This window comes from Pongo abelii, chromosome 2, assembly GCF_028885655.2.
Source record: "Pongo abelii isolate AG06213 chromosome 2, NHGRI_mPonAbe1-v2.0_pri, whole genome shotgun sequence".
NCBI lineage: Eukaryota > Metazoa > Chordata > Mammalia > Primates > Hominidae > Pongo > Pongo abelii.
Window position 1 is genome coordinate 73613117 of NC_085928.1, and position 144179 is coordinate 73757295.

A 144179-nucleotide genomic window follows, 5' to 3' on the forward strand; every position below is an offset into this window, starting at 1 on the left:
GAAAGGAGGCTGATGCAGAGGGGAAGGTCAGGGCTGGGACAAAAGTCATGAAAAGCAGTTCTGACCCACATGTGAGGGGCATTTAATGGAAGAGTGTGACATACAAAAATGTAGTGGAATTCCATGGGGGAGGTATTACTTAGGGCTTAGCTATAAAAAGCAAGGTTTTATTCATCCAGATGGGCATTTCCTTTAGAGATTTTTCTCCCGTTTGTCTTGCATGTAGTGTGTCTACATGAGAATGTAAAAGAGAAACAAGATGACAGCTCAAAAAAAGAAATCTTTTAATAAAAATTACTCATAAAAATCCTAATAAATTTTAAAGAGCAAGATATTCCTTATTACATTTATAAAAGAACATTTGGTCCTTTTACAAAAAGATCCCTTTTAATTTAAATACATTTCTTATTTACAGATTAAACATAAAATATCATCTACAGTTGCAAAGCATATTGCACATTACAGAGAGAGAAGCATTTGTGTATTTCCGTAAGTTTTCCCAGAGTTTCCAACTCTATACTTTTTTTGTAAAAAGATTTACCTTTCTTACGCAAAATAAATAAAAATGCAGCTTGTGTTTTGCTATTTAAAACTAAAACAAAATAATCTTTAAAAATACTATTACTATTCCTCTGCCTTGCAGAAAGAAGGAAGAGGGTATAGAATCAGGGAGTTCCACAGGTACCTGACATTTTTACCAGATTCACGTCCAGATTCAAGCGGGAGCATAACCCTGAGCCCTGTGAAACCTGGGACACAGGGCCCAGCCCGTCCCACCTCCTCGCTTTCCCAAGGGGTCCCTGCCCTGCAGGGAAGAGGCACTAGAATAGGAGCTGGATGCTGGGAATGGACAGGAAAGCTCAGGATTTTCTTCTAAAGTTCCTGCTCAGCCACCCTGTGGCTACGGTAATCACTCAGCCCTACCTTTTCACCAGCACTAAATTTGAAAAAAGATTTTTATGTCAACAGACAAAAAAAATTTAAAAAAGAGAAAGGCCTCTGGTGCCCTCCAGAAAGCAGAAACGAATGTCTCATGTTGAGTCTACACAACCTAAAGAGGAATTACAGGTGGTAATCATTCAGTAAACTGAACTAAGAAATCATTAAGAGGGATATTTTCCTTTGGTGGGGAGAAGGGGGAAGCGGAGGAGGAAACAAGGCCCTCAGATTGCACAACTGCACTGACCAAACCAGGTACTTCCTACAGATGCTCCTCTAATAGTCATGTGCACAGACACCATCCTGGTGCATTTTTCTTTAAATACACAGAAAATTATTTAAGTGTCACGTGCACAGTCCATGATCTAAAACAAGAAAAGCCCTGAGGATTCAGTTACAATGAGTAAGTTCTGGCACAAGGGCTGCAAAAAAAAATTTTTTTTAATGAAGGGAAGATTTGAATACAGAAGCTGGTTTTTCACAATGGCCAGTGCAAATGGAGAGCTAGCAAACCCTTCCTTGCCACCTATTCTTCTAGAAGGGATTCCTCGGTCACATCAACTGAAGTAGCTAAGCCTCCCCTGTAATGATCTGAAAGTTTGTTATAAGAGAATTACGCTTCGTCAAGCCAACTATAAGGCAGCTTTCTACAACAGTTCTGCAAAATGTTTCCACCACATTGAGCAAAGCTGACACTAGACACTAGCTACACGTGGGAATAGGAAGATGGGACAGGCTCAGAGCTGCCGCAAAGGATGAAGTCCACTCAGATTTGAGGCAATCCTGGGGCAAAGCACCGAGCAAAGCAACTTCTCTGGTAATCTCCTCCTCAGCCATTCTCTACCCAGTATTTCAGAACACAGAACAGAAGAAACTGCAAAAGCCCTGCAGGATATATCACAGTTGTTAACATTCTGACTTTCAAAAAAAAAAAAAAACAAGTAACCTTTGAAGCTGGCTCAAAGAACCTTCTGGCATCCTGCCCCACAAACCACTGACTACATAGCATCAAACTTTGGACTGGGTAGTCTGGAAGCTCAACAACCAGGAATAATATGTACTAACTCACTCACCCTCAGTCTCACCCACTGGTATTAATTCCAGTACCCAGAAGTCACGTGGGTTTGTGACTTAACATAAAACACATTTCCTGACAGCCTGTGGCCCCTGGGAAGCATCTGCAGCATTCTGTAGTCTGCAAGCATGAGATCCCTATTCCCTATTCCAGGAGCATGAGGAGGAAGGAACACCCAGGCTTGCTCGAGTGACAGGCAAAGCGCCTCATTAAGAGAACACTGGAGTGCTTACCCACCACTGCCGCCACAAAAGCCAGAGCGGGAGAGGAGGCGAGCGCCAAGAGAAATCACAGGCACGAAGAACTCACCTCCTTCTCTGAGATGCTCTATTTTCCCAAATGGGTCACTAACAGTCCCACCTGTTTGCCCAGAGACAAAGGTACAAGTATGCTCGTGTGTGTGCATGCATGCGTGTGTGTGTATTTAACATTTTTAATGAGTCAGTGAAAACATTTAAAATATACATATATTATTCTCAAAGTTTTCTATTCAGTAGATGGGACACTGCTAATAAACAGAATAATGCTTCTGAAATGAAAAAAGGTAAAACAGAAGCATTTTATTTTTTCTATTTTAAAACAATTGGTGTAATAAATGTTTAAGAGAGAGAGATGGCACGTTTATTACTGAAAATACTCTTCAAAAATCTCAAAGAACGGAACTATATAAAACCATAACACTTAAAATTTTCAAGAAGGAATAAGATTTCTCCCTTTTGACTAAAAATGCAACACAAACTTAGACAGTGTTTATTTCTAGCTTTGAAAAGATGTACATGAAATCCTTAGAGGTGGGAAAACAGTGACAGGTGAGAACTGTGGGATGTGAGGCTGGAAGTTTTAGGGATTTCCTACCCTTTTTACTAGAATGCGTTTCCACCCATGACGCTTCATGGAAGCCAGACTAAGAGTCAACCCTGCTGCACTGTGTAAGAGTAGCAGGTGTGTATCAGTGTGAGTTCAAAGAGAGATGTTCTGGCTAAGAAAATAATAACAAAAAAAGAAAGAAGGCATTTTAGCACAACTTCCTCCTTCTACATGCTTACTTTTACAGGTTGAAAGGCAAAGACTGGCCAAGCAATTTCCATCCCCCTTTCACCATGGTCTCACCATGTGGCTAAACAGGCCTCCTGAAACCATAGCAGTAGCTGCGACATCCAGTGCCCCAAACCAAAACCAATATAAGGCACTAATCTAAAGCCTATATTACACAGAGAAATGGCTCAAGGATGCTAAAAGTCATGTGATCATTTCTTTCTTCCTGATTTAGCTAATTGGCACTAGACACAGGAAACAAAAACAAAACAGAACTCTAACCCAAATATGGTCAGAACTGAGAATCCTTGCTTAGGAAATATGAGAAAGATGGAAGCTCAGACAATCTTAGGTATTGTTCTCTCCCTGAAAGGCACCTGATTCTGGAACTATGGGAGTTCCTCAGGTAAGTTCATATTCAAAATGCAAAATACCATCCAAAAGATCTGTCAGTTAACCTCTTAGACCATAACATAATAACTTAAGAGACTGTCTGTTAAGAATTCTGGTTAAGACCATTATTCTTAAGCAAATAATTTGTAACACTGTAAAGATTACTTGAGGCAAACATGAAAAACTGGATGATTTTTTCTCCCATGTGATCCAAAATCATGGTTGGTATCAGGGGAAGAGCCCAATTATCTAACAACAGGAAGGATGACATTTTCAATGCAATTAAGTAAGGATACCAAATAAACCACGGGCCCTTTTGCAGAAATTTCATTCTCAATCCTCTAACAAAGAAGTAGCTAGCCAGGTACAGTGGTGCTCACCTGTAATCCCAGCTACTCAGGAGGCTGAGGCAGAAGGATCACTTGAGCCCAGGTAACCCTGTCTCAAAAAAATATCAAGACCCTGTCTCGAAAAAATAAAATACAATAAAAAAATTTTTTTAAAGACATAGCAATACTCCAGTATAGCAGGTGCCAGCAAAGTGAAGAGACTTAGGTTCTAAAGTATAAAGCTGTGAACATCAATCCAAAGATGCCCCGTCTATTGTGCTTATAACATCAACATGTCATAAGAGGGCAATTTCCATGTATCTTCTCACTTCAAATTATATCCTTAACAGGGCATTTTATTGAACAGGAGAGAAACACTGAAGTGTGCAAGGATTAACCAGATGTGGTGAGGTGCTGCACAGAAATTCCTACACCATCATGGACGTCAAGACTTCTGTCCCCTTCCATTTCAGACTGGACTTTGGCATGGTCTGGGTTTGGTTGTTAAGGTCTGGTTCAAGACGAGGCCTCACAGCAGATCAAATCAAACCAACCATCTGGTCAATCTGTCGCATGTAGATGCTCTTCAAGGGCAGGGAGTACCTCCTCTCATCAGGTACACGATTGCACTAGAAAGACAAAAACGAGGGAAAATTAAAAACTCATATGTTGCTCTCTCAGGAAATGTGACTGGATGACTTAATCCAGGGTTTCTCAGCCTGTGAACTACTGACGTTTGGAAGTAAGTAACTGTTGTGGAAGCTGCCTGTACACTGTAGGACGGTCAGCAGCACCCCTTGCCTCTCCCACTAGGTGCCAGTGGCAACTCCTATGCCTCAGTTGTGAAAATCAAAACATCTCCAGACGCTGTTCCAGTATTCCCTGAGGAGCAAAATCACCCTCAGGTGAAGACCACTGACATAATTGAATATCCTCACTCACTTTATAAAGAAATGGCAGATCCAAGGAGGCTAAAAGGCATCACAGCAACTGCTTAGTGGCCAGGACTGAAAGCCACATCCCTGGGGTCCTTAGTCCACCCAGAATTTCAGAAAACATTCCTGCTATTTGAAAATACTGTGTTTTTCTGAGCTATGTTTTTCTCATTCACAACTAAACTCTAAATGCTCAAGACTACTATTTCTTTTTTAATTAAAACCCCCCCACCCCCACCACTTTTCTTCCTCAAAGGAGATACACATCTTGAGAACTAACCCACTGTGACATCCCTGGAAGCAGTTGTCTAAATACATTCATTATCTGCTTCATCTCCAAAGAAACATTTTCCCCATGCCCTATAGTTGAACTTACTACACTCTGCTCCTCATCCCCGGCAAGATCAAGACTGGCAGGTCCTTCCATTTGTCCCGACTGCCCCCACCAGCCCACATCTCTGTGCTTTTGCAGGTGCTACTGCTTCTGCCTGAACATCCTTTCTGGGATACCCCTTTTCATCCTTCAAGGATCTCCAGCAAGTGACCTCCTCAGGGAATCCTGCCTTGATTTTCTTTGGAGATTACTCCCTACCCTCTGTGTTTCAACAGCACTACAGACAAACGCCTAGGATGGAAGTGGATTCCCTACTAGGCCATGCCCCTATCCAGAACTGGGAGCCCTTCTGAGGGCCTGAATCCCTGGTGCCTGGAATCATGTGATCAGATCTATTAGTGAGTGTGGCAGGTCAGAGATGTCTCCTTCCTAAAAGAGAAGACACTGCCTGGGTCCAAATCCTGGCTCCACCGTGGGACCTGAACCTCTCTGTGCCTCCCTTTCTTCATCTGTAAAATGGAGATGTTAAAAGTACCCACCCCTCACAGGGCTGTTGTTAGAAGTAAACGGATTAACGTACGTAAGCGTTTAGAATGGTGCAAAGGTTAACCCTGGTATGTGTTTGCAAGTGCTGGCTGTTATTAACTCTTCCCCCTCTCACTCTCCTTCCCCTTCCTCCCGATTATGCTTTGTCCACTCAATCAGCGTTCCATGACTGATGGAAATGGGGGCGGGGGTGGTTATCTACACTCTGGCCTATTGATTTATTTCATAGACTGATGGTGAAGACCTTCACTGGGGCATTAATGGAAAAGCACTGAAGCACAGTCTGCAATGAGAGGGCGCCCCTAATGCCAAGGCAACCCATCTGTGGGGAGGCTGACGAACTCCTGACCACCAAGGCCCTGGGGGATAACAAGATTTGAAATTTTGACTGATCTACATTTCCCTATCCTCACTTCCAAATCATCCTATTTGATTCAAATGAACACAACTACCTGACACTTTCACTAGGGATGCAAGGACTTCCATTTCCAAATTTTTCCTGCTGCTTCTCAGGACAATCTAGGCATGTGGAGTAAAGCCCTACTTTAAATGAATGTGGGTGTTTGCTGCACTTCAAAAAGCATCTTCATTGGGACCACTGTGACTATCACTGCTTTTTTTTCCCTTCTGCTGCTGGTAAATGATTTTGCTGAAGGTCTTCCATTTGTCCCTCCAGGTCCACTGATGGATCATATCAACAGGCTCGCTCGGCCTCCAGCTTCTGCCCCAGGCAGCCAAGATGCTCCAGCAGGCAATTGGGGGAGCGGGAAGGGGTCACATGTTGACTCTGCCGGCTCCCTCCAGGCAAGGCCTCAAAAGTCAGATCTGCGTCGTGGCTCCTGCTGAGTGGTCGCTCCTCCCACAAGACTCCCCGTTTCCAGGATCCTGTAGCCACTCTCCCCACCGGCACCTGCAGCCAGCAGTGATGATGCCACCGCTGCTCTTGTGGTTTCCCTACACCCTGACAACATCTATGTAAATGGTGTCTTTAGGAGGTGTTTTCAAATCTCCCAATCTGCGTACACCATCAATTTTCTGTCCGGAAGTCTGAACAACTAAGCAATTCATGGTCTTTTCTCTTCCTCTATATGCAAATCACCCCTGGAAAAAACAACTCACGTTGGAGCTGGAGTTGATGACTTTTAACTCGTGAGGTTTCGGCCTGTGCACAGACTTTCCCCCTTGGTCCTGCCCTCCCTCTTCAGAGAAGAATTCCTTCCATGGCAATTCCCGAAGATGCTCATCCACAGATACAATGTGTCCCTCTGTTGTGAACATGTATCTGGTTCCAGACTTGTGTACTGGATTGTCTTCATCAAACAGCTAGAGGGAACGGAGAAAAAGATACAACCAATAATTGTAGCACACTTGGAACTGAATCATGGGGGCATGTCCCAGCTACCCAGGGAGTAGAATTTGCTTGGGCCTCATGCTTCTCAGTGACAACTGGGTGAAAACGAATTGACTGACAACTGTGGTGCCCAACCCAGGCTGCAAGGCAGAATCATCTGCTTCATCTAAACTCAGATACCTAGACCTGCCTCTCCCCTACACATATCCTGCCCAGATGCAGAGACTCGGAAATTCCAAGGCTAAGGCCCAAGCACAGGTAGTCTATAAAAGTTTGCTGGATGATTTCCATGTGCTACCTAAGAGTTCTCCTGCTGGAATTCTAGAACTACACCCAACCTCACACACACCTAGACCCTGAACTGTAAACGCTGACAGGGAGGGACTAAGTTTTATCCACCACCATATCCCCAGGGCCTAGCACAGAGCCCAACACATCTGCCAACATTCACTTCACTTCTTGCACAACAAGGGTTGGGCTCTGAAGACGCAATGGCCACAAGGCACAGTCCTTTCCCTCAATGGTGCATGTGACACGGAATGAAAGAGCATCTAGAAAGAACATCTAACCCAATATGGGATGCAACAGTGCAGGAGAAGGTGAGCGTTCTGTGAATGTTGAATGAATGAATACCTAGAAACTCTCTGAAACTTTATTGGTCACCTAAACTACTTCAAGATGAGGAAAAATGAGATTCAGTGCAGCTTGTCAATGTTTACACAGTAACAAGAGAAGAACAGGGCAGACCACAGGTTTTCCTCTCCCCAGACTCTAGGTTCTTTCAGCTAGCACACCCTACAGGGTCACCTTCCTTTTACTCTAAAACTCGCCCTGTTAACGTCCTTCTGACACCATTGGCTGCTGGATGGAAACATGCAGCTAGGCTGCTCTGAGCAGCCTGATTTAGCAGAACGGAGCCACCTGCACGGAGAGCAAGAACCACTGCACACACAGGAATCGACAGCAGGACAGCTGTCTTCCCACTGGACAGACCACATGGGCTGCTGGCAGACATACCTCTGCAGTCATCTGTGAAAAGACACCAGACACAGAAGAGTATCGTCTTAATGGATTAGACCAGCAGCTCCAAAACCTGGCTCATGTGAAACCACTGGAGGCACTTGTCAAAATGACAGATTTCTGAGCCCGCTTATTCTGAAGATTCTGACTTAACATGGCTGTCATCTTAGCAAGGGCCCCAGGGTGATTTGGACCCAGCTAGCCCCAGGCCTAGGAACCACGGAATTAGATAAACACAATTTATCACAGCTGCTTCTATCTCTGACCCTCTGCCCAAGTTCTCAGTTGCCATGCTACCTTCTAACCTGGAAATCCTGCCCTCTGTTTCTATGTGGCCATACTGAGGAAAGTGGCAGGGGGCACAAGAGTGGCTGTATGCACGAGGCAGAGCAGTGAGGTGGAAACAGCACCAGACAGGGAGTCAGGACCACAGTTCACACTTCAGCTCTGCCACAGCCACCGCCATACTTCAAGCAAGTCGCCTGACCTCTGTGTAGGCTGTAGTTCTTGTGAGGGAAATAATGAACATATGAACATTAGGTAATACCAAAGGTTTCATCCAGGTCCAGAAATTCTCTCTCTCTATATATACACACACACACACACACACACACACACACACACACACAGTCATGTGCCTGAGGATGTGTGTATGGACAGAGACAAGGCTGAGCTGCAGGTCTTGGCCAAGATCACATACATCAAGAGAAGTGAGAAGCCATTATGAACACAGCTCTCTTCCTCAGAGGCGTCTTCCCCGACCACCGCAACTAACGCTGGTTCTGTATCAATCGTTACCAGCATTTCCCACAGTTTGTAATCATAAGTTCAGTTCTTGGTTTACTTGACAAATGACTTTTCAACAAGGTTGGAAACCATGAAAGAAGATAGTAATATCCTTTGGTTCTGACAGCGTTTGTATCCTGGGAATGCACAATGTCCAGCATGTAGCTGTGCCCAGTAAGTATCTGTCAGATGGAAGACTATGCGAATGCTTGCTCTAAACAATACTAAATATTCCTGGGTTCATCTTGCAACACACATACCAGATACAAGTATTTACAGGTCTCACTGAGAAAGAAGCTCTCCATCCGGTCTTCTGTGGACTTGTCAATGACGTGATGCAGCGTGGCGTACCCACACCTACAAAACAATCATCCGGTCAGTCCTGCCTCTCTTCATTCCCATCTGCTGATTCACTTAAGAAGCAGAAACATTCTCTTATCAGAATAATCAACCAGTCATCCAGCACCATATGAAACTGTGCTTACATTGAAGGGCTCTCCTTTTTTATAGCCTGGGTTGTTTGCAAATTTACTTAGCAAGTGCTTTTGGCTGCTAAATTATCAGGTGAGTTACAGGGTGTGGGCGTGGTGGCGGGGTGCTGGCCGGAAGCATAACACGGCACCAAGAAAATGACTGGCAACAAATTTAAAAGGACTAATTTAAATTTCTAGTCCTAATCCTTGTAGAATTGACTTATTATTTGAGTATTGACTTATTATTTAAGATAGTACTTTAAAAAAAAAACTTATGATATAGCAGGTAAAAAAAAAAGCATGTCACAAAATTGAAATATAGAGTATGTTTCTTACATATACATATATACACACATCATATATAAGATATATTTAAAAGATTATAAGTACATACATTTCAATACTGACTACAGTTTTCTCTGTATGTGGAGATTACAGTGATAATATTCTACTGCTTTATATTTTCTGTACTCCCTAAACATTTTAGCATATCTGTTATTATATAACTAGGGGAAAGAAGTTAGAATGAACACCCATAATCTGCTAGAACCTCATGGAAAAAAAAGGACAGTTCTCACTACAATGGAAAGGTTCTACTACACCAAAAGGTAAGCAATTTCCCTGTAAATGTAACATTAATGACCTGGTTCTATAAATTAAAATGCAAACTAGGATATTTCCCCAAAACAATTTGAAATAAATTAAAAGTGGCTGACAGAAAAAGGTAGGAACTTAGAAAACTGACTTGACTTTTGTGTACTTTTCCAGACTCTGCAGAATATCCATTCCTACATGGAGGTAGAAGGGATTCTTGGTTGCCTAGAGAGAACACGAGAGAATGTGATCCAGCATGGGCTTGGAAGACATGCCATCGACAAACATCATGGTGACTGCAGGGCTTCCCCGTGGAGACGAGTCGCCAGCCAAAGGAAGAAACAGGGCCCAGGTCATTTATCTTGCAGGGTCACAACGGTTAGAGGACTAAGGTATTCCGTCAGTTCACATCAAAGCGTACCTGTGACTTGTTTAACTTTAGCCAGGGGTAAGACCATCTGTTCCAGGGTAGAACAATAATCTACTTTGGTTGCCATCATGATTAGAAACAAAACAATGCCCACCCTGACAGCACCATATCTGAGAACAAATCCAATTTCTATCTTGCCTCAGAACTCTCCAGAAACTTAAGACACAGGCACAGGAAAGAGAACCTTGCCACCATTCCACTTATGGCACCATGAGGAAAGGCTGATGGGAACAAGACTTTCCAAAGTGTAAAAGGAGGCCGCCACCCTTTCCTCTCTAATCACCCTGAGAAATCAGTCCTCAGTTGCCTACTCTTCTCACACATACTCTTAGATGGTTTTACTAGAGAAAAAAACTTCTCTGGGAAGATAAGCCTTTATCCAACAAACAGTTTAAAAGTTGGGGATCTTTAATTCATGCCTAGTGCCAGATTGCAGCAACAAACAACAAGGTTAGCAGTCTCCGGATTAAAAGTGCACAGGGTGTGGCTTCGGAGGGTAAAGCTGTAGAGTGCAAGACATCTCTGTCAACGTGAAGGAGAAGCGGAAAACATGAAAGAAGCAGTGACAGAAACAAAGAGGAGTAAGCTCACAGGCCACAGGACTAAGCTTAAGAGGAGAAATCAGCCAGTAACTGGCACGCCATCCTCCGTGTACAGCCTTTCTACTGGGCTCAGAAAGGCCAAACAGGTGGCTATTATCTTTTCCCTTTTTTGAGAGGTTACCTAAAACTCATGAGGTCCCTTTTTAGGCATGAGGACTACTACCAGTTTCACAGGATTTCTTTCCCCTTTTTTCATCTGAAGCAAATGGCAAGGATTTGGTATAAAAAAATTGTTGAATAAATAAATTCAAATCTTAGTGTTCGCTCCACTACCAGAGTTTCTAAAAATCCCCACTACCAGAGTTTCTAAAACTCAGGCTCTGCTGCTAGGGCTGGCCCACAGTGGGCATCTGTTACAGGCCTACTGAATTTCACCAAGGCCAGTTTCTTGGTGAGTTAACCACTCGTGCTGCTGTGCATGTGAATGGAGGAGGACTCTCAGTGTGTATATATGTATGGCATGAACAGAAGTATAAATATCTGGCTTCAACTGTCAGGAAGAAGACATTTCACAGTTAAAGTCACATTCCCTCTGCCACTGAAGTAATTTCACAAAGGATGAACACTATTTTTTATATATATATATACACACACACACACACACACAAACAGTAAACAAAAACAGGCATCCAGATGAATCCCAGATGATTTCCTTTACAACCAAGAAAATCAATTTTCTTTTTGTCTGAATAGTTGTTACACAGACCGGGGCTCCACAGTACACTGATGCAGAATTGCATCCTAAAAACGGGTCTTCTGATCAAATACATTTGGAAAACACCTTAGTACAAAATCTTCCTCATGAATACTTAAAGATGTGAGACATAAGTCCTACGGTAAAAACATGATTCAGCTTTGTAGAATATGAGGTTAAAAACATATTTGACTGCAGATGCCTTCTCTGTCCTGTGAAGTTACGAATGACACTGAACACTAACAAGACTACGGATAGGGGGTAACTCAATCAGAGTCACTATGAAACAACATAACCATAAATCACTCAGCAAATGTTCATTAAGAACGAACTGCTGGGGTCAGGGGAGGCAGTGAAAGGAAAAAAAAAAACAACACACAACTCTAGTACCTGGTAGAGGAGATACGTGGATTCCACTAACTCTGGTCTCAGTGGGTAGAAGAGAACGTCAGGGGCCTGCAGCTGCCAGTTATATCTCTCAGGGAGGGCACCATATCGTTTCCATATAGCATAGTAGAAGGCATGAAGGCAGATGGCATCTTCCACATCTCCTATCAGCACCTAAGGAGAGGACACAGGTCATCAGGCTGAGATACCATTCCTAGAGTGACAAGACATGGCACAAAGGGCCTGCCTGGGCTCTCCTCTGCCCCTGAGTTCTTACTTGACCTACACATAGGGTTAAAGACAAAACCAACCCAAAAGTGACAACCCAGACAAATAAATGCCCTCCCTATCTGGCCACTAATGCCAAATTGATGTGAACTGCACACAGAAAAAGAGATTACGTGTACTAATGAACAAGGAATAAACAACTGAGCGATGGATTATCCAAAAATCACACACAGCCCAGCACAATGCCTCATGCCAGTAATCCCAGCACTTTGGGAGGCTGAGGTGGGCAGATCACCTAAGGCCTGGAGTTCGAGACCAGCCTGGACAACATAGTGAAAACCCGTCTCTACTAAAAGTACAAAAAATTAGCCGGGTGTGGTGGCAGGCGCCTGTAATCCCAGCTACCCTGGAGGCTGAGGCAGGAGAATCTCTTGAACCCAGGAGGCGGAGGTTGCAGTGAGCCAAGATTGCGCCACTGCACTCCAGCCTGGGCAACAGAGCAAGACTTCATCTCAAAACAAAAACAAACAAAAATAAAAATCACACACAGTCACTTCTCAAACATGGTTTCGCACTTGTGTGGAATGGCTCTGTTCAATATTCTGGAGACTAATTTCACAGAGAGATGAAGACATATAGTTTTACTGACCTCCCAAATCCAAAGGAGACAGAGAATGCTTAGGTTATTAAAAAAGAAAGAAAAGGAGGGAGAAGCCCTTTCTGGTGATTGGTTATTCTTAGGAAATCTGATGGCAAAATACCTGCAGTCCAGGGAAAAAGGCCTGCAGAGAGTCAATCCAGGTGTTCATCAGCTGCCCACTGAACATGTTCACGTTGACATAGAGTGGAGGGTCTCCTTCTCCTTCATTGCAGGCTTCCCGCCTGCAAACCCAAGCAGCACATTCAATGGTGAAAAGAAAGCTCACTGACAGATCTCTACCTCTCCAGCAGCCACTGGTGGTTTCATTTAAATGGAATTAACATTAATTTTTTCTCCTAACTCATTCCTTAAACCTTTGGAGACAGACTGCCTTTAATTATCTACATTAGACTCTAGCAGAAGATAATATTTACCACAGGATCAAAGTTCCTAATGCAGCCATTATAGTATGTCAGGATTTCACAGTATTCTGCAGAAAGCACTTTGAGCTTTGGGTTTAAGAGCCCTGCCACATAAGAGAATTCAGTATATAGTATGGGCCTATGCTGGATTTCACCTGAGCAGAAAAGCTTGGTTCTTTTGGTACAAAGAGTCTCTTCTCTAGTAATGTCCTACAGCTTGGGCCTGGAGAAATGCATCAGAGCAAGACCCTTGGGGATTACTGCTCAATTTAGTTTGCAGCTTTGAAAAGCAAAAATAAATAAATTCCACCCAAAACGCCCCTTACTGAAACATAGCACATACAAATGGTTCCTACAACAGCAATGTAGAAATGGACCCAAGAAAATCCAAGCAGGAAGCTCAGTAGCTATAACTCGCACTGAAACTGGACACTTAACATAGAAATACATACAAAGAAAGATCTGGGGCCCACGTGTGGTGGCTCACGCCTGTAATTCCAGCACTTTGGGAGGCTGAGGCGGGCAGATCACGAGGTCAGGAGTTTGAGACCAGCCTGACCAACATGGTGAAACCCCATCTCTACTAAAAATACAAAAATCAGCCAGGCAAGGTGGCACACGGCTGTAATCCCAGCTACTCAGGAGGCTGAGGCAGGAGAATCGCTTGAACCCAGGAGGCAGAGGTTGCTGTGAGCCAACATCGTACCACTGTACTCCAGCCTGGGTGACAGAGCAAGACTCTGACTCAAAAAAAAAAAAGAAAGAAAGAAAGATCTGGGAAAGAGAGTGACACTACGTAGAAGCCACTGTAGCTTCAAATGGCTCTCTCTCTCTCCTGTCATCCTGGAGACACACAACAGAAAATGGTGAATAATGTTTTAAACAAACTCGGAGAGAAAAAAAAATGTGGTAGCTGTCCTTTCTATCACCAAGTATAAAGACTAATCCTAACAATTCTTTGGAAAGTATTAGAAACAAAACATTGTCCTGCATTGCAGACCTATCTGCAATTAAAGCCACAGTTAAACACTGGGATGTGTCAGCCCCTGTAGTAGCAGCAAGTCTCTAAGACGGCCCCCAAGAACCTCTATTCCTGTGAGTCACACCCTTGCATAGCCCCCTCCCACACTGAATGTATCATTTTGATCTGGGTGACTAATGGTCTGGCAAAAGTATTGGTATATCATTCCCAGATTAGTCATGAAAGCACTGTGGCTGCCATTTTGGCCTCTTTCTTTTTCTCTCAGATCACTCACTCTGGGGGAAGCCAGTGGCCATGAGCTACCTACAAAGAAGCCCCTTGGCAAAGAACTGAGCCCTCCAGCCAACAGCCAAAGAGGAACTGAAGACTGCCAGCAACCAAAGTGAGCCTGAAAGGGGATCTCCCAGCACCATCGGGCCTTGGCATGGCTGTGGCCCTGGCCACTAGCTTGACAACAACCTCAGGAGAGATCCTGGGCCAGAATGACTGGCTCAGCTGCTCCCGGATTACTGTCGCTAAGAAACTTCATGAGATAATGCTTGTTGTTTTAAGCCACTAGGTTCTGGGGTACTATGCTATGCAGCGACAGAAAGCTAACACAGCTCTTTGCCCCCAGATGACTGACAAACTAGGAGAGGTGGTAAGGTGAGGGCAGAGATAAACAGACCCTGTGATTGTATGTTAAAAAAATACAAACGCTTCATAATGCTTTCTATTTGCTTTACAAGGCAACAGAAGAGATGTTAGGGAGACATACCCTCTTCTTAAGTAGTTCTGAATACTCTGATATGCAGCATTAAACATTTCTAGGTCTTCTTTTTCTCCAAAGAGAATGTAAGATTTCAAGAGGTATTCATAGAAGGAGTCCAGCCCGGCACCCAGGCCACTCTGCTTTCCAACCCAATGGCCCGTCTGAATGTTCACAACATTGCCTACAAAAATAAACAAGGCACTTGAGGTCCCAGCTGTCTCATCAGGGAGGACATAGATGGAGACAGGCCTCCTACTCCAACCACACTGCTCCTCAGCACCTTTATCCTTGGCATACAGGAGAAGGAGTGGTTGCTTGGACCTAACATTTTTATCAGTCTTATCACTAACTTAGCCTAGACATCTTTCTAAATATATAGCGTTTACTGACACAAACATGGGGATAAACATTTAATGCAAAATAAAAATAGGTTTCTCATTTTGCTTTTCCAGATTGACAATGCATTTCAAAACCCAAGAGTTTTTCACAGACTTTAACCCAGTACTGCCATTCCTGGGAATTTATCCAAAAAAAAGATGATTTTAAAAAGAAAAAGTAGCCAGGCATGATGGCTCACACTTACAATCCCAGCACTTTGGGAAGCCGAGGCAGGCGGATCGCTTGAGCTCAGGAGCTCGAGACCAGCCTGGGCAACATGGTGAAACTCTGTCTCTACCAAAAACACAAAAAATTTGCTGGGTGCGATGGCAGGTGCCTGTAGTGCCAGCTACTCACGAGGCTGAGATGGGGGGTTCACTTGATCCCAGGGATCACTTGAGCCTGGGAGGCAGAGGTTGCAGTGAGCAGAGATTGTGCCACTGCCGTCCAGCCTGGGTGACAGAGGGAGACCCTGTCTCAAAAGAGAAAAAAAAAAAAAGAAAAGGGAAAAGATAATTTTTTCTTTTTTTTTTTTTTTTTTTTTTTTTTTTTTTTTTTTCTTTTATTGTAATTATTATTATTATTATTATTATACTTTAGGTTTTATGGTACATGTGCCCAATGTGCAGTTAGTTACATATGTATACATGTGCCATGCTGGTGCACTGCACCCACCAACTCGTCATCTAGCATTAGGTATATCTCCCAATGTTATCCCTCCCCCCTCCCCCCAACCCACAACAGTCCCTGAAGTGTGATGTTCCCCTTCCTGTGTCCATGTGTTCTCATTGTTCAATTCCCACCTATGAGTGAGAATATGCGGTGTTTGGTTTTTTGTTCTTGCGATAGTTTACTGAGAATGATGATTTCCAATTTCATCCATGTCCCTACAAAGGACATGAACTCATCATTTCTTATGGCTGCATAGTATTCCATGGTGTAGATGTGCCACATTTTCTTAATCCAGTCTATCATTGTTGGACATTTGGGTTGGTTCCAAGTCTTTGCTATTGTGAATTTTTTCTTAATAATAAAAACAACAACAAAAGTGGTCATCATGAATGCAAGGCAATAACTTGGAAACAAACGATCTGCCAAATGTCAGGCAGAATCAAAATATTTGTTTATATTATAATGAAAAATATATAAAAGTTACACAGGCCAGGCTGAAAGGGTCTATAGAAACCTAAAAAGTTGACAATCGGGAGTGACACTGGTCAACTATTTGGTGATAGGCTGACAATTTGAGTGACTTCTTTATTTCTATTGCTGTTGTTAAATACAACAAATGTATACATAAATTTCACAACTTAAGACAGTGACATGAGTTAAAATAACACCTAGGCTGGGCACAGTGGCTTACACCTGTAATTCCAGTACTTTGTGAGGCCAAGGTGGGAGAATTGCTTGCGCTCAGGAGTTTGAGACTAGTCAGGCAACATAATGAGACCCTGTCTCTACATAAAATAAACAAAATTAGCTGGACATGGTGGCACACGCCGGTCGTCTCAGCTACTTGGGAGGCTGAGGCGGGAGGATCACTGAACCCGGCAGGTGGAGGCCGCAGTGAGCCAAGATCGCACCACTGAACTCCAGCCTGGGTGACACAGTGAGACCCTATCTCAAAATAAATAAATAAATAAAATAACACCTTCAGTTACCAAAATACTGATAATTAGTGAAGATAAATGATGAGTACATAGGGGTCATTATTCATCATACTTTCTCTCTACTATATTCTGAAATTTTCCATAATAATTTTTAAGTAACATCTTGACCAAACATTCTCAAGGGAAAAAACCCCACTTCATACAGGTTTAATCTGGACTTTCCATCTACTACCACAGGCCCAGATTTTTTAAAAGGAAAAAGCTGCTCCATCAGTAACTCTAAATTCTTATATTTAGAACCTTATATTGAAGCAATAAAATCTGCCTCAGAGGCAGTTCTTTTTACGGCATTTCCATTAACAATAATTTTCAAGTGGAATATGCCAGGGGATCCGAATCAGAAGGGAGCCCTCAAACACAAAAGCTTAATGCTTTTCCATCAGACCATGCAGCCTCTCTGCAAAGGGTCACATAAAGAAATTAGATACAGCTGACACAATTCTTGCTGAGTTGTCAATTGAGTTGAAGAGTAAAAAGGGGGCAGAGCCCAGAGAAGATGAAAGGAAAAGGGGACCAAGCAGTGTGCAGTCCCAATGGCAAGTAAAGGTGCCACACCTAGTAATCCTGTATCATTGCTCCGGAGGTTCCAAAGGGCTTTCACTGCTCGTCTGGCCACCCACTCAAATGTGGAGTCCCCCAGGAGCCGACTCAGAATCCCGAATTCCACCAGGAGGGAACCGGCTCCCGCTGTGCATGTCTCATTATTGGTGTCAGGAGGAACTCCTGTCTTTAGATTCACCTGGGGATGGGAACAGACAAAGACTGTGACAAAACTCAAGGAATCCACAGGGCTGAAAAGCCGGGTCTCAGAGACTACACTCAGCTAATAAACCAAGCTTACCACAGTGAGAGTCAGCCCTCTGCCTTCCAAGATACATCTGAGGTGAATACGGGAATTAAATTTAAAAGACACAAACAAGACAATAACAACAGCAGAGCCTTGCTTTATTAATATGAGCAAGTCTTCAGGGAATGGCTATAACACTTCACTAAACCTTCTCTTTCCAGCAGGTTTTCTTCATGGTAACATAGGCACCAGGCTTTAGGGTTAGAGACAAAAACAAACTATAGAATTTCTTCTGAATTTTAAATGAATCACTATGAACTCACTCCTGCTCAGCACCTAAACAAACCTCAAACTGGGAGAGAAAGGAGGCACTACCAGAATATGACAGCCAGTTTCATCATGAAGGCTCTGTGCTCTGGCAGTTCTCAGTCAGTTACCTAAAAGGCTGACTCCATTCCCAGAGGAGTTCTGGGCTTGGCAAATCAGATGTCACAAATATATAATCTAATTCCAGATCCTGGCATTTAAATCAGCAGCTAACTTGCTGGTCTGTGCAGCCTTTATTTGAAAGATCCACGTGAAGCATTGAAAAGAACACTCACTGAGCTCCCGCAATACCCATGTGAGGATCTCTGGGAAAATAGACCCAAGTCAGAGATGAAGACAAACTCCCCACACTGCTTTGTAGCAGAGAATATAAATCACACATGTAAATGGACTTAAGAATACTGAACTTCACAGAACATCAACTCTTTAAGGGGAAGGAATAAGTCATATATATCATTGTTTGCCTTTCATACAGTGGATGCTCAGTAAATGCTGAATGAATTTTAAAATATTTACATCATATTTAAGGCCAAATTCTTCTAAGGACACTGCTTTTCTTGTCTACCTCCATTCCATTCCTTCTCCCAAATAAATTAATAAGCAAAGAATTTTAATTCAGGAAGATAATGAATTGTCAAACACAAAGGGTCGAACCAGTCTACCCACCCGAGGATATGGAATCCCTGTCTTGGTGTTTTCAAAAGCAGGGAGGAGCCGCACCGCCAGGTCATGGGCCATGTATAACAACTCATTATCATAGTCCTTAATTGTCATGTCACCAAAGGGCTGCTTGGAGTCAGTTATTATTCTGTGAGCAGAAAGGAGGCTTCCCAGGACCCTAATGACAGGAAGAACAAAAAGATAATACAATCATGTTGCTTGTAAATGCACATAATCCAATTCAGAAAGATAGAAGTATGTTCATATCCACATAGACTCAGAACTGCCTGACGTCAGAGAGACCTGACTTAATGGCCTCTTGAATTCCTTTCTAGCTCTAATAATACACGATTGATTTTTGTTAACCATATTACTAAAAGAGAGAAAGGGAATCATTTATCCAAGACTACCAAAAACAATGCTATTTAAAATATTAACAATTTTGGTAATCTAAATCTTAGGGCATTAAGAAAAGGGAGTTGGCTGGGTGCGGTGGCTCATGCCTGTAGTCCCAGCACTTTGCCAAGGGAGATGCATCTCTTGAGGCCAGGAGTTCAAGACTAGCCTGGGCAACAAAGCAAGACCCTGTCTCTATTAAAAATAAAAAAAAATTAGCCAGATGTAGTGGCACACACCAGTAGTCCCAGCTACTTGGGAGGCTGAGGCAGGACGATCTCTTGAACCTAGAAATTGAAGGCTGCTACGATCATGCCACTACACTTTAGCCTGGGTAACAGAGCAGGACCCTGTCTCTTAAAAAAAAAAAAAGAGTGTACTAATTGTTCTCAGAATAAATATTACCTATTAGTATTATTGAATTACTCTTGATTTATTTCATTTGGAGAAAACACTCATAAAAAAACAGAAGCTGGGCATGGTGACATTTGCCTGTAGTCCCAGCTATTTGAGAGGCTGAGGTGGGAGGATCGCTTGAGCCCAGGAGTTCAAGGCTGCAGTGAGCCGTGATAGCACCACTGCACTTCAGCCTGGGCAACAGAACAAGACCCTGCTCTAAAATGAAGAAAAAAATCTAATTTAATTCAAATTAAAAAAAAAAACAAAAACAGAGAAAGGTAAGACAACAAATACTAAGTAATTTTTGTTGTTTTGGCTATCAAGAAACTTCCCTAACACCATAATATCTGGTAAAGAGGCAAGGTGAAAAGGAGGAGGAAAAAATGACCTACTAAGAGGCAACAGGCTACCAGCTTACACCTAAGTCCTTGTAGACCCATAAAGTCCCATTCCAAAGATCTGAAGTAGACTGTGACATATGTTAGAACAAAGGTTTTCACCAATTTAATTTTAAATAAGAATTACATATGTGAACTGGAAATGTTATGCAGTTAACACAATTTTCAAAAGATGTAAACAGGAAAATAACCACAATGTATCAAAGAAAGCAATATACAATACACTAGGTATACAGCATGATCCCAATCCACTAAACAGAGAGAGAGAGAAAAAGAGAGAGAGAGAGAGAGAAATAGAAGTGAGAGATATACCTAACAAAGAAATATACTAAAATGGTAAGCAGTGATTTTCTGTGGGTGGTAAGATGGGAAACTCTCATTTCCTTCAGAAATATGTAGGGGTTGTCCTAGGACACGGTGAAAGAAGGAAATGAAATCAGACTATAAAGGGAAACCATGAAATTCTGTACTAGACAGACACCTATTTTACACCCCCATTAAAACATAAATGTGCCCAGGCATGGTGGCTCATGCCTATTATCCCAGCACTTTGGGAGGCCAAGGCAGGCGGATCACTTGAGGTCAGGAGTTCCGAGACCAGCCTGGCCAACATGGTGAAATCTCATCTCTACTAAAAACACAAAACTTAGGTGTGGTGGTGAGTGCCTGTAATCCCAGCTACTCAGGAGGCTGAGACATAAGAATGCCTTGAACCTGGGAGGTGGAGATTGCAGTGAGCCAAGATTGCACCACTGCCCTCCAGCCTAGGTGGCAGAGACTCCATTTCAAAAAAAAAAAAAAAAGACTTTAATCTATAAAAACAAAACAAAATACAAATGAATCTTTCCCTTCAGTCCAGAATGTGATTACTTTGAAATAATTGTTCCAGTTTTGATAGATATGAACATGAAAAATGCACACTGCACCCATAAAGCCCATATGGACTCCCTGCCTGGATCTTGCGGTGAAAAGACCCTCACAGGTATTTTTTTCTTTAAACACATAAAAAGAAGTCTCCAATTCATTTTATGAATATTCATTATTTTACCTTATCGTGGCCTCAAAGACTTGGACGGTGGAATCTTTGTCAAATGAAACTGTGTTGATCACTAACTTGACTGCTTTCTGGAACTCGGATGAATTTCCCATTATCTTTAAAAAGAGGAACACAGGTCATTACAGCAACTTGAAATGAAACTGAGGCTATATCATCACAGCAGCCCAGTCACGTCACCTAAATGTCTGTATGTGGTTTTGCTACCATAGAAGTAGAAACACAGGAGATAGAAAAGCAGCTATTTCTTAGAATATATTCCCAGCACATGGCAGGCCCATTTCCTCCAACTCAAGAATCCTGTCTCCAAGGGACAAAACTGTGAAAATAATTCCTTGTAAAATCATTGGCACTCCTCATCTTCCCAACTCCACTCTCCAGCAAACTTCACTATGATCTTATTTAACATGCCAGGCATTGTGGTTTCTAAAACTTCTGGCAGGTATACAAATAAATCAGAAAACTGAAGAAACAAAAATATGTCTTTCTCTCTGCTCCTCAAATAAATCAGCAGCTTGGGTGCTTGGCTCCCAGGAGACCAAAACATGTGGAAAATTGAATGAACTTGTTGCTTGTTATCCAGATGCCTAAACACTTTGAGAAATAGTGGTAGTATCTTTTGGAGCACAGGATAAAACCAGTGACTGATTTAAAGGCAACAAAACATATGAATAATCAGCTTTATGTCCTTTTTAAAAAGTGATCTAGAATTATGATTCCTATTTTGGGTATGTAGATACGATGTCACACTAAGCTACTCTCTCCTATGTGAAGCACAGTTGGGCATCAAACTTTATAGATTAACCTGAATCAAAATTATTTCATTCCACTCAAAATTTTATGACAACCCTGAGACTATAATGACATCATAAGGACATACTGTGAAAGAAAAATAAATTTCTGGGACCCCAAAATCACTATGCCAAAGGGAAAAGTCAAGCTGGGAACTGCATCAGGCAAACCTGCTTCCCATTTTATTCCTAAATAAGATAGCTACAAAGATTTAAAAAAAAAAAAAAAAAAAAGCTATATATGTCCCTTACAATTTACCTACAAGGAAATTCCTTGTGGGCCTCAAGATCTTCCCCACAAAACAATTCTGCTGAATTTCACCCAGGCAATGTAAATTGACAGTTTATCTTCACAGGTACAAACAAAGGACAGAACTCAGTAATCCCTCTGCTCACCTAAGAAAAATGCATATCTGATTGCTTCCTCTGCCCTACTGTTTATGTAAAACTGCAGATTCACTAAGCCAGACAAAGGCATAACTGACTATTCCTCTACCTTTGTCACAGGTAAACTGTATATTCAGTGAAAGGCTAATCAGAGAGTCAACCAGCTGGACACGGTGGCTCAGGTCTGTAAGCCCATATTTAGGGAGGCCAAGGCGAGCAGATCACTTGAGGCCAAGAGTTCAAAACCAGCCTGGCCAACATGGCAAAACCTCGTCTCTACTAAAAATACAAAAAATTAGCCAGGCGTGGTGGCACATGCTTGTAATCCCAGCTACTTGGGAGGCTGAGGCACAAGAATTGCTTGAACCCCTGGGAAGGTGGAGGGTGCAGTGAGCTGAGATCTCACCACTGCACTCCAGCCTGGGCAACAGAGCAAGATTCTGTCTCAAAAAAAAAAAGAAAAAAGAAATGTAACCATTTGTCTTTTATCTGCCTATGACTTGGAAGTGCCCCCTCACCCTACTCCCAGCACATCAAGTTGTCCCACTTTTCTGGACTGAACCAATGTACATCTTACACATACTGATTGATGTCTCATGTCTCCCTAAAATGTATACAACCAAGCTGTGCCTAACTACATTTTTTCCACCTCATCGTTATTTTGCTGTAACCTACAGAGTAAGTACAGACATTTCTAGCTTTCAGTTCTTTCTTTTTAGAAGATGATGCAATAATGCTCCAAGTTGCATCCAATGGTCAGGGGACTGCTATCTTCACAATGTTTCCCTAGCACATCTGTTAAAACCTGCTTAAATGTTAGCAAAAGAAAAAGAAAACTTCAACAGAAGTAACACCTGAAAAATAAGCCTGAAGGACTAAAGGCCGGATATTCTACAATGAAAACCACAGCGATGGGTCTGTTTCCTTACAGATGTTTACCAGCAACACTATCTGGTGAAGCTGCAGGTGCTGACAGGAGCTCAAATCAAGTGAGGATGGTGAAGGAAGTCAACGACTCTTACTTATTGTAGTTTATTATTATGGTCAGATAGCTACAGAACCCTGAGTAACTATGTTCTGAAATCACACACTCATGTTTGAAAATGGCTGAATGGGACAGAGGAGCTAAATGGGTTTGTTTGTTTGACTGTAGGACTTCTCAGAGTCTTTAAAATGCTGATGGGCACTGTGGCTCTCTAACAGTGGAACCGGACATACAGAATTTCTCAAGTTCATTTAGAAACAGAACTCTTCTTTCAGGGAGTAAGTATCTTTGGAATCTGTGTTGGGAAATGCTTCATTAGTCAGAATTCATTTTTTGAACAAACATTTGCACTGCTACTATGCACCCAACACCATTAAGTGTGGGGGACAGTATGGTGAACAACAGAATAGCAGGCAAGGTAGAGGGATAAAAAAACAAAATGGGGCAAAAAAAAAAAAGCCAGCTACTCGGGAGGCTGAGGCAAGCGAATCACTTGAACCCAGGAGTTGAAGGTTGAAGTGAGCCAAGATCACGCCACTGCGCTCCAGCCTGGCGACAGAGTGAGACTCTCTCAAAAAAAAAAAGAAGAAGAAAAAGAAGAAGAAGAAGACAAAGCTCTCAGGGAGAAGGAGTAAGCTTTCATGAGCTATACATGAGTCTTAGGATGTTTCCTTTAAGCAACCCTTGTAGGCTGAGTCAGCCTCTGGTATCATCAACAAATTAGCTCTAAGGTCGAATATACTTGTCTGGGCACATTTTGATCAGTGATGGTAAATGACTGAAACAGAACAGCAATAACTTCAGAAGGAGATATTGGGAAACTAAGTTGCTTTGTAATTTAAATTATACTAAATCAGTACCCCAGATTTCCTATTAGACCAAGGGCCTAGTCCTATTTCTACTACTTATTTATAAAATGAGGATGTAGAATGATCTCTCAAGCTCTTTCCAAGTTCTGGTTAATTCTACTACTAGCAAGATACTAGACAATCATAATGCAAACGTGGCTAGCACATTACCGAATTCTTTTGTGTGTGTGTGTGTCTCCAGAGATGGAGTCTCACTCTGTTGCCCAAGCTGGAGTGCAGTGGCACAATCTCAGCTCACTGCAACCTCTGCCTCCTGGGTTCAAGCATTTCTCCTGCCTCAGCCTCTTGAATAGCTGGGACTACAGGCGCCCGCCACCATGCCCAGCTAATTTTTGTACTTTTAGTAGAGAAGGGGTTTCACCATGTTGGTCAGGCTGGTCTCAAACTCCTGACCTCAGGTGATCCTCCCACCTCAACCGCTCTAAGTGCTGGGATTACAGGCGTGAGCCACCGCGCCCGGCCCCAATTCTAACTCCTAACAGATGGCTTTAAACTCTTCTATGGCATGTTAAAAGAAACAAGAATAAATAGAAGTACAACATTTGGGCTAGATTGCAATAAGATATTTCTCATGGTAAAGACTTGCTGGACAATGAAGGAAAGCAAAGAGGCTGTAAAATCACCTTTACTAAGAAGATTTTAAAACAACACTATGCTGGAATACAGTCCCCTGGAAACTGTTTTAATGGCAAAAGGTGAGGCAGATGAAGCACACAGACATGGCACCATGTACTGAGTGCCACACTGCCTTCAAGGTGCTTCTGCGTATCTGCTCAAAGGTCTCTAGTTCTCCAGAGTCAATGAGCAAAACCACAGGATGAGGCGGTAATATTAGCCAGCACCCACATTGGCAGCTCAGGCATGGAGTGTCCACAAAACAGGAAGTAGCAAATAAAAGAGAAGGGTTTCTAGGGAGCCCCACATAAGGACTGGCGCTAGGGCTCCAACTTGCTCTTGGGGGAGCCAGTGGCTAGATGATATTTCAGGGTACCTGCCAACCCTTAGATCTTCTCTCTTTTACTCCTGGAATAGCAACGACTGTAATTATCAATATGGGTTCTTTTAGGGAATAATATAGAAACTGGTTAAAAAAAAATAGCTTCCCTAAAATCAATCATACATTTCTTCTCCTTTTTTTAATGGAATCACATTTCCCCTCATTTAACTTTCAACACTTTTCTTGTTCTCCCCATAAAGGTCATTAAAATAAATAACAGTTATCAAAGCTAATGATACATTTTGACTTATCAGGCTCCCCGGAATTCCCACTGCTGGAGGGAACTAGGGATAATCAACTCCAAAACATCTTAATTCTTTTTTTTAAAAAAAGGTGAACACTTACTGCAAGTGTATCCAATGCATCAACAAGAGTCAATGAGTAGTTCCCCAGTACATCATTGATGTTCAGATTTGAACTGAAAAAGAAAATTAAAATTAAACAAAAAGACTTTATTTCAAAAGAGAAGACAATAAAACTAAACACCCATCAGAAACTATAATTGCCAGCAACTCTTATTTATTCAGGAACTAATTATGGGTGAATTAATACGGCAAAGGTCTTTCTACCCTCAAAGTTACACTTTCTATGGTGTCCATAAGTAGAACAGAGTCACAGAACTGTGGAGGCACACTTGTACCAGAGTGGAAAGAATGCTCATAGGAAGTCAGGAGGCAGTAAGTCATCTCCTCTCTGAGATTCAGGTTTATCACCATAGACAATCTCCTTGGTCCTGTCCAACTTTAAAAAGCTCTGATTTAACAATCATTAGGAACTAAAGGAGAGCCCCTGTCATACGACCCACCTGTAATACTTTAATACAGAAATTAGACACCACAGCCTATATTACACACAAAAAGAAGTAAATACATTAATTGACAGTGTCAATATTACTCATCTGTCCTATGGTTGGGGGTATAAATTAACTTCTTTACACCATTTCTTCATTAATAACTCATCCAAAGGGCCTCCATTATTTCCATTAATTCTGAGATATCATTTAACATGAACCAAGGCAGAATTGAGGCCTTTCTCCCTTCTTAACTGGAGCTACATAAACGTTTCTGCCACACACCTCTCACCCCATAATCTACACCAATTTTCCATTCTGAAACAACCTTAAGAAACCAACTTCAGGATGATGAGGGTGAAGCTCCTCAGGCACTGTGGTATGTCTTTGTAACACTTAAAAAAAAAGTCAACACCAAAAAAACTAATACATCTGGGAGAATAGGGATGAAGAACTAGTAAAATAAAGGACAGTTTGAGAAATTCTGGGGACTTCGTTTATTTATTTGTCCCATTCCCAAAAATCCAGAAAATAAGTGCAGAAGCTTGGAAAAAATGATAGTAAGAGAAGACATAAGACAACCGTTTAAAGATTTTATTAGCAACCAAAGCAAAAAACTCCAGTTTTATTTCCAGCAAGATTCATTGATATCTGCAGTCTTCCATCATATCCCAAAGCACTTTATCTGCTCCTTGGATCACCCTAATGGGTCCTTATCTCACTTTCCAGTGAGAGAAGCTTCCGGTGTACAGCACCTCTCGTGTTGTGATGGCTTGCTGTGCTCTCTGAAAGGCCTGTGCCTCAAGCTGGGGGAAATGGGGCTTATGTGAAAGAGGCATAACAGCTCCAATGTCTGATTTTATTTGAACCCTCCAGTTGCCTTGTTTTACGCTGTTATGCCACCTAACCTAAAGCAAAGAATTTATAGTAAAATTTTAGGCTGGGCACGGTGGCTCACGCCTATAATCCCAGCACTTTGGGAGGCCAAGGTGGGTGGATCATCCAAGGTCAGGAGTTCAAGACCAGCCTGGCCAACATGGCAAGACCCTGTCTCTACTAAAAATACAAAAATTAGCTGGGCGTGGTGGCAGGCACCTGTAATCCCAGCTACTAGGGAGGCTGAGGCAGAGGAATTACTTGAACTCAGGAGGCGGAGGTTGCGGAGAGCCGAGATCGTGCCATTGCACTCCAGTCTGGGCGACAAGAGTGAAACTCCGTCTCAAAAAAAAAAAAAAAAATTTTAGATACTTTTTTTGAAACAAGATATATATGGGGGCTATAGACTAGGAACTAAGGCTATCTCATTTATTATAAGCTGGGAAGTCAGAAAACTGCTTGGCTGGAAAATTGTACCTGTTTTTTCTATTTGTTGATTTTCTGGAAATAAACTTATACAATAGCAAAAGGTCCCCTCAAAGCGAGAGCTATGGATTCAAATATGCCTCTCAAGCGCAAGTGACAGCCAAAAAGGGTACAAAAAGTGCAAGGGTTGCAGGAGGGGCTCAAAGGAGAGAGGGAGATCCTTATGCCCAATTCTGCCAATTCAAGAATGTTCTGCTATGTGTAAATATTTCACTATGTTGCTCTGCTGCTTAGAAACAGAGTGGGCTTTAACAGCCCACCTCATCAGAAAATAGCTCCCTCATCATGTAGCATCCAAGCTAGATGGTAATCAGGAGAACCACATGTAACTCCCCTCTCCTGAGTCACACCCAGATCTGCGGCATGTGTCATTCTCTCCACCTGCACAGGCCCATGGAAGGAAGGTACTCACTGTGAGCACTGAACTCCTTTCCATGTTTTATTGTGCTCTGCCTTCTAATCTATAACTAAAATAGACCCAGTTTTAAAATATTTCTTTTACAATGCCCAGTCACTAAAAATTAATGAGTTGCCACAGTAAAAAAAAAAAAAAAAAAATTACTTGCAGTAACTGTGGGGTTCCTTCTCTCCACTCTAGTCAGACAAATCCTCTCCAAGATCTGGGGTATTTATTCATTAGAACACTTTTAATTTTTTCTTACCAAATAATTGCTACATCCTCTTTCAAAATGTGCCAAAATAAGGGGGAAGTGGGAGTGAGGATGAAGGAAAAAAAATAAACACCATAAAACTCTCCTGGCCTAACAGCATGAAATTATTATGACTCCATTTATGCCAGCCCACTATGCAGGTAAGACTCTGGATTTGTTCTTTGTAGATATTCTTGTCAATGTCTAGCCTAACCTGATACCTTTAAGTTCATCAAGCAAGAACTCAATACCTTTCCCTGTAACCAGCTGGCTGAACCGCACGACTAAATGCTCCACTTACTTCACCAGGTACAAATGTTCATGGCATTCACCCCACTGTAAATTTTTAAAGTTCACCTCAAAACAGAAAAGATGGCGAAAACCATGGCCTTTGATAGAAAATTTTTGATTATGTAGCTAACAAAATCAAACATATGTGTTTTTAAAAATTCCCACGTATACTTAACCTGTAACAGCTGTTCAGAAATCTACCTGGTGTGGTGTAGGCACAGAGATAACATAAGAAACAGTCCCTGCGTTCAAGGGATTGATAATCTGGAGAGACAAGACAAAGGGAAATGCAGGTGAATACACAACAGTACTCAATTCTCAAATAAGGTTAAAATGTGGAATCGCAGCTCAAAGGAAAGGAATCAAAAGGAGAACTGAGCAAATAAAGGAAAATCATCTTCAAACAGTTAGATGGCATCACGGAAACAAGACGAGCCTGACTCTGAAAGAGGGCAGGACTTTCCAAAGAAAGAGGAATGCAGAGGAGGCCACCTTGAGCTAGGAGTACCTAAGCATTGGAGGGGCCAATATTTGTTTGGCTTAATTTGAGATTTGCTTTGTTGTTTTAATAGCAATACAGTTGAGAAGAAATTGAGATTGGTCACATGCCCAAAAGCCAGAACTACAGTTAACCATTCACAGGATTACAAAAATGTAATATCCACATTTACTCAAAGAAACTTTAAATTTGGATCCTCCAACCTAAATTGAGGATGTGAGAAGAACTGACTTTGCATAGTTATCTGTAGACAGATCTGCTCTTTTTAGAGTGTTCAAGTTTTATTCACTTCATGTTAACTCCTTACCTGACACTTCCCCAAGAACAAGTCACGTGTACTTGAGGCAAGAGAAGTTTGGAGCACATATGACTACAGAGAAACGGTAAGAGTGTTTAGCACCGATATTTTCTATGTGTACTTTTTATATAATACTCTAATGGCAAATTCACTCTTGTTAAATGAGTCATTAGAATACATTTGATTTTTTAAAATCTGAAAGATTTTTGACTGGGCTTGGTGGCTCACACCTATAATCTCAGCACTTTGGGAGGCCAAGGCGGGAAGACTGCTTGAGACCAGGGGTTTGAGACCATCCTGGGCAACAAAGTGAGACCCCACTTCTACAGAAAAATTTTTTTAAAAAAATTAGCTGAGCATGGTGGGGCACACCTCTAGTCCCAGCTATTCGGGAGGCTGACGCAGGAGGACTGCTTGAGCCCAGCAGTTCAAGGCTGCAGTGAGCAATGATTATGCCACTGCACTCCAGCCTGAGTGACAGAACAAGACCCTGTCAATTAAACAAACAAACAAAAAATATGAAAAATTTTTATTACAGATTATTTAGTTTGGGGATGTGAAGTACCCTCCTGTTTCAAAGCCAGCATGACAATACTCTGGTTTTAAACTTTCCTCAAGGCCTAGTATTCGATAGCGTAACAGGAGGACTACAGTCAATAATAATTTAATTGTACATTTTAAAATAACTAAAAGAGTATAATTGGATTGTTTGTAACACAAAAGAAAAATGCTTGAGGGGCTGGATACCCAATTTTCCATGATGTGATTATTACAAATTGCATGCCTGTGCCAAAATATCTCATGTACCCTATAAATATATACACCTAATATGTACCCACAAAAATTAAAAATAAAATTTTTCTAAATATTAAAAAAAAAAAAAGCAAAGCCTCAGAGGAGTTAAAGGAAGGAGAGTACAAAACATTAAGTTTTCCACTCTTTGTAAGTGGCAAGTGTGAGGCGTCTATGCAAGGCTTCTTTGGCCTCCTCAAAGACAACAAAGGTTTACCAACCAACGGGCCTACCCAGCTCAGGGCACAACCCTCCCCTAATGCCATCCCCACCTCCTCAATACTTCTAACACCCTCTTTCCAATAACACATCTGTCTCAAAGCAACCTGACCTTAACTTACGCATAACCAAACCAATGCATAACCAAACCAAAACACTCAGCAGCAGCCTTCATCCTGAAATAAAGGCCAACGGCACACATGACACCACGAAGACCAGCAAGTTAAATCAACCACCACCTCACTTTGCTGGGAAGGGATTCTTAAGGTTCTCCAGAAGCGCTTTTAAGGTTTACTAAGAAAAACATTAAAATGTCATCAACTCACTCTCCAAACCATCATATTCTCAAATGAAAGTAAACTGTTTTCAACTTCAGTCCACCTGATAAAAGGTTATCTGAGAAACAGTCTGTGAGCAAGAATAAAGGCACTTATTGAAAGTGCTCTCTCTCTTCTTGTAATACCAAGAGCACTAGTGGAAAAGCACAAATTAAGATCCGAAATATGTACACATACTATGATTTCAACTATGTAAAACATGCATAGACATATGGGCAGGAACTAGTGGCAAAGATAAATTTAAAATAACTGGTGGGATTTTATGATATTTTTCAAACTTTAATGATGTTGATTTAAAAAGAAAAAACATCAAAGCATGATGTAGGCTGACAACAAAAAAAAGACCACAATTAAATGAAGTTTATTCCTCCCCCAAAAAAAAACTAAGAAAGAAAATACATTTATAGGTATAAAGTCCCCTCTAGTTAAGTGAGCCAAATCATTCATTCATTTCTTAAAATCTGGAAAGGCCATGGCCGGGAGCGGTGGCTCACGCCTGTAATCCCCACACTTTGGGAGGCCCAGGCGGGTGGATCACGAGGTCAGGAGATGAGACCATCCTAGCTAATACGGTGAAACCCTGTCTCTACTAAAAATACAAAAAATTAGCCGGGCGTGGTGGCACGAGCCTGTAGTCCCAGCTACTCGGGAGGCTGAGGTAGGAGAATCACTTTAACTCGGGAGGCGGAGGTTGCAGTGAGCGGAGATCGCGCCACTGCACTCCAGCCTGGGCGACAAAGCGAGACTCCCTCTCAACAAACAAAAAATGTGTAAAGGCCAAATACTTTTTTTTTCAAAATTTAATTATTTTTTCTCAAAAAAATTGAGATAGAAAATACACTTATACGTATAAACGCTATGGTTAAGCAAGAAAAACTCATCAGTTTCCTAGAATTTTGAAAAGGCTCAGTCTTTTGAATTTAGCTTGGGATGTCCCCTTGCTTCGGTAGAAATCATGCTCTCAAACTGCAATTTAAAACATAAATGTTTAGATAACCACACCATTTTAAAAACCCAAGTCCGTTTAGTCCATAGGCTTCCTTATCAGAACCTAAGGACTGGACTCCACTGCTTTCCTCCAGGTGAAGGAAAATGCTTGCCCCAGACGGTGTCAAGACACTGAGCAAACCAACTCCTCCTCCACTCCCATCCAGGAGAGGGGAGTCACCTATTTGGACTAACAGGGTCTATGGCAATGCACATTCCTTCCCTACAGGTAAGAGGTCCTTAGCTGGGTGTACTGCCCTCTTGGACTTTGATGTGAACAGTGGTGACCCTTGGAGCTCAGCCTTTGCAAACAAGGCTGGTGAACAGGGAGGACTGGCTGACCTTCCCTGACAACCACGCCACCAGAGGCGGGGGATTTATAGGACAGATCGTACAGGGCAATGACGTTGACAGTCAGTTCGGCATCCAATGAATTTCACCTCTAGTATCTAGACCTCAAAAGTGGGCCACATAGCTTCCCTCCCCACCACCTAACTATCCTTAGCCTAAGAAGCAGCCCCTGTGAAGGAGAGGCTGTAACCCCGTTCTGCCTCAAACTCAATGGACGGCTTTGGAGAAGTCAACTCTTGGCTTTTTACCTAGAAAAGACGTGGGTGTGGCAATCTGATAGAGGTGGGGGTGCGAGGTAAGGGCTTGTTCTGAGGCTGCGTTTACACGGGGAGTATGGAGATTTCATTTAGAGTTTATGCTCATCCGGAGGAGGGGCTCGGATGGAAGTGGAAAGCCCTCCAAGCCAGCCCTTGGCACTGCCACTGTCCCTTCTGGTCCTGGACCTCAGTTTCCTCATGTGTAAGACACTGAGCTGGACAGCAGTTCTTAAGTTTGGAGATTCCGGGAGAATCAGGAGAGGAAGGCCACCCGCCCACCCCGCACCCTCAAGCTCGAGGGTCTTCACAGGGACTCAGACGGGACACGGCGCGGGAGCGCTGCCTGGGACCCTAAGGGCCCTGGCGCCCTCGGGGGCCCCGGAGGACAGACGGCTGCACCCCGGCGCGGAGGGCGGAAGGAAGCGCGTGAGCGCGCGGCCCCGGGCGGCGGGGCTACTCACGGGTCCCCGCGGTCGGGCCCACGGCCGCGGCAGTGGATGGGGTTGAGCTCGTCCTGGGGGAAGGCGTGAGCCATGTAGTTGTCGTAGCCAAAGACGAACATGCCCCGTGCCAGGTCGCGCATCTGGGCACGCAGCTGCGGAGGGAAGGCGCCGCTGTAGCGCTTCTCGTACTCGTCCGGGCCGCGGCCCCGGCCGCCCAGCACGTAGCCCCAGTGGGCTGGGCCGCACATCCCCGGCCCAGGACGCCGCGGAGCCTTGCGCGGGCTCTGCGCTGCCCCGGTCCCCGGCGGCTGCAGCCACGACGGCCCGGATAGCCCCCCAGGCCGGCCCACGGGCCCCGAGGCGGGCGACGCGGGGCCGTCGGGGTTCCTCAGACGCTGGAAGCCGAAGCTGAGCGGAAAGCGCTGGTAGAAGCCCATGCTGGGCCCCAGCCCGAAGACGAGCCACAATACTCCATGGAGGCCAAGCCGGAGGAGCACCAGCCCCAGGACGAGCGCTCGCCATTGCATGGTCGCGCGGGCGCCGCGGGCATTATTTTAAAGCGCGGGGGCCTCCCCGCCGACCACCGCACCCCGCGCTCTTCCCGTAGCCCGGCTCACTTCCCCTTTAAGGAACTCCTCCGTGACGCACCAGGAACTAGCCCATTGTCCCCAACCCCCAGGCTCTCCGGCGGGCCGGCCAGGCCCCACGTTCGCCCGCCTAGTGGCCCGGGATTGGCCCGGCCTGGGCCCGGCCTCGCGGGGCGCGGCCCAGGACTCCCTGCCACGCCGTAGGCCGCCAGGGCGTCCGGGACGCCCCGAGGCCCCGCCCCTCGCCCGGGCCCCGCCCCGACTCCCAAGCCCCGCCCCACTGGGCGGTCCGTAGCCCGACGGGTTGTTGTGGCGAGCAGGAGCCGCGCCGGCCCGCGGGGGAACTTCCAGCCAATGGGAGAGCGGCACGGCAGCGCCCGCCGGACGCTGGACACAGACGTGGTCCCAGACCGCCTGGCGTTGGGTAGATCGGGTCTCTGGGCAGAGCGTGTGTCCGGCAGAGCTAGGACCGGAAAAAGCCACTCTAGGTCTAGGTTAGGAGTGATGACAGTTAAAAGATATATAAGGAAAAGAAGGAAAATATCGTTTCTGTATAAAAGGAGCTGTTTTTGCATATCGAGCGCAGAAGTTTTATAACTTAGGTGTCTGTTTATGGAGGGGGTGGGATACTACCTTTTAGCTCAAGGAGTGCACAAAACAGTATCATGAATTCTGCTCTTTTGATTTAAACACCCAAATTTGAAGAATCGCTCAAGGTGCTTGTAAAACACATATCCCCAGATCCCTCCCTAGACCTATCGAACAACTCCAACGGTCTCGGGAATATGCGTGTAAGTACTCTTGGGCAGTTCTTAGAAAGTGGCAGTTTCAGGAAATACTAAGCTATGTTATATTGCTTTTGTCTCGGAAATAGGATTTTTTTAAAAGGGGGGGGCAGGTTGGGGGTGGGAATGAAGGCTCCCACCACCACCAAATTATTTACCAGATATATCTAAACATGTCTTCTCCTGTCCCTCCCATCCTACCATCTCTCCTGTGCACCCGCAATTAGTGACCTAACCTTTGAGGTGTGGGGTAGATTCCCAGTTAAATCATTTTACCCCTCTGTATCTACTTCCTATAATAATTAAGAAGGTTGCAAATGTTAGCTGTAAAGGGCTATGGCTTTCACATAAAGATTCAATGGTTTAGGCGTTTATTTATTTTGCTTGCTGCATTTGGAGTTGGCTGTAAGGTTTGCCCTCCCTAAGTTTAGACCCTATGCCTGTTTCATCAGGGTTTCTGAAAAGCTTGGGAAGCAAGACCTGACTAGACCCCCAAATCTGATATTGGCTGAATGGTCGACCAAGGGAGTGCATAAGAAGATAAGTTGTCATGTGGCACTCTCATCACATTTTCAGGGTAGAGGACTTTTTGAAATACAGAGGAGGTGTAAGGGGAACTAAGAAAACACTTGATTACAGCACATGGTAGCTGGCACATAGGAAGGTCCTTACTGTTGGCTGAGCCTTGTTCTTTCCCAACATTGAGACATCGAGAGCAGCCCAAGCAGCAAAAAGATTACGAAGACAGCTTGAGCCAGGGTCTTTAGACTACACAGCTTCTGCTTTTTCCCCTGTGTGAAGGATGCCTAGGGACTGTGCTGGCAGCCCAGCTCCAGCCCTTGATCCTGAACTACTGCCTTCCTGGAACTTGCAAACTGAATGTGAATATTCAGTTGCATGTTGTATGTTTCCTTCCGGGGCTACTTTATTGCAAATTTTAACTTAAATTTTATCTGGTTAACTGCAGGCCACATTGAGGACAGCTCCTGTCTTGATGTTAGAGAAAAACTCTTATAAAAATAAATCTTTTAATAACCAGAGAAAACCATCCAACTCCTGAAAGATGCTTTTCATAGTAAAACTGATGGTTTTCAAAACACTTTGACATGTGTGCTTATTTAATCTTCATAGGAAACTGTAAGGCTTATTCCACAAGCCATAATGGAAGAAATCAGGTTGGGGGCTCAATTCTCAGAGCCTGTTGACTAGGCAGAAAGAGAGTTACAACACTTTAAGGCAATTTGCACTTCAAATAGTTGGCCCTTGAGCAGACAGGTCCCTCTGCTCTTTCCAAGCCACCCAAAAGCAATAGTTTTGACATTAGTGCCCTGCAAGGCATTAGGGTCTAGGTTCAGAAAGTGTTTCCTTCTGGAATGAAACTGAAATGAAAGAAATGGGTTATTTTGTGCTAGTCCTTTCGCTTAGGACTCTCCTTAAGGTAAATGTAATTGATAAGATTGGGACAACACCCATACCTAATCAGAAAACTCCAGTGTTGAAAATCAACTCTTTAAGATAAACAGTTTGATTTGTGACAGGTTTTCCGGTAATCTCACAAGAGCATCAGGGACTCATAAAAAAGGAAAGGAGGCACTTTTTCAATGTAAAAATGGCTTTACTCTGGGGAATGCAAAGAGATGACAACTAAGAACTCACATTCAGAAGTCAGGTGTTCAAATCATAGCTCTGCCCTAAGAGTGACCTTGGGAAGTTACTTTTCTGGACTTGTTTCCTCATCCATAAAATGGATGAGTGATGAGGACAATGTTCATCACAGTTGTCATTACATCATATATATATAAAGTACTTACAACCGTGCTACATAATAAGACCTATTGTTAATACTTTTCAACTCTGAAACTTTTAAAACTAGCACCTGGCTGGGCGTGGTGGCTCACACCTGTAACCCCAGAACTTTGGGAGGCCAGGGCAGGCAGATCACTTAAGGTCAGGAGTTCAAGACCAACCTGGCCAAAATGATGAAACCCCATCTCTACTAAAAATACAACAATTACCCAGGCATGGTGGTGGGCGCCTGTAATCCCAGATGCTCAGGAGGCTGAGGCATGAGAATCACTTGAATCCAGGAGGCAGAGGTTGCAGTGAGCTGAGATAGCGCCACCACACTCCATTCTGGGCAACAGAGTGACACTGCGTCTCAAAAAAAAAAAAGCATTTCAAAAGCAGAGGTTTTGCAAAGCTGAAGGCCTAAAAAAAGAAGTATATAATTACAGTTCAAACTTATTTGATGGGCAGAAATCCAAGTTTGGCAACATGCTCTGTTAGCAAGATACAGGGTACTCGAGAGGCTGAGGCAGGAAGATCCCTTGAGCCAGTAGTTTGAAGATGCGTTTCCTATGATCATGGCTGTAAATAGCCAATGCAATTACCTGGGTAACAGTGAGACTTCATCTCTTTTTTAAAAAGGCATAGGGGACAGGGATTGGTAAAAACAAAAACTAGTACTTCCCATGTGAAGGGTCATTTGGCAATTCCTAGTGTCAGAAAAAAATTACAACAAATTTACTTACAGATCTAACTGGCGTTTATTCATAACTTATGAATGGGGCAGCCTCCATTCTACAAAACAGAATGAAAGCTCCCAATGAGAAACAGCAGAATAGTGGGTTTTGTAAGATGAGAGCAAGGAAACAAAACAATGAAAAATAACTGATTGGTTAACATCGGGTTACTTTCTTTTAAGGGTTAAACAAGAAGGGACTTCCTTATTATTCTGATTCAGACAGACTGGGATTTTCTGTTTTCAGGAAAAACTGGTCTGTAAAGTTTCCATGTAACTGTGTGGCATTTAATATATGTAACTACTTTGGTCTGCTAGGACCTAGTATAGAAACTCAGTCCACAAAAAATGACCCCCCATAATTTTTGTTTACCATTAGCACAAGTCGCCAGGCGCGGTGGCTCACGCCTGTAATCCCAGCACTTTGGGAGGCCGAGGCGGGTGGATCACTTGAGGTCAGAGTTCAAGACCAGCCTGGCCAACATGGTGAAACCCCATCTCTACTAAAAATACAAAAATCAGCTTGGCATGGTGGCACATGCCTGTAGTCCCAGCTACTTGGGAGGCTGAGGTAGAATTGCTTGAACCCAGGAGGCGGAGGTTGCAGCGAGTCGAGATCGCGCCACCGAACTCCAGCCTGATGACAGAGCAAGACTATCTCAAAAAGGAAAAAAAGATAGTGAGATCCCCTTCTAGCAGTTCCAATACCAAACCACTGAAACAAATATATGAACTATACATCAAAAATATTCATCATGCACATGCCCATACCATGCTCTAGCCTTTACGTTACTGATGCTTCCAGAGAATGTAGGAATTCTATAAATCCTTAACCCTTCTTTGAATGAGAGGGCTAGCGCTTTCATAAATTAGCTAACAGTATGACAAATAACAGCAATTTGAATTTTTCTTACAGAATAAAATATACAAATGAAAGAGTTATCTAATTCATGTATTGGGTAGTAGATAGAAATGGTGAATTCTCTTAAGCCACAGAAACAAGCTAGCACATTGTGTGATACACATTGTACAACACTGAGGGTAGGTCACAATTGTAGATGAGATAAGAATTGGTTAAGGGAGATGCTATAATTAGCAAGTGGTTAATGTTCTACTTCCCATGTCCAAAAGGGGACACAATGGTTTTGTTGGTCCTCCAGCCCCTTTACTTTGAAGAGTAGTATTTTCTAACCATTCCAGGTTTCTCCAAAACTCTAGATAAATTCTAGCAGAACCCAGCTGGCCAGGCATGGCGGCTCACACCTGTAATACCAGCACTCTGGGAAGCTGAGGTGGGCGGATCACAAGTTCAGGAGATCGAGACCATCCTGGCTAACATGGTGAAACCCCGTCTCTACTAAAAATATAAAAAATTAGCTGGGCGGGGTGGCAGGCGCCCATAGTCCCAGCTACTTGGGAGGCTGAGGCAGGAGAATGGCGTGAACCCGAGAGGCGGAGGTTGCAGTGAGCTGAGATCGCGCCACTACACTTCAGCGTGGGCAACAGAGTGAGACTCCATCTCAAAAAACAAACAAACAAACAAAAAAAACCCAAAAACCTAGCAACACAGCAGTTATAAAGGATTAAATCTTAGCTCTAAACCACCTACCCTCAAATTGGTAGTAGGTATATATTTTTCCAGAGTGCATACCAAACATTTTCTGCAGTCTGGGGAAAATGTTCTAAAATTTGTAAATGCCTTTCAACATATAAGCCTGTATATTTACAGAATTTCCTTCAAACAAAATAAATTTACTGTATCATTCTGTAAAATGTCTGCCATCTCCAGCTTTTGTGCTAAAATTTAAAGTTGTAACATGTAAATATTTCTGTATTTTTGAATTACCTTCTATTGAAGGAACATGTAATATTAACATATTCACTAGGACAAATCGGTGTTTTTGTATCTCTTCTCTTTTTAACCACCAAGCAAATTTCTAGGCTGCTAGAATCAGCCTGTCAGTGGCAGAAGTTATGGTTAGAAATCCTCTCCTCTTCATTTTATAGATGGGAAAACTTAAGGAGCCTTGAGGGGGTTCTGCAACTCACCAGTCACACAATCAGTTAATGGCCAAGGAAAGAACCCATTCTCCCAAATGCCAACCAAGTACTCTCCACAGAATTAAGCTATAATAGCATCGTAAGCTAACAACTCTTTTCCTACATCCCTACTGTAAGCCCTAGTAAAATGAAGCTAAAGTATCTTTTCCCCCTCCTGATTCCTACTGGGAAATCTGCATTACCTAAATGCCAGATGCCTTGGGATTTCAAAATAGAATTATCTTACTGAAGAGAGGGCTGGTTAATAGAATGGAATAATAAATGACTACTGCTTTGGCTTAGATTTTTAAAAGCGTCCTATTGCAGTCCGTCTACCATGACAATGATCTGCTTTGGTTTCCCTAAGAACACCCAAGAGGAGCAATGACAAAACTACACATTTTTATTAATAGCTGAATTTTAAACAGCCAATGTGTGGAGGTTATTTACTAACCAACAGGAAACACCTGCAGCAGGCTGCATACTTATAGAGCAGCAAACTTAAGGGAAGTCTGTAAGGCTTTACTGTCTTCCTTTTCAAGTCTCTTCACTGCTATGCATAGTTGAGGGCATAACCTTAAAAGTTTGTAACACAACAAAAACATTTTAAACATCAAACATTGTGCTTTCCCCACTGTGGCACATTTTTAGAGTAAAGCATTTGGCCAACTGGATGTTACAGCATGATGCCCGCTACATTATGTTTAAGCTTCCATTCCAGTTCTGAACCCACCAGACCCTTGGAGCAGCTGGAATTACCAAATCAACAGGTTATCAGTGTAACTCAATCCTACATGGAGCAAATAGACAAAGCAGTTGGTTCCTCAAACACCCAATTTACTTGACAGAATCAAAGACCAACTTTGTAAGTTTAGAAGTTTTTAAAAGCAGATACACATTTAGAATTCAGCTAAATGTATATCCTAAATGTTCCCCCATCCTCATCCCCAACTCTCACACACTCCTCCCTTTGGTAGGAGAATGGTGAGAAGTGGATGAAACTTGATGATTGACTACATGGCTCCACTAATGCAGTGAAAAAAAAAAAAAACATACATAAACATGATGTTCTAGGGAAATAAATGCTAAATCATACATCCAATTGGCCACTAAGGGTTGGCTATACAGAATTATAGTATGGATATGGAGAAAATGCTAATTGAACTTTTCTCAACAAATAAAAATATACAAAATTATTTCTCCAATAGCTTTGATAAGTATTGACTTATTTAATGGGCAGATGATACCAAACTAGCAAAAAGCTTTATGCTAAAAATGTGCCTTTGTGGGAAAACCAGCATGTTTGGTACTTAAAATATTTTCATTCTGAACTGAAGTCAGTAAATAGGCATGTCTTGCAACTTCATTTGCTTAGCAGGGTCTTGGTTTGATTTTTAAAAACTGGATCATAAAATGTTTTACTAGCACTTGCCACTTAAAGTCCTAAATTTGGTGTATTGTGACCGTTAACAAGTAGTAGCATTTCCCCCGCCCCCAAAAAATCACAATATCAATTGTGGATATTTTAAAAGTTTATTTCTATTTTAACTAGCCCACAGACCCAATTCTTTGAGGGCTGAGCTGATTTCCGACAAATGGTCTATAGACCCTCCTCTTGGAAACTTTCTATCCCCTTCCAAAAAAGTCTGCACCTTCCATCATGATGCACATTTTAAGTTAAAATTGCCAATACAACCCTTAAAATGCAAGTTTATTGAATAAAGCTGAGAAGAGCAGTAAACAGACAAAAAATGCATCCACCTAAATAAAAAAATTCACATATTTACATAGTTCAGTAACTGTTAAAAGCTTTCACATGCAGAGGTTAATGCACAGGAAAATGTTGGTAATAGCGTCTGGATGTCTTGAAATGCTGAAAGCAATGTATAGACACACAAACACATTAAGGTTTAGCTATAGGTCAACAAACCTATGCAGTCCCCACAGAGTCACACATTCTAGTTCCAATTCCTCCTTTTAGGCACAAGCAAGTTGCCACATTCTTTGTAATGGTTCACGCTGACCATTAATGGTGTTGAACAACAGTAGCAAGTTTAAATGTCCCTTCATTTACAGAACCTCCATCCCACCAGGGAAGTATGCAACATGCTTCAAAGAATAAGAAGAGAAATTTAAAAGCCCAGATTCTACTCATAAAAATATGAATGGAGAAAAGCAAGTAGTGTCTGTGCAACACAGTGCAGTATATTGTACAGAATATTTTTAAGGCCATGGCAGTCTATAAATTAAAACTGATACGCATTAAAAGAACTTACTGTTGACTACACTCTGAGTGCTCAACACATTTGGAAATGCAGTCTACATAAGTGCTGCTTAACAAAAGAAACAAAATCACACACAGTGTGAGGCAACACATAAGCAGGTGTACCATAGAGTTTTATCTACTACAGTTGTCTATATGAATAATAATTTACAAATGAACCAGTATTAATATGTCCCTTTATGTATACGGAAGTCGCTAAACTACAAAACATGTCCATTTGAAGTTTTTAGACATCTCTGTATCATAGAAGCAAACAAACAGCATCAGTTCCTCAGTTCTCTGTATGACTGATTATTAAACAACCTGTAGACGTCGAGCATGATTACATTAGATAAAGCAGGCAGGTCTAGAGTTGTCACAATAATCAAGATGTCTAATGGCACCAGACAAAAGAGTGCCAAACCTTACATCAATAAGAGAGAAAAATAAAAATTTTTTATTTGTTTATAAGTATCTTTTGTGCTGAAAGTCAACTTTATGACTGGATATAAAAAGTCAGGAGTTAAGAGTGTCATGCAGCAGCACTGATTTAATGACTGGAGATAGAACAAACAGATGTTTGAACAAAGACTGACATTCTTAACAGGTTTTATTATATTGGGTGGAATGCTCTAAATTCATGAACGCTTTTGGAAAATCTTCAATTCTCAACCCCTTAAAAAAGTATCCTGAATCAGGAAGAAAAAACAAGAGATAGAAATAATGATCTGGACAGATACAAAACAGGATGCTTTAGTTCCTCCCATATCCCAACTGCCATCTGGTGAAAAAGAGTTCTCAGAAAGCAGAATATCTTTAATATTCATCAGGTAGAATCTCACCAGTGTAAAGAACCAACATTGATCTGGTGCCTCCGCTCACTCTCTGCAGACCATTTTGGATTCCTAAGATGTAATTATACATTTCACATGCATTTGTGAGATAAAATAAACATTATGTTTACATATATCCCACATGAGTCATTCACGCTTAAAGGTTTTCTAAATACTGTGTGTGGCACTAGAAACTTCATGCTGTATCAAGTCAGTGTCAGTATTAAGCTACTAGACTCTATAATGAAATATTATAGATAGACATTTACTGAAAACCAATATAAAAATCTGGCCCAGAAAGACCAGAATGGAAATATGCAATTTTCTTGATTTAAGATGGTCAAAAGTATATGGATTTTTTTTTTGTTTTTTTTTTTTAAAGCTCTACACATGGTTTAAGACAGGTATGTGTAAGAAGCCTTTTTGTGTGTGCTGACTTTATCATGACAACTCTAGCTGATTCTTTATGAAGGATTAGGGATACTCATCTTCAGCAGTGCACATGAGAAAGAAACTCTGAAAAAGGCAATTTCTTGGGTTTAGGAAGGACCGTATTCTGGGAATTACTTCAGAGGAACGGACAATAATTCTAGGATTATAGCCAAGAAGGACTGGAAGACTTCAGGAGATGCTTCAGCTTCTTCTAGATTTTGAATGCTGAATAAGCCACTGAAGTGTGATATCTAAAGATAGAGGGGAAAAGCGAAGACATTAAAGTTAAAAAGGTAAACATCAAACAGAGACAATATTTAAAATGCAGCTAATTCAAGGCACATACTATGCCTGACCTCTTCTGCTTTTCTGCATCTGTATTACCATACTCCATTACCTGAACTTAAAGAGAATATGAGGAATTATCAGAGACTGAAGGGTTTTCTGATTTAAAAATTAAGTTGTGTGTAGGACGGCTGGTGCCATCTTTTATGTGTTGCCCACACAATCAATCAGGTGTTGCATGCAAATTGCCAGGAAGGCAAAAAAAAGAAAGGGAAGAACTCCTGTCTGCCCTCAAGGCGCTTTTAAGTATAACACACAGAAAAGATGCAGTAATTATTGGGGCTTGGGGGCCACCCCACAAAACTCCAGGTTAAAAAAAAAAAAAGGCAAAAGAATGTTAAAAGGCATGAAACATTGTGGAGCTCTGGATGGATTGTGAGTGATACAATGTGACTAAAGCAGAGGGATGGGAGAGGAGGCTGTCACTGCCAAGGCTGGTGCAGGGTTCACACCATGCCCTTTTGACATATGGGGCTGGATAATTCTTGTCCTCACTTCTTCAGAAGGGTACATGAGAGTCTATTAGAAGCACCACTCTATTCTCCAAGCCTGAAAGATGAGGGTAAATTCACTACCAGTTTCCCAGCTAACATGCATTAATGAAACAACACAAGGCTGAGCTATAACAAACGTGACCTGTTCACCACTGTGGAAACAATGATTTCACCCAACTACTGAAGAAGCACCTCTGCACCTTAAAATAGGGACAACAGTGCACAATAAAAGCAAAGCCACACTCATTTGAACTGAATGGGAGAAAGGTAAATCTGAAGTGAAATAACCAAATTTAAATATTTAAGAAATTCACGGCCGGGCACGGTGGCTCACACCTGTAATCCCAGCACTTTGGGAGGCCGAGGCAGGTGGATCACCTGAGGTCAGCAGTTTGAGACCAGCCTGGCCAACATGGTGAAACCCCATCTCTACTAAAAATACAAAAATTAGCCGAGCACGGCAGCGGGTGCCTGTAATCCCAGCTACTTGGGAGGCTGAGGCAGGAGAATCGCTTGAACCCAGGACGCGGAGGTTGCAGTGAGCCAAAATCGCGCCATTCCACTCCAGCTGGGCCACAAGAGTGAAACTCCATCTCAAAACAAAAACAAAACAAACAAAAAGAAATTCACTAAAAAATTACACAAAGCCTTTGTGGATACTGATAGAAGTTCATATCCTAAAGACAAATGGATCTTTATGAATAGGCAAAAAGACAATAGAAATAATATACTCAGATGAACTGATTTACAAAATACTTATTTCGAATCTTATTAGACTGGATCAGTTTCCTTGGGCTTGATAACACTTTAAGTGAGCCAGGAGTTCTAAAATTACTACTGAGCCATTTAGCAAACTATAAAGATCAGCCTCAAATAGCGCAAGAAGTCCTCACAGCTCTACTGTACTTCCATATATGAGCCCAAGAGATTTTTTTTTTTTTCAGGAAAGTATCCAACTAGTTTGTAACAATGGAAAAATAGAAAACATATAGGGAGTAATGGATTTACAAAATAGCACAATGGACTAAAAATTACGGTTAGTGTAGAACAGGATTTCTCAACCTTGCCACAACTGACATTTTATGCTGGATAATTCTTTGCTGTGGAGGCTATAGTATGTTTAGCTACATTTCTGATATCTACCCACTAAATGCCAGCATCACCCTCCTAGTTATGACAACCAAGAATGTCTCCAGACATTGTCAAGTCTCCTGGGGGAAAAGCTCCCCATTGAGAACCACTGATGTAGAAATAAATGCTCTCATGGGGCATATCTTAAATTTTAAAAAGAGTTTTCCCTGCCATATAGAGAAAAAACTTTTAAATCAAGTCTAAGTAACCACAAGTGCTTGACAAGTCTGTTCTCAAATAAATGCTCCCAATGTAACAAGTTAATTATTCTATCCATTTATAAAGGAAAATTTGTGTCTATCAGCTGTTACTAAGGCTGAGACTGCCCTGGATGGTCTTTAAACGAAGCCCAAAATTAGCCAGAACTATCCACACTTTAAACTGAATAAAGCATGTTTGTGGCTGGGCGTGGTGGCTCATGCCTGTAATCCAAGCACTTTGGGAGGCTGAGGCAGGTGCATCACCTGAGGTCAGGAGTTCAAGACCAGCATGGCCAACATGGTGAAACCCTGTCTCTACTAAAAATACAAAAATTAGCCAGGCGTGGTAGTGGGCAACTGTAATCCCAGCTACTCAGGAGGCTGAGGCACAAGAATCACTTGAACCCAGGAAGTGGAGGTTGCTGTGAGCTAAGATCTTGCCACTGCACTCCAGCCACGGCGACAGAGAGAGACTCCATCTTAAAAAAATAAAAATAAATAAAGCCGTGTTTGCAGGTGGGGTGGAAGGTGAGTTAGGGAAGGATAGACTGGAATACAAAAGCTAAAGAAAAAATATCAGCGTAAACTTTATAAATATACTATTCTGGTACTATTTATTACATTTTGTTCCAATACATTCATTTATCAAATCATCTCAAACCAAATTAGTTAAGAAACTAAAGTTGAGCCATACATACTTATTCTGTAACGATACTATGCTAGAATGTTTAATGTCCCCCTAAAAAGTCATGTCCATCCAGAACCTCAGAATATGACTTTTACTGGAAATAGGGTCTCTGCAAGTTATTAGTTAAGATAAGGTCATACTGGATTAGGTGGGCCCTAATCCAGTGACTTGAGTCCTTAGGAAAAGATAATACACTGACACAGAGACAACTATAGGGGAGAAGCATGAATGTGAGGCAGAGAATGGAGTGGTACATCTACAAGTGAAGGAACCACCACAAGCTAGAGAGAGGCAAGGAGGGATCTTCTACAGCCTTCAGAGAGAACATGACCCTGCTGACAACTTGATTTTGGACTTCTAGCCTCTAGAATTTTGAATGACTTAAGTTTCTGCTGTTCTAAGCCACCTTGTTTGTGGTACTTTGTTATGGCAGTTCTAAGAAGTTAATATGGGCATTTCTAAGAAGTTAATATGGGCATTGAGTAAATGAAGGGTATTTTGGGCTTATAATTCCAATAGAGTGCTAACATATTGCAGTAATATACTGGTTCAATAACTGAAAAATTGTTGTAGTGCCTGTAGACTAATTTTTGTAAACTCTTATTTCAAAAATGCCATTTTGTTATAAAGCACAGCTAGATAGTAGCTCTGCAAAAATTAACACAATAAATTGGTATCACATAATCTTAACCTCACGACTTTATTGCATTCTCTTCTTTAAATAGCACAAAGAAGATTCAGGATGTTATACATTAAGTCCTCACTTAACATCATTGATAGGTTCTTGGAAACTGCCACTTTAAGTGAAATGGTGTATAACAAAACTATTTTTTTTCTCATTAACATTGTAACGCTGAACGAAATGAGGGCCTACTGTATGTCATTTCACTTAAAAGTGCAATTTCCTCTTTTTAAAAAATTTTTTGCTGTTCAAGAGTTTGATAACATATAGGCCGGGCTCACACCTGTAATCTCAACACTTTGGGGGGCCGAGGCAGTTGGATCATTTAAGGTCAGGAGTTCAATACCAGCCTGGGCAACATAGAAACCCTGTCGCTACTGAAAATACAAAAATTAGCCAGGCGTGGTGGTGAACGTCTGTAGTCCCAGCTACTCAGGAGACTAAGGCACAAGAATCGCTTTAACCCAGGAGGCAGAGGTTGCAGTAAGCCGAGATCATGCCACTGCACTCAAGCCTGGGTGAAGGAGTGAGACTGTCTCAAAAAATATATATACATATAATATTATTATATATATTCATATGTTATATATAATATATATTTTTATATATTATATATTACATATAATACATAATACATATTACATATATTATATTATATATATATTTATATGAGAGAGAGAGAGATAACATTGCAATTTCAAAGAAGCCACCATCAATGATGTTAAGTGAAGATTCACTATATTTATTGTCAAAAGGTATGTCTATCCTTTTTTCTCAGGCAAAAGCAACAGTATTCTGAAAAGGAAGTCACTTAATGAGAAATCGAGACAATAAGCTGTAAGAAGCATAGACATTCCTTCCAATGATACCCATTTCTTCCAAAATTACCAGTCATTTCTTACCTATATTATCCTTTTCTTTGCAAGAAATTGAATAGCAGCAAATTTCTCTATCCTGAATAGCAGACAGATTCCTATGAGAAGAATTAAAAGGATAAGTTTGTGCTTAGAACAGCTGTCATACTTATCACTTTGTTCAATTTTACTCATTAGTTTTATTACTGTACTGAAGAAATCATTGTAGCAATCCTAAAATGTTAGGATTCGCTTCTCTGATAGGCCAAGTTTATCTACCTAAAAAAAATGGCTATGATCATTAGGAATAACATAACAAGTGGGCAAAATATGGTAATTTAGAAGCAAATTATTAAAATAGCATATTCAAGACATACATTTTTTCAATTAGCTGTTTCTCATCCAAGGCATTAGGAAGATCTCTCTTGTTTCCAAGCACTAGCACCTAAAAAGAAAAGATATTAAGAGCACACTTTTATGTAAGAAAAAGTCACAGAAGTTTATCATCTTGATATGTGAAGACACAAAAATAAGATGTTAACACATTCCACAATATTAAGGCATATTTGTGTAACTGGTGGCCTATCTCATTCATTTCATTGCTCACACTGGTATTCACTTAACTCCTACAATGCAGGTGCCCTTAATTCAGTATGTGGCTGCCAACTTCTATTTAAAATATTCTGAGTCTATGCTATGTATGCATTCTGCTATTCTTTTTTTTTTTTTTTTTTTTTTTTTTTGAGACAGAGTCTCGCTCTGTCGCCCAGGCTGGAGTGCAGCGGCCACTCGGCTCACTGCAAGCTCCGCCTCCCGGGTTCACACCATTCTCCTGCCGTAGCTGGGACTACAGGCGCCCGCCACCATGCCCAGCTGATTTTTTGTAGTAGAGACGGGGTTTCACTGTGTTAGCCAGGACGGTCTCAATCTCCTGACCTGGTGATCCGCCCATCTCGGCCTCCCAAAGTGCTGGGATTACAGGCGTGAGCCACCGCACCTGGCAGCATTCTGCTATTCTTAATACAGGTTTAGTATCTCTTATCCAAAATACCTGGGACCAGAAGTGTTTCAAATTTTGGAAATTTTTTGGATTTGCATTATATACTTACTGGTTGAGCATTCCTAATTCAAATGCAAATTCCTAAATGTATTCTAGAGACTGGCCTCTTCTCAGTTTCCCACTTCCTCCCACCCAAAGGCCTTTGCCTGGAACTCTCTTCCCCTCCAACTGTCATATACCTCACATTCGTATGCATCCCTTGGATCTCAGCTCAAGCATTACCTCCTCATGAATCCCTCCTTCTTCCCTCAAACTAGATCACATCTCCCCTCTAAATTACAACTCTCATATCCCCTTGCACCTTTCTTCCTAGCACTTAAAGCTGCATTATTCACATGTTTTCAGAGTATCTACCTTTCCCACTAAACCATAAGGTCCATGACGGCAAGGAGTATGTTTCTACTGATTTCTGTTCATCACTATATCCCTGGGCCTACACACTGCTCCTGCTGCATAGTTTAGTAGATATGTGGTTATGAGATTCATATTTAGCACAATGTCCAGTATATGGCAGATACATGGTAAGCAAGTTTTCCAGATTTTAAAAACAAACACATGTTACTGATTTCAAACATAATTAATATCACTGCATAATTACCATAATTAATATCATTATATAATTACAATGTAAGATAACAAGTATTCCATACTTACTGGAATTCCTTGTAACTGTGGTTTATCTAGAAGATTATGTAGCTCATTTCGGGAAGCTTCTATCTTTTCACGATCTGCAGCATCTATCATGTAACTTAAAAAAATGAAGTGATCTCAACATACCTTCTCTGTATGTCTTGATGATGACAACTAGTATTATTGATTTTTAATTTTCGTAAGATTTACATTATTGAAATTGTTAACCAAAATAAACTATGTCGTAAGGAAAGGCTCAGTACCCTTTAATACTTTTTAACTAGGCTGTTTTTAGAGACTAATACATGATAGTAAAACATGTATACCCCTTAGCTCTTAGCTCCATAAACAAAAAACATAAAGATCTTATTCTATGATTAATTTTTTTTAAATCCCATGTTAATGGAATTACACTAGGATATTAGCTAAGAAAGATTTTCACTGCCTGAGATAAAAATTGAGCCTCTGGAAATACTAAAATAAACTTTCTTCTTTCATGCCTAAATTGATTTAAAAGCAAACAAACAAACAAAAAAAAACCACTTACACAATAGCATTGACTCCTCTGCAATACCGCTCCCACATGCTTCGAAATCGGGGTTGTCCTCCTATGTCCCAGATCTTTAAATCAAAACAAGGCAATTCTTAATAAAGATATTTTAAATGAATGATTGAAAGAAGAAGTAACAGAAGAAAAGAAAGATCAGGAAGATATATTTATTTCTACAATGTTAGAGGCAAAGTGCTCCTGAAAAACTTGACCTCAAACAAGCTCTTAATATGGGAATTCTTGGGGCCACTTCTAAACTTGAAGTCCGTATTTAATACATTTACAATACATCTAAAATTTTGCTTGAGCAAAGATTTGGTTTATGTGCAACAGTTTGCCTGTTAACTAACATACTTCTATTATTGAAAACATATGTCTTTATGACAACAATTTAAAAGCTACAAGACCATGCACCTTCCAGATTTGAATGCCAAGACAGGAAACAACAATTCAGAATCTATTAAGTCTTAATTGTCTGATTTGTTCTACATTAATGCCTAACCTTTTAAAATTATCCTGTAAATAAGTAGCCAACATTTCCACATAGGTGTTTTTCTTGTATAAAATTATTTTGGTCGGGCGTGGTGGCTCACACCTATAATCCCAGCACTTTGGGAGGCCAAGGCGGGTGGATCACTTGGGGTCAGGAGTTCGAGACCAGCCTGGCCAACATAGTGAAACCTCACCTCTACTAAAAATACAAAAAATTAGCCAGGTGTGGTGGCAGGTGCCTGTAATATACTCGGGAGGCTGAGGCAGGAGAACCACTTGAACCTGGGAGTCAGAGGTTGCAGTGAGCTGAGATCACACCATTGCACTCTAAGCCTGGGTAACAAGAGTGAAACTCCATCTCAAAAAAATAAAATAAAATAAAATTATTTTATCCACATGAAAGCCACCATCCATAATCATTTTATTATTGTGTCTACTCCGTAGGGCATCACACTAGACACTGGGCTACATTAAAGTATCAAGTCACAGTATTTATCTTCAAGAGGCAAGAACTGATAACAAGCATAAAGAAACATGCACTTGACTAAATCTGGAACTTCATTAGATGAGCCACAGAGAAAGTGAACAGCTTCTGTGAACCACAATAATTGGGCAAAATGGACATTAAGGCTCAGGCCATAGATTTGATTTTTGAAAAACAAAATAGATTAAAAATCTATTCTTGGCCAGGCGTGGTGGCTCACGCCTGTAATCCCAGCACTTTGGGGAGGCTGTAGCAGGCAGATCATTTGAGGTTAGGACTTAAGACGAGCCTAACCAACATGGTGAAACCCTGTCTCTACTAAAAGTACAAAAAATTAGCTGGGTGTGGTGGCACAAGCCTGTAATCTTAGCTATTTTGGAGGCTGAGGCAGGAGAATCACTTGAACCGGGAGGCAGAGGTTGCAGTGTGTAGAGATCGCGCCACTGCACTCCAGCCTGGGTGAAAGAGCAAAACTCTGTTTCCAAAAAAAAACAAAAAACAAAAACAACAACAAAAAAACCTATTCTTTTGAAACATGCACATTCATTACTGAAAAACTGCAAATTTTCAGTAAAAACACAGAAATTAAACAGAAAAATTTCTAGGGGTCTATGCTAACAATTTAAATTGCGTATGGCAAGAAATAACTTACCTTTATTGTGACGTTACCTTTAGTTACCTTCCTCATGTTGAAGCCCACTGTGGGTATCATATCTTCACTGAATTGACCTGACTGAACAAAATAAAACATTTGAAGTTAGGCTAATCATTTATAATGACACTGCATAAACTTCTAATATCAACATTGCATTTGTAAACATTTTAGTAAATATTTTTTTACCATTGGTAACAATCTACTTTAAGAACATGTTCCTTATGGTCATAATTCTTGAAGAGATGCATTATTTTGTCCCAACAAAGACATATTCTCCCATCTAAAAAAGATATTTTTGAAACTAATGTAATTTTTTACACATTTCCTTATGCTAAAAAAATTTTATATTACAAATACATATGAAAATTTTTAAATGTGTTCACCTAGATGTACATTTTCACAAAGTAGATGAAATCAGAAATAAAACTTTCAGCATTTAAATTATTCTGACAGTAACTATTAAAATTCACTGCTAAATAGCACTTCCAAGTCTGTCTTTTAATAAGGCTTATAAAATATTTTGTCATACAGAAGTTTTTCCTTTTATGTAATCAATTTTGTTCTCTTTTTGGTTTCTTATCTCAATGTCACGAGTATTGTTTGCTATGGCCTTATGCTAGCCACATACACATGTATTCCAAAATTGTCTTAAATCTTGAGCACAACGAATTCCAACTGTACAAATAACTTCCTCTACAGAACACGAATTGTGCCTCTTTTAACTGTTCAGTGGAGTCTTATTAACTTCAGAAAAAAATGTTAACACAACCATAATCACAACTTTCACTTATATTAAGACATTATAATTCTCAGGACTTTCACATGTGATTATATGTGAAAATCTAGTCATTGTATCAAAACTAGTTATATCAAAACTAAGCCATGATAAAAGATAAATGGCCAATAAACTCATGAAAAGATGTTCGACTCACTAATCATTAGGGAAATGCAAATCAAACCCACAAAGAGATACCGCCTAACATCCAGTAGGATGGCTACTATTAAGAGGGAAAAAAAAAAAAAAAAAAAAAACAAAGTAAGCACTGGAAAGAATGCAGAGAAACAGGAACTCTTGTATACTGCTGGCAGGAAGGCAAAATGGTATAGCTGCTATGAAAAATGGTATAGCAGTTCCTGAAAAACCTAAAAACAGAATTATCATATGATCCAGCAATTCAACTTCTGAATATACACTCAAAAGAAATGAAGACATTTTGCTAAGTGAAATGAGCCAGAAGTCTCTCTCTCTCTCTCTCTCTCACACACACACACACACACACACACACACACACACACTGTATTTCACTTTATGAGGTACCTAAAATAGTCAAATTCATAAAGACAGAAGATATTAATTTCCTTAATGGGTATGGAATTTCAGTTCGAAAAGAACAAATTCCTAGAAGTGGACAGTGGTGAAGTTTACACAGTGTGAATGTACTTAACACTACTGAATTGCACACTTAAAAATGATTAAGATGATACTTTGTGTTTTGTGTATTTTACCAAAATTTTTTTAAAAACTAGTCATCATATAGGGAGGGACAATTATCATTACCATTTCATAGAACAGGCAGTAGAGTCCCAAGGTCACACGGCTAAATCATGATTATATTTTTCTTAAATATTTTCATTGTAATTATATTTATTGTGATAGGCTTTAATCTCTGAGGAGAGATCTACGTGAGATAATGCTCATTTATTTCATATCATTAAGTGTTTTACATAATAAAGAGGCAGGAAAAATAGTAGCTAAAATTTTTAGGTACCAAACTTTACAACTAGCTTGCATAGAAAGCTTTCTAAAAGGCAATACACACTCAGCTAACTTCCCACAAACAACCTATAGAACATGATTTAATGTGTTCTCAATGTTTCAGGGTCATTTTATCTATTGCAAAACAAGAAAACTAAATTAGATAACACTCAAGGGCCCTCCCTGTTGGAGGTAAAGTTTTATGATTATGAACATCAACTACAGCACCACTTCATAATAAAATAATGTAGGGGGCTGCAGTAAACTGGGGTACCCTCGAGCTTTCTCAGGGGTTCATTTATCTCTTTTCTTTACCTTGGCTGACACTAACAACTTTCCTGTAATTCAGCTGCTACTGCTAACATGCAAAAACCGAAAATTAGCTAATCAAGTCCTTGAGTTTTTACTCCAAAATTCTTGAGTACAGCAAGATATTCAATAAATATTTGTTGAACAAACTAAGAGTTATTAGGGCCAGGCATAGTGGCTCAAGCTTGTAATTCCAGCACTTTGGGAGGCTGAGACAGGCAGGTTGCTGCGGCCCAGGAGTTCAAGACTAGCCTGGGTGACACATGGCAAAACCTTCTCTCCACAAATACAAAAATTAGCCAGGCATGGTTATATGCACCTGTGGTCCCAGCTACTAGGGAGGCTGAGGTGGGAGGATTACTTGAGCCTGGGAGGTGGAGGTTGAGATCTTAAGAACAATATGACTTTAAGACAACATTGTGCCACTGTACTCCAGCCTAGACAATAGAGTGAGAGCATGTCTCAAAAAAAAACATAGGCCATAAAGGAGGAAAATGCTGGATCTCTTCTGCCAATAAAGTGCTTAACTTTGATGCATGAATTTTGTGCAATCATTCCTTTATGGACCTGGAAGTATTTTCTACTTCTTTCCTAGTGTCCAATCTTAATCATCACTTTTTGAAGCTTGTGTTGAACAACTATAACCACTCAGTTGGCAGTTGGGCACTAGATACCTGAGAATTTATGTCTGAGCTGTCAAGAGGCTGCTTAATTAAGACTACAGGTTTGGGAAACAGATGTTTAGAAAATACTACTTAGTGGTGTATCATTCTACTTATTTTAACAAATTTAACAAACACATAATACTAAGCACTTAATATTCATCAGCATAGTTTAATCCTTATAACAACCCAATGAAATGAGTAGCATTATCTTCATTTCTCAGATGAGAAAAACAAGGCAAAGTCAGATTAAGTCACTTGCCTAAAGTCACATTGTTCTTAAGATCTGGATAATTGTGAGTTAATCTGACTTGGTGGGGGAAGAGTAGAGAAATAAAAGTAAGTAGTCCCTCCTTATCCTTGGGGGATACGTTCCAAGAACCCCAGTGGATGCCTGTCATCACAGATAGAACCTAACCATATGTACACTATGTTTTTTCCAATATATACATACCTATGATAAAGCTTAATTTATAAATTAGGCACAGTACTCTTCTGCTTTAGGGTCATTATTATTTCAGAGGTTGATCATAGGTAACTGAAACTGGAAAGCAAAACCATGGATAAGAGAGACTACTGTATGCTTTCATGCCTGCCTTCTTAAATGCCATGATCACACGTGGCACTCGCTGTGATTTTGTGATGGCAGATGGAGCTGTCACTGTCACAATGCTTACCCTCCTATAAGCCAAAGTTGCAAGGCAGTGTACCTGGAACTTGGCTGAACAAAACAAATCTGAAGCAAAATAAGATGGTGAAAAGAAGACTATTCTCAAAGTCAGGGAATCTTATTAACAATTACGCTACTTACTAACTAGATGCAAGTCACGTGACCTTGGGATTCAGCTTCCTTATCTAGAAAAAGGAAATTGGAAGAGTATCTCCAGTCATTTCCAGCCCTAACATTTATGGTTTTATGTTCTATTCATAGGCCGTTCATTTAAAATACAGGTAAGCAAGGAGATGAATGCTACAACAGCAGAAAAATGTGGCTTTTCCCAAATTCATTAGCATACCAAAGGCTAAAGCAGACCTTCTCCCAGAAAGTTCTATCAGTGCCAACTCCACTTTGCAGCACTCACCTACATTTTCTACTAGAGATCTCAGAAATGAGACAAATGGAAAATGGTGAAGAACGTACAGAGAGCAACCAAAGTTAACAGCAGGAAGACTGAAGACATGAGGTGGTGAACCTCCAGTAATGAAAGGACACTTTACTAAAGATATCTTAAGACAGCCGGGCGCGGTGGCTCACACCTGTAATCCCAGCACTTTGGGAGGCCAAAGCAGGTGGATTGCCTGAGGTCAGGAGTTCAAGACCAGTCTGGGCAACATGGTGAAACCCCACCTCTACTAAAATATAAAAAATTAGCCAGGCATGGTGGGGCGTGCCTGTAGTCCCAGCTACTCCAGAAACTGACACAATCGCTTGAACCCAGGAGGTGGAGGTTGCAGTGAGCTGAGATGACACCACTGCACTCCAGCCTGGGCCACAGAGCATTACCAAAAAAAAAAAACCGAAAGATACCAGCCAGGCGCGGTGGCTCACGCCTGTACTCCCAGCACTTTGGGAGGCCGAGGCGGGCAGATCACGAGGTCAAGAGATCGAGACCATCTGGGCCAACATAGTGAAACCCCGTCTGTACTAAAAATACAAAAATTAGCTGGGCATGGTGGCGCGTGCCTGTAATCCCAGCTACTTGGGAGGCTGAGGCAGGAGAATTGCTTGAACCCAGGAAGCAGAGGTTGCAGTGAGCCGAGATCACACCACTACACTCCAGTCTGGTGACAAAGCAAGACTCCGTCTCAAAAAAAAAAAAAAAAAAAAAAAAAAGATATCTTAAAACAATAGAAACGGGTGAGGGGGCGGGTGCAACTATTCTTTGTAAACAGGTTAATATACCAGAGATGTATTGTGCACTGACTGCTTGTAAACAGTGATATCTGACACTGGAAAGAACACAGTGAAATCCTCTTCATATGTTCTAGTGCTTTCAAAGTAGGTAGTACTAAATGGATTAGGTTAGATTTCACAATTGTTCTTTTAAATGAAGATATGCAGAAAGCAAGCTATTAACAACAACATGGGAAATGAAGTTTCTCTTTGCTTGACCTGTCCATCTATAGCAGCGGTCCAATCCAATACAATAAACTTGAAAAGACAAATAGAAAAATACCTACTTTAACAAATGTCTCATGGTTTTTTTTCTCTAAGAATCATTTTTTAAGGTTGTGGTTATCAAGCCACTTTGTGAAGACAGAATGAAGTATGGAGCATGACAAAGCCTCATACCAGATTTTTTCTTTTGGTACAGTACAGAAGAAGCTACTTTTCACATGCTAAGCAAGTGGTCTTTTCTTTCTTTTTAAAACAAAACACACTAGGACTCAATTGTTTAATTCCAAAATTCACACACTGGGCAAGCAAGAGGATATGACCAACTAAATACCCAAATTAGTCATTTTTCCTTCTAAGAACTTTTAATTCATATATGAAGTCACTATAATTACCAATACTCATTTTTCAAATTAGTATTATGCTTTCTGTATTTCTGTAGTAAGTAGAATTTTTTTATTTCAATTTACATTAGTAAGAAAAAGAATTACAAACAATTTTTTTTTTTGGCTAGCAAAGCACTTAAAAGGAAGGTAATAAGATACTCATCTAGGGGGAAATTTTGATGAAGAGCAAGAAGTTTCACAGTCTGAAAGTATATCCCCAGAAACTGATCATTAGCTGCAAGATGGGAAAAACTAGTATTATACAATGGAGAAATCAGGCAACACTTTGTGTGATCAAAATTAATATCTCAATGATGCTCAGATTAACATCATGTGCCTACAGACACCACACCATTAGAAGGACACAATATCCCCTATGTAGTATTCCAGCTGAGAATATATAACAGAATCTAATCATCAGACAAACCCAAAATGAGGAACACTCTATTTAAAAGAAGGATTATGTGTGAATTTTTCAAAAATGTCAATGCCAGAAAAAGAAAAGCTGTAGAAATGTTTCAGATTAACGGAGGCTAAAGAGACATGACAATTAAAAGCAGTACATGATCCTAGACTGCATCCAAAAGGTACCAGATCCTAGCTGGATCCTGTACTGAAGGACAAAAATGGCAACAAATGATATTATTGGGTCAACTGACAAAAACGGAATAGATAAAATCTATGATGTATCAACTTTTAAATGTACTAAAGTTGGTAACTTAACTATACTCATGTAAAAGAATATCCCTAATCTTAGAAACTACATACTTAGAAAACAAGGGCCTCACCCTCCAATGTTTCAGAAAATTGAATGCTGTAAGGTGATACAAATACACATCAGAAAGCAAATGAGGTAAAATGTTAACCACAGTTTGATCCTAGAAAGGGGTATGAGTGCTGTTTGCAATGCATATATTTCTGCAACTTTTCTATAAATTTTAAATGATTTCCAAATAAAACAAATTTTAAACAGAACTAATCAAATACTACCTTATTCTTTATTATATCAAGTGCATCTCAAAACAGAAGATAAATTAGTCATGCCACTACCACCTATTACCTACTACAATAATAATAATAGTAAAATTCATGAACAGAATCAATCATAAAGAATTCTGACAATTAGTTGAGGAAAAAGTATAAGAGTTATAACTAAAGTTAACCCTTGAACTACATAGGTTTGAAGTGCATATGGGTCCACTTACATATGGATTTTTTCCAACCAAATGCGGATCAAAAATACAGTATTCATGGGATTCAAACACCTAATATATGGGGGGTGGGGAACAATTTTTCATATGTGCAGGGCCGACTGCGGGACTTGAATACGTACAGATTTTGATATACAGAGGGGGTCCTGGAACCAATCCCCTGCATATACCGAGGGACAAAGTATAATAATATTCTATTCTTTATTTTCCTCTTTTTTACAGTATTTATTGCAAACACATACATGATATTCAAATATGATATTCCCTTTACAGCACTCTCTTTTTTTTTCTCCCAAGACGGAGTTTTGCTCCTGTCTCCCGGGCTGAAGTGCAATGGCACGATCTCGGCTCACTGCAACCTCTGCCTCCTGGGTTCAAGCGATTCTCCTGCCTCAGCCTCCCAAGTAGCTGGGATTACACGTGCGTGCCACCATACCGAGCTAATTTTTGTATTTTTAGTAGAGACGGGGTTTCGCCATGTTGGCTAGGCTGGTCTCGAACTCCTGACCTCAGGTTATCCACCCACCTCGGCCTCCCAAAGTGCTGGGGTTACAGGCATGAGCCATGGCACCTGGCAGCACTCTTTTTAAAGTGCTAGAAAATATGTTCATAATCATTCACTACAGTAACATTTCAAGAATCATATATACAATGTTCATTTTCTCCCAATTTCAGAACACTATGGACAATCCTTAATTTCGCAAAGATCAATAATTTGATCTGTTTGATATGCAAATTTGGATTTACTTCCAACCACAGACATAACTCCTTCCCAAAGGACTTTAGTTAAAAAGGACATGTTAAAAGATTCAGCGATATTAATACAGAAGCAGAAAACCAAAAACTGCATATTCTTACTTATAATGGGAGCTGGTCAGGCGTGGTGGCTCAAACCTGTAATCACAGCACTTTGAAGCTGAGGCGGGCGGATCACCTGAGGTCAAGAGTTCGAGACCAGCCTGGCCAAAATAGGAAACCTTGTCTCTATTAAAAATAAAAAATTAGCTGGGTGTGGTGGCACACACCTGTAGTCACAGCTACTTCAGAGGCAGAGGTAGGAGAATCACTTCAACCAGGGAAGCGGAGGTTGCAGTGAGCTGAAATCACGCCACTGCACTCCAGCCTGGGTGACACAGCAAGACTCTGTCTCAAAAAAATAAAAATAAAAAGTGGGAGCTAAACACTGAGTACACACAGACATAAACAGAGGCCCAACAAACATGGGAGACTGCAAAAAGTGGGGAGAGAGTAAGGACTGAAAAACTATCTATTGGGTACTATGCTCACTATTTGGGTGACAAGATCAGTAGAAGCCTAAACCTCAGCATCACATAATATACCCATGGAACAGACCTGCCCATGTTCCTCTGAATCCATAGTAAAAATAAAAGATTCATTTGGGCAGTTAAGTCTTATTACTAAAGAATAAAAGTTTCTCAAAACTTCAATGGATTTATATTTGTTTCTAAAGAAAGTGCTCTTCTGTAATTATCACAGTGAATTAAGTAGCATGCAAAAATTTTAAACTAATACTTCAAAATTCCTTAGGGATATAATTAAGTAAGGCTTCTTTTACCTGATGGCCCAAATTCTCCCCATGGGCCAACATCCCAGATAAACCAAAAACTCAGAAATTATTTTTCTGAAGCAAATCAAATAAAACCTTCTACAAAGTCGTAACATTCCAAGATTGTCATTTAAAAACTGACACAATGTACAACAATACAGACTCAAACAAATCTAACTCTTCCAAAAACACTAGCCAGAAAGATAAAGGCAACCTTAGATTCTTCTAAGAACAGGCACCCTGTGTAGACTGTGGCCTGCATGACAACGTTTCATCTAGCTTACTAATCCAAATGGACTGACTGTGGCTCCAACCTGAGTTCAATGAGTGACATTCTCTTTCATCTGTGGCATCTGCATAGATGAAGAAGTGGCTATAGCTCTCATACTATGCATTTATGAACTCTGGCTCTAGTTATTCTAAGGTAGACAGGCCAATTGTAAAAGACTGCTACACAAATGATCCAGTCCAGTGATTAGCAGCCGATTTACACAGCTGCATTTTGTGTACCTTGACAGCATACACAGATAACAAATCTATGCCAAACTGATTTATAAACACCTATTGCTGTTCACTTTTTCCTGTGGTCTTATAAACTCTTAAAGCTACTTGTCTCTGCCTCTATGTACTCACTTAGCCACCAGTCAGTAATTCAACAATAAAAAGGAGAGAAACTAGGAAACAAACATACAAATATCACCCAATAAATATAAGCTATGCAAAACAGAGGAGACTGTATGAGGTGACTGAGTATCCAAGAAGGCCTTTCTTGAAGCAGTGACATTTAAGGCCCTAAGGACTAACTTAAATCAACACGTAACAATAGGAATGTTTCTGTAGAGTGGCTACCCACTGTGCTACTTGAAAATGAGTCAAGAAATCTAAATTTCAGTCCTGGCTATGTCACTTTTGATTATATTAGATACAGAGAACTCTAAACCCTCTTACTCAATCACAATGCAGAGGTGTTGTCTCCTTTCTCCTTACTGCCACTTCTCCTAAGTGCCTATACTAACTCAAACCTCAAGTGTTTACTGCCGGCTTTGCTTCTTTTCTTCTTTCCTGCTCCCGAACAGCTGGCCTTTAGATGAGGCCTTTGCCTCATCTATGAGACAAACAGACCCACTCAAACCCTTAAGATGAAATATTTAACTCTTAACTGCTGTACTGTTTTTTGCAAACCACTCAAGCATTGCCTCTCTGATGTCAGTGGGGCTCTTGATACACTTCAGACTGAGGACCACACCTTAAGGCAAGACTGCAAGTTTCAGTGTTAATATTGCTGGGTTTTTGTTTTGTCTTTTTTTGATGTTGTTGAGTTTATGGTAATCTGGCAAACAATCAGATTTGCCTTAGGGGACAGGGGCTGAATCATTTATTTTTTCAAGATAACTAGTGGTAAAGGCCGGTACAGTGTCTCACGCCTGTAATCCCAGGCCATGGGAGGCCAAAGGGGGTGGATTGCTTGAAACCAGCCTGGGCAACAAAGCAAGACCCCGTCTCTACAAAGAATACAAACATTTGCCAGGTGTGGTGGGGCATGCCTGCAGTCCCAAGCTGCTTGGAAGGCTGAGGTGGGAAGATGGCTTGAGCCTGGAAGGCAGAGGTTAGAGTGAGCTGAGATGGTGCCACTGCACTCTACCCTGGAGGACAGACACCTGGGGGACAAAGCCAGACCCTGTCTCAAAAAAAAAAAAAAAAAAAAAAAGCACTAGTGGCAAGTTTTATTTATCCTGTCAGGATATATAACATCCCAAATAGTAGCAAAATGGTTTTTTAAATAGTTCTTTTTGAATGGGAACAACGAAACTCAGTGAAAAACTCATTACATTTTCTTCAGCATTATGCTATGAAAATTTAATACAGAGGATAAAAATTCTCTAGATAATTTATTAATTGTTTTTATTACAGGGGATCAACTGGTCATATCACATCTAGATAACTTTCTATAAAGCATAATGGCATAGGAACTCTCCAACTACTAATTACTGCTGTCGTTCCAATTCTTAAAATTCTAACTCACCTGAAACAACTAACTCTACTGCCTGCTAATACAAAGGGAGCTACTCTGCAGCAACTTCCTTTACAAAGACAACTCTTGAGGATTAAAATGTTCTCCAAACCACAATTTCAATTAGGAGCCTGAAAACTCATTCTTGCTTACCTCTATTCCTGAAAAACAGTCATTTTAAAAGGTCTCTAAAGATTATTTCATATGATCATTATACCTTTCATTAACAGCAGTCTAATAATGGTGCTACTAAATCCATATCCAAAAAACTGCTGAATAAAAATTCAACTTGCTTGTCTGTGATTAGTTTGCTAGTGAGTATCCCTTGTCAACCACCCAGCAGTTTCACTCAAATATTCAGAAACATTGATGAGCCAACAGCAACATAAAAAGGGACACTAAAAGAAATCTTAGTGCTAGAGAGCTCAAGCAAGTAACACTTTTTGTCAACTTGTGAAGTCACTAAAGTTATCTGGATATATTTCCCGTGAAAATCAAAGGTCCGCCATAATCCTTAATAAACACCTGCATTTTTATATAAAAAGATGATTACCGTTCACATGCAGGCTGCGTGGGGTTCTAAAGTAGGGAGCATGAGTGTTGAGGTTATTAGTATACCAGTCACATTTTCAGGCCTTGATACTATTGTCCTGGTTGGTCTCTAAACATTTGTACTACTTTTTGAATGTTTGCGTTTCTAACATAAAAACTTTTTAAAATTAAGAAAATAACTTTATTCAGAAGTTTATTTTCTTCTTTCTCGGGAAAACTGGGTATTTTGGGAACTAAAATGAGAAAAAGACTTGTCATTGTGTGCCCTTCTATGAGTACAAATGCTGCTTGTTCAAAAAAAAAACTGTAAAAAAGTTTTTCTAAATCTATTTTTCTAGGTTTCTATTACTGAACTTAAAAAGGGGGATTTCTAGAGCTACCCAAATGATCTTAGTAAGATATGTACGTAACAAAAATCCTTCAGTCTTTTTTTTCTTTTTTGAGACGGAGTTTCACTCTTGTTGCCCAGGCTAGAGTGCAACGGCATGATCTCGGCTCACCCCAAACTCCGCCTCCCAGGTTCAAGGGATTCTCCTTCCTCAGCCTCCCAAGCAGCTGGAATTACAGGCATGCGCCACCACACCCAGCCAATTTTGCATTTTCAGTAGAGACAGGGTTTCTCCATATTGGTCAGGCTGGTCTCCAACTCCCAACTTCAGGTGATCCACCTGCCTTGGCCTCCCAAAGTGCTGGGATTACAGGCGTGAGCCACTGCACCTGACTTTTTTTTTTTTTTTTTTTTGAGACAGAGTCACTCTGTCACCCAAGCTGGAGTACACTGATGTGATCATGGCTCACTGCAGCCTCAACCTCCCGGGCTCAGGTGATCCTCCCTCCTCAGCCTCCCAAGTAACTGGGACTACAGGCACACACTACTACATTTGGCTCACTTTTATATTTTGTACCAAAATTTTGTGTACAAAATTTTGTATTTTGTACCAAAAATACAAAATTTGAGCCAGGCGTGGTGATGCATGCCCGCAGGTAGGGTTTTGCCATGTTGCCCAGGCTGGTCTCGAACTCCTGCGCTCAAGTGATCCTCCAGCCTTGGCCTCCCAAAGTGCTGGGGTTACAGGCATGAGCCACCATGCATTGCTGTCCTTCAGTTTTAGAAAAACAAATAAATCCCTTACGGAGGAAGACTTCAGCATATACTACAAATTTGTAAGCCATAAACAACAGAATGAATTTCGTATTCATTAAAATTTATTCGTATTCATTAAAAAGCCTAATCTTTATCGAGACGTATTAAAGTAAGACAGAATCAAGGGACTAATAAAATAAAATTTTAAATGTCATTTATAAAGTCTACTAAAATAGTTACATAACTGATAAACAACCATTTCAGTATAACATAAAGAGTTTCAGTGGCTCTAGAATTACCGTAAGAGACCCTATTCATTTTTTCAGGTAATAAATGTTAAAACACAATGATATACAGGCAGTGTTATTCTGGTGGTTATAACGGACCCTGGCGACAGTCATACTAGGTAACAACTCTGACGTTACCTCTTGCCTATCAGTGTGCCCTTCTTACACATTCCTTAACTTTGTAATGCCTTACTTTGCCCAAATATAAAATGGAGATAACCACAGTCTCTACCTCACAGAGCTGTTTAAAAGTAAAATGAATTAAAACACATACAGCATTTTGAACAACGCTTGATACAGGGAAAGCATTCAATGTTTGCTACCATCACCCAGGGTCCATGAAATGTGACATTACCTGTTCCTTCCATTGAATACCATTACCTGTTCCTTCCACTGAATACAACTAAAACCCTGGACAGAATGCATGCCCCAGGCTGGGCGCGTGGCTCACATCTGTAATCCCAGTACTTTGGGAGGCCAAGGTGGGAAGATTACTTGAGGTCATAAGTTCGAGACCAGCCTGGCCAACATAGTGAAACCCCACCTCTACTAAAAATACAGAAATGAGCCGGGAGTGGTGGCAAAGTGGTGAGCACCTGTGATCCTAGCTACTTTGGAGGCTGAGGCAGGACAATCATTTGAACCCAGGAGGCGGAGGTTGCAGTGAGCTGAGATCGCTCCATTGTACTCCAGCCTGAGCAACAGAACAAGATTCCATCTCAAAATAGATTAAAAAAAAAATAAAAAAGCCATCTGAGGACTCTGAAAAGTCAATGGTAGCAGATAGATTTGAGAATGGAACTAGAACTTGAAGCACAATCAATCTGGTGCTCTTTCCTACTTTTGCTTGTTTTCTCCCTATCTGCCAGTCTGGATACAAAGGCAGCCCAATTTCTAGAAACGTATACCAGCCATGAAGAGATAAAGCTCCAAGAGGAGATTTATCTTTCTGGTATAAGGTATGTGTGTGTATATGGGGGGCGATAAGGTTGGGAGTGTGAGGAATACAGAGTGGGAGAAATCCATTATTTCCACCCTCTCTCTTGCCATTGCACCCAGACAAAACCAAGCCTGGAAGCTGTGCACACTTAAGGCAGCTATGGACCAGCTGTACTTACGGAGAAGAACATCCTCTCTGACCAGAAAACTGTGGTCTAAATAAAGTGCTTTGGGGAGGGGAGGGAGTAGAGTGGTATGGAGAAAGAACTTGTGTTGTTTTGGAGTTTTTTTTGTTTTGTTTTTTTGTTTTTTTGCGATTCCTTCTCCTACCTTGTGGCCCCTGAGACAGATTCAACTGAGGGAAAGGCAGGAGCCTCAAGCTTTCCAGGCTCAGGACCAGGAAGTGGGAGATGGGAGACTAAGACAGTATCAAGGAAACTCAGAAGGGAGCGAACTAGAGTAATACATCTGATAAAGTTGTGTATGAACTCCTGGGCTCATTCCCAAGCTGTGACATATGGATCTGATCCCAAACAGCACATCAAAGGCTTTGAGAACTAAACTATAAGGTAGACCATCACCCAAGTTCCTGGTTGACCCCTGTGTGGCACATAGACAGAAATGACCCAAACAGCACCAACAAGGCTTTGAAAACTAACACCGTATTAGAACCAAAGCCCATAGAAGGTGGGTTGGATCTTGTGGCCCAAAGTGAGTTAACTGCCTGCTGTAACAAAATAAAATTAACAAATCAATATTCTCCACAGGATTTAAACAAAACCTAGAGTGTCGCAGTACTCAAAGTACCCAAAACAACTGAAAAATGAAAAAGAATAAAAGAAGAATCCAAAAGTATCCAAAATAACTGAACATATGAAGAATCATGGGTGGGCACAGTGGCTGGCTCATGTCGGTAATCCTAGCATTTTGGGAGGCTGGGGGCGGGGAGGGGGAACAGGGATCACTTGAGGTCAGGATTTCAAGACCAGCCTGGCCAACATGGTGAAACTCCATCTCTACTAAAAACACAAAAATTAGCTGGGTGCGGTGGCACATGCCTGAAATCCCATTTGAGGCTGGGCATGGTGGCTCAGGCCTATAATAAAAGCACTTTGGGAGGCCAAGGCAGGTGGATCACTTGAGGTCAGGAGTTGGAGACCAGCATGGCCAACATGGCAAAACCCCATCTCTACTGAAAATACAAAAATTCACTGGGCATGGTGGTGTATGCCTGTAATCCCAGCTACTTGGAGGCTGAGGCAAGAGAATCGCTTGAATTTGGGAGGCAGAGGTTGCAGTGAGACAGGATCATGCCACTGCACTCCAACCTGGGTGACAGAGTGAGACTCCGTCTCAAAAAAAAAAACCAAACAAACAAACGAACAATTGGAAAAAAAAAAAAAGGCAGTAAACTCTGGGGAAGAGGGAGAGACTGATTTCCAGGGTTACAACATTATTAGATTCAAATTTCCAGTTTTCAACAAAAAAAATCACAAAGCATAAAAGAGACAGGGAAGTATGGTCCATTCAAAGGAAAAAAAATTAACCAACAGAAACTGACCCTGAGGAAGACCAGTAAACAATTATCTTAGGCCAAGTGCAGGGGCTGACGCCTATAATCCCAGCACTTTGGGAGGCTGAGGCAGGCAGATCACTTGAGGTCAGGAGTTTAAGACCAGCCTTGGCCAACATAGTGAAACCCCATCTCTAACAAAAATTAAAAAATTAGATGGGCATGGTGGTGTGCACCTGCAGTCTCGGCTACTCGGGGTGCTGAGGCTCAAGAATCACTTGAACCTAGGAGGCGGAGGTTGCAGTGAGCTGAGATGGCGCCACTGCACTCCAGCCTAGGTGACAGAGCAAGACCCTGTCTCAAAAACAAAAAACACACACACAAAAAAATTATCTTAAAGGTACTCAAAGAACAACAACAACAACAAAAAAAAAAAAACAGAGAAAAATGCAAGAAAACTATGTACGAACAAAATAGAAATACCAATAAAGAGGTAGAAAACTGAAAATGATGCCAAAAAGAAAGTGTTCAGAGTCGAAGAGTACAATAAAGCAAATGAAAAATTCACTAGAGGAACACGAAGGCTGATTTGACCAGGCGGGGGTGGGGGGGCGCGGGGAATCAACAAACCTGAGGATAGGACAAATGCAAGTATTCAGTCTGAGTCAGAGAAAGAAAAAAAAAAAATGAAGAAAAGTGAACAGAGCCCAAGGGACCTATGGGATACCATCAAGAAAGCCAACGTGCACACTGTGGAAGTCCTAAAAGAAGACAAATAGGAGGCAGAGACATAATTTGAAGAAATAATGACCCAAAACTCCCCAAATTTGGTGAAAGACATGAACATAAACATCCAAGAAGCTCATCAAACTCCAAGTAGGATGAACTTAAAGAGATCTATACCAAGACAAATTATAAACAAGCTATTAAAAGACAAAGACAGACATAATCTTGAAAGCAGCAAGAGAGAGGCAATTCATCAAATATAAATAATCAATAGTAGCAGCAGATTTCTTATCAGAAACTTCAGAATTCAGAAGGCAATGGGCTAATATATTCAAAGTGCTAAATGAAAAAACAAAAACTGTTAACCGAGGATCTTATTTTCAGCTAAAATGTCCTTCAAAAGTTGGAGAAAAATTAAGACATTCCCAGATAAACAAAAGCTGAGGAAATTACTACTAGACCTGACCTGTAAGATAAAATAAAGGGAATTCTGCAGGTTGAAATGAAAGGATGGTAACTTGGGCCAAGCGCAGTAGCTCATGCCTGTAATCCCAGCACTTTGGGAGGCTAAAGTAGGAGGATCACTTGAGGTCAGGAGTTCGAGACCAGCCTGGCCAACATGGTGAAAACACAAGTCTACTTTAAAAACAAACAAACAAACAAAAACCACCACAAAAATCCACCGGGCATGGTGGCATGCCCCTGTAATCCCAGCTACTCAGAAGGCTGAGACAGGAGAATCGCGTGAACCCGGGAGGCAGAGGTTACAGTGAACCAAGATTGCGCCACTGCACTCCAGCCTGGGCAACAGAGCAAGACTAATCAGAGACAGAATGTAGAATAGTGGCTGCTAGGGTGGCGGTGGGGTGAATGAGGAGTTACTGTTTAATGAGTACGGAGTTTCAGTTCTACAAGATAAAAAGAGTACCTGGAGATGGATAGCAGTAATGGTTGCAATCAATATGAAGGTATTTAACATCACTGAACACTTAAAAAATGTTGAAGACACAACCTGGCCAACATAGTGAAGCCCCATCTCTACCAAAAAACAAAAATTAGCTGGGCATGGTAGCGGATGCCTATAGTCCCAGCTACTCGGGAGGCTGAGGCACGAGAATCACTTGAACCTGGAAGGCAGAGGTTGCACTGAGCCAAGATCGTACCAGTGCACTCCAGCCTGGGCAACACAGTGAGACCCTGCCTCAAAAAAAAAAAAAAAAGTTATTTTACCACAATAAAAATTTTTTTTAAAAAATGAACAAAACTGTGAAATGAACAGGATCTGGGGGACAATATAAAAAGGACTAACAGTCATGTCAAAGTCCTGGAATAAAACATAGAGTAATTCAGGAAAAAATACTTGAAAAAAATGACTGAAAATTTCCAAAATTTCCAAAGACAAAATTACAGTACAAACACTAAGCAGGGTAAGCAGAAAGAAATCCACATCCAGATATATCACAATTAAACTGCCATAGCCAAAGACAAGAAAATATCTTGAAAGCAGCCAAAGAGAAATGATGCATGACATTAGAGAATAGCAATTTAAATGACTACAAATTTCCCATCAGAAACAATCAAAGCCTCTTCTGAAGTGCTGGAGGGGAAAAAAAAAAAGACTATCAGTCTGAAATTCTATATTTAGCAAAAATATCTTTTAGGAATTAAGGTTATAAAGACATTCTCAGATGAAGGAAAACTAAACTAAACTAAAATCTGTAGCCAGCAGACGTGCTCTAAAAGAAATGTTAAAGGAAGTTCTCCAGGCATAAGAGAAACTACCAGAGGGAAAGCTGGGACTTCAAAAATGAAGAGAAATCAAAAGAAATGGTAAATACCTGGGTAAATATAATAAACTCTTCTCCCCTTAAATACTTTAAAATGTTTGACGGCTGAAAGGAAAAAATTTTTTTTTCAAAGAAAAGGTAAAATTTGACATTGGTGTGGTTTTCAATTTAGGTAGGTGTACATATTAGTCCATTTTCATGCTGCTGATAAACACATATCCAAGACTGGGCAATTTACAAAAGAAAGAGGTTTAACGAATTTAACAGTTCCATGTGGCTGGGGAAGCCTCACAATCACGGTGGAAGGCAAGCAGGAGCAAGTCACTCTTACATGGATGGCAGCAGGCAAAGAGAGAGCTTGTGTAGAGAAACTCCCTTTTTTAAAACCATCAGATCTCATGAGATTCATTCACTATCAGGAAAACAGTGTGGGAAAGATCCGCCCCATAATTTAATCACCTCCCACCAGGTTCCTCCCATGACACACGCGAAATGTGGGACTTCAAAGACGAGATTTGGGTGGGGACACAGCCAAGTCCTATCAGTGTAATACTGATAATGACTACAATATAAAGGGGAGAAGGTAAAGGGGCCTCTATGTTGCTAAGGTTTCTACATTCTACATTAAGTGATATACATTAATTCTAAGTGGACTGGGAAATGCATACTTGTAAACTCTAGAAGAACCACTACAAGGAACAGTCAAAACCCCAATAGAGAAATTAAAATTAATATAAAAACACTCTGCTGAAATCAGGAAAGGTAAAATAAGAACAAAACCAAAAGCATTGAACAGAAAACAAATAATTAAATGATTATTTGAACTAAATACTATGTTTAAACTAAGTCTTAAAATATCAATAATTACATTAAAAGGCAATGGTCTAAACACATCAATGAAAAGACAGACACTGTCAAAATGTATTTTTTTAAAAAGACCGAACTATATGTTGTCTTCAATAAACCCAGATTTTGTCCAGGCACAGTGGCTCATGCCTGTAATCCCAACATTTTCAGAGGCCTAGGAAGGAGGATCACTTGAGGCTAGGAGTTCGAGACCAGCCTGAGCAACCTAGCAAGAATCTATCTCTACAAAAAATTTAAAAATTAGGTAGGTGTGGTGGCACACGCCCTTAGTCCCAAGCTACTCAAAAGGCTGAGGTGGGAGGATTGCTTGAGTCCAGGAGTTGGAGGTGGCAGTGAGCCCTGATCATATCACTGAATTCCAGCCTGGCAACAGAGCAAGTAGAAAGAAGAAAGAAAAGAGGAAAGAAGAGAAACCCACTTTAAGTATAATATAATTTAGGGAGAGGTAAGTTAGAAGCAAAAAGATAGAAAGACAAACACCATGCAACCACTTATCACAGAAAGCTGAAATAATTATTTTAATATCAGAAGAAAAAAACGACTTCAAAGCAAGAAAATATACCAAAGATAAAGAGGGACATTTACATAATAAAAGGATGAATTCACCAAGAAGAAGGTATAACATCCTAAATAAGTATGCACCTAACAAAACTTCAAAACACATAAAGCAAAAGTTGATAGAATTGAAATAAACCCACAATTATAATTAAGAGATTTCAACATTCCTCTCATGTTAATTGATAGGGAGAAAACCAGCAAGGATGTAGAACTTACCACAACAACCAACTGGATCTACTTCACAGTTATAGAACATTTCATTAAAAAAGAATACACATTCTTTTCAAATGCACATGAGAACATTCACTCAACCATATTCTGAGCCACAAATCAAAGCTTTGGCTGGGCACAATGGCTCATGCCTGTAGTCTCGATACTTTGGGAGGCCAAGGTGGGAGGATGACTTGAGCTTAGGATTCAAGACAGGCCTAAGTTACACGGCAAGACTCGGTCTCTACAAAAAAATTATAAAAATTAGCCAGACATGGTCATGCGAGCCTGTGGTCCCAGGTACTCAGGAGGCTGAGGCTGAGGTGGGTGGACTGCTTGAGCCTGGGAGGTTGAGGGTGCAGCCAGCCGTGATCACACACCACTGCAGCCCAGCCTGGAGGAAGAGAGCAAGACTCTATCTCCAAGGGGGGGGTGGGGGGAGAAAAGCTTCGCAAATGTAAAAGGATTCAAGTCATACAAAAATCATACAAAGTATGTTCTTTCACCATAATGGAATTAAACTAGAAATAATTAATATAAAGCTATCTGGAAATAACCAAATACTTGGCTATATAATCTATTGGTCATAGAAGGAAGCCTCAAGGGAAAATAAAAACACGTTGAACTAAATGAGAAACATGTCAGAATTTGTATAATGCAGCTAATCAGTGCTCAGAAGAAAATTTATAGACTCAAATGCTTATATATTTTAGAGACAGGGTCTTGCTCTGTCGCTCAGGCTGGAGGGCAATGACATAATCACAGCTCACTGCAGCCTCAGACTCCTGAGTTCAAGCAATTCTTCTACCTCATCCTCCCAAGTAGCTGGGACTACAGGCACACTTCACTATGCCGAGCTTCAAATGCTTATATTAGAAAAGAAGAAATGTCTCAAATTAACAATCTAAGCCCCCTATTTAAGAAATTAGAAAAAGAGCAAAATAAATCTAAAACAAGCAGAGGGAAATGGTAACAGCAGTAAGTAATACTGAACACAGAAAAACTTTGAAGCAAATCAATGAAACAAAAGCTGATTCTCTAAAAAGATACTTAAAATTGATAAACAAAGGAAAATAAATAAAAATCACCAATATCAGTAAGGACATCACTATAGACTCCACCGACATTAAAAAAGATAAATAAGAGAATATTATAAACACGCTATGCTCATAAATTCAACAACTTTGATGAAATGAACCTATTTCTTGAAAATCACAAACTACCAAACACACTGGAAGAAAACACGGCCCTCTCTCTACTGAAGAAATTGAATCACTAACTTAAAAGCTTCTTAAAAAGAAATCCCGGGACTAGAATTATTTTCCTGCTGAATTCTACCAACTATTTTATTTTATTTTATTTTATTTTATTTTGAGACAGAGTCTCGCTCTATCACCCAGGCTGGAGTACAGTGGAGCGATCTTGGCTCACTTCAACCTCTGCTTCCTGGGTTCAAGCAATTCTCCTGCCTCAGCCTCCCAAGTAGCTGGGACTACAGGCATGCACCACTATGCCTGGGCAATTTTTGTATTTTTAGTAGAGACAGGGTTTCACCATGTTGGCCAGGCTGGTCTTGAACTCCTGACCTCAAGTGATCTGCCCACCTTGGCCTACCAAAGTGCTGGGATTACAGATGTGAGCCACCATGCCTGGCTCCAAACTTTATTTATTTATTTATTTATTTATTTATTTATTTAGACATGGAGTCTCGCTCTGTCACCAAGGCTGGAGTACAGCGGCACGATCTCGGCTCACTGCAACCTCTGCCTCCTTGGTTCAAGCAATTCTCCTACCTCAGCCTCCCGAGTAGCTGGGATTACAGGCGTGTGCTACCACGCCTGGCTAATTTTTGTATTTTTAGTAGAGATGGGGTTTCACCATGTTAGTCAGGCTGGTCTTGAACTCTCAACCTCAGGTGATCCCCCTGCCTCAGCCTCCCGAAGTGCTGGGATTACAAGCGTAAGCCGCTGTGCCCAGCCCTAATTCTACCAAACATTAAAGAATAACACGAATTCTACATAATCTCCAAAAACAGAAGGGGCACGAACATTTCCAAACTCATTTTATGAGCCCTGCATTATCCTCATACCAAAAAGTAGCTCACAATATTCAAAAGGACTAACACACTGTCCTAAAACAAGTACAATGATATAAGATACTTAACAGCAAGCAAGAGGGATATATCACTGCAGCTAGAATATTCATGCCAATCCACAGCAAAGTTCTACAAACTAAAGGATTTGTGCAATTGGGGTCAAGACCTTGACTAAAACATCTATCATTTGCTGAATGGTCTAAATTGTCAAGTTTGTCCAACCAAATGTGGTAGGGATTAGGGGTGTGAGAAAACATTTTAAATGGTCCATTTTCAAGTCATAATAAACCTAAGGACTGGCAGCCAGCCTGCGGATGTAACAAACTGCACGGCTCACGCACCTAGAAGGTCATGATAAGTGAACAGACTGTAGAAGAGGGGTCAGCCCATAAAAGGAAAGAAAGTTTCGTTATTGGGAAATCGAAACTTAAGTGGGGAAGGGGACCAGGGTATAACCTTCTAAGGGTGATAATAAAACTTATGCAATGTCTGGGAAGATTGTAACTCCATAGTACTCAACCAATGAAGAACTAGGGGAGGGACTTGTGTGCTAGGAGATAAATTGCCTGTCTTAACTGTCATGGGTGTGCCTGCCTACCACACACGGGATGGTGTCTCCGAGTCCATTCTTTGGGTTTACGTGGGTGAATGTGTGTTTCTCACAAACCTGGGGGCCCAACCAGGATCTCTGTACCTGCATGGAGTGGAACTCCGGTCAAGGGGGAGACACATCCCATCAATTTAGATGGCCTGCTCTGTCTGGGTATTCCAGCACCCAGCAGAGGCCATAGACAAACCCAAGACTGTTATTCCGGAGGCAGCAGAGACGACACAGGGAGAAAAGCACGCACTGCAGCAACCAGGCAACCTTGTGCACCAGCCCAGGTAGGAAAATTAGACTGTAAGGACTGCCTTAGTGGTTGGGCATTTTCAGAGGTCAAGTGTGTGCAACTGAGATGTATCTTAGATATGAAGCAAGTGCGGAGTCCCAATCCATGGTCCCGTTCTCCTGCGAGGCAAACAGCCAGAGACGGAAAAACCGATTCTCAGGGTGTGCAAGAAACCTCTAGTAGCGCAGGTCAGGGAAGAAAGCTCAGGCACAGAGGCTGATCAAAAATAGGAAACAGAAATCCTAGACCTAGGGTACAAAGCAAAGAGGGAGCCAAAGAGACTCCCTCTGACATTCACCCAGATAGTCCTTTGGGGAGAATGCTGAAGGTTTGAAGGGACAACCCTTGAACCAGGGAAAAGGAAAAGCAAAAGATAAGGCATCGCTGTTTTATCTGGCCCAAAGACCCTATTCATAAGCCTTCGATCTTTTTTGGCCTAAGTTTGGCTCAGATGAGGATTGGGTGTGCCAAGCTTTAATTCTCTATGTGAATGATAAAACTCCATCCTCACAAGAAGAGGTAGGTTACACTCTCTGCTGGATCAAAAAATTAGCCCCCATGTTCCCCCTCAAAGAAGAAGAAAAAGAACCCAATAAAAAGCCCTCAGCCAGTGAAAGGCCCTGGAACCACCTATCATGCGTGCCCCCTCCATACATCTCACAAAATAGTGGACAGGAAAATCAAGGGGCAGCAGGAGGGTTAGAGGAAGATAGACCTGGAGACCACAGGAGAGCCAAACCAACTGCTCCTTTAAATCCTTATCCAAATTTAAGAAAAGAATTAGAACAGTGTAAGAGGGATACTGAGAACTTCCCTATCCCTTCCACACAGCAGGCATCTAGCAATGTTCCCTCTTAGGGAAGCTCCCATGGGACACGGAGATATTGGCTTTGTAAATGCTCCTCTTACAAGTACTGAAGTTAGGAATTTCAAGAAGGAAATGAAATCACTCCTAGAAGATGCCCTCAGTTTAGCAGACCAGCTGGACCAATTCATAGGACCCAGCTTTTACGCCTGGGCTGAAATGATATCTATCATGAATAGCCTATTCACAGGAGAAGAAAGGGGAATGATTAGGAGAGCAGCTATGGCCATCTGGGAGAGGCAACACCCTCCTGGGCAAGAAGTCTTGCCAGCTAAACAAAAATTTCCAAATGTTGATCCCAAATGGGATAATAATAATCCCAGGGACCAAGCCCAAATGCAGGACCTCAGAGAATAATTAAAGGGATCAAAGAGTCCACTCCTAGGACACAAAATGTCTCAAAGGCATTCGAGATTCAACAAGAAAAAGAGAAAACTCCCTCCGCATTCCTGCAGAGGCTCAAAAACCACATGAGAAAATTAGATCCGGAGGACCCAGTAGGGCAAGGCCTTTTGAAGGCTAACTTTGTAACATAGAGCTGGCCTGACATTATAAAAAAATTAGACAAGATTGATGAATAGAATAAAAAACTGATTAAGGAATTATTCAGGGAAGCTCAGAAGGTCTTTGTAAGGAGAGAGGAAGAAAAGCAGAAACAAAAAGCGAAAATCATGGTTTCCACTGTGGAAGAGGTAGTCAGAAAAACGTTAAATCAAAATCCCCCTCAAAGGAGAGAAGGGAATGATAGATTCCGACATAGAGAAAGAAGGGAAACGCAAAAAACTTCTAAGACTAAGAGTGGATGTTACGAGTGTGGAAAGCCAGGGCATTTTAAGAGAATGTCCTGAATAGAAAAAAGAAGAACACAATAGCAAAGACTTGGAACCAACCCAAATGTCCAACAATGATAGACTGGATTAAGAAAATGTGGCATATATACACCATGGAATACTATGCAGCCATAAAAAAGGATGAGTTCATGTCCTTTGCAGGGACATGGATGAAGCTGGAAACCATCATTCTGAGCAAACTATCGCCAAGGACAGAAAATTAAACACTGCATATTCTCACTCATAGGTGGGAATTGAACAATGAGAACACTTGGACACAGGGTGGGGAACATCACATACCGGGGCCTGTTGTGGGGTGGGGGGAGGGGGGAGGGATAGCATTAGGAGATATACCTAATGTAAATGACGAGTTAGTGGGTGCAGCACACCAACATGGCACATGTATACATATGTAACAAACCTGCATGTTGTGCACATGTACCCTAGAACTTAAAGTATAAATAAAAAAAAAAAAAGAGGAAGAAAAGGTAATCCCCCTCATGACCATTAATGAAGACTAGTGGGGTCAGAGGTTCCTTCTGAGTAGGTCCCACTACGAACTCTTGATAAATTTGAAGGTGGGATCTGAGGAAAAAGAAGGGACATTTTTGGTTGACACTGGGGCGGCTTGCTCCTCCCTAATTCACCAAGGGGTACCGAACCAAGGAAAAATTGACAGTATCAGGGATTAAAAGGGAGAGATTTCAGGTTCCAATATTCAAGAAAATGTTAATTAGATTGGGACCAGAACAAATTGAGAGGTCACTCTTATATGTTCCCAAAGCAGGAACTAACCTCCTGGGTGGAGACCTGATTGTGAGATTGGGTTTAGAATTAGGAATACAGGCAGGACAAATGAAAGTAATAATGGGCCTCCTAACAGAGGAGGAAGAAAGACAAAATAATCCCCATGTGTCAGTTAGAAAAAGGCAACAGGGGAGGGTTAAAAATCACACCCTTACAGACTGAACTAAAACAACCAGGAGAAGTAGTTTGCAGAAAACAATATCCCATTTCTATTGAAGGGAGAAAAAGGCTCCAACCAGTAATAGAGGGATTAATTAAAGATGGACTATTAGAACCCTGCATGTCACCATACAATACTCCAATTCTCCCAGTCAAAAAGCCTGATGGGTCGTATAGACTGGTGCAAAATCTAAGGACTATAAATCGAATTCTCCAGACCTGACACCCTGTGGTGCCCAACCCCTACACCCTCCTTAGTAAGATACCCTATGAACATAAGTGGTTCAGTGTGGTATATCTAAAACATGCATTCTGGGCATGTCCCCTAGACCTTAGGAGTAGGGACCTCTTTGCCTTTGAATGGGAAAATCCTATAACTGGGAGAAAACAATACCACTGTACTGTGCTGCAAGAAGGCTTCATGGAAGCCCCAAACTTATTTGGTCAAGTCTTAGAAAAAGTCCTAGAGGAATTCCAACCTTCCAGGGGAACCCAGTTATTACAATATGTAAATGATCTTTTAATTTCTGGGGAGAGGAGAGCCAAGGTATCAGAAACCACTATAATAATTTCCTAGGAGAGAGGGGATTGCAAGTCTCTAAAAACAAATTGCAGTCTGTAGAAAAAGTCAAATATTTAAGACACCTGATTAGTGAAGGAAAGAGAATAAACCCAGAGAGAATATCAGGAATAGAGGGTCTACCTTTTCCTAAGACAAAGAGAGAACTCTGAAAATTTTTCGGTTTAATTGGCTATTGTAGGTTATAGATTAACTCATATGCTCAAAAGACAAAGATTCTGTATCTGAAACTACCAGAGGAGGAACCTGATTCCTTGCAATGGTCCACAGAAGAAATTCAGGCAGTGAAAGAACTAAAGCAGGCCCTCATTACAGCCCCGGCCCTAGTCCTCCCATCTTTAGAGAAACCATTCCATCTGTTTGTAACAGTAGACCAGGGCATGCCCCTTGCGGTGCTCACTCAAACCTGGGGAGGGAAGAGGCAACATATTGCTTTTGTCTCCAAGCTTCTTGATCCTGTCTCTCTTGGGGGTAGCCCGAATGTGTGCAAGCAGTAGCTGCCACAGCCCTGCTGGTAGAGGAGAGTCAAAAGCTATCCTTTGGTGGGGCCCTAATAGTAAGCACCCCACACCAGGTCAGGAATATATTAAATCAAAAAGCTGGGAGATGGTTACTGGATTCTCAGATTCTAAAATATGAAGCCATATTACTAGAAAAAAAAGATTTGGTCATAACAACAAATACTTGCCTGAATCCAGCCAGTTTCCTATACAAAGGAGAGGAAAACAAAGAGCCATCAGACCATAACTGCTTAGATATCATTGAATACAAAATCAAAGCTAAACCTGACCTTAGGGAAGCTCCACAACATGATGGGATAAGGCTGTTTGTGGACGGGTTGTCCCGAGTGATAGATGGCAAGAGACATAACAGTTATGCTGTCATTGATGGAAATAAACACTCCTTATGTGAGAAAGGTAGATTACCTAATGGTTGGTTGGCCCAAACCTGTGAATTATATGCTTTTAACCAGGCTCTAAAGCTCCTTGAAGGCCAAGAAGGCACTACATTTACTAATTCTAAATAATGCCTATGGGGTGGTACACACTTTTGGAAAAATCTGGACAGTGCAGGGCCTAATAAATAGCAGGGGAAAAGAATTGGTACATGGGGAACTGGTCAAACAGGTTTTAGAAAGACTCCAGCTTCCAGCAGAGGTTGCCATAGTTCACGTAAATGGTCATCAGAAAGGTAACATTATAGAAGCTGTAGGAAACAAGCTTGCAGATAAAGCTGCTATGCAAGCCTCCCTGGAGGAAAAAATTAGACTATTTAGCCTGATCCCAGACATCCCTAAGGTAGTATTAAGGCCCCAGTTTACCAGAAAGGGGAAGGAAGAATTAGGATAGGGGTCACACAAACTAAAAACGGGAAATGGGTACTTCCTGATGGGAGAGAAATAAGTAAACCCCTGATGAAAGAACTAATGTCTGTATTACACAAAGGGAGTCAATGGGGACCCCAGGCTCTGTGTAATACAATACATAGGAATGATGAGTGTATAGGGAAGTTTACACTTTTGCTAAACAAGTACGTGGAAGCTGTGTAACTTGTCACAGGATAAACAAAAAGGTGATTAGAAAACAGGCCACAGGAGGAAGACCTCCCAGACTAAGACCATTTCAAAGCATTCAAATAAATTTCATAGAAATGCCCAAAGTAGGAAAACTAAAGTATCTACTGGTGATCAGAGATCACCTTTCTGGCTAGGTGGATCACTACTAGCCACAACAGCCACTGCTGGGAATGTGGTCAAAATAAAATTAGAACAGAATGTACCTAGATTTGGCCTGGTGGAAAATATTAATTCAGACAATGGGAGCCACTTTACCTCAAGGGTATTAAGGGGAATTATGGAAGGTTTACAAATTAGATGTGATTATCACACTCCTTGGTATCCCCCTTCCTCTGGAAAGGTAGAAAGAATGAATCAAACTCTCAAAAAGCATATCACCAAACTAATCTTAGAAACTAAAATGCCTTGAATGAAATGTCTCCCAATAGCACTCCTCAGAATTAGGACAGCCCCAAGAAAAGACTTGGGATTGTCCCCCTACAAGTTATTATATGGACTCCCATATTTGGGCAGAGCTACAGATCTTCCTACTTTGGAAACCAAGGACCAATTCTTAAGAAATTATATACTGGCCATATCCTCTACCCTATCATCCCTTAGGTTAAAAGGACTTCTGACTCAAACTCTGCCTCTTGAGTTTGCAGTTCACCACTTCCACCCTGGTGACTTGGTGCTGATTAAGACTTGTCAAGAAGACAAGCTCCACCCAAGCTGAGAAGGTCCCTATGAAGTGCTCCTGACCACTAAGATGGCCATGCAAACGGCTGAACAGGGCTGGACTCACTGTACTCAAGTCAAGGGACTGGTAAAAGAGACCTCGGAAGGGAAGGAAAAAGACCAGTGGAAAGTGCACAGGTCACCGGAGGAACCCTTAAAGTTAACTCTGAGAAAAATCTAAAAAGAAAACATGGGCTGGCCCCATTTCTGGAAGTTAATGTGGCTGAGATGGCCTACTACCCAAAGAGCAGAAGGTCAAAATGGAAACTGGCAGGCAACTCCTCCCTACCCAATCAGGTTTGTAATCTATGTAACCAAGATGGTAGCACCCCAGACTATAAGATTTGATGCCTGCCAGGTCTCACTTTGTGGGAATTTTGAAACTCAGAGATAGCTCTCACAGGTGAATAAACATCTTTGCCCTGAACCAGATACAGATTACAGCATGGCATTACCATGCCCCAGCTGGGATGATGTATGGTGAACCACCCAATTCAGGGTTGGACAGTAAACACGGGGTGGGTAACTCCGAGCTGAAGACACTTAAAGAATAAACTACATCTGTCCAAGGGCTCCTTGCCAAATAACTGCCAAAATTTAGAACGCAATCCTATACTCATTGCCATTAGCAATCCAGCCACTCTAGGCCAAGAACCAAAAGTAGCGTTTCAGGTATATACGTTAGGGGCAGACATCACAGGGAAAGACCCCATAGGGTGATTTGTTCTCAAATTAATAAAAAACTCAACCTCGCATTTGCCTGGAACTACTCCAACTCCAGACCCTAATAAACACTTTAGTCTGCCAAATAACAACCCTAAAAGGGTAAAAATAATTGAGGTAAAGGATTTAAGGCAAACCTTAGAAATTGAGACAGGGTGCAGGGATGTAAACGCCTGGGTCAAATGGATCAAATTTTCGGTACAAGCCTTCAACAAGAGTGACTGCTATGCATGTGCTACGGGAGGACCTCAGGCACAGGTGGTTCCATTTCCCCTAGGATAGGATACTGATCCTGAAGAAATGGATTGCATGTTGACTCTATACCAGGACAAGGATGCATGAGGAAACAAGACTTGTAAGTGTCTGTCACTGCTCTTTCCCACATTGCAGAGGTCAGATCCCAAAGCAATCCCCTCATTCTCTCTAGGGAATATGAACCACTCCCTCTTGTCTCTCTAGACAGGGGGCAGAGTTCAATAAGCCCGTGGGAAAACTCTCAACTTGTACCCACAACCTAAACATCACTGGTAAGTCAGGCGATGGCAATCACTCGGCTCTCCATATACCCCAGGCTAACGTCCGGTGGTATTGTGGGAAAAGGAACCTCCACAACTTGTTACCATCCAACTGGACCAGGACTTGTGCTTTAGTCTAATTGGCCATTCCCTTCACCCTGGCATTCCATAAGATACCTGAAAACACACATGGCCACTGAAAGCAGAGAGATTTGACAAACTCTTTTAATCCCAATATATATGTTGACTCAATAGGAGTCCCTAGGGGGGTGCCAAATAAATTTAAGGCCCAAAACCAAATAGCTGCTGGATTTGAGTCAGCACTCTTCTGTGGTCAATTATTAATAAGAATGTGAACTAGATTAACTACATCTATTATAATCAACAAAGATTCATCAATTATACTCGGGACACCCTCAAAAAGGGATGGCTAGCCAGTTAGATGCCACCAGCCCAATGGCCTGGAAAAACAGGCTTGCACTAGACATAATACCAGAAAAAGGGGGTGTAAGTGTTATGCTGGGTGGGAAACGTTATACTTTCATTCCCAACAATACTGCCCCAGATGGGACCATCACAAAAGCTTTACAAGGACTGACAACTCTAGCCAACGAACAGGCAGAAAATGCTGGAATTAACAACCCATTTACGGGTTGGCTAAAAGGTTGGTTTGGAAAATGGAAAGGCATGGTGGCTTCAATCCTCACATCTCTCATAATTGTAGCAGGAGTCTTAGCAGTGCGATGTAGTATTACTTGTGTGTGAGGGGACTAGCACAGAGACTAATTAAAACAGCTATTAATAAACAATGCCAATAAGTTACCAGCAAAATAACCTGCTACTATTAGAAACCAAAATAAACTCACTCTCCTATAAGGAAGAAAGTAAACGACTTCTAAAGCAATTTGAGGACCAAAAGGGTTTAGATGAAAATGAGACCAAAGGAAGTAAATAGAAAAGGAAGGAAATTTGTGAGAAAACATTTTAAGTGGTCCATTTTCAAGGCATAATAAATCTAAGTACTGGAAGCCAGCCTGTGGATATAACAAACCACACAGCTCATGCACCTAGAAGGTCATGATAAGTGAACAGAATGTAGAGAAGGGGTCAGCCTCCTAAAAGGGGAGAAAGTTTCATTATTGGGAAATCGAAACTGAAGTGGGGAAAGGGACTAAGGTATAACCTTATAAGGGGGATAATAAAACTTAGGCAATGTCCAGGAAGACTGTAACCCCATAGTACTCAACCAATGAGGAGCTGGGGGAGGGACTTGCGTGCTAGGAGATAAATTACCTGTTGTAACTGTCCCCGGTGTGACAGCCTACCAGACACCAGATCTTGCAAGACCACCATTAAAAGTCTCACTTCCGCTGTTCTTCATGTCTCCAAGTCCATTCTTTGGGTTTGGATGGGTAAATGTGTGTTTCTCACAGGCGTGAACCAACATGCCACCAGAATGTTATTGGTAGTAACCCGTCATGGTTTCTTTGAGCCCCAGGAACCATTATTATAGCCTAGAATTTTCAGATTACAACAAATCACAGCTCCATACATACGGCTGCACACATACAGCCCCTCAGGGCATATTTTCCCTATGGACTGTACCCCTAGTTCAGTTTTAAGCAATCTGGAAACTGCTCCAACATCCACTAGCGAGTTAAAGACTAACGTGTTGAAATTTTGCCAAAAAAAAAAAAAAACAAAAAAAAACAAGAAGGTGTATTAGTCTGTTCTCATGCTGCTAATAAAGACATACCCGAGACTGGTAATTTATAAAGGAAAGAGGTTTAATTGACTCACAGTTCCACATGGCTAGGGAGGCCTCACAATCATGGCACAAGATGAACAAAGAGTAAAGGGGCTTCTGACATGGTGGTGGGCTAGAGAGAAGTGAGAGCCAAGCAAAAGACGTTTCCCCTTACCACAAAACCATCAGATCTTGTGAGACTTATTCACTACCTCAAAACAGTATGGGGAAAATAGTCCCCATGATTCAGTTATCTCCCACCAGGTCCCTCCCACAACATGTGAGAATTATGGGAGCTACAATTCAAGATGAAATTTGGGTGAGGACCCAGCAAAACCATATCAGAAGGCTTTGTTCCCTACGAACCAACAGGAGAGCATTATTTTTAAACACTGCCACACATGCTCCCCAAAGTGAGGAACAAAAACTAATCACATCTTGGAGGCAGAGCTTACAGTGAGCGGAGATCGCACCACTGCACTCCAGCCTGGGCGACACAGCGAGACTCCGTCTCAAAAAAAAAAAAAAAACAAAACAAAACTAATCACATCTTGTGTAGTGAGAAGCTATCCTGACCATTGCTACCCCCAAAAGAATATAACAGAAAGACCTAGGAGCCCTGCAAGCCTTGCACTGCATACTGCCCTAATTTCTTTCAGACAGGATACCCTGCAGGAATTGAACTGACTCATTCAGAATTCCCAGGTCCAACATCATCCAATAACTACTTCTGCTTCCTGTTCAATTCCATTTCTCTAAGGGAAATTACACAGGAGTTTTTCTGGGCCATGAAGAAATACAGCTGATGACAAGCACTCTACAATATTCTGGGTCTGCCTCATTCTACTTCCAGCGAAATAAACTTCACTGCTTACTGAAACTGCAGCATCCATCAGTGGCCATTTAGGTCTGCAACTAAACAAATGTCAAAGATGTTACTGAGAAGTTACCCAGAAACACTTGTCTGCAAGGCTCCTAATGACACTCAGATCCTTTGTATTAGAATAAAAAAACTTATAAATGTGGCCAAGGATTATAGCATATAATGCCAGGTGACAACGTCTCCATAACCCCTTATCAGCTCTTTTCTACCTGGAAGATAAATGAAGCCCCTAAAATTCTGTTCCACAGGTATATCATAAGATAAATAGGCAATCCTCCCATTAAAGACTATCTTTAAAGACTGCTAGCCTAGGCATAGTAGAGGCAAGAAAATGACCTACTCTAAGAAATGACCTACCTCTAAGAAAGTGACCATGGCACCTGTCATTGGATACATTAAAGCCAAGATTTTAACTTCTTAGTCCTTTAGTGCCTACTTTTAACATTTTTCTGCCTCACAATTTTGCAACTTCATCTCCCAAACTAATAGTATCATATGGATTGTCTTGTGTTCCCCTCTACTGTAAAAAAATTCAGTAACAATTTTTAAGAATATTATTAATAATTCCCTAAAATCATTTTAAACTACAGTGTATGGAATCTTTTAGCTGTCTACTTATATATCAGTAGAGACATCTGTTTCTCAAGTGATCCTGGCAGTACAGTGGTGTGGCTGCAGAGAATGCCATGGGCTGAATACATTCTTTCACTGGCTCTTCCACACTGCAGCTCTCTCTGGGTATTACTGAAGAAACAGTAAGCATTGTAAAGCCACTCCATTAGCCCAGTCAGTGCTTTCGACATTGTTTCACAGTGAAACTCAACTCTTAAAATGATGGACAGTCATAAAATACTGAGTCACTGTACACTTCTCAGGTTCCAAACTGCAGTGCCTTCTAGATAGTAAAATCATTATTTATTCAGTAGCTGCCTAAAATTCCACTTACTATCATTAGGGTGGGGAATGTGGCAGGTGCAGTAAGGGCAGTAAGAAGTTGGAGTGACAGGAATGTTTTTCAATCACATGTGATGACTGTATCAATAACACATCCTTATTAGCTAAGCTATATGTAATTGGCTTATACTATTTAAAAATAATAATGATAATAGCTCAACATTACTCATTTTACTCTGGCCTCGTATTACAGAAAAGAAAACTTGAGGTCAAGGTCACAAGGTCACATACACACAGCTAAATAGTGGCAAAACTGGAATTTGAACCTAAGTTTAAACTTAAAAGCCCTAAAAGTGATTTTCCACTTTAGTGTAATGCCTCAGGCATTTGGCAGTTATTTGTTGGCAAATGAACGAGAGTCATTATTTGTACAAAAGCTTGAAGCCAATGTTAGACTGCTGAACAACAAAATACAAACTCCACGATAAATTGAGAGGTTGTAAATAGATGCTCTGCTAGTCTTCTACTGTGGTAAAAACAAACAAACAAACAAACAAACAAACAAACAAAAAAAAACCTTGGAGCAATCACCACCTCTTCTACCAAGCCAAAACTATTAACTACAACCAAATTTATCAGCAGAAGAAAAACCCAAATAAACCAGTAAATTTTTCACCAAGTTTCCCCTAACATCCTAGCACATCTAGGATGGGTTATGGCACCAAAAATAAAAAAATAAAAAAAAATCCCCAACAACTACAACAAAAACCTGTCATTTTAGTTTCTCTCTCAGAATGACAGAAAACCTTCAAGAATCAGAAACCATTAAAAAATAATAATAGTGAGCAAAGAAAGAAGATTTAAAAAGAAGAATCAGAATCAGAAACCAGGCTAGGCACAGTGGCTCGTGCCTGTAATCCTAGCACTTTGGGAGGCTGAGGTGGGAGATTAATTGAGGCCAGGAGTTTGAACCAGCCTGGGCAACATAGTGAGATCCTGTCGCCACAAAAAATAAAGTTTTTAAAAATTAAAAAAAGGGCTGGGCATGGTGGCTCACGCCTGTAATCCCAGCACTTTGGGAGGCCAAGGCGGGTGGATCATTTGAGATCAGGAGTTGGAGACCAGCCTGACCAACATGGTGAAACCCTGTCTCTACTAAAAATACAAAAATTACCCAGGCATGGTGGTGCATGCCTGTAGTCCCAGCTACTTGGGAGGCTGAGGCAGGAGAATTGCTTGAACCCAGGAAGCAGAGGTTGCAGTGAGCCAAGGTCGAACTACTGCACTCCAGCCTGGGTGATAGAGTGAGACTCTATCTCAAAAAAAAAAAAAGGAGAGAGAAAATTAAAAACTGGTCCCTTGTGCCCAGTACACTTCTACTCTGAAACTCAGGAACCTTTCATTACCTTCTGAAATTGAATTCCCACTCAGTGCTCACGTGAAAGGTGAGGGGGTTCCACTTCATCTAGCATCTAGTAGAGCACACGATCCTGCCCTAACCCCCGAGTATCACATCAGCCTACCACCTAAGGAGTACTCATTCTATGCCAGTCACTGTGCCGACTGTCTTACCTCACCATGAGCTCATGGGGCAAGTATTCTCATGCCCAAATCCCCAATGAGGAAACTGAAGCTTTGAGGAGGTCACAGAATTGTGGCATATCCAGAATTTAAATTTAGGCCTGCCTGATCCCACATACTTAAACATGACCCTATACTGCTTTACTCTATTTAAGTCAACAATTACAGAGCAGTAGGCACACTGCTTCATTTAAAGGCCATAAATATTGAAAGGGAGGTTGTAGTCTGAAGGTAGAGACCAATGAACAGATAATTTGCACAAATAAATATAATTTTGATCAAGTGCTGTGAGAAGAGTTAGGGCAAAGTTTTACAGACCTGGGAACTGAACGATGAGTAAGACAGTGCCATCTAGGGGGAAAGGAGTACCAGCAGACAAAAACAAGCATCGCAGGCAAAGAAAATCAATTGGTATCTTGGGCGTCTCATTCTCCATCATTACCACAATCTAACATTTACTTCAAAGGCCTACTTCCTCTATCCTTCTGCCCACAGCCATTCTGCTGTAATTTCACTAGCTAATTTAAATCCCCTTTCCAAATCCTGCCAGAATAAATACTAAAATTTGTTAAGTGTTCCTAGGAAAGATAACATAGGGTAGTACTAACAGCCAGTAGAGTAGACTTAAAACACTTGGCACAAAGAGCCAAAGAAAGCACAAAATGCACATGGAACACCATAAGGTCATGCCCAGTTTCCAAACTAATTTCAGTGACAGGAGGCGGAAGAATTAGATTTATCAGGAGTCAAAGCAAGACCCTAAAGGATTTGTAAAAATGGAACCCAGATTCCTTATAACTCATCTACTTTATGGAACAAGACACTTCAGACTGAATTGGAATTGAATTTCAGACCCAAATGACAATTAACTGGGTCACTTAATCTTTCTTTATCTTACATAAATCAATAAATGTCCACTTAAAGCAAGAGGGCCAAAAGAATAATATAATGCCTTATGTGAAAACATTTTACAAAATAATCAAGTTCACTTGTACCCAGGAGGCAGAGGTTGCAGTGAGCCAAGATCACGCCACTACACTCCAGCCTGTGCAAGAGAACAAGACCCCATCTCAAAAATATATATATTATAATAATAATAATAATAATAATAGGCCAGGCGTGATGGCTCACACCTGTAATCCCAGCACTTTGGCAGGCCGAGACGGGTGGACTGCCTGAGCTCAGGAGTTTGACATCAGCCTGGGCAACACGGTGAAAACCCGTCTCTACTAAAATACAAAAAAATTAGCCACGCGGGGCAGCATGCGCCTGTAATCCCAGCTACTCAAGAGGCTGAGACAGGAGAATCGCATGAACCTGGGAGGCGGAGGTTGCAGTGAGCCAACATCGTGCCACTGCACTCCAGCCTGGGCGACAGTGAGACCCTGTCTCAAAATAACAATAACAATAATAATAATAATAATAATAATAGTAATAGGCCGGGCGTGGTGGCTCACGCCTGTAATCCTAGCACTTTGGGAGGCCGAGGCGGGAAGATCATAACGTCAAGAGTTTGAGACCAGCCTGGACAATATGGTGAAACTCCATCTCTACTAAAAATACAAAAATTAGCTGAGCATGGTGGCGTGCACCTGTAATCTCAGCTACTTGGGCGGCTGAGGCAGGAGAATCGTTTGAACCTGGGAGGTGGAGGTTGCAGTGAGCCGAGATTGCACTACTGCACTCCAGCCTGGGCGACAGAGCGAGAATCCGTCTCAAGAAAATAATAATAATAGTAATAATTAAGTGAGCCAGGAACAATGGCTCACGCCTGCAATCTCAGCACTTAGGGAGGCTGAGGCAGAGAATTACTTGAATCCAGAAGGCAGAGGCTGCAGTGAGCCAAGACTGCACCACTGCACTCCAGTCTGGGCAACACAGTGAGACTCTCTCAAAAAAAAAAAAAAGATCAGATGTGTTTCATTAATTAAATGAAATAATTTTTACTGAATGTTCTTTGTATTGGAAATGGGAGGAAAGGATGATTACATAAAATAGGATGTCTAGAAACTAACTCTATGTTAACTAGCCTATAAAGAATAACATAGTAGGCCAGGCGCGGTGGCTCATGGCTGTAATCCCAACACTTTGGGAGGCTGAGGTGGGCAGATCAGCTGAGGTCAAGAGTTTGAAACCAGCCTGGCCAACATGGCGAAACCCCGTCTCTACCAAAAATACAAAGATTAGCCAAGCGTGGTGGTGTGTGCCGGCAGTCCCATCTACTCTGGGAGATGAAGGCACGAGAATCGCATGAACCTGGGAGGCGGAGGTTGAAGTGAGCTGAGATCATGCCACTGTACTCCAGCCTGGGAGACAGAGCGAGACTCCATCTCAACAAAAAGAATGACACAGTGAAGGTGGAACAGCCATTTCCTAACTTGTTTTATGGTAATGTCCACATGTTCCAAAATGAACTGCTATCTGTGAGCACTATAAATCCATTATCAGACTGCTCTAAATGAGTCTCTAAGCAGATATCAAAGAACCTACCTGGCCTATGAGGACGAAGGATCACACTTTGTCTTTTCAACCACACAGTAAAATGATCAGTAATGTAATCTGAGTAGAAGAAAAATGATACTCTCACACTATCTACGTGTTTACCTGGCACCAAAGAAAAATCCCAACTTAAATGTCAAGAAATCAAATATTCTTTAGATTTAAAGCACACAAATCACACCTAGAAAATTTTCTCTTCAGTAGAAAGTCACTATACAAACCTAAGCCAGGCACTTTCCAGAAACAGAAAAATTACTCTTCGAATTAGACAGCAAAGGCTTCCCAGCCTGCAAATGAATCTGACCCACTCTGAATATATAGCCTTCATCCCAGCTATTAAAGACCTCTTCTGGGTAGACTGCATTCTGGCCACAGATTCATGTACATAAATACCACAAATAAATCAAGATAGCCCAACAGCAATCCTGAGGAGTGGAGAACATTCTGCCTAGTCCTTGTGTCCGAAACATTGGCAAAACGAGTAATCAGCAGGGTACAGTAAGTGACAGCAATCAGTAGAAATAAAAGATCCTACAACTCACTCTTTTGAAGAGAAACTAGGAATGGATCTCAACTACTTCCTGTATCTCTTACTACTCCTGAAGACAAAATTAGGAATTGGATGAAACGTTAATTCTCAGTTTTTGTGCCACTGCACTTAAATATGGCATTCATAGCCTGTCATTTCCAACCAGCAATCCCTTTATATCATTAATTATGTAATACTTTTTTTTCCAGGGGGGTGGGGTGTGGTATGCAGTGCAGGGGAGACCTGGTCTCACTCTGTCACTCAGGCTGGAATGCAGTGGCACCATCATGGCTCACTGCAGCCTCCTGGACCCAAGCCATCCCCTTACTACCTATGCCTCCCCGGTAGCTGGGACCACAGACACGCAGCAGCACATCCAGCTAATTTTTTTTTATTTTTTTATTTTTTGTAGAGACCAGAGTTTCACTATGTTGCCCAAGCTGGCCTTGAACTCCTGGGCTCAAACGATCCAAATCCTTCTCAGCCTCCCAAAGTGCTGGGGTTACTGGCATGGGCCACCACGCCCAGCCTGTAATACAATTTATACTCAAATCATCCCTTTTTCTTCTAAACCCATTCTTTCTTCCCCACCCTGCTGTTTGCTGATGGTACAACCATATTCCCCACCATTCAATCAAATCTTTAAAAGGGTCTTTGCAAATTCCCCTTTGTCCTGTACCTCTGACTTAATTGCTAAATTGTACTCATCCTACTTCCATAATAATGTGTATCTTTCCCCTCCTCCCCAACTGTCTCCCTCAATGTCTCTCAACCAGACCTCTGTAATAATCTTGTAACCAATTTCCTTGCGGATGGTCTCTATATTGCTGCTAAATTAATCCTTCAGAAACACAGGTCTTATCTTATTCCTCTGAATAAAAACCTTCAGTGGCTCTCCATGGCTAATGTCATACTCAGTCAATGCCCTGTGGGAGCTGATTCAATCTACTTTCCCAGCCTTTGTTTCTTTTTCCTTCACTAAGGTTATGCCTAAACCAACAAAAAAATTTCTTTCCCTCAGCTGTGCCTTTGCTTTTCCCACTGTTCCTGCTTAGATATCTTTTTTTCCCCACGATACCGGCAGTTCCACAAGGGCAAGAACATTGTCTGCTTTGCTCCCCATCATATTTATGCTGCCCAAAACACTGCTTGACATATTTGTTGAATAAATGAAATTCCTCTACTCTTACAACCCAGCTCAAAAGCCATTCCTGCCACTGTCCAACCAAAACTCAGCAAACAGCCTTACTAAATAAAACTCCTCCAATGTCTTAATGGGGTGGGTCGGGGAGAATTCCAATAGCATTTTGTATCAATCTTAAGGCACTTAATATTCCTCTCCTATACATGGCACATACCCGACCATAAATGACCTTGTCTGGTACATTTATAAGTTATCTATCACAATGCCTTGCACACAGTTTAAACATGCATAGAGTAGGTATACTTTGCTATTATTCATTCATTCATTCATTCAGTATTTAAAGAGCTTGTCATGTGGCAGGGACTGTTCTTAGCACTGGGGTACAGCATTGTAAAATATGATAAAGTCTTGCCTCTGTGAAAAGGGACAAAGACTATTAGAAACAAGAGAACAAGATAATTTCTGATGGTTAAAAATAATGAGAGGGGCTGGGCGCAGTGGCTCACGCCTGTAATCCCAGCACTTTGGGAGGCCGAGGCGGGTGGATCACCTAAGGTAAGGAGTTCAAGGCCAGCCTGGCCAACATAGTGAAACCCTATCTCTACCAAAAATACAAAAAAATTAGCCGGGCATGGTTGGGAGAGCCTGAGGCTGAGGCAGGAGAATTGCTTGAACCAGGGAGGCGGAGGTTGCAGTGAGCCGAGATCGCGCCACTGCACTCCAGCCTGGGAGACAGAGTGAGACTCTGTCTCAAAAATAACAATAATAACAATGATAGGGAATACGATCAATCCTAACTTAGGACAATATCTACTACAGAAAGGACGGTAGGACTTAGGCACAGTGGCTCATGCCTGTACTCCAACACTGGGAGGCCAAGGAAGGAGGAAATCTTGAGCCCAGGAGTTCAAGATCAGCCTGGGCAATACAGCAAGATTCCATCTCTACAAAAAACAATTTTTTAAAATTAGCTGGGCATGATGGCACATGCCTGTAGCCCCAGCTACTCAGGAAGCTGAGGCAGAGGACTGCTTGAACCCAAGAGGTTGAGGCAGCTGTGAACCATGATTATGCCACTTTACTCCAGCCTGGACGACAGGGTGAGACCCTGTCTCAAAAAAAGGAAAGGATGACAGAAAAATTCAAAGGTTAAAACTAGTCAAATCATTTCATTTCTGAAATTACTGGAACTCTGAAAAAAATGACAAAAACCAAAGTTAAACATTTCGGTCACTTAAGAGTAGAAAATAATGGCAGTAACCAAAATATTCATATAAGGGTTAATGAAAACCTGTAACATCAATTTAATATTTTTAAGAAATGGGTAGGCTGGGTGCAGTGGCTCACACCTGTAATCCCAGCACTTTGGGAGGCCAACGTGGGTGGATCACCTGAGGTCAGGAGTTCAAGACCAGTGTGGCCAACATCGTGAAACCCCGTCTCTACTAAAAATACAAAAATTATCTGGGCATGGTGGCGTGCGCCTGTAATCCCAGCTACTCAGGAGTCTGAGGCAGGAGAATCGCTTGAACTCGGGAGGCAGAGGTTGCAGTGAGCCGAGATCGCACCACTGCACTCCAGCCTGGGTGACAGAGTGAGACTCTGTCTCCAAAAAAAAAAAAAAAAATTTAATTTTTTTATTGAAATAAAGCCAAAAGCTAGAAACGAAATAGCTAAATTATGAAGGAGAGAAACGTAGGTTTCCTTTCTTTTCCTAGATTTTCCTCTGATAAGAACTATTTACAAATGATGAAGTCCATGTATTGGCTTAAAACATTCTCCGGACAAAATGAGCTTTCAAGAAAATGGTGGCCCGGCACGGTGGCTCAAACCTGTAATCCCAGCACTTTGGGAGGCCAAGGCGGACAGATCACAGGAGTTTGAGACCAGCCTGGACCACATGGTGAAACCTCGTCTCTACTAAAAATACAAAAATTAGCTGGGCATGGTGGCGGGTGCCTGTAGTCCTAGCTACTCAGGAGACTGAGGCAGGAGAATCACTTGAATCCCCATGCCACTGCACTCCCAACGTGGATGACAGAGTGAGACTCCGTCTCAAAAAAAAAGAGAAATAAAAAGAAAAAAAAGAAAAGAGTGAAGAAAAGGCAGGCCTAACTATGTGTCTAACTTAGATTTTAAGCAACCTCATTCTTAACATTATGCTACATTTTGCATACTGAAGTAAGAATATAGGTTCATAGGCCGGGTGTGGTGGCTCATGCCTGGGCCGAGGCAGGCGGATCACTTGATGTCAGAAGTTCAAGACCCGCCTGGCCAACATAGCTAAACCCCATCTCTACTAAAAATACAAAAAATAGCCAGGCGTAGTGGCGCACACCTGTAATCCCAGCTACTGGGGAGAGGCTGAGGCAGGACAATCACCTGAACCCAGGAGGCAGAGGTTACAGTCAGCCGAGATCACGCCACTGCCCTTCAGCCTGGACAACAAAGCAAGATTCCATCCCCCCGCCAAAAAAAAAGAACACACACACACACAAGCAAGCAGCATCCCACTATAATAGGTCCAAGATTAGATAAGGATTATACTGAAATACATCAGGGTTAGGAATATGCAATCTAGCAATACTTCTAAAACAAAATAGCAGCATGATAAGTAAAGGGGATGAGCTGTATTTATATTTACATGGCTTGCCTGGGAAGCTCAACAAAAAGGAACTGTGTTCTCAGGGGCAGGCGTGGCGGCTCCTGCCTGTAATCTCAGCACTTTGGGAGGCTGAGGCAGGAGAATCTCTTGAGCCCAGGAGTTCCGGGACCAGCCTGGGCAACATAGTGAGATCCAGTCTCTACAAAAAAAAAAAATATTTTTTTAAGAGAATATGGCCTTGGTCAGGTGCAGTGGCTCACACCTGTAATCCCAGTACTTTGGGAGGCCAAGGCAGGCAGATCACCTGAGGTCAGGAGTTCGAGGTCAGCCTTGCCAACATGGTGAAACCCTGTCTCTACTAAAAATACAAAAACTAGCTGGGTGTGGTGGCAGCTACTTGGGAGGCTGAGGCAGGAGAATCACTTGAACCCAGGAGGCAGAGGTTGCAGTGAGCCAAGATCATGCCACTATACTACAGCCTGGGCGACAGAGCAAGACTTTGTCTGAAAAAAAAAAAAAAGAGAGAGAGAGAGAATGTGGAGAATGTGGCCTCACTATGTTGCCCAGGCTGGTCTTCAACTCCTGGCTTCAAGTAATCATCCTGCCTCTGCCTCCCTAAATGCTGAGATTACAAGCATGAGCCACCACAGCCAGCAGCAAAAATCTTTTTTAAAAAAATTAGCCAGGCGTAGTGACATACGCCTGTGGTCCCTACTACTTGGGAGGCTATGGTGGGAGGATCTCTTGAGCCAGGGCCCAGGAGGTGGAGGCTGCAATAAGCCATGATCATGCCACTACACTCCAGCATGGGCAACAGAGCAAGAACTTGTCTCAGAAAGAATTATGTTCTCTATAGTTATCAGTCTTGGCAGATGCTGAAATATAAAAAGGAACTTCTTAAAATATATTAAACACAAACAGAGCAGTATCATTAGGATAATTTTAAAATACCGCTCTACTTCATCAACAAAACTATGTTTGTCTTAAAAAATACCAGAGGACAAAGTGCTTAACCAAAGTACAAATTTATATATGAAATCTGTTCAGTATTAGCTGGGCGAGGTGGCAAACACCCGTAATCCCAGCTACTTGGGAAGCTGAGGCAGGAGAATTGCTTGAACCCGAGAGGTGGAGGTTGCAGTGTGCCAAGATCACGCCACTGCACTCCAGCCTGGGAAACAAGAGCGAGACTCTGTCTGGAAAAAAAAAAAAAAACAAAACTGTTCAGACCTTCTCAGTGGGAGTGTACACTTTCTGGAAAGCAATTTGGCCACACGACATAAAATGTGTTTTTGACCCAGAAATACCAACACTGGAATACATCCTCACGAAGTGCAGATCAAATTGAGTACGACAGGAAAACATAGGAAATTGCTCAAATGTCCAATGAGGGAATTACCAAATATGTTATGGTATATCCACAAGACATACCACAATGGGATAAACTATGAAGACATGAAAAATGTTTTAGATAGAAAAATGCATACACTGTAACAATTAAACCAGAATATAAAGCATTATAAGTAATATTATCTCAGAACTTTTTAAAAGACATCTGGATATACACATTAAGAAGACAAAAACGAAATGCTTTTAATGTTGACAGTAGTTAATCTTGCATGGTAGAAATAAGTGGCTTCTTCTACCTTATACCATTCTTTTCACATCTCCGCTAATGAGCCTGTATTGTTTTGATAACACAAAAAAAAATTTCAGAAAAAAATTTTTTTAATAATATTTGAGTAACTTTTTTATAGGTTCAATGTATTTTGTATCCATGTTCAGTAACCATCCACTTACTACATCTTTGAAAAACTTAAAAAATCCATTAACTTGTGAAATATCTTCTAAGACAGTCATTTAGAATGCATTATTGCACTCTAACAGCTTCTTAATGAGAACATTTGGCTTTCAAGATTCTTGGTCTGCAAGGAAAAACAAATAATTGGAGAGGGGATGAAGGGTAGAGAACTTTATGGAAGGTAGAGATGTTCCTTTGTAAGATGCCTCATTTTCCACAACTCGGAATCTATACTTGAAGACCACCTTATTGGAAGACTAGCTTTTCCAGTCAAGTTTCAGATGTGTAAAACATCTAGACTTGAACCACAGCCCATTTTCTTTAAAAATGGTTTTTGCCATTCTTACCTCCAAAGACATTAAATAATAAGCAATACAATCAAATACAAAATTATTTCTGCTTTTTTTTTTTTTTTCTTTTTGAGACGGATTTTTACTCTGTTGCCCAGGCTGGAGCGCAGTCACCCAATTTCGGCTCAATGCAACCTCCGCCTCCCAGGTTCAAGCAATTCTGCTGCCTCAGCCTCCTGAGTAACGCCAGGCTAATTTTTATATTTTTAGTACAGATGGGGTTTCACCATGTTGGTCAGGCTGGTCTCAAACTCCTGACCTCATGATCCGGCCGCCTTGGCCTCCCAAAGTGCTGGGATTACAGGCTTGAGCCATTGCACCTGGCCCTCTGCTTTTTTTTTTTTTTTTTTTTTTTGAGATGGAGTCTCGCTCTGTTGCCCAGGCTGGAGTGCAGTGGCACAATCTCGGCTCACTGCAAGCTCTGCCTCCAGGGTTCACGCCATTCTCCTACCTCAGCCTCCCGAGTAGCTGGGACTACAGGCGCCCACCACCACACCCAGCTAATTTTTTGTATTTTTAGTAGAGATGGGGTTTCACCGTGTTAGCCAGGATGGTCTTGATCTCCCTCTGCTTTTTAAAGATATTAAAGGTAGTTCAACAACTCAATAATGCCTGTTAGCCAGTTATTTAAATATCCAAACATAATATTCCACTCTTACTTTCCATAGATTATCATTCCTTCTCCTAATTCATGTTCATAGATAAATATATAGTCCTCAAATGTTAGTCAATATGCTTAAGATGCCTGGATTTAAAATACTCTCTCTAGACTGACACATAGTACTCATTACGTCTGTATTTCTGATTCTATAAAGCAAACATTTTATATACAATACAAAAATTGCAGCTGATTTTTAAAATTAAATTAAATACAAAAAAGATGTTTAATGGATTAAGATCTCCCAATCCACAGTTCTATGGTTCTAACCTCAGCTGTATCTAAAGAGGTGGGAAAAGTAGAAAGTACACTGGCCCCAGATTCTAATTCTATCTCTGCTACTAATTAGCTTTGTTGCCTTAGGAATTCCACTTAACCTAACTGGATCTGCTAGCCACATCTTAAAAAAAGAGGGTAAAATTAGACTACTTAATTAAGGTTTCTACAAACTCTTTAAAAAATGATTCTAGGTTCATATTTCTACAGTCTTCCCAAATATCTTCTTTTCCTAATTCTCAGCAGTAATAAACTTTTCCTTAGATTAACCTTTCAGGTATCAACAATGTGCAAAAGTGTAGACAAATTTTTATACTTCCATTTAAAAAATACATAATATCCATAAGATTTATCCTATATTATTTTGGTAAATCCTATTAGATATTTTTTAATAACTATAACATATCTAAGAGCCCCAGTTAAAAATAAAGATTACTCAATATACATTACACATATAGGCACATGACTTATTGTGCAATAACTGCCAGAACAGTTAGCAATGGAAAATACTTCATTCCCTGACACTAATCAGAAAAGTAAAGACTAGGGTGTTTCTTTTTTATAATGTTCAAAACAAAAGAGAATACTACATATATCAAGTGTCTCTACATAAAATTAGATTAAATTAGTATCATTTCAGTTTTAAAATCCTAAGGAAAGGCATTTTAAGTCTGAGCATTCTGTAACTAAGCTGCATTATCCTTGAGACTCAAAGCAAACCCTACATATAATAGTAATTCAGTCTCATGAACCTTTTGAGTAAGTTAAATTGACATCTGTTAAATCTTCCTTAACGTTTAAGGCACATGTAGTGACATTTTAATTTGTTTACAAAATGTTGATTTTTACAAAAAGAAAATTAGCTTCAGCTGAAGCTTTTCATACCTGAGAAGTTGCTTCTTAAATTTGAATAAATAAATGGTCAACTTTCTAGAGTGACACATAGTACTCAATACATCTGTATTTCTGATTCTATAAAGCAAACATTTTATATACAATACGAAAAGTGCAGCTGATTTTTTAAAAGGCTAAACTTACTATTTTGGACACATTGTTTCTACCTAAAAATCTGTAAAATCATCTTTAATCACTAACTTGGATTTTAATCACTACATCCTCAATATATTCTATAAGAATCAGGGGTTAGGTTACAGCCTTGAGGTTAAAAAAAAAAAGTATGAAATTTACTGAGGTCCCTTTCAGCATCTTAAAAGCCACAGCCAATTACAGCCCAGATATCTTTTTTTCTTTTTTAAATTAGTATTACTTTTAATTGACAAATCATAATTGTATACATTTATGGAGTATAATGAGATGTTCTGATACATGTTTACAGTGTGGAATGACTAAATCAAGCTAATTAACACATCCATCACCTTATCTTTGTGACTTTTTTTTTCTTAACTGAAGCTACCCACACCATTACAATTTTAAAAATAATAGTCTAATGATAACAGTGGGCTGGGCACAGTGGTTCACGCCTGTAATCCCAGCACTTTGGGAGACCAAGGCAGGCACATTACTTGAGACCAGGAGTTCGAGAACAGCCTGCCCAACATGGTGAAACCCCATCTCTACTAAAAATACAAAAATTAGCTGGGCATGGTGGCAGTCGCCTGTAGTCCCAGCTACTCGGGAGGCTGAGGAACGAGAATAGCTTGAACCCAGGAGGCAGAGGTTGCAGTGAGCCAAGATCACGCCACTGCACTCCAGCCTGGGCAACAGAGCGGGACTCCGTCTCAAAAAAAAAAGATAATGGTGGTAATGGTGGAGCCACTGGTTCACTTTGACTTCAACAGCTTTGCAGAAGTTTTGTTGTTGTTAAATATAATAATCTAATGGTGGGAGGGGCAGGGGGGAACACATGATGTGATTACTTTCCCCAATCCATAAATCCACTACTGCAGCCCACATCTGGATAGATACAGGGATTCAAAGTAGAAAATGATACCAGTTGAGTCCCTTCTCAGTATTTTTCAAGCCATTGTTTCTGCATTAAACGGGTATGCCCAATTACAAGTAACAACAGTTACCATTTACCTATCCCCTTCTGTGGGTCAATATGAGTGCTAGCCACTTAACATCTTTCATGTCATTTAATCCCTAGAGCAACTCTGTAAGAAACATATCATTACCTCCATTTAATACATGGAAAGTAAGGACTCAAAGAGGATATAAGGCTGCTAAGCGGCAGAGCCAGATTTCAAATCCAGGGTTGTCTGACTTCAAAGGTCATGCTCATTAAGCTACACTGTCTACTGAAAACAGAAGCATGAAAATTACCAAGAAGTTTCTCAAAGATTTGCTCAACTTTTTAGAGTTCCCATGCATAACAACTTAACTGCAACAACTACAACTGGCTGTATTAATACACCTATCTACATGATACATTAATTCCATGTTGTCAAAGGAAGAAGTTTTACAAGATGACTCCAATTCTCATCTCAAGGGGATATGAAAAAATTTACAGTTAACTGAGCTCAACTTCACTCAAGCTTATGCCTCATCTTTTCCATATTATATAAAAGCTCTAGCGGGCTTATAATCCCAGTATGCTGGGAGGCCAAGGCAGGAAGACTGCTTGAGGCCAGGAGCTCAAGACCAGCCCTGGCAACACAGCAAGAGCCCATCTTTATAAAAAATAAAAATTAAAAATAAATAGCGAGCCATGGTGGTGGCACATGCCTGTAGTCCCAGCTACTTGGGAGGCTGAGACAGGGAAGATCACATGAGCCCAGGAGTTGGAGGCTGCAGTGAGCTACGACTGCACCACCGCACTCCAGTTTGGATGAAAGCACAAGACCCTGTCTACAAAAAAGAAAAGAAAAAAATTATAATATAAATATGTAACCCGAAGTTCATCTTTCCTCATTAATTTTAGTGGTATTAGGCCAGGAACGGTGGCTCATGCCTGTAATGCCAGCACTTTGGGAGGCCGAGGCAGGAGGCTCGCTTGAGCCCAGGAGTTCAAGGCTGGCCTGGCAACATAGGAAGATCTTGTCTCTACCAGAAAAAAAAAAAAAAAAAAAATTAGTGGTATTAGATACACATTCCACTCTTCTATTCCTGCGGAAAGATAGTCATTCCAAGCGCAAAAAATCATAATATTACAATAGAAGGCCAGGCGCGGTGGCTCACGCCTGTAATCCCAGCACTTTAGGAGGCCGAGTCGGGCGGATCACATGAGGTCAGGAGTTTGAGACCAGCCTGAGCAACAAAGCAAAACCCATCTCTACTAAAAGTAATTAGCCGGGTGTGGTGGAGGACGTCTGTAATCCCAGCTACTCAGGAGGTGGAGGCAGGAAAATCGCTTGAACCTGGGAGGTGGAGGCAGGAAAATCGCTTGAACCTGGGAGGTGGAGGTTGCAGTGAGCTGAGATCTCGCCACTGCACTCCAGCCTGGGGGACAAAGCGAGACTCCGTCTCGAAAAAAAAAATTAATAATAGTAATATTAAAAAAGGAACAGAACAACAAGCAGGTAAATCTTCCTTACACACATCATTCTTCAAAGGACTTTAGGGTTTCTGCTAATCTCTTTTTCTCCAAGACTTACTCACTCCTGTTGCTTTATTACTGCAAGGACTAAGAATCACAAGTTACCTATTTTCTCAAACATGAAAGCTGTGTTTGAATCATCTTGTGTAACCTAACCAGTCGGACAGCTAATCTTCAGGATTTCAACAGTCATCGAAAAGGTGGAAGAACTGCTGCCATCTCTCTTCAGAACAGTTCTAAAACTCCCCTGGCGTGTACAAGCCACTACCAGCTAAAACTGAGTCACAACAACTCTTGGGCTCTAAATAAAGATCGAGGAGAAATCTTTCACTCCTATTTATTTCCCAACCAACCAAACAAGCAAAACGAAATAATCACCTTTCTACTCAATCATTGCTGATCAAACACCACATTCTATGTAAGTCCTCAGTGCAATTTTCCTTCCACCCATTCCCTGGGCCTGCTAAGCTATGTTCCTGCCCAGTACCTTCTTTTCTCTTCAAGTGAAAAACACCATTTAAAGACCAACTCCTCTTTCGCAGGGTAGTTAACTTTATGCTAACAGCAGATCCATCTTATCCACTCTCTTACTCTTAGCTTAATAAATACTGTGTATTGTGGGCTAGCTAGAGCTCAGCAATCAGCTTGGTCTCCGCGCCTGGGGGACGGGTGAAAACAAGTAACTGAATTAGATGGGACCAGCGGCCCACGGAATTCAGGAAGGCGCCCACACTGGTCTCCCGCTTTCACAATAGGGCTATTGGTCCAAAGTGGCAACTTAAGAGAGGCTCCTAATGCTTACGCTTTCTCATACGGCTGACGGATTTGCCAAATCCCACCCTTTGGGAAAGTGACAGACTGGACTTAACTCTGGCTGCCCCTACTGGGCAAACCCAAGGGAAACCCCAATCCCCAAGAGCTTTAAAAATGTGACGAGCTCAATTTAACTCTTTCCGAGCTCCCGCGGCGTTGAGGACACAGCCCTTTGAAAATGTCTACACTGACTTAACCCTTCCGCTGTCGATCTCAGTGCTACTCCCCGCGCCGCCAACACGCGGGAAATTCCAAATCCTGGCCCTCGGGAGATGACAGGCCCAGCTTCGCCCGCCCCCCGCCATCAGTCCCATCGCGCCGAGGGGAGCCCCAACTCAGGCCTTGGAGAGGCGCCGGGCCGGACTCCCGGCTGCGGAGCCCCGGGCGAGTGAGTGGGCGGGCGCTCACCGCGATGACATTGACGAAGGTGGTCTTGCCCGAGTACTGCAGCCCCACGAGCGTCAGCTCCATCTCCTCCTTCCAGAAGAGCGAACGGAACCAGTCCAGCAGGCGGGAGATGAGCGCCAGCATGATGGCGACCGGGAGCGAGAACGGACAGGAGGACGGACGAGCGGCGGCGTCGACGACTTCCACACGAGCGGGCCTCCGCCCGGACCCTCCAACGGCTCCTTGGTGCCCCGGCACGACACGGGCGGACACCGGCGGGCGGCAGCAGCCAGACCCAGGAAGCCAAGCGGATCATATGACTCGCCCTACCCCCCACGCCCGTCCCGGCGGCGCCGTCGGCACCCACGGCAAGAGCGGCACGGCCAGTCCGGCCAGGCTCTCCCGCCGCTGGCATCGCCACCTGGTGGGCATGCCCCGCAGCACAGCGTACCCGCGGGCCCCCTTGAGGCTTTCTCTACATTCATTCATGTTGGTTCATTCGTCATTCATCCACTTATACATTCGTTAATTCATTCATTCATTCATTTTTTTCTATAATTGTTCATTAACAATCTACTCTGCAGGAAGACTTCAAGACTCTGGAAGAGTTGGCGTGGAATAAAAATTCCTGTCCTACATTTTTGGTAATAGCAAAAGATAGTGCTGACTTAAAAATCACACCGTTTATAAATTTAGAAAGGAGAGCTTTATTTCTTAAGAAGGGGATTATAACCTGTAGGCAGGACGTGCAGCCTCAGGCTAAAAAAAACAAAAGTAAGCACTTTAAGAGAGGGAAGGGTGCAACAAGAATTTATATTGAGGGGTTGGCCAAGTAAACATATTTAACTTATGGAAGGAGCTATTAATATGTATGAAGGTGGTCTTACACACATAGTGAACAAATCTGTATGTTACATATGACCTGTGTTCATTTGGGGGTGGCGACTTAACTTTTAAATGTATTATAATCAGGCAGGGCGCGGTGGCTCATGCCTGTAATCCCAGCACTTTGGGAGGCCAAGGTGGGCAGATCACCTGAGGTCAGGAGTTTGAGACCAGCCTGACTAACATGATGAAGCCCCATCTCTACTAAAAATACAAAATTAGCCGAACGTGGTGGCATGCACCTGTAGCCTCAGCTGCTTGGGAAGCTGAGGTGGGAGAATTGTGTGAACCCAGGAGGTGAAGGTTGCAGTGAGCCGAGATCATGCCACTGCACTTCAGCCTGGGTGATAGAGTGAGACCCCCATCTCATAAAACAACAATTAAAAAATAAATAAAGTAGAAGTATTATAATCAGGCCCTCCACATCAGAAAGTGAATCAGGGACGGGAAAGGTATTCAAGTGCTTGGCTTCTGTAAAACCAGCCAGAACTGGGCTGGGCGCGGTGGCACACGGCCTGTAATCCCAACACTTTGAGAGGCTGAGGCGGGTGGATCACGAGGTCAGGAGTTTGAGACCAGCCTGGCCAACATGGTGAAACCCTGTCTCTACTAAAGATACAAAAAATTAGCCCAGGCCGGGTGCAGTGGCTCACGCCTGTAATCCCAGCACTTTGGGAGGCCAAGGCGGGCAGATCACCTCAGGTCGGGAGTTCAAGACCAGCCTGACCAACATGGTGAAACCCTGTCTCTACTAAAAATACAAAAATTAGCCGGACATGGTGGCACGTGCCTGTAATCCCAGCTATGCCGGAGGCTGAGGCAGGAGAATCACTTGACTCCAGGAGGTGGAGGTTGCAGTGACCGAGATCATGCCACTGCACGCCAGCCTGGGTGACAGAGCGGGACTTCATCTCAAAAAAAAAAAAAAAGAGAGAAGAAAAAGCCAGCCAGAACCAAAACCAATGCATGGATGCATGGTTAGTTGTCTCTTAACAGGAGAAAGTTACAGAAATCAGTCTCTTGTCTAATCAAAGCCATAGTTAGGCTTGTGGAACAGGTCAGTTAGCCTGCATCTGCCAGAGAGTTGTAACTGTTTTAATAGTGTTTATCTCCAGGCCAGTGCTGGTTTAGCTGGTAGAGAAAAAGAAAAACCTTGCACTTAGTCATTTAACCCTTGCCTAGTATGGCCTTAGGTCCTGTTTATAATTTGGTATCTAATTGTCACAAAGAGTCTGTTCTGTCAGTCTTGTGATCTCTATTTTAACGTTAATGTTGGTCGTTTGTTGCTTCTTTCTTTTTTTTCCTTTTTTAGACGGAGTCTCCCTCTCTTGCTCATAATGGAGTGCAGTGATGCGATCTCGGTTCACTGCAAGCTGCGCCTCCTGGGTTCACGCCATTCTCCTGCCTCAGCCTCCCGAGTAGCTGGGACTACAGGCGCCCGCCACCACTCCCGGCTAATTTTTTGTATTTTTAGTAGAGACGGGGTTTCCACCGTGTTAGCCAAGATGGTCTCGATCTCCTGACCTCGTGATCCGCCCGCCTCGGCCTCCCAAAGTGCTGGGATTACAGGCGTGAGCCACCGCGCCCGGCCGGTTGTTTGTGGTTTCTAAACGACATAAGGGAGGAGGTATAACCAGGTGTGACTGACTTCCCATCTTGCCGAGGGAAGGAACTCAGTTTTTAAGATTTTCCTAGGATAGGCCGGGCGCGGTGGCTCACGCCTGTAATCTCAGCACTTTGGGAGGCGGAGACGTGCGGATCACGAGGTCAGGAGATCGTAGACCATCCTGGCTAACACGGTGAAACCCCGTCTCTACTAAAAATACAAAAAAATTAGCCGGGCGTGGTGGCGGGCACCTGTAGTCCCAGCTACTCGGGAGGTGAGGCAAGAGAATGGCATGAACCCGGGAGGCGGAGCTTGCAGTGAACCGAGATGGCGCCACTGCACTCCAGCCTGGGTGACAGGGCGAGACTCCATCTCAAGAAAAAAAAAAAAGATTTTCCTAGGATCTCTTTGTCCAGGAAGGATCTGTTTAGTCAGTTGAGGGGGCTTAGTTTTTTTGTTTGTTTATTTGATTTTGAGACAGAGTCGAGCACAGTTGCCCAGGCTGGAGTGCAATGGCAGATCATAGCTCATTGCAGCCTTGAATTCTTGGGCTCAAGTGATCCTCCTGCTTCAGTCTCTCAAAGTATTGGGATTACAGGCGTGAGCCACCATGCCCACACCCAGCCCAGGAATTTTTTTTTTTTTTTTTTTTTTTGAGACAAGTCTCCCTCTGTTGCCAGGCTGGAGCACAGTGGTGCAATCTCGGCTCACTGCAACCTCCGCCTCCTGGGTTGAAGCAATTCTCCTCCCTCAGCCTCCCGAGTAGTTGGGACTACAGGCAAGCCACCAAGCCCAGCTAATTTTTGTATTTTTAGTAGAGATGGGGTTTCACCATGTTGGCCAGGATGGTATCGATCTCTTGACCTCGTTATCCGCCCGCCTTAGCCTCTCAAAGTACTGGAATTACAGGCGTGACCCACCGGGTCCAGCCCAGGATTTTATTTTTAGTTTACAATGGGAAGCAATTAGTGTCTATCAATAGGGAACTGATTAACCAGGATGTGTCCCCAAAAAGGAATACTATGCAGCTGTAAAAAAAAAATACAAGAAGAAAGTTATCTGTAAACTGATGAGGAATGATGATCAGGAAATATTTTCAAGAAACAAAAAAATCAAGGTTCATGGCTGTGCATGGTGGCTCATACCTGTAGTCTTAGCACTTTGGGAGGGCAGATCACTTGAGGCCGGGAGTTCGAGACCAGCCTGACCAACATGGCAAAACCCCGTCTCTACTAAAATTACAAAAGTTAGCCAAGCGTGGTGGTGCATGCCTGTAATCCCAGCTACTCATGAGGCTGAGGCAGGAGAATCCCTTGAACCCAAGAAGCAGAGGTTGCAATGAGCTGAGATTGCACCACTGCATTCCAGCCTGGGTGACAGATTAAGACTGTCTCAAGGCCGGGCATGGTGGCTCATGCCTGTAATCCCAGCACTTTGGGAGGCTGAGGCAGGTGGATCACGAGGACAGGAGATCGAGACCATCCTGGCTAACATGGTGAAAACCCATCTCTACTAAAAATGCAAAAAATTAGCCGTGCGTGGTGGCGGATGCCTGTAGTCCCACCTACTCGGGAGGCTGAGGCAGGAGAATGGCGTGAACCCGAGAGGCGGAGCTTGCAGTGAGCTGAGATCATGCCACTGCACTCCAGCCTGAGCAACAGAGCGAGACTCCCTCTCCCAGAAAAAAAAGACTGTCTCAAAAAAACAAAAAAATCAGGGTTCAGACTGTGTACATAATGATATTTGGAATGTAAGGTGAGAAAATAATAACGCATATGCTTATACATATATACATATATAAGCATATGTGTATGGTATCTGCATAAAGAAATACTGGGAAACTAATAAAAATGGTTTCCTATGGGGGTAGGAAAAACTGGATGTCTGGTGGCAGAAATGGAAATGAGACTTGTCTAGATAACTTTTAGACCACTTTGACTTTTCTCTTTTTCTTTTATTTATTTATCCTATTTTATTTTATTGTTTTTTTTTTTTTTTTTGGAGACAGAGTCTCATTCTGTTGCCCAGACTGGAGGGCAGTGGTACAATCTCAGCTCACTGCAACATCCACTCCCCGGGTTCAAGCGATTCTCTTGCCTCAGCCTCCCAAGTAGCTGGGATTACAGGCGTGTGCCACCACACCTGGCTAATTTTTTTGTATTTTTAGTAGAGACAGGGTTTCACCATGTTGGCCAGTCTGGTCTCCAACTCCTGACCTCAAGTGATCCGCCCACCTGGGCCTCCCAAAGTGCTGGGAATACAGGCGTGAGCCACTGTGCCCAGCCTATTTTAGTTATTCTACAACATACCCCTAGAGGCAAACTTTGACTTTTCAAACATGTAAATGGGTTGTCTGTTTAAAATACAATTACTTTTTGTTTTTTTGAGATAGAATCTTGCTCTGTCACCCAGGCTGGAGTACAGTGGTGCGATCTCAGCTCACTGCAACCTCTGCCTCCCAGGTTCAAGTGATTCTCCTGCCTCAGCCCGCTGAGTAGCTGGAAGTATAGGCACATGCCACCACACCCAGCTAATTTTTGTATTTTTAGTAGAGATGGAGTTTCACCATGTTGGCCAGGCTGGTCTCGAACTCCTGGCCTCAAGTGATCTGCCTGCCTCGGCCTCCCAAAGTGCTGGGATTACAGGCATGAGCCACCGTGCCTGGCCACAATATAATTTACCTTAACAGTAATTAAAAATATCTTTAAGGCTTTAAAATTTAAAAAAAATTCCTTCCCTCATGGAGCCTACAATCCAGTGGGGGAGACATATACTATAATAAACAAATTAAGAAATGAGGCCTGGTGGCTCACTCCTATAATCCCAGCCCTTTGGGAGGCTGAGGCAGGGAGATCATCTGAGCCCAGGAGTTCAAGACCAGCCTGGACAAGATAACGAGACCCTGTCTCTACAAAAAAATTTAAAAACTTAGCCGGGTGTGGTGCGCATGCCTGTAGTCCCAGCTTCTTGGGAACCTGAGGCAGGAGGATCACCTGAGCCAAGGGATCAGAGGCTTCAGTGAGTCATGATTGTGCTCCAGCCTGGGTAACAAAGTGAGGCCCTGTCTCAAAAAAATAAAATAAACAAATAAATCTGAGACATAATAGCATGTAGTACTGAACATTATAAAGAAAGCTGAACAAGAGAAGGAACAGGAGAGGACTCTGTTCTACTTCAGGTCAGGTGGCCCTGGGTGGGAAGACTTAGAGAAAGTGAGAAAGAGATCCAGGCAGACATCTGGTGGAAGCACATTCCAGGCAGAAGCAACAGCAAACACCCAGTTTGGGAGAAGGAGTTCAGAATGCTCTGGGCAGAGAAAGACAGTCGGTGTGGCTGGCACAGATTAGTAAAGCAGGGAATTGGAACAGATGTGGATGGAGAAGGAGGAAGGGAGCAGATTGAAAGTTGGCATGGTGGGCCTACCTTGGATTTTACTCTCAGTGTGATGGGAAGCCAGGAGAGTGATCCAACTGGTATTTTTAGTTCGTTTTCCTGTGTCTATTGATTATTTAAAAAGAAAAAAGAAACAGCAGCAGCTCACTATGGCACAACTGTGGCAAATTGACTGTAAGAGGGTTTTAGGGGTTGAATTGTGCCCCCTCCCTCCTTAAAAAAAGACATATTGAAGGCCGTATGTGGTAGCTCATGCCTGTAATCCTTGCAGGATTTGGGAGACCAAGGTGGGAGATGGCTTGCACTGAAGAGTTCAAGACCAGCCAGGGCAACAAAGTGAGACCCTGTCTCTAATTAAAAAATAGAAAGGGAAGGGAAGGGGAAGCGGAAGGGGAAGAGGAAGGTGAGGGAGGGGAGGAGGGGGAGGGGAAGGGAGAGGGGAAAGACGGGTGTGTGGTGGCTCATGCCTATAATCCCAGCACTTTGGGAGGCCAAGGCAAGTGGATCACCAGAGGTCAGGAGAGAGACGGAGAGGGAGAGGGAAAAGGAGAGAAAGAGAGAGGGAAGGAGGGAGGGAGGGAGCGAGGGAAGAAGGAAGGAAGGAAGGAAGAAAAAGAAAGAGAGAAAGGCAGAAGGGGAGGGGAGGGGAGGGGAGATATTGAGGTCCTAACTCCCAGTACTTCAGCATGTGACCTTGTTTGAAACAGGGTCACTACAGATGAAATTGGTTAAGATGAGATCATACTGGAATAGGGTGTGTCCTCCATCCACTATGATTGGCATCCTTTTAAGAAGAGGAGAAGAAATACCGACACACGAGAGAGAATACCATGGATGACCAAGGCAGAGATTGAGTTGTTACAGCTGCAAGTCAGAGAACAATGAGGATTGCCAGCAAACCACCAGAAGCCAGAAGAGGAAAGGAAGGATTTTCCCCAAGAGCTTCAGAAAGAGCATGGCTCTGGGGCACTGTGATTTTAGACTTCTTTTTTTTTTTTTTTTTTTTTTTTGCAGTTTTTAAAAGGAGGATTTATTTGAAAAGTTTCACTTAGCAATATACCTAAAAGGAAATCACAATACAATGAGAGATTTAAATCAAGGCCTCAGAATTTCATACAAACACCAAGACCAAAATCCTAAGTATTGGTATTGCGTCTCAAATTTTTCCCATTAACTTAAAAAAAAAAAAAAAGCTTAAACTTACGTGACTTACAGGTTATTAAATGAAACTAGAATTAACAAACATGCCAAAATGTTTCACTTTTAATAGTAGACACAGCTCCTGTATTGTTTTACAAAAAAATAAAAGCATTTCTTTCAACATGCATCCAGTGTTCAATGTAACGTGGCAAAGGGCAACATTTAACATAATTCAACTGCTTTTACCTAAATACGCTTACTGCTTAAGTACATCCTATAACTAACTTGAGAAAAGCTGAAACTTAAGTTTAACAGTTATAGTTTACTCAGCTTCACTGTTACATCCTAGATGAGTATTGTATTCAAAAATACTGGGCCTTAAGTCTTCATAACAATCCTGATTTCCACTTAGAGTAAGCATAAATCACAGGCTTGTATTGCAGAAAACTGTTAAACTGAAGTTTTTTTCTTTTTTTTAAAAAAAAAAAAAAGGTTGACCAAGAGTCAGTGATCAGGATCGATCAATTACATTCCCCATCCACCACTCATACTGGACATGCTAGACATCCCTCCCATTCCGTTCACGCCCATAGATGCACGGCTTCCACTACTGTAGTAGCTGCTGTTCATTGCTCCTTGGTTACCTATGCAGTGTTTGATTGAAAATCACTGGAGTTTTCCTGTAAAACTTGGTCGTATCCACTCATGCTGCTCTGGCCACCATAGCCGCCTCCATAACCACCACTCAGCTGCTGGCTGGCTGGGCCCCCGTAGCTGGACTGGTTTGACAAACCCATGCCTCCTAGCATTTGGCTACCGTAAGCACCACCGCTTGCTCCTGCTGTAGAATTCAAGAAGAGTTCTACATAACTGTGTTGCATATTTGCTTTGTCTTTTGACATAGCTGCCACAGCATCTCCATGAGTTGTGAACTCGACATCTGCTTCACCAGTTACTCTGCCATCAGGACCAATTTCAATGTGTACTCTCACAGGATTGAGTGGTGAAAAAAAATTATAAATGTCATTCTCAGTAGCTCTGTAAGGTAATCCACGCATGTGTACACAGTGTCCTGTTGTGCTCTGGAAAGTAGAGCCACCATCCCCATATCTGTGATCAGACATTCCTGAAAAACAGTAATTGAGGTCTCTTCCAAATCTATCTGACCCAAGTCCATAGCCATCATTATAGCCATTGTAATCGTCATAGCCTCCATAGCCTCCACCATAAGCACCACGCCTCATCCTCTCAAAGCCAGCTCCTCTGCCAATGCTGTTATACCCTCTGCCAGCCCCAGGTCTGTCATAGGGACCTGGCCGCTGCATGGCCATAAGCTTTCGTGGTGGATCATAGTGAGTTCTAACTTCAGCTCTACTGCTCTTAAAGATTTCAATATACCTGTGCCCTATTCTTTCCTTGTGTTTCTTTAGAGACTTTTCAGCTATTTCCTGTGAAGCAAACTGCACGAAGGCCTCCCCTGTACTCCTCCCCTGGAAGTCCACCGGCAATGTTATCCCATTTGGCACGATTTCCAACCCTGAGAAGAACTGAACAATTTCTTCCTTGCTACATCCAGAGGGAAGTCCTCTAAGCCGTACAAAGCCATCATTGGCCGTGTCAGGACTATTTGGACCAGTATGCTTCAACACCCATTCCATTTCAACGTTGTTTGACTTGAATACTTCAACATATCTGTGTCCCATAGTTTCTCTGTCTTTTTTCAGGGCCAATTTGACTTCATCTTCTGATTCAAGTTCAACAAAAGCCTCGCCACTTGGTCTGCCTTCTCTGGTGTAGATGAAACGAATACCTTGAGCCCCATTTTGAATTTTGCAGTCAGAAAAAAACCTCTGCACTTCATCGGCCAAACAAGACCAGGGCAAGCCCTGGACCTTCACCATGAATCCCTCTCCACCTTCGGTGCCCAACATCATCGTCTCTTACACGGTCCGGCATCAAAACAAACTAGACACGCGGCTTCTGCGTGGCTAAGACGAAAATGTGATTTTAGACTTCTAACCCTCAGAACTGAGAGACAATAAGTTTCTGTGGTTTTAAGGCACCCAATTAGTGGTACTTCATTACAGCAGCCCTAGCAAACAAATACAAAGGGGTAAAGAGTTTTTTTATTCTTTTTTTTTTTTTTTGGTTTTGGTTTTGGTTTTGTTTTGTTTTTGCGACAGGGTCTTGTTCTGTCACCCCATGCTGGAGTGCAGTGGCATCATCACAGCTCACTGCAGCCTTGACCTCCTGGGCCCCTGTCATCCTCCCCTCTCAGCCTCCTGAGTAGCCGGGACCACAGGTGTGCACCACCATACCCAGCTAATTTCTTAATTTTGTGTAGGGAGAGCTTCTTGGTATGTTGCCCAGGCTTCTGTTTCTTTCTTTTTTTTTTTTTTTTTTGAGACAATGTCTCACTCTGTCGCCCAGGCTGGAGTGCAGTGGTAGGATCTCAGCTCACTGCAACTCCCACCTCCAGGGTTCAGGCAATTCTTGCGCCTCAGCCTCCTGAATACCTGGGATTACAGGCACCCGCCACCACACCCAGCTAATTTTTGTATTTGTAGTAGAGACGGGGTTTCACCATGTTGGCCAGGCTGGTCTTGAACTCCTGACCTCATGATCTGCCTGCATTGGCCTCCCAAAGTACTGGGATTATAGGTGTGAGTCACCGCGCCTGGCCCTTATTTCTTTATGATTTTGTTTAAAGACGGGGTCTATATTAGGCTATATTGCCTAAACTGCACTAAAACTCCTGGACTTAAGGGGTTCTCCTACCTAAGTCTCCCAAGTTACTGGGACCTACCGCCGTGCCCAGGGAGAGTTTCTCTTATTTACAAAAATGAGAACATGTAAGCATTACTCAGTAGCTCCCTTTATTCACTTAACGTACAGTTAAATACATTTTATTAAAAATAAAGGCAGGTCAGGCACGGTGGCTCACACCTGCATTCCCAGCCCTTTGGAAGGTGGAGGCGGGCAGATCACCCGAGGTCAGGAGCTCGAGATTAGCCTGGACAACATGGCGAAATTCCATCTCTACTAAAAGTGCAAAAATTAGCTGGGCATAGGGGCCGGCGCATGTAATTCCAGCTACTCAGGAGGCTGAGGCAGGAGAATCACTTGAACCCGGGAGGCAGAGGTTGCAGTGAGCCAAGAACACTGCCATTGCACTCCAGTTTGGGTGACAAGAGCAAAGCTCTGTCTCAAAAAATAATAATAATAAAAAATAAAAATAGGCTGGGCGCGGTGGCTCACACTTGTAATCCCAGCACTCTGGGAGGCCGAGGTGAGCAGATCACCTAAGGTCAGGAGTTGGAGACCAGCCTGGCCAACATGGTAAAACCCCGTCTCTACTAAAAATACAAAAATTAGCTGGGTGTGGTGGCGGGTGCCTGTAAACCGAGCTACTCAAGAGGCTGAGGCAGGAGAATTGCTTGACCCCGGGAGGCAGAGGTTGCAGTGAGCAGAGATCGTGCCACTGCATTCTAACCTGAGTGACAGAGCGAGACTCTGTCTCAAAAAATAAATAAATAGATAAATAAAAATAAAATAAAAAATAAAAATAAAGGCAGCCAGGAGCAGTGGCTCACGCCTGTAATCCCAGCACTTTGGGAGGCCAAGGTGGGAGGATTGCTTGAGCCAGGAGTTCAAGACCAGCCTGGGCAACATAGGGAGACCAGTCTCTAAAATAAATAAGTATATACAGGCAATAAATACTAAAAACTCATCATTTCCTAGTTATTTTGCTGTAGCTTGCTATTATCTATGTTCCTGTAGCTATTTATGGGTAGTGCATCTGTATAATGGAAATGTCATGTAATGGAGAGCTACTGAACATCTCAACTCTGTGTTCACTGATGTCACATTGGTAGCTTGAAATTGGCCACAGTGGAAATATTTACACCACAGAAATTGGCAAACACTACAAATCAGTATTTCCTGTCCCCTAGAGAGTTGATTGTTAGATATTTACCACCCCACTACTGATAATACCTAACATACTGTTAGAATGAGGAGTAAATAAAATAAAATTATAATTCCAGACATGCCAGCAGTTTTTTAAAAATTACATTAAATAAAGTAATAAAAAGCAGGATGATAAAGTTATCCTGAATATGGTCTACGTAGTTAAAATGACTGATTTTCATACCTGCTTTTCTTTCTTCTTCTTCTTCTTTTTTTTTTTTTTTTTTGAGACAGAGTCTTGCTCCTCTCTCCTGGCTGGAGTTCAGTGGCGTGATCTCAGCTCACTACAACTTCTGCCTCCCTGATTCAAGCAATTCTCGTGCCTCAGTGTCCAAAGTAGCTGGGCCTACAGAGGCACGTGCCACTATGTCTGGCTAATTTTTTGTATATTTAGTAGAGACCGGGTTTTGCTATGTTGGCCAGGCTGGTCTTGAACTCCTGGCCTCAAGTAATCCACCTGCCTCAGCATCCCAAAGTGCTGGGATTACAGTCATGAGCCACCACGCCCGGCCTTATACCAGCTTTTCTACCTAGCAGCTGTATGAACTGTACAAGTTGCTTAACCTCTCTGTGCCTCCATTTACTATAAAGGGAGAAAATATTGTTATCTGCCTAATAGGATTATTGTGAAGAGTAAATGAATGAGTTCACATCAAGCTCTTAGAACATAGCCTAGCACAGGCTGGGCTCGGTGGCTCATACCTGTAATCTCAGCACTTTCGGAGGCCCAGGTGAGTGGATCACTTGAGGTCAGTAGTTCAAGACCACTCTGGCCAACATGGTGAAACCTCATCTCTACTAAAAATACAAAAATTAGTAGCTGGGCATGGTGGCACATACCTGTAGTCCTAGCTACCTTGGGAGACTAAGGCAGGAGAATCGCTTGAACCTGGGAGGCTGAGGTTGCAGTGAGCCAACATTGCACCACTGCACTCCAGCCTGGGCTACAGAGTGAGACTCCATCTTTTTTTTTTTTTTTTTTTTTTTGAGCGTGAGTCTCACTCTGTTGATTAGGCTGGAGTGCAGTGGTGCAATGTTGGCTCACTGCAACCTCAACCTCCCGGGTTCAAGCAATTCTCCTGCCTCAGCCTCCCGAGCAGCTGGGATTACCGGTGCCCACCCCCATGTCTGGCTAATTTTTGTATTTTTAGTAGAGACAGGGTTTCGTCATGTTGGCCAGCTGGTCTCGAACTCCTGACCTCAAGTAATCCACCCGCCTCAGCCTCCCAAAGTGCTGGGATTACAGGCGTGAGCCACTGTGCCCGGCCAAGACTCTATCTAAACAAACAAACAAACAAACAAAAAACAGCCTAGCACAGCATTAACATTCTCTAAATCCTAGTCATTATTTCTGGAACATAGTGACTTAGGACATATGATCAACAATTTAGGGGCTTAGTTTCTCATCTGTAAAATATGGGTAAGGTTACCACCCTTATCTGATGTTTTAGCTGAGGAAGTATTTTCTGCTGAAGTCGCTGGAATAGTGTACAAAGTCATGTGGGTGGCTATTCCCTTTGAACTTTGCCTAGATTTAAGTTACAGGAATGGGAACTGAGGATCACGTGCTGAGACACATGGACCCATTGATGCATCCTTTATAAGGTCAGGAATCCCAGAGCCCTGGGAATGTAGATGGGGAAGGACAAGGGTGAGAGATAAGATTGACTCATGTATTTGCTTTGTGTCTGTTATGTAAGAAAGGTAGAATTCTGTGGTATCACAGCTGAATGACTCCTTCAAGACCATTCTAGTTTTACTTATTGAAAAGCTGAGGCACAGAGAAGGGATATGCTACAGTTAGAGATGTGAGTTTAAGTCATAATCTTTATTTATTGATTGATTGATTGATTTAGCGACAGAGTCTCACTCTGTTACCCAGGTTGGAGTGCAGTGGTGTGATCTCGGCTCGCCGCAACTTCCACCTCCCAGATTCAAGCAATTCTCCTGCCTCAGCCTCCCAAGTAGCTGGGATTACAGATGCATGCCACCACACTCGGCTAATTTTTTGTGTTTTTAGTAGAGACAGGGTTTCACCGTGTTAGCCAGGATGGTCTCAATCTCCTGACCTCGTGATCCACCCACCTCGGCCTTCCAAAGTGCTGGGATTGCAGGCGTGAGCCACCGCACCCAGCTAAGTCATAATCTTCTTAAGGACAGTAACCATTTCTACTTAAATTACTAAAGTCATTTTAAATGAGTGAGCCAGCCTGGGGAACCTGAAATCTCATCTCTCAGGCATTTGTTTTATTAACTTTGCATTTGTCTAAGGTGATCATTGTTTTGACTCCAAAGAATGAAATGAGTGTGACACATTGCATATGTTCCCACTGGCCTGATTATCAACCTAGTAACATCTGAAAGTGACAGCACCTGAGCCTTATCTACAGGACATTTCTGCATTGAGCCAAGTCAATTAGAGAGCCAGAGTTTTTCATTAGCCATGGATGTCATTATAGGTGCTCCCCAAAATCTGCAAGGAGCAGAATGTCAGTTCCATCTTTTAAAGGAAGAGTTTTGGCCTGCAGGAAAAGGGAAGCAAGACTCAATTAGGACATTCTCTTTAGAAGGAACATTCATCATTCTTTCTTTCTTTTTTATTTTGAGACAGAGTCTCATTCAGTCACCCAGGCTGGAGTGCAGTGTTGCGATCTCAGCTCACTGCAACCTCCACCTCCCAGGTTCAAGTGATTTGCATGCGTCAGCCTCCCAAGTAGCTAGGATTATGAGACATGCCCCACCAGTCCCAGATAATTTTTGTATTTTTAGTAGAGACATGTTAGTCCGGCTGGTCTTGAACTCCTGGCCTCAAGTGGTCTGCCTACCTTGGCCTCCCAAAGTGCTGGGATTACAGGCATGAGAAACTGTGCCCCACCCATTATTTTATTTTTATTTATTTTATTTTGCTTTTTAGAGACAGGGTCTTGCTCTGTTGCCCAGGCTTGAGTGCAGTGGTGCAATCATAGCTTATTGCAACCTCAAACCCCTGAGGTCAAGTGATCCCAGGCATGAGCCACGAGGCCCCATTTTAAGAATTGGTTGTTAACCATTTAAGAATTAGTTAACAACCATTTTAAGAATTGGTTGTTCTTAAAATGGGGGTGACTAGCTCAATTTTTAAATAATTGAGCTAGTCACCCCCATTTTAAGAACAACCAATCATATGAGAATTCCATAGGTGGGAAACAGATACTCAGTGCAAAGTAGAGTGGTGCAAAGAGTCCTGTGCAGGAAATAAAAAGACCATGCTGCTGGAAGAAAAGCCATGTCTTGAATTAAAGAGTTCTTAGGTTGGGTGCAATGATTCACGCCTGTAATCCCAGCACTTTTGGAGGCTGAGGTGGGTGGATCACCTGAGGTCAGGGGGTCAGGAGTTTGAGACCAGCCTGGCCAACATGGTGAAACCCCGTCTCTCCAAAAAAACAAAACTTAGCCAGGCATGGTGGCATGCACCTGTAATCCCAGCTACTCAGGAGGCTGAGGCAGGAGAATCGCTTGAAGCCAGGAGGCAGAGGTTACTGGGAGCCAAGATTGTGTCACTGCACTCCAGCCTGGGCAACAGAGTGAGACTCCATCTCAAAAATAAAATAAAATAAAATAAAATAAAATAAAATAAAATAGGCTTTATATTTTTTAGAGAAGTTTCAGGTTTACAGAAAATTGAGCAGATAGTACTGATGGTTCCAATGTATTCTTCCTCTCACCCCCATAGCTTCCCAAATTACCTTTGTTTTAACTGAGGAACCAATATTGCTACTTTATTATTAACTAAAATCTATAGTTTACAATGGGGTTCAGCCTCAGCATTGCATATTCGATGGGTTTGGACGAATGTATAACGTTATGTATCAACAATTATAGTGTCATAAAGAATTGTTTCATCTAAAAATTCCCTGTATTCCACCTACTCATCTCTGTTATTTTTAATTTAATTTAATTGTTTTAATGATGAGGTGGGTGGATCGCTTGAGGACAGAAGTTCAAAATCAGACAGGGTCTTGCTGTGTCACCCAGGCTGCAGTGCAGTGACACGACCACAGCTCACTGCAGCCTTGACTTCCCAGGATCAAGCAATCCTCCCACCTCAGCTTCCTAAGTAGCTGGGACTGCAGGCGTGTGCCATGACTCCCAGCTCCTTTTTTGACTTTTTTGTAGAGATAAGGTCTCATTATGTTGCCTAGGCTGGTCTTAAACTCCTGGGCTCAAATGATCCTCCCACCTCAGTTTCTCAAAGTACTGGGATTATAGGGTGAACCACTGTGCCTGGCTGCACCCACACATCTCTGAGATAATTCTCTTTCAATTTTGATAGTCTATGGTTTTGAATATTTATAGGAAACAAAGGAACATCTAGTGGCATAAACACTAAGACAAGGGTCATCATTGTAACTAGAAACACCTACGTGACCATTTAGCAGAGGAGAAAGGTTTCTGGTGTTATTTTGGTGGAGCACCCTGACTGATCTGGACCTGAAGCTGTTCTGAATTTTTCATTTAAATACTCCATTGGCTGGGCGCAGTGGCTCATGCCTATAATCCCAGCACTTTGGGAGGCCGAGGTGGGTGGATCGCTTGAGGACAGGAGTTCAAAATCAGCCTGGCCAACACGGTGAAACCCCGTCTCCATGAAAAATACAAAAATCAGTCGGGCATGTTGGCGCACGCCTGTAATCCCAGCTACTCAGGAGGCAGGAGGCAGGAGAATCGCTTGAACCCTGTGGGGGGCAGAGTTTGCAGTGAGCCAAGATTGCGCCACTGCACTCCAGTCTGGATGACAGAGGGATACTCCATCTCAAAAAAAAAAAAAAAAAAAAAAAAATGATACCATCAATCTCTCTCTCTAGTTAGTTGGATCTGGGTTCCTGTCAAGTGCACTAGTAAGGATCTTATCTAAAATAGATCTAAGTAATCAAAACACAAACAAGTCTATCTATGAAAGAAACAAAGTTAGGAAAGTGAAAGAAAATGCAACAAAGTATAGAGAACAATAGAAAAAAGGAACATAGAAGTACAGGATACAAACTTTTTATTCAAGTGGCCAGCTTCATCAAGGTCATGGTTGCTTCTTGCTGGATCTAATTACTGGTCAATTGTGTAGGGTTTTTTTGTTTATTTGTTTTGCTTTTGTTTGTTTGTTTTTTTGTTTTGAGACAGGGTCTCACTCTGTCACCCAAGCTGGAGTGCAGTGGTGTGATCTTGGCTCTCTGCAGCCTCCACCTCCCTGGCTCAAGAGATGTCCCACCTCAGCCTCCCAAGCAGCTGGGACTACAGGTGAGAGCCACCATACCTACTAATACGTACATACTAAAATTAGTACATACAAAATTAGTACATACATACTAATTTGTTTATTTTTTGTAGAGATGAGGGGTCTCACTATGTTGCCCAGGCTTGTCTTGAACTCCGGGGCTCAAGCAATCCTCCCACCTCACCCTCGCAGACTACTGGGATTACAGGTATGAGCCGCTGCACCCAGCCATCAGTGGTGTAGTTTGATGGGTAAAAGCAAGCATGCATGCATTTTTGACATCAAGCAGGTGAGCGTTTGCATCTCAATTATCCCACTTCTGACCTTTGATATACTGCTTCACCTCCCTGAGCCTAAAATGGGAATACCAATATGTACCTCTCAGGGTTATCAGGAGAGTCAAATGCAGCAACGAACAAAATCTCCCAGCACAGTGCTCTGCCCATAGAAGGGGCTGTGTAAATGATACTGTTCTTTCCCCTCGCATCTGAGATTCCAATGCCTAATGCATAAGCCTTCCTTTCTGTGTTCCCTTGACAGGCGTGCTACCCAGAAAATGACCTACATAATCCCCTCCTTCTGAGAGTTTACGGTCTACAAGAACAGGCCCTGGGAATCCACCCTGGGCCCTTCTCACTCAAAGTTAAGGAGTGCTTCGTGTGCATCCTGTGATTAAAATGTCAAGGTCAGGTTTTCTGGACCTGGCACTATTGGCATTTGGGGCCTGACAGTTATGTGTTGCTAGGAGCCATCCTGTGCACTGCGATGCTGAGCAACATCCCTGGCTTGTATCCACTAGGTGCTGGTAGCACCTCATCCCACTCCTAGTTGGGACAAATAAAAATATATCCGGACATTGCTAGATACCCCCAGGAGGGGGAGAGGGGATGGTAGGGTGGGGCAAAATAACCACTAGTTGAAAACCGCTAGATTAGACAATAGTTTTTTTTTATCTTCTTCTATTTTCCACTGCCTTGTCCTTTAAACCCTCTCTGGGGCAATGGTGTACCAAAGAGGTAGGGAGTGGTGGGAGCAGCACCCCCGGCAGAGAGGAATGTGTTATCACTGACAGTGTTCAATATTGCCAGCATAGTGGTGATAAAAAGTAGACCTGGAGGCTGGGCACAGTGGCTCATGCCAGTAATCCCAGAACATTGGGAGGCGGAGGCGGGAGGATAGCTTGAGGTCAGGAGTTTAAGACCAGCCTGGCCAACATGGTGAAACCCTATCTCTACTAAAAATACAAAAATTAGGGCTGTGGGGCTCACACCTGTAATCCTAGTATTTTGGGAGGCCGAAGTGGGTGGATCACGAGGTCAGGAGTTCGAGAACAGCCTGGCCAACATAGTGAAACCCCGTCTCTACTAAAAATACAAAAATTAGCTGGGCTTGGTGGCACTTGCCTGAAATCCCAGCAACTTGAGAGGTTGAAGCAGGAGAATTGTTTGAACCCAGGAGGCAGAGGTTGCAGTGAGTCGAGATCGCGCCACTGCACTCCAGCCTGGACCATAGGGCTAGACTCTGTCTCAAAAAAAAAAAAAATAGACCTGGCTGGGGGCAGCAGCTCATGCCTGTAATCCTAGCACTTTAGGAGGCTGAGGTGGGAGGATCACTTGAGGCCAGAAGTTCAAAACCAGCCTGGTCAACATAGTGAGACCCCCGTCAAAGGAGGAAGAGGAGTGGGGGAGGAGTGGGGAGGAGGAGGTTAGGGGGAAGAGGAGGAGAGGAAGTGGGGGGGGGAGGAAGAAGGAAGAGGATGGGGTGGGGAGGAAGAAGGAAGAGGAGGCGGAAGGAGGGGGGAGGAGGAGGGAGGAGGGAGGAGGAGGAGGAGAAGGAGAAAGAGAAGAGAACCCAAGGTTGGAGGATGTAGGAAAAAATGCAGACTAACTTGTATTGGTTTATTGCTGTGTTTAGCTTCTCTACAGACAATACATTTATTTATTGCTGCACCAAGATTCCACTGCTCTCTGCGCACTGGGTTCTTTCCTTCCTGCTGTCACTTCTTTTTTCTCTTTCAGTCATTTATTTGTTTTTATTTACAATTTGTGCTTAATGCAAATCAATTCGATAATATGCAAAGTTACTTTGAATCAAAGCATAAACATACAAACTGGCTGGGTAAGGTGGTTCATGCCTATAATCCCAGCATTTTGGGAGGCTGAGGCAGATGTATCATTGAGACCAGGAATTCAAGACTAGCCTGGGCAACATGGCAAGACCCCATCTCTAAAAAATAGAAAAAGAAAAACCACGATATACAGCCCAAAATAGATAGACTACATTGTGAAAGTGGTCAGAATCAAATGGTGTCAGCCAGGTGCAGTGGCTCATGCCTGTAATTATAGCACTTTGGGAGGCCGAGGAGGGCAGATCATCTGAGGTCAGGAGTTTGAGACTAGCCTGGCCAACATGGTGAAACCCCATCCCTACTAAAAATACAAAAATTAGCCAGGTTTGGTGGCAGGTGCCTATAGTCTCAGCTACTCGGGAGGCTGAAGCAGGAGAATCAGTTGAACCAGGGAGGTGGAGGTTTCAGTGAGCCGAGATCGCACCACTTCACTCCAGCCTGGATGACAGAGCAATGTTAAGAAAACACTGACAAATAGAGCCAGTAAAGACCATGAAGAGAGGGTTCTTATTCTTGTATGCCTGATAATAAAAGAGACTCTACAAAAACTACAATCTCACACAAAGGCCATGTCAACCTGACACAAAAAATACTCCTGCAAGGACATCTGCCCAGTAACTGCCTGTCCAACCTCAGACTGGCATCAACCTTGTTATTGATCTTTGTAGCCAAGGACGGTTCTTTCAAAACAATTATGTAATCCTCTTCATTTCTTTCCTTTAAAAACCTTTTTCTTCCTTTACTTCTCTAAATACACACACAGTTTACTATGGTATGTATATTTCCATCCCAGTGCTCTATTCCCAAATATCTTTTTCCTTTAGAGAGCCTCTCTCTGTTAGTTAGGTTGGCAGCATTCCGGTATGAAGCAAAAGGAGCATTCATTCACATACACAGTAGCTTCAGATCTGTTCGATCTCGTCTCCATGTAGGTTCTGGAGATGGGAAAAAATGACGTTGGTTAGCAATACTACTGTGGCCATATTTGTTACTGCAACATCTAAGCTTCTGTGCATGACCATGCACTCAAGACTTCAGAAGTGTCTATTTTTTAAGAGATTTCTGTGTGTAGAGGCAATTGTAAAATATTTACTGCAGAATCAAGCTCACTTTTAGGCATGGGACCAGGTTCTTTGTAAAAATATTGCCTGATAGCCAAACAATATGTTTTAAATGTGGCTGTTCTGATCCATTATTAAAAGATATTTACAGAGTGAATATTAATTTCTTTCTGAATTTAATGCAAGACAGCTTCCAGTTTTCACCTCCCAAATACTTGGTTTACAGTTTTGGCTCCTTCACATTTTTCATTTTTGCCCTTTCTTTCTCTTCCTTTCTCTTTCCTTTCTTTCCTTTCTTTCTTTCTTTTTCTTTCTTTCTTAGACAGAGTCTTGCTCTGCCACCCAGGCTGGAGTACAGTGGTGCCATCTCAGCTCACTGCAAACTCCACCTCCCAGGCTCAAATGATTCTCCTCCCTCAGCCTCCCGAGTAGCTGGGATTACAGGCATGCGCCACCATGCCCAGCTAATTTTTGTATTTTTAGTAGATATGGGGTTTTGCTATGTCAGCCAGGCTGGTCTCGAACTCTTAACCTCAAGTGATCCACCTGCCTCGGCCTCCCAAAGTGCTGAGATTACAGGCATGATCCACTGTGCCTGGCCTTCATTTTTGTCTCTTTAATGTCAAGATTGGTTATTTTATCTTCAAAACAGATTTTTTTTTTTTTTTAGCTTGAGTTTTGTTCTTGTCACCCAGGCTGGGGTGCGATGGTGCTATCTCGGCTCACCAAAACCTCCGCCTCCCCAGTTCAAGTGATTCTCCTGCCTCAGCTTCCCGAGTAGTTGGGATTACAGGTGCACGTCACCACGCCTGGCTTTTTTTTTTTGTATTTTTAGTAGAGATGGGGTTTTGCCATGTTGGCCAGGCTGGTCTCAAACTCCTGACCTCAGGTGATCCACCTGCCTCGGCCTCTGAAGTGCTGGAATTACAGGCATGAGCCACTGCACCTGGCCAAAACAGACGATTTTTTAAATTATAAAATGTATTCAACATATGCAGAAATACAAAGCAGCATTTTGAAATTATTTGAGGTCAACAAAATTCTACTCTTTGGACACAGTTTAGCTAAATAAATTGGGTGCTCTTGTTGAATGAAAATAGATGATGGGAAATGCCTACCATTTGACTTTATGAGGATAAGCAAGAGTTACTCATGATGCTTGAAGTTGGGGGTAAATTCTATTAATAATCCATGACTGCCCTGGCACATGTCAATTACTACATAAAAGGTCACATGCAATGTCAAATCCAAAGCTTTGGAGAAAAAAAAAGTGTTTAGTTCCCAACACAACAGTGATAGCTTAACAACGTAAAACATCTAGGTATAAAAGCATTAAATTAGTACTGTGAAAACAATACATTGAGGACTTACAGTAATACCTGGAAGTTCCTTCTGATGTACATATAAAGAGAATCACGGAAGAAGCTTTTCATTTTACCTGTTTTATGGCCTTACAGATTTCATGAACCAAATGGAAATTGAATCTCTATTCCACATCCCATCCTTTATCTCTAGATAAGACAAAATCAATACCTGTTTTTGTTTTTGTTTTTGTTTTTGAGACAGACTCTCATTCTGTCGCCCAGGCTGGAGTGGAATGGCATGATCTCAGCTCACTGCAAACTCCGCCTCCCAGGTTCAAACAATTCTCCTTCCTCAGCCTCCTGAGTAGCTGGGATTACAGACATTCACCACCACACCCAGCTAATTTTTGTATTTTTAGTAGAGAGGGGATTTCACCATGTTGGTCAGGCTGGTCTCCAACTCCTGGCCTCAAGTGATCTGCCCATGTCGGCCTCCCAAAGTGCTGGAATTGTAGGCATGAGCCACCATGGCTGGCCTCAATTCTTTTTCTTTCTTTCTTTCTTTTTTTCCTTTTGAGACAGAGTTTCTCTCTTGTTGCCCAGGCTGGAGTACAATGGAGCAATCCCAGCTCACTGCAACCTCCACCTCCTGGGTTCAAGCAATTCTCCTACCTCAGCCTCCTGAGTAGCTGAGATTAAAGGTGCATGCCACCACACCCAGCTAATTTTGTATTTTTTTAGTAAGGATGGGGTTTCACGATGTTGGTCAGGCTGTTCTTGAACTCCTGACCTCAAGTGATCCACCTGCCTCAGCCTCCCAAGGTGCTGGGATTACAGGCATGAGCCACTGCACCCTGCCTCAATTCTTATTTTTAAGGCAGAGTTTTAGTGTCCATATTTGTTAAGCCACATACAAGGAAATCATGTCTCAACTAATTTTGGACCTTGCCTGTCTTCATCTTGTACATGAAACTCCAGCAGATATACTATTGGCATTCATCATCTTGTCAAACCCTTCACACATTCTTCAAGCCAATCAAATTTAGCGTTTTTTGTTGTTGTTACTGTTGTTTTGAGACAGAGTCTCACTCTGTTGCCCAGGCTGGAGTGCAGTGACACCATCTTGGCTCACTGCCACCTCCACCCCCTGGGTTTGAGTGATTCTCCTGCCTTAGCCTCCCGAGTAGCTGGAATTACAGGCATGTGCCACCATGCCTGGCTAATTTTTGTATTTTAAGTAGAGACAGGGTTTCACCATGTTGGCCAGGCTGGTCTTGAACTCCTGACCTCAGGTGATCTGCCCACCTCAGCCTCCCAAAGTGTCAGCATTACAGGTGTGAGCCACCACTCCTGGCCTCCCAACAGTTTTTATGTCAAGAAAAGAAGGTGTGGGATTAGTAGATTTGATGAAGATTTGTTTTTTCCTTGTCACATTGGACTTCCAGATGCCATTTAAAATGAGTTTAGAAGATGGGGACATATAGATGTTTCTTGGCCTGAGTCTCCTAACATTAGAGGTGGGCGAGAGAAAGCAAGACTAGGAGGAGACTGACTGTTGACTCCAAGGCACTGCCAACCACCTTGGCAGTGGCATTAGCTGGATTTGTGGCTGCTGAAGTGTTCCGGGAGGAGTTATTTGAAAAATGTTGTAACAGTTGTATGATTTGAATGAATCTATGTGTGTAGGAGCAGTGCCAGAAGCAGTAGCCCCAGCCTGAGCCTGTCCACCATTGCTCTGCTGATGTCCCCTCCTTCAGTGTGATGGCTTGTCTCACTGGATGCTGGGTGTGTGGAGAACTACTGACTCCTAACAGACGTCCCACTGGTCACTCTTACGTAACAAAACATCCTGCTGTCACTTTAAATCACTGCACACATTTCAGGTTCAGTAACAAACAGTCTAGTCTTCTGAAATTAAAATGCAGGCCGGGCGTGGTGGATCACACCTGTAATCCCAGCACTTTGGGAGGCTGAGGTGGGCGGATCACCTGAGACCAGCCTGGCCAACATGGTGAAAACTGGTCTCTACTAAAAACACAAAAATCCAGGTGTGCCGGCAGGTGCCTGTAGTCCCAGCTACTCGGGAGGCTGAGGCAGAAGAATCGCTTGAACCCAGGAGGTGGAGGTTGCAGTGAGCCAAGACTGTGCCACTGCACTCCAGCCTGGATGACAAGAGTGAAACTTCATCTAAAAAAAAAAAAAAACTAAAATGCAGCCATAAAAAGGACACAATCATATCCTTTGCAGCAACATGGATGCAGCTGGAGGCCATTATCCTAACGAAATTAATGCAGGAACAGAAAACCAAACACCACGTGTTCTCAGTTATAAGTGGGAGTTAACTGGGTACTCATGGACATAAAGATGGGAACAATAGACACTGGGGACTACCAGACAGGGTGGGAGGAAGGCAAGAGTTGAAAAACTAACTATTGAGTGCTATGCTCACCACTTGGGTGACACAATGAATTGTAACCCAAATCTCAGCATCACGCACGTACCCATGTAACAAACCTGCACATGTACCTCCTTGAATCTAAAATAAAAGTAGAAATCATTTTAAAAAAGACATTTAAGAAACCAACAATTGCATTTCAGGTAAAATGTTTCCCTTAGCCCTCAGTTGGAGCCAGCTGCAGACTGGACATTTGGGAAGGGACAAAGGGCAAGCTTGGCTGCTTCTGTTTCCTGATGTATTCATTTGCTAGGGCTGCTGTCACAATGCACCACAATCTGGGTGGCTTAAGCAACAGAAATGTATTGTCTCACCATTGTGAGGCTTAAAGTCCGAGATCAAGAGGGCAACACACTTGTGTTCTTCTGAGGGCTGTGAGGAAGCATCTGTTCCATGCCTCTTCCTTAGCTTGTGGAGTTTGCTGGCAATCTTTGGCATTCCTTGGCTTGTACATGCATCACCCCAATCTCTGTCTTCACCTGACATTCTCCCTGTGTGCATGTCTCTGTATCCAAATTTCTCCTTTTCGACATCATATTGGGTTAGGGTGCATCCTAATGACTTCCTTGTCATTTGCTTAGACTCTATAAAGACCCTATAAAGACCTTATTTCAAATAAGGTTACAATCTGAGGTACTAGATATTAGGATTTCAACATATCATTTTGTGGGGATATGATTCAACTCATTACACCTGCCTAACCAGCTACTCCTAGCCTTCCATGTGGAGGATGAACATGTAATTTATCATCCAGAATGGGACTCTCTTGAGATTGAAAGAGGGTGCTATTAATAATTACCTCAGGACTGCAGATGTAAATCAGAAGTGTCCTGGGCAGGCCGGATATGGTGGCTTACGCCTGTAATCCCAGCACTTTGGGAGGCCGAGGCAGGTGGATCACTTGAGTTCAGGAGTTCAAGACCACTCTGGCCAACATGGTGAAACCCTGTCTCTACAAAAATACAAAAAAAATTAGCTGGCTGCGGTGGCGCATGCCTGTAGTCCCAGCTACTTGGGAGGCTGAGGCAGGAGAATCCCTTGGACCCAGGAAGTGGAGGTTGCAGTGAGCCAATATCACGCCACTGCACTCCAGCCTGGGTGACAGAACAAGACTCCGTCTCAAAAAAAAAAAAAGTGTCCTGGGCAAACTGGGGCATATGGTCACCCTGCCCATGAAGCATCAGATCTAGTGGAGGTAGAGAGTGGGGTATAGGCTAGAGAGTAGTTAGGGGGACCAGGAAAGTGTTGAGTTGACCAACATTGCCATGATAGATGCTGGCACTTGCTGGGCTTGGCAGATGTTTATGGCTGGCTCTTTTTTTCATGCGGCATTGGAAAGATCTCACCTGTAATTCACTGAATTCAGGCAAATGTCTCTCTATTCCAGCTGGTGGCTTAAGAATTTCCTTTAGAACCCAGAGTATCTAGTTTATCTTATTTCTGCTGACTTCACCTCACCCCACCAGAAGGTCTCCATGGAAAAGATCTAAGGCAGCTCCACCTCAGTTCTCTTTGGCAGGCCATCCACATATGGTCCCCTGGGACAAGGAACACTTCCCCCACAAACCATGGGGACAGGATGACCCCAATATGGCAATGTCTCTTTGTTCGTTAGTCGGAACAGTTAGCCAGCCCTGGTACCACACATTTTATTTTGTCTTTTTATTTTTTTAGAGACAGTTTAACTCTTTCAGTGGCATGATTGTAGCTCACTGTACACCTACAGTGACTGAGCTCTTGGGCTTAAGCAGTCTTCTTGCCTCAGCCTCTAGAGTAGCTAGGACTACAGGCGCGTGCCACCATGCCTGGCTAATTTTATTTTTTAAAATTTTTTTGTAGAGACAAGGTCTCACTGTGTTGTGCAGGCTGGTCTCCAACTCCTGGCCTCAAGCAATTCTCCAGCCTCAGTCTCTCAAAGTGCTGGGATTGCAGCGACTGTGTTTGGCCTGCAACTTTTAGATTACTCAGACAGGAGTCCACTGTGTCCCCAGCCCCTGTGAGTGATTCCTTTATAGCCCTTTATTCTAGGTTTAAAATGACAGGCTGGCACCCCCCTCCCCACCCCCCACCCTTCTCACTGTTGGGGGGAAGGTGGAGAAAGGATCAATTCATCATCAACTCCTTCCAAATACTGTCTTTTCCTGTAATGTTCCTCTTTCGACCCTTTTCATACCGTCAGTGCGGGCGAAGGGCTCAGCATGTCAAAGCCAACCCTTTTGCAAGCCCTGCATGAGGATCTCACACATCTCGCTGACATGTGACATCTGTCTCTGTGCTTCAGCCAAAAGCAGAACAAAATGCTTCCATTCCAACCCTCCCTTACTGTATCATTATTAACTAAAAGGAGGCCGTGTGAAGGTAGGGATTGTCTTACTCAACGCGGCATCCCCAGTGTCCCAGGACTGACCCTTGGCAGGGGGCCTGTAAATGTCTCCCAATGAATGGAAGAATGGCTGGTTTCCAGTCTGAGACATTTGGACTCCTCTCCTTTGACAACGCTTCAGTTTGATTTTATGAACCCCCTAAAGCAATCTTTGATAATGGAATAAAGAGGCCTAGAAAAGCGAGCTGTAAATGAACTCCAGCCCAGCTTCGGAAGGGTCGCCTGTGACTCCTCGCACCACCCCCCCCCCCCGCCCCCCGCTGCCTAGGGAAGGTGGCAGGTCAGGCGGAGCTGACACGCGCCCCAGCCTGGGCTCCCCTTGGGCTCCGCGCCTGCGCGCCGCCTTTTGGTTCCAGCTGGTGGCCGCGGGGCGCACTGCAAGGGCTTCTGCTGGCAGGAGGACGCGGGAGCAGCGCTCTGACGCGCAGCGGGGTTGTCTGGGGATGCTCGCGGAGGTTTTCATCCGTTGCCAAGTCAAGTTCAAAGCCAGGCTGGAAGCTTTCAGGATAGACACATCCGTCCAAAATACCCTTGGCGTTGACAAGGCCGAGGCAGGCGGTCTGCTCTGCCGATGTGCTAGTGGAAAACGGATTCAGAGCGTCCAAATAAAACGCTGTTGATAACATCGGGTTCTTCACGCTGCTCTGGGGCCAAAAATAAGCTATGGAATACAAACACTGGAATAGATCTTTCAGATTTTTTTTTTAGGAGTTCATTATTATTTTAATGGTTGCTTGTAGGAGAAAATAAAGGCATTTGGGGAAATAAATTTTGATACGAGAGGGTGTTTTGCTTTGTTTTGTTTTTTTGAGATGGAGTTTCCCTCTCACTCTTGTTGCCCAGGCTGGAGTGCAGTGGCACCATCTTGGCTCTCTGCAACCTCCGCCTCCTGGGTTCATGCGATTCTCCTGCCTCAGCCTCCCAAGTAGCTGGGATTACAGTCATGCACCACCACGCTCAGCTAATTTTGTATTTTTAGTACAGATGGGGTTTCACTATGTTGGTCAGGCTGGTCTTGAACTCCTGACCTCCCATGAAAGGGTTTTTATTTTTACTTTTTAAATTTTTAGTAGGGACAGGGTCATCTATGTTGCCCAGACTGGTCATGAACTCCTGAGCTCAAGCAATCCTCCTGCCTCAGCCTCCCAAAGTACTGGAATTACATGCATGAGCCACCATGCCCAGCCTCAAAAGAGATTTTTATTTTTATTTTTAAATACAGACATGATCTTGCTATGTTCCCCAGGCTGGTCTTGAACTCCTGGGCTCAAGCGATCTTCCCGCCTCAGCCTCCCAAAGTGCTGGAATTACAGGTGTGAATCACCACCCTTGGCCTCAAGAAGTATTTTTAAATAAAACGCCTTTTATAACATGTAATAGAAGTGGTGTCTGATTGTTGTAAATGCATGGAAGAGCCCAGATGTGTATAATGTAGACAACACAAATTGTCATTCCCTCCCTTACCCTCTAGCATCACTCCCCAGAGGTAATCACTGTTGACAATTTAATGAATTTCTCTTCATATAAATAATGACAATAATAGCAAAAAATGGATCAAGTACTCATTTTTGTGTCAGGAACTGTGCTTTTATCCTTTCTTTGTGGTAGATACATTTTTTCCCCCCGAGACGGAGCTTCACTCTGTCGCCCAGGCTGGAGTGCAGTGGCATGATCTTGGCTTATTGCAACCTCCGCCCCCTGAGTTCAAGCAATTCTCCTGCCTCAGCCTCCTGAGTAGCTGGGACTATAGGTGCACACCACCACACCCGGCTAATTTTTGCATTTTTTAAATAAAGACAGGGTTTCACCACATTGGACAGGCTGGTCTCAAACTCCTGACCTCGTGATCCGCCCACCTCGACCTCCCAAAGTGCTGGAATTACAGGCGTGAGCCACCACTCTCGGCCTGTGGTGGATACTTTTAATACTCCTGCTCTACAGATGTAAAACCCAAGGCTTAGAGCAAGTGGGTAAATTCCTGAGGTGGTATTTCCTTTCATACATTTTTCTCATATACAAAAATATATTATGTGAATACATCTATATGTGTTTATATATACTTCAAATTAATGAGATTTTCTAAAATGAAGTTAACTATAATGTACTGTTGTGAAACTTGCCATTTTGCACTGAATATAATGTAGGCACCTTTATGTAACAATTTATGATTGTGTTTCACTCCACTGAGCAAGATGATCTCTATAAACTTCAGTCTCCCTGCAGTTTCCCTGTTACTATCAATGTGAAAGTTAATCTATGTATGTGAAGTACCAGGCTGGCACATAGCAGGTGCTCAAGAAATTACAACTATTAACATTACAATTAGCATTTACTAGTTAACGTGCAGGTGAATCACCACTGAAAGATATGCTTTTTGTTTGTTTTAATTTAATGTGGTTGTCCTAATGCAACTAAAATCCACTGGTTTCAAACCACCTGCCAGCTCTCTCTGGATGTGTTACTTCGAGAGTTTGGTTACTGTGGGCTCAAAGAGAAAAGAGAAAAAATAGACAGCTGGGAATGAATGTTTAAGGAACTGTCTAATGAGGCTTAGAAAAGCAAACAGAAAGTGCAAAAACAAGTGAAATCCCGAGAAGAAATCTGACAACAGAAGATCAAGTCTGAAGGCCTTTGCCCCATCTATATCCCTTGAGATCATTTCCTGGCTCTAGATGAGGTGTGCTCAGAGCCTATCATTTTAGTGAGCCTTTAATGAGAAGCTCTCTCACAGAGCTCAGTTGCCAATCTGGAATAATAACGGACATGCTAATTTTTTGTTAAATCTCTAGAGTACTGCTGCCTAATAAATTAGTAAATTGCAGTTCGTTCCAATAGCAGAGGTTGCAAATTGAAACCACTAATTTTTTTTTTTTTTTTTGAGACAGAGTTTCACTCTTTTTGCCCCAGCTGGAGTGCAATAGCATGATCTCGGCTCACTGCAACCTCCACCTCCTGGGTTCAAGCGATTCTCCTGCCTCAGCCTCCAGAGTAGCTGGGATTACAGGCATGCGTCACCACGCCCGGCTAATTGAAACCGCTAATTTTTAAGCTCCAACAGAGGTTTCTATCGTTACAAGAGGCAGGGATTCTGGATGCTTCTAAGTAGAAAATAAATTTGACTTTTTTTTTTTTTTTTTTTGAGACAAGGTCTTGCTCTGTTGCCCATGCTGGAGTACAGTGGTGCCATCTCACTTCACTGCAATTTCTGCCTCCTGGGCTCAAGCGATACTCCTGTGGCTGGGACTATAGGCATGTGCCACCACGCCCAGATAATTTTTTTTTTTTTGGTAGAGAAGGGGTTTTGCCATGTTCCCCAGGCTGGTCTCGAACTCCTGAGCTCAAGCAATCCACCCAACTCAGACTTCCAAAGTGTTGGGATTATAGGTCTGAGCCACCACACCTGGCCAAATTCAATATATCCTGCTAATTTCTTCTAGCTTCTGCTAAAATTAAACAACAAACTTGGAATCCTTTGAAATTGTAGTTTTGTTTAACTAACATTTATTGAGCACCTACTACGTGCCAGGTAGTGTTCTAGAGGCTTGTGATATCAGAGAACAAAACGGAAAAAAAACAAAAATAAAAAAAAATCCTTAGAGTTTCTACCCTAGTGGTCTGAAGTTCAAATGGCCAGGAAAACAACAGTTCTTGATGACCTGTTTTCAGCAACACAACTTTTCTGTGGCATACACAGTAATTTAATAAAAATAATAATTCCTTATGCTGATTTAACCAGTATGAATTGCCTCATGATCCCTGGGCTAGTAGAAATTTTATGTCTTTGTTATTGAATTAGAACCAGCTCACAGCCCCACATATTAGGATTAGAAGGGAGTCTTATTTGTCTCTCAGGACGTTCTCCCTACCTAGGTATGTCAGGAATCCTGAGGGGACCTCAGAATCCAGGAAGAATGTCTGCTAGGCTTCCGCCAGGAAGAGTGGTGGCCCCCCAGTCCAGGGTTTACTAGGGCTCTAATGTTCCAAACTTCTACTCAGTGTCATTGCCAGAAATTAGTCACCCACTCATTACAGGTGTGATCCAAAATATTTAACCATCAGTATACCACAGGTGCCAACCAATCAGAAGACAAGCCAGCCATAGTGCTGGTGTGGGGTCCTGGTACCTCCACTGTGCCTGACATTAACCTTTCATCACTGGATCATAGGATATAGGGAGGAGGGAAACACGTGAGTAGCCAGGATAGAGGGGCCACTCAAGAAAGAAAGGATTGAGGCAATGGTTATTGACCAACCATTACAAAAGTTTTTAACCATTACAAAAGTATTTAAGTATGTTGACTAACCATATAGCCACACCTTTGTGTATGGGTAAATACTAGCCCTGCCACAGCTTGCCTATGAAGTGGGGCTGCTGGCTGTGGGAGTGGGTGCTTGCTTGCCCAATTCCCTGCTCTAGACAGTAGGCCCTTCGAAACAAAGGGGGATCATGTCTGTTCCTTTCCTTTCATGGCAATCTGGACCCAAAGAGCTCTTCACTATACGCCACAATCTTTTTTTAGAGACAGGGTCTCACTCTGTCACCCAGGCCAGAGTGCAGGGGCATAATCATACCTCCCTGCAGCCTCAAATTCCCGGGCTTAAGCAATCCTCCCCTGTCTCAGCCTCCTGAGTAGCTAGGACTACAGACAAGGGCTACCACACTCGGTGAATTTTTTAATTTTTAATTTTTTTTTTTTTTGAGACGGAGTCTCACTCTGTCACCTAGGCTGGAGTGCAATGGTGTGGTCTCAGCTCACTGCAACCTCCACCTCCTGGGTTCAAGCGATTTTCCCGCCTTAGCCTCCAGTGTAACTGGGACTACACCTAACTAATTTTTGTATTTTTACATGCCACCACACCTGACTAATTTTTGTATTTTTAGTAGAGACGGGGTTTCACTATGTTGGCCAGGCTGGTCTCAAACTCCTGACCTCATGATCCGCCCGCCTCGGCCTCCCAAAGTGCTGGGATTACAGGCGTGAGCCACTGCGCCCAGCCAATTTTTAATTGTTTTAGAGACAAAATCTTGCTATGTTGCCCAGGCTTCTCTTGAACTCCTGGCCCAAGTGATCTTCTTGCCTCAGTTTCCCAAAGTGCTGGGATTATAGGCGTGAGCCACCGCACCCAGCCCACTCTATAAACTTTGAACCCAGCCTTCACAGACATCTCTGCAGACATCCTCCCATGAGGCCAATCCCTCCTTAAAGGGACTGCCCCTGTGTGGGCTCAGTAGGAATCTGTCCCCTGATGGAAATGACAGCACTTGCCAGCATGTCCTTTAAGTTCTTGGATATAAAAGCCTGATCCCACTCTAGCTTTCTAGGTAATGGCATAGACTCCACTCCTTTTAAGAATGGCTGTTCTAAAGTCCTTCAGGCACAGGGTATGCCTATGTCCTATACACACAGAGTACACCCTTTTAAGAAAGTTACCTGTATTACAGTGGCTCTCAGTCTTCAACGTGCACACAGGTCACCTGAGGGAACTATTAGAATGAAAAGTTTCAGGGATTCACCCCTAGAGATTCTAGTTAGTTAGGTATCCAGTGGAACACAGGTTTTAAACGACAGCTCCCTTCAACAGGTGGATCTAATGCAGATCGTCAGAGGGAAATAAACAGCAGGTGATTAGCAGGGATTTCAGCTCTATTTGTAAGTCACTTTGTGTTTGCAAAGTAATGACAGATGTGTTGCCCTCTCCAAAGCCCTAAGTCAATTATAAACCATAACTTTGGTTGTTATATTTCACTCTGTTAATCTGTTTTCCTTAAGTCATCCACAGCAAACGTGGCCAGATATTCCTTTTAAGATTGGAGATACCTCAAGGTTATCTCAAGGATATAAGGGAATTAGAGGTAGCATGGTACATTTCCCCAGCCTTGCAGTCCCATTGCCTCCTAGTGATTGTTTGATCTCTAGGAGTGATGGATTCAGAGTGAAAATGGCAGTTGGAAATGTTAACCTTTTAGTCCCTCTGTATGGCTAAAATTGTGAACACATGGGGCAGATATTATCTTTATTTTTTGTCTAGAGGCAGCCTCACCCCCTGCCCTTCAAGCATCCCCTTGACATTTTCTATGTGTGCCCTTTTCCTCCACTTTAGTTGTTGTGAACTTTGTCAGGGTTCAAACGACTGCAGCTCCCATGTGATAGTCCCTGAGATCACATGTAAAGGAATACCTATCCTAACCGGTAGAAGCCACTGAAATGAATCTGGTGGCTGACTGTCTTCCTTACATGCCACCCTGACCTTTCTTGTTGGGGATGCAAGGCAGGACCAGAATGAGGCCACCTTATGTGACTCTTTTTTTTTTTTTTTTTTTGAGACAGACTCGGCTTTGTTACCCAAGCTAGAGTGCAATGGCACAATCTCGGCTCACAGCAACCTCCACCTCCTGGGTTAGAGCACTTCTCATGCCTCAGCCTCCTGAGTAGCTGGGACTACAGGCGTGTGCCACTATGTCCAGCTAATTATTATTATTTTTTTATTTTTTGAAGAGATGGGGTTTCCCTATGTTGGCCAGACTAGTCTTGACCACCTGGCCTCAAGTGATCCGCCCACCTCGGCCTCCCAAAGTGCAGGGATTACAGATGTGAGCCACTGTGCCCCGCTACATCACTCTCGTTCTAAGGAATTCGTTTAAAAATGTACAGCTCACAGAAAGTTAATAATAAAGACGTTACTGTTAGCAAGGAACTTTCATCTCTGTCACCCTCTTCCCCCTCATTTCCCATATATGACGTAGACCTCCTGTTCCTATGAGGAAACTTCCTCTAAAGCAAAGTTCTCAACCCTGTTGGGGCACTGAGGTACATTTGGAAATACGTGGAGGCGATTTTGGTTGTTAAGTGACAGGCCCACCATTCAGGGATACTGAAGAGTTTACAATGCATACAACAGTCCAACCAAGACCTGTCCTGCCCACCATACTAACAACAACCATTAAACACCCCACTCGGCTGTCATTCCTGCCTCAGATCTTCTTTCCTCCCAACCCCAGAAAAGGACTAACTTCTCTAACTGGTGTCTTTGGGAGAAGGAATGAGCAGTGCAGCTCAGCCCCTACTGGGATGTGTTCTTTGGAATCTGGCAACCCAAAGAGAGGGTGAACTAGGGCCTGCTCTTTGCTGGATGGTCAGCTGCCCAGGTAGGCTCTGCCCTGTTGGGAAGACCTGAAATCGATCTATACCAGACCCTGGTGGGAAAATCTATTAATGGCAGTGGAGTGTTACCAAGCCCTTTGGATCACAGTTCTGAAGTCATGTTTCCAGTCCCTTTTATCAGTGACAGAGATGACATTTTCATCTCCATTTGTTTGTCTCCCATATCTTATTTACCAATTGTTTTGAACTGGGAAGGGAATCAAGGAATGCTATTTAATTGGCTCCAACATGTAAAAAAAAGTTTGAGAGTAAAGAGAAAATATCACTGTATGTAAATGTTAGTGGCTTTAGATTTTCCAGTGATTTTAAATTTCTAAAATATGTCATAACCACTCAGATTTATGTTATTCATATGGATTTCAGGACATCAAAATGGTATTTTTATTTTTTTAATTATGCCTAGTTTAACTACAAAACAGACTTGAGGCTGCTTTTAAAGAATGCATACAATTTCATCAGATTTTCTTTCTTACTTAAAAATATAATGGAGTAGGAAAAATAAGGATCCAATAATAAGATAAAGCCAATAAAGTATTAGTACACTAAAACGCATGCTCTTCAGTCTTCCACATTTATTAAAAGTAGCGGCGAGCTAAACACTAAACTTCCTGGTGGACAAAGGAAAATGGAAAACACAATTATTTTCAAGAGTAACTGACTGGGCGCCGTGGCTCATGCCTGTAATCCCAGCACTTTGGGAGGCCAAGGTGGGCGGATCACCTGAGGTCAGGAGTTCGAGGCCAGCCCGGCCAACATGGTGAAACTCCATCTCTACTAAAAATACAAAAATTAGCCAGGCATGGTGGTGGGCACCTCTAATCCCAGCTACGCAGGAGGCTGAGGCAGGAGAATCGCTGGAACCCAGGAGGCGGAGTTTGTAGTGAGCATGATGATGCCACTGCACTCCAGCCTGGGTGACAGAGCGAGACTCCGTCTCAAAAAAAAAAAAAGAGTAACTTTGCCTATTGAATATAAGATTAAAATATATTTTAACTAATTATATATCAGTGTACCAGTCCTCAGGAGAAAGTCAAGGGGTATTGGCTAATGTAATGTATATAGCTCCAAAAACATCCCTAAAGAAAATGTAACAGCGAGTTAGCTTCAGCTGTTTCTTATTGGTTCCTTCAATGCAAGCCATGAGGATCATGCCAAATCATAATTTAATAAAAGGGCTCCTTCAGGGACCAAAACAATCCAAGAAAATTGCCCTCTGATGGTCTGGCTTGATGCCCAGACTTACAAGATCTAGATTGTTTTGCCTTTTACACACATTTTTGAATAGCAGCTATTATTTCCTGTATATGATAAATGTTTAGATTCTATTCTGCCAATACCCCATCATCCATACTAATAAGGTAATGCAAAGACATAAATCATTCCAAATATTGGGCTTTAAAACATTATTAACAAGCACTAGAAAATCTTAATGGTTTTGGCTTTGGATTGCACCGCTTAAATTTTTTTTTCAACAGAAGCAACTTACTTCCTCTATTATATTTTTCTTGGTAGTCTAAACCCCCAATGGGTATGGAAGAATTTCCACTGGAATAAGGCAATAAGTCATTCTAACTTTTATTTATATTTAGTAAAAAGAAGTTAAAAAAAGAAAAAAATGGAAAATAACAAATAAACAAAGCTTTCCCCTTGCTCACTACGCAAATGACCATATAGCATGTGTCATATAGGAGGTACTCAGAGAGAGTTCCACAATGCTTAAGGAATTGAAAATGCAATCTTTTTGTTGTTGTTGTTGCTGCTATTGTTCATCTGCTGTGTCGGACACTTCTTGAACACCTCTTCAAGATTTTCTTGGCCCACTAAGTGTCAGCTCCGGCTACTGCTGTGGGACCAGTATCACACTGGCACTAACATGGGCCTCACTGTACATCTCACTCTTCTGCTCTGGGACTTGGGAATCCCCTTTGAGTAAACCAGAAGAGCAGGAGTGTTTATGCCCTTGAAGCTATTCTTGACCAATGGGACGCAGGAGCTGATGGATAAATGCTTCTTTTGTGTCCTACAGACACATTTTCCGAAATGAACCCTGTGAGGCTCCCCAAAATATCCCAGTGAGATGGAGCACCAATCCCCCTTAGCTGGGGTCATGGAGGGGCAACTTGGGAACAGGTTCTTGTATGGGTTTTCCCTGCTTCTCTGTTTCACTCCCCTGACCTGCATTTTTATTCCTTGTGACCATATTCCCAAATGAACTATCTGCAAAGAAGACTTTACAGTGGGCTTCACTTTGGGGGTAACTCAGCTAGATATCTGCTTTGGTCATACTTTACTGTGTTCCCATGTATGTGGATTTACAGATTCTATTCTTCAATTTTAATGAAATTAACTTTCATATAAAGAAAAATGAACCTCTGAAGATTCCCACAGCAAAGCTGCTGATTGAAGATAAATAAGCACAAGATGACAACAAGAAAATCACAAAGCTCAGTCTTCTCTTACTCAAAGGATGAATTCCACACAAGCTACAGAGAAGAAGAAATAACTTTTGTAGCCTTAACAATAAATTAAAATAAGTTTTAAATATTTTTATCTTTATTTTATTCTTTTAAAATTCCATTTAAAAAAATAAATTCCAGGTCAGGCGTGGTGGCTCAAGCCTATAATCCCAGTGCTTTGGGAGGCTGAGGTGGGAGGCTCACTTGAGCCCAAGAGTTTGAGACCAGCCTGGGCAATGTGGCGAAGTCCTGTCTCTGCAAAAAATACAAAAATTAGCCAGGCATGGCAGCTTGTGCCTATAGCCCCAGCTACTTGGGAGGCTGAGGTGGGGAAATCACCTGAACCCAGGAGTTGAAGGCTGCAGGGAGCTGTGATCATGCCATTGCACTCCAGCCTGGGCAACAGGAACCCTATCTCAAAAAACAAACAAACAAACAAAAAGCAATGAAAATAAATTCCATATATTCTTAAAGTTCACAATGAGTGGAGTAGTCCATATATAATTTCTAGATAAGTGAATATGCATATATGAGGAGCACGCACTCAACATTTTTTACTGATTGGAGATCACTGGTCCAAATAAATTCAAGGCTGATCTGAGTGCAATGGTGTTTACAACTAATCTATCACAACCAGTTACAGATATCTTTGTTCCTTCTCCATTCCCATTGCTCTGCTTGACTAGCCTTAAAACATATATAAAAAGTAAATAAAAATTTTAAAAAAATGTTTTAATTCAAATGATCTTACCTTTCCAGTTTCCTTATCAGCTTTGATGGGGTATAATAGGAGGTGAGTAAAACTGAGTCATTCATAAAAGTTTCCCTCAATAATCTGCACTGATAAACAGAGCAGATTCATTGATAGACAAATAATTTCTTTTATTTTGCATGTCTTTAAAAAAATGTTTTTTGTAGAGACAGTGAGCTGTGATCACACCACAGCACTCCAGCTTGGGTAACAGAGTGAGACTCTGTCTCAAAAAAACCTCAAAAATAAATAATAAATAAATATAAAAATATTTATCAGTGTACCTCTAACATTGCCTTTAGTAAATAAAAGGTAAAATCATAAAGCTTTTGGAGGCAAATATAGAAGAATATCTTCAGGACTCAAGAGTAAGCAAGAGTTTCTATGTTTCAGAAGGCAAAATCACAAAAGAAACATTTGATAAATTGAAATTTCTTTAAACTAAAAACTTCTGCTCATCAAAAGCCAATTAAGAAAATGCACAGGTGGCTGGGCGCGGTGGCTCTCGCCTGTAATCCCAGCACTTTGGAAGACCGAGGCAAGTGGATCACTTGAGCCAGGAGTTCAAAACCAGCCTAGCCAACATGGTGAAATCCTGTCTCTTCAAAAAATACAAAAGTTAGCCAGGTGTGGTGGCACATGCCTGTGGTCCCAGCTACTGGTGAGGCTGAGGCACAAAAATTGCTTGAACTCAGGAGGTGGAGGTTGCAGTGAGCCAAGATTGAGCCCTTGTACTCCAGCCTGGGCAACAGAGAGAGACTCTGTCTCAAAAAAAAAAGAAAAAAAAAAGAAAAGAAAAGAAAATTCAGAGGCAAGCTACAGACTGGGAGAAAATATTTGCAAAACATACCCGTGACTAAGGACTTACATCTAGGATATATAAGTAATTCAATAATAAAAAGACAACTAATCCAATTTTTAAAGGGCAGAAGTAACATTTCGTAAAAGATATAAAAATAGACAATAGGTCAGGCCTGGTGGCTCATGCCTGTAATCCCAGCACTATGGGAGGCCAATGTGGGCAGGTCACTTGAAGTCAGGAGTTCAAGACCATCCTGGGCAAGATGGTGAAACCCCATCTCTTCTAAAAATACAAAAAAAAAAAAAAAAAAAAAAAAAACAGCCAGGCATGGTGGTAGGTGCCTATAGTCCCAGCTACTCGAGAGGCTAAGTCAGGAGAATTACATGAACCCGGAGGCGGAGGTTGCAGTAAGACGAGATGGCGCCACTGCAAGTCAGCCTGGGTGACAGAGGGAGACTCCATCTTAAAAAAAAAAAAAGGCAATAAACACATAAAAACATTGAGCGATTTATTCATTCATTCTACAAACATTCACTGAGTATTATACACCAGGAGCTGGGAGCAGTTTTCCTGTGGGAAGGGGAGGGTACATGCTGTTGAGCTGGACTGCAGGAGCTGGGGTAAGAGTTAGGAAAAAGAGGAGAGGCACACTCTCATACCCACAGATCCATTAAGTCTAATAGGGTCTTGGCTGGGTCTCTCTGAGAGTGTGGACCTGCGTCCCTCCCTCCCCTTTGGGAGGTGGCAAGGGATAGAAAGCCCCTCATCTCTCAGCCTGTCTGAGCAGGGACTGGCATGTCTTCTAAAGGCAAAGTGACTTTGACCCTGGGTTGCTGCCAGCACAACCAAGGAGGTGGCTGGACAGCTGGAGGATGAACAGAGAAGCCCATCCCCCACTGACCTGGAGATGGCCGCCTTCAAAGGCCAAGACCACTGGTCCCAGGAAGACATGCTGACTTTGCTGGAATGCATAAAGAATAACCTTCCAACCAATAGCAGTTACAAGTTCAAAACCACCTAATCACATATGGGGACAAAGTAGCATTTAAAGATTTCTGGAGACACGACAAGTTCAATGGGTAGAGATTTCTTTTTTCTCCTTCGTCTCCTTCTCCTTCTTCTTCTTTTTGGCTTTGTTTTGTTTTCTAGACAGGATCTCATTCTATCACCCAGGCTGGAGTGGACTGATATGATCATAGCTGACTGCAGCCTCAAACTCCTGGACTCATGCAATTTTCCTGCCTCAGTTTCTTGAGTAGCTAGGCCCACAGGTGTGAGTCATCACACTGGGCTAATTAAAAAAAATTTTTTTTTTGTAGAGTTGGGGTCAGAAATGGGTGTTGGCCAGGCTGGTCTCAAACTCCCAGCCTTAAGCAATCCTCTCACCTTGGCCTTCCAAAGTACTGGGATTACAGGCATGAGCCACTGTGCCTGGCCTAAATGTGTGAAAATTTCTGACAAGGTGAGGAAGTTGTGCACTTTGACAGAATTGATCCTCAATGCCAGAAACATGTTAAAAATCCTTAAAAAGGTTAAACACAAAAAACTCAAACAACACCCAGACTTCCCAAAGAAGTCCCTGATCCCTTATTTCCACTTCTTCATGGAGAAGCAGGCCAAGTGTGCAAAACTCCACCCTGAGATAAGTAACCTGGACTTCACAAAGATTCTATCCAAGAAATAAAAGGAGCTGCCTGAGAAGATGAAAATGAAATATATTCAGGACTTTCCAAGGGAGAAACAGAGTTTGAGTGAAACCTGGCTCATTTCAGGAAGGATCATCCCAACTTAATGAAGAATGCCAAGAAGCCAGACATCCCCAAGAAGCTCAACTCCCCCACCCAGCAGCTGTGGTACACCCATCGGAAGAAGGACTTTAGTGTATGTGTGTTTTTGGGGTTTTGTTTTGAGACGAGGTCTCATTCTGTCACCCAGGCTGCAGTATGGTGGTGCAATCACAGCTCACTGTAGCCTCAATCTCCCAGGCTCAAGTGGTCCTGCCACCTCAGCCTCCCAAGTAGCTGGGACTACAGGCACACACCACCACACCCAGCTGATTTTTAAACATTTTGTGTAGAGATAGGATTTCACTATGTTGCTCAGGCTGGTCTTGAATCCTGGGCTCAAGCAACCCACCCACCTTGGCCTCCCAAAGTGCTGAGCTTACAGGCATGATCCACTGTGCCTGGCCAAGAAGGTGTATTTTAAAGTGTGGCCAGATGCCCCTACAAAGGAGGTGAAGAACTTTCTGGGGAAGTAGTAGTCTCAGCTCTCAGACAAAAAAAAAAAAAAAAAAAAAAAAAAAAAGGCTGAAATGGATTCATGAGGCTCCAGGAGCAGTGGAAGTAGTACAAGGAGATCATGCAGACCTATATCGAGGAGCACCCTGAGCCGAACATCATTGAGGAGGGCCCCACCAAGTCTACCCTTGCCAAGGCTGAACACCAGCTCAAGGACAAATTTGATGGGCGACCCACCAAGCCACCTTGGAACAGCTACTCACTGTACTGTGCAGAGCTCATGGCCAACATAAAGGATGTGCCCAGCACTGAGCGCATGATATGCCTTGAGGCCAGCAGTGGAAGCTGCTCTCCTGGAAGGAGAAGGACGCCTATGTGCGACCAGAAAACAAAAGATTATGAGGTGGAACTGCTGCGTTTTTCTCAGGAGACTGCCCCAGGAGGAGCAGCAGCAGGTCCTGTGGGGGGAGAGGGTGCTGAACATCAACAAGAAGCACGCCACCTGCCCGGCCTCCAAGAAGCCAGTGGGGAAAAGAAAGAGAGATCAGATTGTTACTGTGTCTGTGTAGAAAGAAGTAGACATAGGAGACTCCATTTTGTTCTGTACTAAGAAAAATTCTTCTGCCTTGAGATGCTGTTAATCTGTAACCCTACCCCCAACCCTGTGCTCCCTGAAACATGTGCTGTGTCAGCTCAGGGTTAAATGGATTAAGGGCTGTGCAGGGTGTGCTTTGTTAAACAAATGCTTGAAGGCAGCATGCTTGTTAAGAGTCATCACCATTCCCTAATCACAAGTACCCAGAGACACAAAACACTGCGGAATGCTGCAGGGACCTCTGTCTAGGAAAGCCAGGTATTGTCCAAGGTTTCTCCCCATGTGATAGTCTGAAATATGGCCTTGTGGGAAGGGAAAGACCTGACCATCCCCCAGCCCGACACCGTAAAGGGTCTGTGCTGAGGAGGATTAGTAAAAGAGGAAGGAACACCTCTTTGCAGTTGAGATAAGAGGAAGGTTTCTGTCTCCTGCTCTTCCTGGGCAATGGAATGTCTCGGTGTAAAGCCAATTGTATATTCCATCTACTGAGATGGGGAAAACCGCCTTAGGGCTGGAGGTGGGACATGCTGGCAGCAATACTGCTCCTTAAGGCATTGAGATGTTCTTGTATATGCACATCAAAAGCACAGCACTTTTTTCTTTACCTTGTTTATGATGCAGAGACATTTGTCCACGCATTTACCTTCTGACCTTCTCTCCACTATTATCCTATTATCCTGCCATGCCCGATAATGATCAATAAATACTAAGGGAACTCGGAGGCCAGTTCTGGTGTGGATCCTCTGTATGCTGAACGCCGGTCCCCTGGGCCCCCTTTTTCTTTCTCTATACTTTCTCTCTGCGTCTCTTTCTTTTCCAAGTCTCTCATTCCACCTAACGAGAATCACCCACAGGTGTGGAGGGGCAACCCACCCCTTCAGAAGCCAGCCCAGGAAGAGGGTAAGGAAGCCTCTGAGAAGCCCACGCGGCTTCTCGGTGGATGGAAATTGGCAGCAATCTCCTGGACTCAGAAGGAGCACTACAAAAGCTGGCCAATGAGCAGCAAAAGCATATAAGGTGCACCTGGACCCCTGGGTTAAGGATCTCTGTCCCCCAGTGGGCCATGCTCATCTGCCCCCTGGAAAAGCAGTGGCAGCTGCAGGAGGAGCAGCCTGGGTTCTTGGAGAGCGAGCCGGCCTGCATGCTGGCCCCAAGGTGGAGTGACTTGTCTGAGAAGGCCAAGTACAAGGCCCAAGAGCAAGCCAGGCAGGGAGTGCCAGGAACTCGGCAAGCCGCCCAAGTCACCCAAGAGAGTACAGGAGATCTGGCAACAGAGCGTCATCAGCAACTACCTGGCCTGCTTCAAGAATGACTGGCTGAAGGCCTCGACAGCCATGGAGGTGACCTGAAATCACAAGGAGAACCTGATGTGAATTGAGAAGGGAGCCAAAGACCGAAAGCGATGAGAGAGAGCTGAGTGAGATGTGGGCACTTCCAGCTGCTACAGATTCTTCCAAGATGATGAAATTTCAGCGAGGAAGCAAGAAGCCTTGTGAACCAGTACCAGAAGTTCTTCCAGGAACTGCTATGCAATGGGGAGCTGAAACACCTGCCACAGACAGAGCTCACGGTGGATGGAAATTGGCAGCCATTTCCTGGAGTCAGAAGGAGCACTACAAAAAGTTGGCTAATGAGCAGTGAAAGTGTACAAGGTGCACCTGGACGCCTGGGTTAAGGGTCTCTGTCCCCAGGACCGCAGAGCCTAGAAAGAGTATATCTCTGATAAATGTAAGAGCATGACCAAGCTGTGGACTCGAACTCCTCTGAGTCCAGACAAACAATCCTGCAGTCCAAGTCAGAGTCCTAGGAGGATGATAAAGAGAACGAGGGCCATGAGGACAAGGATGGAGAAAAAGTGTGAAACCTGGCCCATTTCAGGAAGGATCATTCCAACTTAATCAAGAATGTCAAGAAGTCAGACATCTCCAAGAAGCCCACCCCTCACCCCAACCAGCAGCTGTGGTACACTCATGAGAAGGTGTTTTGTGTACATGTGTTTTTGTTTTTGTTTTGAGACCGGGTTTCTCTCTGTCGCCCAGGTTGGAGTGCAGTGGTGCAATCATGGCTCGCTGCAGCCTCAACTCCCAGGCTCAAGTGATCCTCCCACCTCAGCCTCCCAAGTAGCTGGGACTACAGGCACATGCCACCATGCCTGGCTATGAGAATGGGGACTCCTCTGAGGATGGCAGGAACTCCTCTGAGTCCAGCAGCAAGGAAGGGGATGTGAATGAGGAGTATGATGAGGATGAAGATGACTCCATAGGCAGCAGCTCCAGCTCCTCCTCTTCAGGGGACTCCTCAGACCCTGAATCCAGCTGAGGCTCAGCCCCACCCTGGGGCAGCCAGGGAGAGCCCAGGAGCTCCCCTCCCCAGCTGGCCACCTTTGTCTCTCCCCCATGTCTATTCCTTTCCCTCTGGCCTCCCCCACTTTCTTTCTTCCTTTCTTTTTTAAACAAAATGGGGATGGAGGCTGGAGGAGTCCAGGCCAGCACTCTGCAACCTCAGAGACATTAGCCCTGGGGGTCCTCCAGGGAGTGCAACCATCAGACTGAGCCAGCCCCAGACCAGCTGGGCCTACCCTACCCACTTCCGCACTTGCGGTTCCAGCATGGACAATGGATGGGGGAGTGGGGACGGGGGTGGGGCTGCCACAAAGAGTTCAGCGAGCCCTTCCACACCTGCAGCCCAATGCAAGATGGGGTGGAAGCTTGGGGAGGACCCCTTTCTTCCCCAAGGGGCCTGCCACTGAGACCCCTGAATTAGAATTGGAAGCAGGGAACCTGTGGGGAGAGGAGGGAGGTGTCTTTGAGAAAATAGGCACTGTCCTGATGACCCTCTCAGCTACTCCCTCCAGAACCACTCATGGGGGAGAGGGCAGAAGTTTTTTTTATATAGGTGTATGTATATATTTTGTAAGCTCTGAGTTGTCAATGAGACATTTTCTACCAAGTATATATATATATACACACACACATATATATACACATACATACACATATATATATAAGTACATATACATATATATATATACCAGGTGAATAAGGCAACAACTGTGCTCCTAAGGGCCTCATTGTTTGGTGGGGAGTCAATTAAACAGACTCCTGAAACACAGTGATGAGTGCTATTATAGAGATAAACTATTATATAGCTTTTCGTCTACACATACATGCACATACATCTATACTCACATATGCATGTACACATATCATTTTTTTCTTTTTTAAATTTTTATTTATTTATTTATTTTTGAGACACAGTCTCGCCCTGTTGCCCACGCTGGAGTGCAGTGGCGCAGTCTTGGCTTTCTGCTACCTCCACCTCCTGGGTTCAAGTGATTCTCCTGCCCCAGCCTCCTGAGTAGCTGGGATTACAGGTGCACGTCACCACGCCTGGCTAGTTTTTGTATTTTTAGTAGAGATGGGGTTTCACCATGTTGCTCAGGCTGGTCTTGCACTCCTGACCTCATGATCCACCTGCCTTGGCCTCCCAAAGTGCTGGGACTACAGGTGTGAGCCACCGCACCCAGTCTTATTTTATTTTATTTCTGAGACAGGGTCTCGCTCTGTCACCCAGGTTGGAGTGCAGTGGCACAATCATGGCTCACTGCAACTTCGACTTCCTGGGCTCAAGCAATCCTCCCATCTCAGCTTCTCAAGTACTTGGGACCACAGTCACATGCCACCACGTCAAGGTAATTTTTGTATTTTTTGGTAGAAATAGGGTTAGTTTCACCATGTTGCCAAGAGGCTGGTCTCAAACTCCTGATCTCAAGCAATGTGTCCGGCGTTGGCCTCCCAAAGTGTTGGGATTACAGGCATGAGCCACTGTGCCTGGCCTCTTGGCACTATTTTTACTGGGATGGAAATTCTTTGGTGCTAGAATGTTCTAAATATCTTGATTTGGGTGATTACATTATACTTGATATTTATGTTTAAGGTATTAAAGTAGACCTCAATAAACATTTTTAAAAGATAAGTTACACATGCTTCCACTCCATGAATATTACAAAGTCATTAAAAGTACAGCATGTTAAAATTAACTACAGTAGAAGGCAAAATATGTTCAAAGTGATAGACTTAAAGGAAAGTATGGCTAAGGCGATCTTGGAGGTGAAATCAGCTCCTCATCCACTACCTACGTGAACTTGAGCCATTGCTTTGTTTCTGTCAGCCTCATTTCCCTGCTCTATAAAATGTGAGTCATGGTGCTTGCCAACCAGGATTGTAGTGAGGATTAAATGGAATCCCTTATGGAAGGCACTTAGTGTAGTGCTTGGCACACAGCAGAGTTGAGCAAGTTTCAGCTCGTATTATAATTATTCCTAAAAACCCTAACTGCATGGTGAGTATAAATCCTCACAGCCACAGTAGTCCACAAGCCTCAAGTGAGTCTTTCTTCTTTTTATTTTTAATTTTAATTTTTTTTTTTTTTTTTGAGAAAGGGCCTTCTATGTTGCCCATGCTGGTCTCCAACTCCTGGGCTCAAGGGATCCTCCCGCCTCAGCTTCCCAAAGTGCTGGGGTTACAGGCATGAGCCATGGCACTCTGCCATAAGTGAGCCTTTCTTTCTTTTTTTCCATAGGTCAACTTAATCTCTGATTGAGCTCTTGTTCTGCTGTGTGAACAAAGCAGAAAATATTTTTTCTTTTTGAGATGGAGTCTCTCTGTTGCCCAGGCTGGAGTGCAGTGGCATAATCTCGGCTCACTGCAACCTCCACCTCCCTGCAACCTCCTTCTCCCTGAGGCAGAAGAAACAATTCTTCTGCCTCAGTCTCCCAAGTAGCTGGAATTATAGGCACCCACCACCACGACCGGCTAATTTTTGTATTTTTAGTAGAGATGGGTTTCACCATGTTGACCAGGCTGGTCTTGAACTCCTAACCTCAAGTGATCTACCCGCCTTGGCCTTCCAGTGAGCCACTACACCTGGCAGAAAATAAAATTTTGTTCTAGATTTTCTCGATCATTTCAGGTTTAAGCTCAGTCACTTCATTGTTTCTGCTCCCCAGAGGTGGTTTAGGTTGTGCCGTGGAACTGGGGAAGTGGCTGGTCCTTGCTGACAACTGACGTGCTGTCACTCATTCCATAGAATCCTGTCCTGAAAGGATCTTAGCAATGTCACCCCTTCAGGTTGGCACTTACCAAGAGCAATGGGTCACCCCAGGCTCCAGCCATCTTTTGGATGCATGATCACACTGAAAGATGTAGGCATGTTTAAGCTTGGCAGAAGCTAAATGCTCTCTTCATTTAAAATAGACAATAGACATTGTGAAATAATCTTAAAGAAATGCTAGATCCTGCAAAACAGCTATCTTAGTGTTCACCCATGGTAGACACTTCAGTGGTCTAAATCCTAAATTGCTGCTTTACCACCTGCTTCTCACCATTAATCTCTCACTGGTTGCCCAGTGATTCCATCCTCCAAAACCAGTTACCAAGAAGGATGCATAAACATTTTAATAAATTGAAAGCTGGGTTAGCACATCACTAAACACTTTCTTTTTCTGCATAAGACAATCAAAAAAGTGAGTGGCGCAAGATGAATGTGGGAGGTAGGAAGAAAGGATGATAATGATAACAGCAATAAAAGTTAAATTCATAATATACTAGGCACTTTACTAAGAAGTTTTCATTCATTAGCTCATTTAATCCTCACAACGACCAAATAAGGTAGTACAATAATAATCTCCACTTTATAGATGAAAGTATAGAGGTTTTTTTTTTTTTGAAACGGAGTCTCACTCTGTCACCCAGGCTGGAGTGCAGTGGTGTGATCTCAGCTCACTGCAACCTCCGCCTCCTGGGCTCAAGCGATTCTGCTGCCTCAGCCTCCCAAGTATCTGGGATTACAGGCGCGTGCCAGTACACCCAGCTAATGTTTTTGTATTTTCAGTAGAGACGGGGTTTCACCGTGTTGGCCAGGCTGGTCTCGAACTCTTGACCTCAGGTGATCCACCCACGTCGGCCTCCCAAAGTGCTGGGATTATAGGCGTGAGCCACCATGCCCGGCAAGTATAGAGGATTTTACATGAGCATGAAACACACTCTGCTCCTGTTTAAGCTACCTGTATTTTGGGTCTCTGTATCTCACAGCCAAATCTAATCTGACACAGTAATCTGATATCTTGTTTTTACTAGCTAGACCCATTTTCTTCTGTATCTTGTCTTGTTTTTGTTAGCTAGATTCATGTCTTCTCCTTTATCGTCATTATGATGCCATTGTTGCTCAGTATGTGTCCAACAGGTGTACATCAATCATGGAAAATGCACACTCAGTTGGAATTTTTAAAAAACTAACTTAAAAAAAAAGACTGTCTTTTAGAGCATTTTGAGGTGCACAGCAAAACTGAGTGGAAAGTACAGACAGTTCCCATATATCCGCTGCCCCCCTATGCATGGCCTCCACCACCATCAAGCAGAGTGGTACCTTTGCTACAATCAATGAACCATCATTAATACATCATTTTCAATCAAAATCCATAATTTAGATTAGGGGAAACTCTTCGTGTTATACATTCTATGGGTTTTGGCAAATATATCGTGCCACGTATCCACCAATATAATGTCATACAGAATCATTTCACTGCCCTAAA

The 144179-nt window shown here is 42.5% G+C and overlaps 3 protein-coding genes and 1 pseudogene across 3 annotated transcripts; 1 reads left to right on the forward strand and 3 right to left on the reverse strand.

The window, feature by feature from the left end:
• Nucleotides 1-267: 267 nt before the first annotated feature.
• EDEM1 (ER degradation enhancing alpha-mannosidase like protein 1) lies at nucleotides 268-33092 on the reverse strand. The gene is made up of 12 exons (XM_024245363.3): nucleotides 32340-33092; nucleotides 25390-25462; nucleotides 21010-21113; nucleotides 18775-18946; nucleotides 17550-17733; nucleotides 14953-15127; nucleotides 12913-13033; nucleotides 11927-12097; nucleotides 9962-10035; nucleotides 9004-9100; nucleotides 6706-6909; nucleotides 268-4400 (listed from the first exon to the last, which is right to left on the reverse strand). Exons 1-12 carry the CDS (start codon nucleotides 32846-32848, stop codon nucleotides 4311-4313), a joined length of 1974 nt encoding a protein of 657 aa, XP_024101131.1. The 5' UTR covers nucleotides 32849-33092; the 3' UTR covers nucleotides 268-4310.
• A 6676-nt stretch (nucleotides 33093-39768) lies between these two features.
• ARL8B (ADP ribosylation factor like GTPase 8B) lies at nucleotides 39769-98351 on the reverse strand. The gene is given in 7 exon segments (NM_001133089.1): nucleotides 39769-42033; nucleotides 46225-46295; nucleotides 46554-46621; nucleotides 47891-47984; nucleotides 48414-48487; nucleotides 50045-50125; nucleotides 98030-98351. Coding segments are annotated over 7 exon segments (561 nt in total). The 5' UTR covers nucleotides 98153-98351; the 3' UTR covers nucleotides 39769-41983.
• Nucleotides 98352-104904: 6553 nt separating this feature from the next.
• Nucleotides 104905-106997, reverse strand: LOC100454043 (heterogeneous nuclear ribonucleoprotein H-like). Its single transcript, XM_024245364.3, has 2 exons — nucleotides 105728-106997; nucleotides 104905-105677 (listed from the first exon to the last, which is right to left on the reverse strand). The coding sequence occupies exons 1-2, from the start codon at nucleotides 106964-106966 to the stop codon at nucleotides 105558-105560; spliced, it is 1359 nt and encodes a 452-aa protein (XP_024101132.3). The 5' UTR covers nucleotides 106967-106997; the 3' UTR covers nucleotides 104905-105557.
• Nucleotides 106998-133975: 26978 nt separating this feature from the next.
• Nucleotides 133976-139906, forward strand: LOC100448390 (nucleolar transcription factor 1-like; annotated as a pseudogene).
• The last annotated feature ends 4273 nt before the right edge of the window (nucleotides 139907-144179 follow it).

Excerpts from the sequence above, each read along its gene's own strand:
- EDEM1 (XM_024245363.3), bottom strand. The coding sequence starts at position 32,848 with ATGCAATGGCGAGCGCTCGTCCTGGGGCTGGTGCTCCTCCGGCTTGGC. Across the intron at positions 25,463-32,339 it reads GGGCCCGACCGCGGGGACCC|TTCAAATCTGAACATCAATG; the intron begins GTGAGTAGCCCC and ends TTTCTTTTTCAG. Across the intron at positions 12,098-12,912 it reads CCTTTTTCCCTGGACTGCAG|GTGCTGATAGGAGATGTGGA; the intron begins GTATTTTGCCAT and ends TCCTCTCCTTAG.
- LOC100454043 (XM_024245364.3), bottom strand. The coding sequence starts at position 106,966 with ATGATGTTGGGCACCGAAGGTGGAGAGGGATTCATGGTGAAGGTCCAG. Across the intron at positions 105,678-105,727 it reads AGAGCAGCATGAGTGGATAC|GGTAACCAAGGAGCAATGAA; the intron begins GACCAAGTTTTA and ends AAACACTGCATA.